At 42.2% G+C, this 125,057-nt stretch overlaps 2 protein-coding genes and 1 long non-coding RNA gene across 10 annotated transcripts; all 3 read right to left on the reverse strand.

The window, feature by feature from the left end:
• Positions 1–436: 436 nt before the first annotated feature.
• LOC108502283 lies at positions 437–12,077 on the reverse strand. Its single transcript, XR_001876409.1, has 3 exons — positions 12,008–12,077; positions 629–749; positions 437–513 (listed from the first exon to the last, which is right to left on the reverse strand). It is a non-coding gene; the product is annotated as an uncharacterized LOC108502283 (long non-coding RNA).
• A 1,022-nt stretch (positions 12,078–13,099) lies between these two features.
• On the reverse strand, positions 13,100–72,201 carry PRDM5 (PR/SET domain 5). Of its 5 annotated transcripts, XR_001876470.1 has the most exons (17): positions 71,997–72,201; positions 67,709–67,792; positions 60,057–60,179; positions 55,461–55,644; positions 54,637–54,811; positions 53,405–53,497; positions 53,018–53,139; positions 50,696–50,775; positions 48,004–48,088; positions 46,589–46,746; positions 42,032–42,125; positions 39,959–40,119; positions 38,300–38,393; positions 28,919–29,004; positions 20,306–20,410; positions 13,817–13,904; positions 13,100–13,141 (listed from the first exon to the last, which is right to left on the reverse strand). XR_001876470.1 is itself a non-coding variant. In XM_017825209.1 (16 exons), exons 1-16 carry the CDS (start codon positions 72,087–72,089, stop codon positions 15,663–15,665), a joined length of 1,872 nt encoding a protein of 623 aa, XP_017680698.1. In that variant the 5' UTR covers positions 72,090–72,201; the 3' UTR covers positions 15,617–15,662. The 5 variants fall into 5 exon arrangements, 4 of the variants coding, with proteins under 4 accessions (XP_017680698.1, XP_017680699.1, XP_017680697.1 ...); XM_017825209.1 differs by lacking the exons at positions 13,100–13,141; positions 13,817–13,904 and adding an exon at positions 15,617–15,797; XM_017825210.1 differs by lacking the exons at positions 13,100–13,141; positions 13,817–13,904; positions 46,589–46,746 and adding exons at positions 15,909–16,504; positions 43,516–43,607.
• A 17,170-nt stretch (positions 72,202–89,371) lies between these two features.
• On the reverse strand, positions 89,372–119,819 carry NDNF (neuron derived neurotrophic factor). 4 transcript variants are annotated; one of them, XM_017825057.1, is made up of 6 exons: positions 119,724–119,803; positions 114,344–114,498; positions 110,639–110,792; positions 93,346–93,534; positions 92,276–92,400; positions 89,372–91,434 (listed from the first exon to the last, which is right to left on the reverse strand). In XM_017825057.1, exons 3-6 carry the CDS (start codon positions 110,656–110,658, stop codon positions 90,044–90,046), a joined length of 1,725 nt encoding a protein of 574 aa, XP_017680546.1. In that variant the 5' UTR covers positions 110,659–110,792; positions 114,344–114,498; positions 119,724–119,803; the 3' UTR covers positions 89,372–90,043. The 4 variants fall into 4 exon arrangements, with proteins under 4 accessions (XP_017680546.1, XP_017680548.1, XP_017680547.1 ...); XM_017825059.1 differs by lacking the exon at positions 114,344–114,498 and having other exon boundaries at positions 119,724–119,819; XM_017825058.1 differs by lacking the exons at positions 114,344–114,498; positions 119,724–119,803 and adding an exon at positions 110,916–111,011.
• Between the last annotated feature and the right edge of the window lie 5,238 nt (positions 119,820–125,057).

Raw genomic sequence — 125,057 nt, forward strand, 5'->3', positions numbered from 1 at the left:
AATAACAACAGCAACAACAAAAAAAGCTGGTTTTATACTTTAAAGAAAAATCCACCTTTAATCAATTACAGAATAAACAAACCATGCAGCCATTTTTTTGTTTAAATTTCTGATGTGTTACTTTCCAGTGTAGCAATCATTTAAGGCTTTGTTTTGTTGTTCAGATTTGGAAACAGAGAAATACGAGGAGAATTAACTGAGGAGTAGACAACAAATAAATAAAAGAGTGCAGCACAAAAGCACTGTCTGTTTTTTCACTGAAAATTGTCCCATCTGACTGTTAAGACACTCTCTTTGCTGTAATGTCAGAAGCAAAGGCTCACGAGGAAACTAAGGGGTCCTTCCTTTGCCACTTTGGGATTCAGAGCCTTGGGTTATAAAACCAGCTTTTCCAAGGATAAAGACAACCACAAAAAACATACTTTAAAGACAGATGCACCTGCCTCCCCTTCCTCTCTCCTCAGACTGGTGCATCCCCAGCTGTTACAAACTCTTTTATCCCAGGCCATTGCTCTGCAAAATAAGACAACCAGAGGGCAAAATTCAGTCATACAATGTGTATGTTATAAAGGTAAAAATAAAACCACTGCAAAATGTACATTCACAAAGCACATGTTCTGTTTTATACAATTGTTCTTCACATCCAGCTCTTGTTTCTCTCTCCTTCAACTGCAGGGAAGACCACTTGTCTTATGATGAGTGTACAGCCCTTAGCACAGCTGTCAAGCAACTCCAGAGTTGACTAAAATCTAGAAGACAAATAAGATAATGGAACCCACACACAGTTAATCTCAGCAAATCTCAGGATCAAGTATCTGCCCTGAAACAATCAGCCCTTTAAAGGCAGCATGCAGCTTTCACCTTTTTGCCGAGTTTCATAACATTTTTTCATACACAGAAAGATGGGTGGTGGTGGTGTGAAAATTAACTAAGTGTCATGTCACTCTAAGAATTTGACACAAAACAATGCAATACACTGTTATCCTATAAATCTAACCCAGGTTGGAATTTGGCCAGTGCTGCACCACTGGAAATACAGTTTGCATATTGTCACATATTTTAAATACATGGGCAACAATATATATCAAAAGCAGATTTTTCTCACTTGGGGAAAAAGGAAAAAATAATTACAAAAACATAGCCAAATTTTAAGTTAAACCAAATCCAAATCCAAATAATAATCCCCAGGCAACCATTAATTATGTGGTGTCCTCACTCAGTTGAAAAGCCACTGCTGCATCTGTGGCTTAAGGGGCAGGGATGGGAGAGATGGGAGAGCTCTGTTGATCAAATAAACCACAGTACTTAATGCAAATGGAATATTATATAGTTTAAGAAAGCAGATAATACAGGCTGAGTGTGTTGGGTTAGCCCCATAGCTCACAGCAGTTATATCCACTGCCTTCCACTAAATACAGTTCACAATTCTATCCATTAATAATTCACATGTAGGACAATATCAATCTGAAGGGCAATGCCAAGCAATCTCTTTTTGGCCAACAGCATCTGTGCCCCTTCTGCTGGGTCACAGAATCAGATCTTCTGCTAAGAAAAAGTCAACATAACTCTCCTGAACGCTGTGCATATGTTAGTTTACACACCACTCATAACAAGAGCTGACAGTTCCATTCTGCAGTTCACATCTCTGAGTTTTCAGTCTTTAAATTCAATTTTTACCTGGATGCAATTTCTTTCAGAAACTTTATAACAAGATACACTTCCACGGGCTGTAACTCATCCTAAAAAAATCTCTGTTTAAAAGTATCAACTTTTAAAGCTGTTAATAAACGTTCCAGACTTGAATGCCAAAACCTTGGTTCAGATCACATTTGATCCTCATGGGAATTTAACAGTTGAAAATGGCAGCCCTTATAAGAAATAGCTGCAGAGGTTTTTGACTGGCTGCCTCTTCCTGAAATCTTGCTAAGTTTTGCAACTTTTGCCTTTCTACAGTGAGACAGAACTGAAGAATTGCAGGGAAATGAGTTTGTCTTGAATGTACTGGCATTGAAACTACATTTAGATAAAAAATATCAAGTAGGTTCTGTAAATGATTATGTTCCCATGAGTTCAGTGGAACATGTGACTTACTGCTTTTATCTTTCAAGAGACTAATTGGGAAGCAAATTTCCAAGTTCCATGCCTGACTGCACAAGGAAGATGAATTTTGAATAACCTACAAATCCCAACCCACCAAGGACTCGTCTCCTTCTCCAATAGGAAACACAAAGGGTGCCACATGACCGACCAGAAACCCGAGGCTGTTTGAATTTCAAACAGCAGATTAACACGCTGAGAAAGGCAACCACAAATACCAGCACTGAGCAGGCCAGAAGGAACATAGTCAGCCTCACAGATATCCCTTCAGAGGACAGAGAAGTTAAATTACTCAAAAAGCTATTCACTGCAGACTTTTCACTGGGATCCAGTTAAAATGTAAACAACCACTGAAAATTCAGTTTGTTTTTCCACTTCCTGTGTTATGCAACGTCCTCAAGTTACACAAGGCTGTTTTTTCAGCTGGATCACAACGTGGTAGCATTTGCAGACCAGTGCTGATGTTTCATTAATGATCTCCATAACAAGAAGATCATTGTTTTCTTTCATGTAAATGCTGGCTAAGTTACAAACACATTAAAATTTACTACATTCTTTTTGATGGCCCAGTATCAGAGAGAAGGTCATGTTTCCTACCAGTAAGGACACTCCAATAATGTGGAGGCTATTTTGGGCGATTCAAAAAGCCACAGAGTTAATGAAGTCTGCCAGCAAAGGAGGAAATCTCGGTTGTTCATGTCAGAACAAGAAGAGAACTCAGTTTGTTAGGTGACATCCAAACTACTCTGTATAAAAAAACATCTTGTGCAGCTGAAACTCTTCCCAAAGAGTCCAGACTAACAGCTGACTCAGAATAGCTTCCATTTTTGCTTTACCACAGCCTCCAGAGCACGGCAGGGCCAATCCATTATTTCATTCATCATTTATCAACCACAAACTGCAAGCAGTATTTATCTTCATTTTTCTTAACTATTGATCTAAGCTGTTTTAGTTATTCCACTGTTTGGAATAACTAACTAGTTACACTAGAAAGTAAAAACAGCACCCCAAGCTGTGAAAGAGAACAAGCAGAAGACCACAGTGCACACATCAAATAAAAGTGTAATTCTTAGAGTAACATTTTCAATTGACAGTGAGGTTTCAGTGCACAAATCACTCAGCAAATACATTTTCCCAAATGAAAATCTTTTAGCATAGTAATGAACTACTATAATATTGAGGAAAAAAACCAAAATCACATTCTACGTGGAGCCACACTTAGTTTCAGGTACAAACTGAGGGACCTGACACCTTATCATCTGACACAACATCTTCTCTCATGAATGCTTGTGGGTTTCATTATGCTTCTTTCAGAAATACTGAGATGTTGGATAACTACAAATGTAGTCAGGAACCAAGTGTCCTGATATCTGTGTTCCCAGTTTCTGCATGGACACAGAATCACAAGCAGCCAGTCTCCAGTGCTCTTCTGACTGAACCTAATGATGCTGAGTGACTGCCTCTGTTCGTGCAGCTCTGAAAATGTCAGAAAAATGTGATTTAAAAAAACCCAGTATTTGAGCAGTGCAGCAAAATAGGCATATTTTACTGCAGGTAATAGTGACAACTACACTGCATCAAAGTCAAAAATACATTACAAGGCGTGTCAAAGATCCCTACAAAACTATCTTGAGCTCTGCATAATTGCTCACATTAGAAAAAACACTGATGCAAAGAAAGTGTTAACTTTCCTTTACAGAAAAACATTCCTGCTTTTTACCACTGGCAGTCACATTTTCCTAGGTCACATCTTATCCTAGTAATCCACAGCAGTGCATAGCCACAGCACTGGGAGTTTGAGCAGGGATCAAGATCTGGCAGGTGCCTCTGGAGAAAGCCTGCAAAAACACTGGGAAAAATATTGGTTCAAGTTGGGAAATCAGCAGGGAACACACCACTCATTTTGCACTTTTGTTCTTGTGCTTGGACGGAAAATAGATGAATGCATCTTTCCAGATTTCTTGGAGAAAGATCTAAACACAGAGAAAGACGGCCAGGAAAGGAAGGGTTGAGAAGTTGACATGTGCAACAGCAACAATAACCTAAAGGGAAAAGGCAAAGAGGGGGAAAAAAAGACTAAGAGGGAAACAGACTTGGGATCATACCTAATCTATTCCAAGAACTCTACTAAAATACAAGAAAAGGTTCAGTGGAATTGAGAACACAACGGTAAAATCTTCCAAGGAAACACTCCTGATGTGTGCCAGGACTTTTGCAACAGCTAAAGTTCCCTCTATTTCATATGAAAACCACCTCAACTTAGATGAAATGAGTTCCTTGTGCATCTCATCTGCTCTATTCCTAGACTGAGATATTCTCTCCTAAATTTACATACTTTACCCTGCAAAGCCCCACTTTTTGACCATTTCTGCTAGAGAAGAACAACATTAATAGCCTGTTGCCAGCACATTCTCACCAGTTATTCCAGCAACTGCACTGCAATATCAGAGCAACAAGAACGGTGTGAGGAAACACTTCAGGCTCCAAGGAGGCAAATTTGTGTTCAAAAAGCAAATATGGTCAAATGAAGCATAAAAAAAAATAAATCTGTCATTTTGGCCACAGAGGAAGTGCAGTTCTTAGCTAGGAAGATCTAAATTGCCAGAGCCACTGCAAGGGATTCTAGTGTAAGGAAATACAAGATCCAGCAGGAGCTTTTCTCTTTTCCCCTCCTTGCATCTACACTTAGACATTCACTCTGTTCTGTCACTGAATCACTACGGAGGTTGGGAAATCAGCTTGGTTCACAGAGGTCCTAAATTTCTGCAGGTCTTGTTCCAGTCAATGAAAGATGCAAATGTTTGGATTATCAGCAAGTAGGGCAATGAACTGCCTTGTGCTCCAGTTCCCAGGTCCATAAAGTGGGAGCAATTCTTCCTTCTTTTGAAAATGCCAGCAGAATTTTACAAGACAACTGCAGAAAATCCTCTTTCCTACAGTCCACGGAGGTCTGCCCTCATGCCAGTTCCTTTATCCAGTGTTACTGCCTGATGAGCTGTCCTTCTCCATAATGGAACATCCAGAGCAATGAGTTGGAAGCCCTCAACACTCCTGCTACTCCCCCATCTTCCCACACAGCTATTTATGTCACCCCTGCCTGGTACCTCCTCCTTTTCTCATCTGGGGATGACACCAGTTCTGCTGCAGCAGCAAAGAGGTGAGAAAGCAAGGAAAGGAAATTGTCAGAGAACATATTCAGGAGTAACAGGGATGTGAATACTATCTTAGCCAGCCTGACAATAACAACAGGCCTAAAGCAAAACTGGGTAGGAGGTGGCCCTAATCCACAAATATGACAGTCCAAGCAGGTTCCATTCAGCAGCTCTTTTGCTGTAACAATATTATTGCACTAAAGTGAAATATTTTGGCCTCACTCCAGTAATAACCAAGGCAGGCTATTGTTGTTCTAGAAGAAAAGTTTGCTCAATGTGATGGAAGCAGCCACTGCCTACTGGAGAGAAAACTCAACAGAAATCTCTCTTTGTTCTGGGATTCTGGGCTGAGCCTTGATTTCCCTCCCTGCTGTCAAGAAAAGGAATACTCAGCAAGCAGGACCTTAGCACAGACAGTTGGAATATACGTTGCCTTGGTCTGGCACAATGCCTGTTAAAACAGACAGACATTTTCTTACAGCCATAAGACCTTCTGGCTTTACCCTGAGCCAGACAAAGTCACCTAAAACAAAGCATGGAGTGCAAATCAGATCTAGTCAGACTGCACACATTTTATTGCTGGACTCTATGGGGCATCTTAGAAATCCTGACACTCCGGCCTAAGAGTATAATATAAATAATGAAAACATTTTGATAATTACAGACTGTCAAGCTGCAAACCTAACAGAACAAGTTCAGGCATTCAAATGCACTTCAGATGTATGTGCATCAGCCCTTTGGCAGCCAATATAGTGAAAAGAAAACATCAATAGTTGCACAGAATGTAGAGCAGACTTAGCCAGACAGTGCTCTAACTAGACTCTGACTTCCTGGCTTGTCACTGACACTGTCACCGTATAAAGCAATGCCGGGCAGCAATTAAGTGAGGGCTGTTATTCACCCCTAACTCAGCAAAGGAACAGAAATGAATGAGCTTTCCCAGGTTGCAGTGGTTCCAGATTGTCTCTCAAAGGGCTGCATCAATTACTGTCACTCGTTTGTCGGCAGCGGGCCGTGATTAATTGGCGGGACCCGCGTTTTTGTGTGCCTTACGTCAGGCACGGCTCCGCTCCCCCAGCTGCTTTACTGGGGTTGTGGACCACAGCGTTCCACACCATGGACCTTGTCAAGGCTATATTAATGTCCCACAATGGGCCCAAGCTAAAACAACTTAAAACCCAGCAGATTACCTATATGTGCTGAAAATAAAGATGTAAAGAGAAGTGACTGAAAGATTTAGTAGAGCTGAAAGCTGAGACGCAAAAGCGAGCAAGAGACTATGGTTTTTTTTCAGCAAAATAAGAATGTTATGCTGGCAGAATAAGGGAATTTGTTGTCAGCATTAAAATATGTGGAGAAGTTTTTATCACTAATTCAGAATAAGTAGCACTTCACAAAAACTCCCAAGACATTTCCAAAGTAAATTGTTACTTAGCAAGAAGGATATCAAAAACAGCCTTAAATTAAAAGCACAGGACAGAAGGACAGCAAGGAATGTAAATGGTCTGTACTGTCAAATACAAACATTATCAAACACAACTAGCAATGTTTTCCTTCCATTTCCATACATGTCACAGCATGACAGCAGCACCTTCCTGGGTCCAGGAGTTGTGGGCTATGCGATCTCTGCCAAAGAAATGGCATAAACTTACTTCCACAACTTTATCACTCTGTTTCTATCTGTTGCCTCACTACTCAAAAGAATAAGTTTGTGCCTCCACCTTCCCCACAGGTTTACTGGTCCCAGAAGGCAGGTCCCCACCGCTGTGATGCAGAGCCCATCTGCGTCTCTCAGGTGCCATCAGCACCTTGGACAGTGAGAGGAAACCAGCAACCTCCTTCAAAGTTCTGCTCAAGAATCCACTTTTCCCATTAATTTTTTAATTCCCAACTTTGGCCCTACGCCATACACTTCTCCTTCCTTGTCCTTTGGCTGTTTGTTTCACAAGATCTAATCCAAGAGGCTCTCTGAAGTAGGTCATTCTACATTAGCTGAGTTTTTCTGTTCCCAGCTGCACACTGGGAACATCACACACATCTTTCTCTTAGTTCTGTAGCAAAATTCAAAACTGCATTGGCTTAAAACCACAACAAAGTGTGGGCTGGATTTCCATTTTTATGTTATTTACTATATTCTACCTCGCAGGCTTACACACACTAATCCTCCTGGATGCATTCAGCACAGGACTGATCCCTGGCCTCCAGCTTTGAAGCAATTTACTGCTTCTGCACACGCAGCAATGTTTTAGACAGAAATTACAGGTGGCATTGGCAGAGTGTTATGCTGTAGAAGGCTCTGATCTGTTCACCTTACGACCTTAGAAAAAGTTCCCAAAGCTTTGAATAAATCAGTGGTATTTCATACACCTTGTCATTACCTTTTGATTCAGGGTTTCCTGAGACAGTCAAATTTGAAGAGCAGTTGTGTGACAGTAGGGGAATTAGAGCAACATGGAATAGATTTGGCAACTAAGCTTGACAAATCCAGCTTAGAGACAGAACAAAAGAACTTCCCAAACCACAGGGTGGAGGTAGAACAATTCTTTTAGTCAAATAATGCATTCAGAAGAAATGCACAAGAGTCCTATAATACATATGCCCCTTTTTGTTCTAGATAATGCAAATTAGTTAGAAGATCATCACAAAGACCCACAGTCTTAAAACCTTGGTAATAAAATCTACAGCACTTAATACACTTAAAATCCACAAGAGGGCAGGCACTCAGGTAAACTGATGAGTGTAAAGAAGACACACATAGGCAGTGGATGAAAAGAAGCCCAAGACATGAAATATGTGTGGTTTGGTTTGGTCCTGCTGGTTTGTTTCTTTTAGAAGAATTTGACCAGAGCAGGTTTTCATCCTTTCCAATATAAAGGTGGAGCTGATTTGTCTTGTTCAGTCATTATGAAAGGCTTAATTAATAATACAAGACATGTCTTTCTTACTGTGTTCACATTCTGATCTGTGCACGTGCATGCATAAGTATGTCAACTTCTAAATTTAAATATATTGCTTGTGCTTGCTGTAAATGGTGAACTCCACAACCACATACTTGTATTTACTATAGTAATTTCTTCTACCATGAGTATAAATCAACTTCCCAAAGCAAAAATTAAGGAAGTACAAGACTGAGAACAAGAAAACATTTTACGTTTTCTCAGAAGTTATACTGCCAAAATCTACAGCAGCTGTGGATTCACCCAAGGTAAGGCTGAAATGAAACACAGACCCAAGGATTCATCTCTGACCTATTTTGCTTGGTTTCTAGAAAATATTGTTCTTTATGCCTGGGCCTTCTCAAATTATGGCATGAGGAACACCGAGTGGAAAAAGAGATGGCAAAAGCAGTTTATCCAGCCAGGATGTGCTTTCAGAAAAAGCAAAGCCATATGCCACAGCCATTTTGAGGGCACAGCAAATATGTAGCCCCAGATTCTATAAGAGTAGGAGCCTTCATAAGTTGTTTTTATCTTTCTGCAAATACCTTTTGAAGCAAAACATTTAAGTATTTATCCTTTATTGACAGAGAGATGAACTTTGGCTAAAATGGACAACATCCTTGTGGACATGACAGTCGCCCATATCCTGAGCAGAATCTGCCAGACTCTAATTTAGGAAGCAGCACAGTTAATCACAGGAAAATTGTAATTACAGGACTGGCTACTGACTGGGCTTTTATATTCACAGGGGAAGTCACCAGCAATTATGAACAAGTCTGCTGGGAAACACACACATGTTAAGCTTTTTAGGTTTAATAAATGTATTCGCCTGACTAATAGCTTGACACAATGATCAGTACTATGCTCAGGAGTAACAATTTACAATCACCAATAAGGGCTCCACAATCTGACTATTAATTTTCTATTTCTGGAAAAATCTTGCCTTGGAACATTTAACTGGAAACTGGTTGTATTTCTGCTTACTGAGGGCATTTTAATATTGCTGAATGGTACGTGATTGAATGGCTAACTACCATCTTCTCTTGTCAGTCTTTTAAAAGGAATCCAATCATGAGCTAATCCTAAAAGATAAAGATATACTACTATACATAATAAAGTTCTTATGCTAATATGACTCAGAAAATAGAACCTTTTTCATCATCCACAGTGAACTGGTAGTTACTGGACTGAAATCAAAGTAGGATGACAGTAGTTTATGACAGTTTTTGACTGAGAACAACTAACTCTTAACCAAGAGGTAGCCCCTTTGCCACTTCTCCAGTGATTGACAGAGTGATGTTCAGTTTTGTGCTGGCACAGAAGGCCTAATTTCTACAGACTGATTTTTAGAACCAGGAGAACAAAAAGAAAAAAAAAAAGAAATCAAAATAATTGACTTCATAGTTTTTTTCTACACCAATGGTCATGTGAATGCTAAGCCACATTCAAAGCTTATTTCTCTTACTATGACTGCTAAGCTGACAAAAAGTATCAAAGCAAGGAGAAGAATCACTGCTTCCAGCCATTCTTGCTGCACTGTAAAGGACTGGGCAGGAGAACTTACAGCAACTTTGGTTTGCAGGTCTCAGTCATAGCTCCAACAGAGGAGTCACTGGTCTCATTGTCTTGTATATTAAGAGCTAAGCCTAGTCCTGTCATCCCACAAAGTATTTTGGATATGGTTGAGGAGTTAGTTTAGAAAGGGATAACCTCACCTGCCTGTTTTACCAACAAGCACCCTCACTGCAGAGGAAACTTTCCATCGCACTCATATGAGAAAGACTTTCAGCCCAAGTCACTCAAAACCGCAGGACTTGCTCTCAGACACACAGAGTGAGCAGAGAAAACAAAAAAGTAGAAAGAGATTTCACAGAAGGTGTCCTTACATGGCTCAAGGCTGCTCTAATCACAAGGAAGGATATGAAAGCTCAGGCCTTGGCACCCTCTGCCCAGAATAACTGAGTAATACAACAACCTTTTCTTTCTGTAAAAGCAAAACAGCAGAAAATGTCCTCTGCATAAGCTGTCATCTGGCAAGATTTAGTTAGAAACTAAATTCTGGGCTTAATACCAGAAGGAAAGGCAGCAAGTGGCCCTAGTTAGAAACAGCAAGTTCCAATAAGCAAACACAAAACAGTGTGCATCTTGTCTTTTTGTTAAGATTAGTGTATCTTAATTTAATAATTCATCCTCCTCTTGCATCTTCTAGATTGAATCTGATTAAAAAGCTATTTTCAGCCTTAGTTTTATTATTCAAAGTTTTTAGTAATTTTAATAGTTCTAAGTGAAAAAGGAAGAAAACAAATTGAGATCTGTAATGACAAATTTTTTCTTCCATGCCCAAAGGGCTTTTATTATTTCATCTCAGCAGATTCAATCTCCAGTGTACCTCCTATGAAACTGAAAAAATTGCTTACAGATATAGAAGACACTAAAGAGACCGATCTTTCTTATTTTATCACAGTAGAAATGACCTATGTTAAAAAAGTCAGACTACACCAGACAAAAGGGCTTGAATGTTTTAAAATATTTAGAACAAGATATAATTTCATGAAACAACTTTGGTGCTTCTTGTCTCTCGCAAAGTGGATTATGATCTACCTTGAATTTGGCAGGTAAAGGTTGTTAAAGAATATTTTAAAGTCTCAGGCATGACAGAGAAAATGATCCCAGTATTAGTACCAAAGAGTTAACCTGGCTGATGCTGCAGTGGAGGGCTCTGATCCAGCAGCAACCTCACCTGTTGTAGCACTTCCTCCTAGTTTTGTTTGAACAGCTGTTAAACTGGAAATGAACCTGTGGATTTAAGGGCTTACAGTCTTTTCCTTGTAGAAGGATAACCAAAAAAACTCCAAAACCACAAAATCCCCAAACAACTTTTATTAATGGTTCCTTTTTGCTGAACGTCCTTCTCAAAGAAAAAACAGAATCGAAAACAACCTCTCTTCGATTCCTGTTCAGCAAAGAACACGTGCTCCGCGTGCAACAAATGGAATACGAAAACTGCGAACCAGTTACTCCCAGTTTACTACTTGCTAGATGTACCTGATGCTGTACAAACATGCCAAGAGACACTTCCTTTACTTCAGGGATTTTAGAGCTGAAGGTTATGAACACACGATCAGTGATATTTGAAGTACAGCTGTTTAACTGCATTGCTCAACAGTTGAAACTCCACAGCTGATCATGTGTTTGTTTGAGATCAAGGTGCTTATGGGAAATTTATCTTACGTAGAACCAACGTAACTTATTAATAAAAGGTCATGGTTTTGTCTCACTGTTGTTCTTAAGTTTGTTTTTAACAAAAGAAATACCAAATTAAAACTGGAACATTTTCTGGTTGTATTTGTACAGAAGGGAGTCCCTGCTTACCAAGACATCCTGTTAGGAAAACCTAAATAATGGAATTAAATTCCAGTCTTTAGTTAAACTCTGCTAATTTCCAGGACCAGGTACAGAATTGGGCTTCAGAGCTCTACAGAAGTGTGGTGTCACCTTTCCATTCTAGACTGCCTTTTATGTATCTGACCTATATAACAGTTGATGCATGTGCACACGGTCCTGCTGGTGAAAGGCTTGTGAGACCACACCCTTTAAAAAACCTAGGGGGCAACTCTTACCACTTTTCTCTTTCCTAAATTGAATAATAATTCCAATTTCAAGGAGGGCATGAAAACACTCCTGCATATATTTCTACCACCAAGCCAGACACTAAATGGCTTTGTAGTCGTTTCTCCACCTCACTATCTAGCTTGTTCTGAGGTGCTCAGGCCCAGGGCACGCGCAGTGATGGAGATCCATGGATATTGTCCTTCCTACCTCAGCTGGAGCCCATGGAGACAACTGCACCATCAAGGGACATGGATGGGTGTTTCCCCCTCGCTTCCTTGTCACTGGAGGGTGGTGACAGCTCATGTACCATGAACAGCCTCTGATCCTACTCCTGGTGTAACATGAGAGGGAGCTGATGTCAGCAAAGCCACAGGCATGGACCTGAGCACAACAAAGAGGGCTCAGGGACAGGGAGCAGCAAACACTTTGCAAACACTGAGCTTGCCAGTTCACTCTGCCTTTGCTCACAGCATACTACAGGTTCAGCAACAGATTACAAAGGAAAGGGGACAGGAGATAAAAGAGACTCATAAAATAGACAATAACTAAATTAAATAAAATTAAGACTGGCAGTCCCAGATTGAAACATTCCATGAATAATTTTCCAGGTCAAGGAAACTGTTTATCAGTGAGAACTTTTCAGCTGTTGCTGCACATCCTTCAATTACTCCATCTTCTTGATGTGCCACAGATCACACAAGAGACAAAAGTCAGCTGTCAGAATTCAAGTGTGTTCAAGAACACAGCTTTACAGCTGTAAGTGTTGCTATATTCTGAGCTCACAATTGCCTAAAAAACCAAATAAGCAAATTTCAGCTCTCACTGGGAAGAGAATCCCAACACTTCAGTGCCATGAGCATGTGATTGAACTGAAAACATTTTCCTGTACCCTGTTCACACACTGACAGCAGCACACTGAGCTCCTCCACTCAAAGTGATACTTTGGAGGTACTGTTATGCTCTATCTTTTAAACTAAAATATTAAAATATAATCAGAGATCTTTGAAGAATAACAGCACTGGTACTTACACATAAGCAGAGCAGTAAAGGGTGCAGTTTAAAACAACATAAAATGCCTGGCACACGTTAACTTACACCATTTCCTCCTTTATCTGATTTCTAATTAGGACTGGATAGTTTAAAATAAAGGATGCATCAAGTCCTTCAGAGTCATACAGACAAATCAGAATGGTAATGTTAGCAAATGAAAGGATATTTATCACATTAATAAATTGTATCACCTTTTGGCCACACATCTGATCAGAATGAAAAGCAAAAGGGACTAGTGAGACTGCCGCTGTTCCCAACACCAGAGATCGAGTTCTCCCCAAGAGGGGCCAACTGTAATGGAAAAATAAAGAACAACAGGAATGTTATGATCTGCAGAAAATTATACAAAGTATGGAAAAGAATCACAGCCTTCTAAAATGGCAGTGACTACACTTTACCTCAGGAACACCTCTCTCTCTAGCTTTTCATGTTATTAAGTAAGGTACAACTTACTATGGAAAAGTCGGTATTTTAATAAGTGATGATTAACAACCCAACCTACAACACTAAAAAAATTAACAATTACCTTTAAACCAACAGGTTTCAGTTTATCATTTCTCAAAATCAGGTGAAGGGAACATCCTCTATTTTTCCCAAAAGCAATACCAAGTGGGAGGCTGCCAGTGGAAATTTTCACTCAAAGAAGAAGGGTTTGATGGTTTGTATTTTTTCTTTGTTTCTTTGGTTTGTGCTTTTTTTTTTTTAAAAAAGAAGGCTATGATCAAATAGAAACATATTGCATAATGGTAAGTCTGCATTGCATGTAAAATCAATTACACAGCCCATGAATTCAGTAATCTGAAACATATTACCTCTGACTGCGAGAAACTCCAGGCCCTCGTGGAAAGAACAGGGTAGTTCTTGCCATGGCAACACCTGCAGGTGCTGAGCCAGGTGCTGGCTCTGCAGGAGCTGCTTTAGCCCAAAGGGAAAGTTCCTGGAGGACACCATGGAAGAGACACTCACCTGGAGCGGGGCTGCAGCCTCCTGCACCTACTCCTGGTGTCCCACGGAGCTGTCACTCCCACACGGATCCTGTCTGTCCTTTCTTCTACTGAAGCCATTAACAGGATCAAAGCTTCAATTATTTAACTGCTGCTGTTGATTACACACAGCATGATTAATCTTAATATATATATACAGTCACTTATCCAGAAATAATTAAAACAAAGGTACATTCTCCTCTTTAGTTGTTGACTTTCAGCAATTAGTTATTTTCTCAAAAGCAGTTATTAACCCTAAACATGTAATAACTTTGAAGCAAAAATCTCTGGCAAAACCCCCACGCAAAATATTTAAATATATTACATGATCCTTTTTCTTTCCAAAAAAAAAAAAGTCTTGTTTTTTAACAGCATTATCCCTCAAAAACTGCTTAGGAAACCTTGCCTTCTGAATTCTTTTCTTTTTTTAGTGTTTTTTTTTTTCCCTTCTGATGCCCTCCATGCCTTAGTTTGTATCAACTAAATGGAAGAAGGAAAAATACACAGACAGAAAAATATAAAGAACTGTAATCTTGTTTTTTCCAGGACTGAAATCTTGATTTCATTGATGCCAAAAAGACAAACAACAACAAAAAAAAAAAGTCACCCAGATGTGTCAAAAAAGTCACCAACCTAATTCTGCTGGCAGATAATTACAAAAATAAAGCTAAAACACCACCTCACATCTCAATATCTGGTACTGGTTGCTTTTGCTACCTCAACACTTAAATTAATTTTTATAATAACTGTAGCAATAAATTAAAGTCTTCTGGACTCAGAATTTATCAGAACAGTGTATTTCTAACAAAATCTCCACAAACAAGGAGAGGAAGTATTCTCTACTCCACTTCATAAGGCTTGTATTTGTCTTTCACACATACAATACACTGGATTTATAGGAACAAATTATTTGTATGGAACTGGCAAAGTCTCCAGGTTTCATGTACCTCTCAGGAAGCAAAAAGTCCCATGAAGACTTAGCTTGCTTCTACACGTAGGTGGTTCTCAAAACAAGAGAATTACTTACAATCCCACTTTCCCCCCAAAATCTGCAGTAATCCTATACAATTTTAAAACAATTAAGCATATGCATTTCAACAGGCAAACTAAATGCAATAAAATATTCAACTGTTACTGTATAACACTTTTTTTGCTCTTCTGAGTAGCAATTGTCCCATGTGATAAAAGGATTCGAGTAGAATCTACCCTGAGATAAAGAACTACGCTGTTCATTTCACATAAACGCCCCTGCTGCAGTTCAGAAAGAAGCTGAATTCTTTTCCCACGAAATCTAGAAGCAAAATGTCCCACTGCAAGTACATTTTACAAAACACTGACAGGTCCAAAATGAGCATGAACAGTTTGCTAATGCCAGAGCCTTAATATTAACTGCTGATAACTCAGGAATTTCACTGTAACCCTCTGAAGTTACAGTTTTACTGTCCTTGTAGATAAAGATTTCTTGGTTATCAGGCTGGTATGAGAGGGCCTGTGGGAACTCTTCTGAAGAGTTTTCTGCAGTAAACAACTCACTGATAACAAGAATTTGATTTTTACTTAGTAGTAAAGCATTATTTTCCCCAGTGCTCATGAAGATAAATAAGGGGGGAAGAAAAAGGTGGCTACGTGGGATGAAGAAATCCAGGGCATCTGATTCAGCAGGAAGAACCAGCTGTTCACCAGGAAATCAAGCACATGTTAACTCAGCAACTGTAGCAGCTCAAGCCACTCTGGTAAGAGGCCTTTCCACTTGCCTTGCCAGCCACAATGAGGAGTATGAATACAGCACTCAAACTGAATTGCTCAAAGCTTTCACTTTAGTTCTTGTTTCATGTAACCAGAAGAAATAAATCCTCCTCTATCTCACACTTTATGTTGACAGAATTCCACAGCTTCTGTACTCGTACATTTTGGCACCTTGAGAGCCAATTCAAGTTAATGACTTTCATACAGCAATGAGAAAGCTGTAAATAAAATGAGACAAAATCACGTTACAACAAAATGCAGAACTATGACATGGATAAAACAAGCCTGGATGTAATCGGCAATCAACTGGAATGACACATTCGGTGTGGTTTCACATTAAATAATTTTAATGGAGCCTTGTAGCTTAGATACAGAAATACAGTTGTAGACAGCCAAGGGTTCAGTTGCAAGTGTCCAGGATTTCCAGGTAATGCTATTAATATCTACGTTTCTAGGGATGTAATTAACAAAGACAAGTTTGCTTAAAGCTTTTTTTTTGCCTTTTTTCTTTTTTCAAATGAAGATAAAAATTTTTCCCCGAGTTCTTTTATCTTCAACTTTTTCTTTACAAGTTATGTTATAAATCAGGTGAACGTCTTTCTTTTTCTACCAGCGTATTTTTTAAAAAGTGGTGGTGGGGGGAAAAATCACATTCCAGTTGTTTCTCCTGACTATTCCTCCAAGCCAGGTGAAAAGCCTGGAGTCTGCAAATGTCCAAATGCAGCGCTTTGGATCCGTTCCTCTCCCCGAGGCCGGTTAATCAGCTGTCGGTCTCCCCATGGACGTTTTCCATGTGCACTTTGAGGTAGTCATTCCTTGTGAACTTCTTGTGGCACAGCTGGCACTCTGCCATGGGCCGGTTGGGGTTGTGGGTCAGCTTGTGGCGGATCAGCATCTTCTTCAGGCTGAAGGACAGATCACAGACCTGGGGCAGAGAAGGCAAGGCAAAGCCAAACGAAGCGTTAGAACTTGGAGCACATAAAACGCACCTCACGTGACATCACTGAAGGCACAGCCACACGTACCTGCAGTGCTTAGTAAATGAGCTGGTCTTTGGAAGGACAACTCCTTCAGAGAGCACCTTAAAGATTATTATTCTTGTTTGCTGGGTTGTTTTTTTTTTAAACCTATTTTTCTATCTGGGATGGAGAAAAATTACTACAAAACATCACAGGCCTCTGCTAGTTGGACTTCAAATGAAATATTTCCTTCCTGACCTCCAGAAGGACATTTGAGCTCGCTCAGTTACAAGGAGTGAGGAGTGAGAATAAAGAGGCTCTGAAGACTGCAAAAAAGGTTAATAATTATTATGAAGGAAACCTCACTGTTCCAGTGTCTCTCTGCCTGGCCAAGAAAATGGAAGACATGTAGCAAATGAAGGTGAATCTCTTTTGTTTGTTATCTGGTGTGCTGCTTCTCTTCCTCCACTGTACTCCAAGCTGTCCAGTTCATTCTCCATTTGAATAAATGGATAGAGGGAAGAGGGACTCTGCCATGCTAAAGCCATCACTTCTTATAAAAACCACAGTGCTGAAGTTAAAATAAAAAACATGAAAGGTTAAGAAGAAGCTCAGCCAAGAAAAGTTAGCATTAAAAGTTAAGGCATCAACTCAACTAAAACCATGCTGTTATTGTCATATTCACCTTTCATGCAAGGATGTATTTGCATGCATGAATTTCTGAGGAAAAGAAAAAAAAAACAAGGAAGTATGTTGCTGATTTGACAAATGGAACAGGCAAGACTCATGTAATTAAACAAGAATGAACACCCATAGGCTTGCAAACTTAAAACTCCAGGTTAATTCCAGACAGAAATCTCTTTCATGCAGAAAAAAAAAAAACCAACAACCTCTCAGGGAACCCAGGACAATCCGTCTTCAGAAAAACAAAGCTTTAAATTCATACTGGTGTTAAACTAATGAAAATGCTGAGTGATTCCTGATTCCTTCAGAAACCGAGACAGACCACTAGAGCCGAGTGGATAGTTTTGACCTCCAGTACATGTGTTTTATGCCAATTAAGGCAAAATCATACAATGACCATAAAAAGGGCAATTGCCAGAGGCAAGTTTTGTTTCCCCAGACAAGGGCATTGTATGTGCTGTTGCAATGGAACATTTTTGGCTTTATGACATGACATAATAACAAGGACTTTTACACAGCAACTTTAACTGTCCAACTTTTTCCCCCCACTGTATAATCACCTCTTTCAGACCCAAGCAACAGCCACCCTTTTGTTATGTGTCCTTCTGTCCCTTCAAGGCTCTGGCATGTTGTGCTACCTTCCCTCTTCGAAGAGAGCATGGAATGCACAGGATTATTAAAGACATGGCACATCCTGTGCTGTGCTTATGCATAAAAGTTTTGGGGATTTTTTTAAGAGTTTGCTCCATATATCAATTTTTTAAGCAAGACTGGTATTTTGTAGATTTACAACCACTCTTGCTAATGTGCACTTGAACTCCAATCAGTCTCTTCAAAATGATCAAAGTTTTGGTCAAGTAGGGAGGATGGAAAAGACTGACATTTGAAAGTAAGTGTAGGGTCAACTGGAGGCAGAGTGCAGGGAAATACTGTACTGGACAGAAACCAGGACAGGCAGTACTTGACCTTGCTGCCCCCAGAAAATCATCTGTTGTCTCTGAGGCAACTGAAGCTCAATTGGCCTTCCAGTAAAAAAACAGACTGGTCTTGAGAGGACAGAAATGTAATATATCAGGAAAAACTGCATTTTGTACCTTCATATTTCAGTTATTCTCACTTTCCTACGTGACGTGTATCAGAACGTTCATCTTAAAATGAGAATATTCAATTCCCAATATTATCTGTGGGGTGCAAGAGCTTTGACACACCAAATTCTCTGGACTGGTAGGACACAGCAATAGGCACATAAATAAACTGTAGCACCTTCATCAAACAGGGTACAAGGGTTAGTCTCACGTGTAACTCAGTCCTGGATGGTAATGCCTGTTCCATGTGCCTGAGAGAGTGAGACAGGAAAACACTGCTTTTATTTCTGATTCTAGAAACAAATTTTTTAAAGCAAAAACACAGCCTAAAAAAAATTGGGATGTGGCACTCCACAGTTAAGAATCTGGGGAGGCTGTTGCCATAAATTACCACTCAAGTCACTATAAGAAAAATAACATCTACAGCTTTCTTGAGCAGGATAAAAAAATTGTAGGTGAGAATAGTTGAGTGTAAAAAGAAAATTCAGTATCAGGTAGCCCAGAATAAATGTCTCCCATAGGTACATTTTTCTGTAATTGTCCACTGCTGGTTTTCCTGTAACTTCTACTGAAACATCTGGTAACATGCACTGTGCAAGAGAAGGACTAGGACTAGACACAGATTCCAGCTGTTCCTAGAAATACTGTGATCTGAGAAATTAAATTCTATTTAATTAATGAGGAAAACGGAAGGAAAAGCTGAAGCAGGAAAGTATGTTTTCATGCAGCTCCTACTTTAAATTAAAGAAAGTAAAAAGGAATAATATAGAACCACCGTATCAAGTCAGTCTGAAAAAACCACACTGAATCCAAGATCAGTGAATCTTGGATCCACAGTGTGGGAAAAACTGCATTTACTCTGCAAGCTGGCCAGCAGCTGATAAACAGTACAGCAATCTGAAGAAGTTATTGACAATGATGTGGAGTCAGAGAAATCCTCCAGGTACTGTCTAGAGCCAGACCGAGATTATCCCAAAAGAATACAGTAAATCTCCTCACTTGTAGACATCAGCAAAATATTTTAGCTGAACTTTTCCACGAAATTAATATATTTTATTCTCAACGAAATGACATCAGATTATTCACTAAAAAACCAGAACAGTTAACAGACCCTTGCAGCTCTTCCTGCCAAGCTGTTATTCTAATTTCGCAACTAATTTCAGAAGTTTCTGAGCAAATTTACAACTGCTCAGGCTGAGCCTTCTAGAACATAACTGAAACCTGGCAGCCCTGTGACAGATTCACTAAGAGCCAGTATCACAACACAAAGTTCCTATACTAATTCTGTACCCTGTTCTGATGCCTTCCCCTAAATCCTTGAGCAACAGCTTACATTTTGGCATTTAATAGTTCTGCAAGACATAATTTCCCCCCATTTTCTGCACATTCAGCCTCCCCACTACCTCCCAAAAGCTGAGATGTCGTGTACAAATGGGGTGTGTGAAGGAAAGGTACCTGACAGTGATCTATGGACTGTAAAATGATAGGCTCCATTTCAGCACTGCAAGTGTGCACAGCACCCCAGACTGCTCCACTGAATGACAGAAAAATGAGCAGATGTTGAAAATATCAGACCAGGTTTCAGTAGAAACTGGAAATATTTGTGTCATTCACCATCAGAATCATTCAGACTCCATGTAATAAATTAGATCCCTTTTCCTACATAAGCTAATCTCCAACTATTAACCTGTTGTACAAATTTATATGGGAACCCAACCAGTGTGAATATGTAACTTGTAACATCCAAATTGCATTAATAATGGTGAAAATAACTCTTGTGGGATCCAAACCCATAAAATAAGAGGGTGTGCAACGCTCTTGGCAACCGGAGAGGGTACATAAAATTTCCTGAATGGCCTTTCAATGTCTGGCTAAACAAAGGCCAGATGAAGTGTAACTTTATGCCACAGCCAAGAGGTGCAAGGCCGCGGTCTCCCTGGAATTAGGTCCCTCTGCTGCACTGGAGCCAGGAAGACACAGAGGGACAGCTGGACTCACATCACACTGGAACGGCTTCTCTCCGGTGTGGGTCCTCATGTGCTCGTCCAGGCCCCGCTTCTGACTGAAAGCCTTGTTACACTCTGAGCACTGGTACGGCTTTTCCTGCGTGGAATGACAACAGGGAGTGAAAGTGAGTCAACACAGAGCCCGAGTCATTAAAGGGGTGGAATTCCATGCTGGATGGTGCAAGTTTTATATTCTCTCTAAGGGATTACAGTCAGTGAAAACAACAGAAAACGACTTTCAAATGATGAAGTGAAAGCTGGGAAAGCTGGGGCCTGACAGTTTCCACTTCAACACCCACTTAGGAATTAATTATCTGTTCCAGTCCTTCAAACACAGCCATTTTGGGAGTCTGCTTTTTGTCACCTGAAAGGTACACAAACGTAAAATTCCAGTCTACTTTCCTTTATCCTCCACAAATGCTTAAAATTATCCACGAAACTTCAGGTTTGTTAGCAGGCTTCCAAGCAGAGAAAGAGGTGAAGAGAGGAAGAGAAGGTACAAGGAGAGCTTGTGGCAGAGTAAAAACTTCTTTTGAGAAGTGGTGACAGAAGGTTAATCACATATTCATTGCAGAATCTCAAAAGAAGTGCAGATAGCAACCAAGCCATCTGTATTTTTATTAGAACTATTGGTTAGCAGCTACTGTAGCACATGATGTTATAAAAGTTGCAGTCTCACTGACCTCAAAGATTTAGAGATATGTAAGGAAAACCACTTAGGTAAAGATTTTTTTCTTTAAAGTTCTTCCTGAATATAGAAATTTACATAACATGTAATTCCACCTTGATTCCACAAAAGTTACCAAAGAACCGTATGGAAATCAACACCAAAATAAATTAAACATAAAAGTTAGCATTATGGCACTGCACATGGCCTCATTAAAATTTTAATGCTCTAGAGGCACCTTTAGTTTTGAATCAACTATACTTCTTTCATCCTACTTTTTCCTGTGCACTCTATTTCTTTATTGCTGAAGTTCTGAAGAAGGGTATTTTAGGCAAAGTAAACAGTTTTTACTGTATTAAATTGAAAGCAATGAAAATGTTAAATCAATGAATTAAAAAATAACAGGTGGTGAAGTCAAAGTCCTTTCGGGAGATAATGTGGGACTCAAGGATTAAGTGAGACAGAACAACTCAGCCCAGGTGTTAAACCAACAAAGAGAAAAATTTCTCTGGTAATTGAATCCCTATTCTCAGAATGTTGGGAACAACCAGGTCTCGGTATATTACTGAATCCTGCCAGGATTCACCAGCACGAGCCACACACCCAACACAGTGGACTGTAAATTAGGGCTGTTCTGGGGATATCCCAGTCTCTCTTTAGGGCCACTCTTTGCAGGTCCAGAGACCCCAGCAGGGGTGAACACAGGGTTCTTCATTTTGGAGTCCCCTTCCGTGAGCTCTCCTAGAAGAGGCAGCGTCATTTCCATGATTCCTCAGTTTAAAGGAAAGCATAACAAATTCCCTTAAAAAAAAACCATCATCTAGACCAAAAACTTCATGTCACAGGGACCTTTGCTAGACTGACTGAAGGCTTCGTGGAGCAGGACTGCATTTCCAAAGGAATTGTATGAGTAAGTCATATGAAAAGCAGGTTTGTGCAACAACCCCTTAATTGGTTCTGCGTTGTGGTTAACACGAACCACATTTCTGTGAGTTCTCCAAAAGCAGCCTATCTCTGGGTAGGTTGTTGCACCGAAAGTGCAAAGCGGAGTATACGACGTGTCCATCTTAAACACCTCTGGAAACACTCACTCCTGCAAACTGCACCGGGTGGACTCGCTCCCTTCTGTCACCTGGTTCTTCAGGTGCCTCAGGAGTTGACTGGACTGTGAGTGGCTCATCCATTTCAGAGGTAAAGGGACTGCAGGATTCCACTCTGGAGAAGGAGCCATTATACACTCTGGGAAGCTGAAGCCACAAACCTGGGCTGGACATCTTCCCCCACGTTTGGGTATTTGTATTATGCTCTGTGGCAAAAAAGGGTGTATCCAACCACCCCCTTGGCATTCGTATTCCAGCTCCCATATGTAGTGCACGAAGCACATCCAGAGCTTTGATCTAATTTTAGATCCCTTACATCTGTATATTCCAGTGAGTTCAGCAGACATGGCTGGGATTCCCGACAGCCTCCTCTCCCCAAAGCAAAGCTGCCCTCCACTCACATCTGTGCCTGTCTCAGTAATATCAGCAGCGCTGCCCAGAGCAAAACTTGGCCCTGTGTTTATCTCCAGAGAAAAAGTCTTTTTTTGTTATTGGTTTCAAAGAAGACATCATTGTCACAGACTAAAACCAAAACATTCTGTGCCTTTTCCTTTTCTCTCTCCTCCTTCTCCCCCCTTGGTATCAAATTCCCATTGCACAATACTTGGAGAAAGCAACATGTGTAACATGGAAAAGATGATGTTTGCTTGGCATAACCACCACTGCTCTAAACGTGAACAGAAAACACAAAAGAGATAAAAATCATACCAACAGGTCTGAAAAAGTTCATGCCACCTCAGAAGGACAACAGGGACCAGAGATGAGATTAGAAGGAAGCTGGACACATTTAAAACACGAAGCAAAGGGAAAAACCTGCTAACTGTCAACAAAACAGGAGCTCATTGCGAAGATCATCCAAGTCTGACTTCAGAGGAGTCAGCAACTGCTAGAACTATAAATCTGCCCTCTGCTGAAAAAGCATCTGCCAGGCCATGACTGTGGTGGCAGCAAAGCCAAAGGATTACACGTGTTTTCTTTTATTGATGATACGAACGAGGAAGGGAGTGGGGAGAGCGAGAGAGGCAGGATGGAGCTGATACTGCAGTGATTTAATATCACAGTTTTAAGCATGCCAGGTATAAATAGAAGTAGGTAAGTCAGGATTTACAACCTTCCTGCCTCTAAATGAGGAAAGGCCAGGCAGAGCCCAAATGGTATTCTGGAAGGTGCTTTGCAGTAAGACTGGTATGTAACTTAAAAGCTCCCATCTCTGATGATTTTCACTTCACTATGTTAAAACGGAGAGGAAATCAACATTTTAACAACTCTGACAAATCAAAGGGTGCCTGCAATACAAACTCGTCTGTCTGTGTGTGGCTGCATCACAAACCACACCTTGATTTGCCATTTGCACCACCCTCAATGGCTCCACAAAGCACGTGTCCAGAGCATCCTGCAACCACAGCACATGGAAACATTTAAATGCAGGATATCTGAACTGCTCTGTAGCTGACTGCATCTCCCTTAAGAAATGTAAGTACATTATGTGTATCAGCCTAGCACTAGTGCATGTGGTTGTTCCTGGAAACCTGGTAAAATGCCTCAGGCAGGTAAAACATGAATGACTTTGGGAGGAGCGTCTCCAACTTACTTTTCCAATCTGAATTTAGAACTGTTACACGAGCTCAACAGCAGCGGTGAGACATATATGATCTGAACACTATTATACCCAAATAAATCTTGGCTCAAGGTTCAAATAGAGTTAAAAACAGTTCTACCAACTCTTTCAAAGAGCAATTTAAAACCGAGCTGAAGTCACACTCAAGAAACCTTATTCTTTACTTTTTGGTTAAGCTAATTTATTACAGTGATTTCAGATTTATACCACTCAGAAAGTGAACTTGACTACGAAAATGTTACTCAATAATCCCTTTTCATTGACATGTAAAGTACACTGAAAATCCCAGAGCTATCTTGGATCTAATTTCTCTCAAGCTAGTATTTTTATATTCTACTGAATTCAGCAGAAAAAAAAAGAAAAGCATATCAGATCTTATATTATTTGTAAACATTTACACTTGTGACATGAATGTGAGAAGACACTGCCAGACATGAATAATGATGATGTTACAGGACACAACAACAACAAAAAAATTAATATTTTCATCTCATTATTCTAAAACAAAGCTTTCCTTTGCTCCCAGAAAGCCTTCTAATGCCTGCTCATGAGACGTAGATACAGCAATACTGTCCTGCTTTCAAACTGCTTTTTATGTGGACTTTGAAAATATCTGTATTACTCTTAATGAACATTATTTGGTGCTATGTGTATTTGCATTATGACTTGAACAAAGGGTTAATAAAATTGTTCAAAAAAAAAAAAAATCAGCAAAAATGGAAAAATGTGGCCTAGAATGAACAAACATGACCAGACAGATAACAGTAAATTAAACTAGTCAGGTCTGCAGTTACCAAAAGCTAATTTCTCTAGCAGAAAAATGGAATTCCTACAGCTTTGCCAACCTGAAAATGCAGGAAATCTGCTTTACAAATGGGGAGGACAGTGACAAACTCCTTCAAAAAGCGTTACCTAAAGGGTGCCTCAGGCACTGAGAACACAGGACACTGCCATCAGGGAACGATGCTAAGTCAGCTGTTTATTTCACATAAACCCTTTGCTTTGTGTGTTTTAACCTTTCTCCTAATCCCAGTAACACTTTGCTCTAATTATTGCTAATTATTAATGTCGATGTGTCCCTCAGGACCCCTTTGGCCACTGGTACACGAAATGTATCAAAAGATGGTGGCCAGAGCAGGTACCATCCTGCCAAAAAACCCACCCGAAGGCAAACTGAAGGAACGATTTAAGGGCTACACCAGCCTGAAAAGCAACATCCTTGTGTTTGGAAACACAAGGCAGCCTAACACGGGGCTCATGATGCACAAAGCACCAGCTTCCATCTCAAGTGAAGGGCTGGGAATCGAGGTCTAACGCAGTAAGACGGGAAAGTGCCACAGAAACACGGACGGTTTATGGAGCTGATGTTTAGTTACGTTTCAGCCCTAAAAAAACCCCAGACCTAAGGTGATTAACATCAGGAAAAAGCCACCACTGGTGCTTTCTGGGAGGTCATCACCACTAGCAACACGTTCCCTGGTGAGACGAGAGGAAAAGTCACTTAAGATCACAGATGGCGCGAGTTAATGGAGGCCAGTTTTGTATCTGGGTGTGAAAAATGTGCAAGAAAGAACAAGAGGCTCTCTCAGTAACTGGAAGGTCTGAGGAGTTACAGCAGAGACAGAGACCTTCTTGAACCATCAGACTTGCACTGAATTCCTAAAGTAACACTGGCACAGGAAGACAAAGGTTGATGAGAATTTACAGCTCTACAGAAATGGTAGGGATTTCAATCTTATAACGATTAGAACTCAATTAAAAAAAACCAAATCCCATTACAACTACACATTTCCTCAGTTGAGAAGTAAAATCCTTTAAAAAAACCATTTCCAATAAATCCAATTCCAATTTCAACTTCCCTGTTGAAACAACTGTGAAAGAATTTTGGCAGATTTAAATAAAAAAGTGACTTTTATTAGAAGCAACTAATGGTTTTGTTAGAACAGGTCTCAATTAATTCAGTATTAGGGTTATTGACAAAAACACCCGTTTCTGCAATAAAATTTATAATGAAAACAAAAACTTGCATCTTCACTGAAATTCCTGACAGAAAAAAAAGTATGTTTCTTAAAAAGCTCCAGTATATGCAATTAGTTGGACTTTACCAAACCATTAACTTCCCATTTCCCATAGTAGTTCTGCCTACTTGCTACCTATAAGCTGAAAAGTTGTTGTTTCTTTGGGTTTTTTTTAAACTTCCAAGGTCATTTCTGCTTCTAAAGATGTAGTGAAGGAGGGTTTATTAATCAGCCCCGATGAAAATTCAATACATGTTCGTTTGCTCCTGGAAAAAGAACAGTATCAATATAGAAAAAGTACATTTTCACTTTACGAGGAAGGAATGATCATCAGTCACCATTCCATAAAAAAGTGTGAAAATATAGGTGCAGTGGGATTCAAACCTTCTACACTATGTGTACAAACACAGATTCCACAGGCAAGGAAACCACAGCCCTGGCAAAGTCATCATCCTCAGACAGATGTTTGGGAACTCACTCATATCTCACCAATAGGGAAATACAGATAAAATCCAATATGGAAAAAAAAATTCAAAATTCAATCAACACTTCATATTATTTCATTACACACTGTCATGTGCATAGAAGACTGTATTTAGTACCCAAAGTCTTTTTTTTTTTTTTGACAATAGCATTGTATGCTGCTTCTAGAACACATGACCCTTTTGCAAACTTTAAACCCAAATATTTCCTGGGAAACACAGAACAAGTGAAATTATGTCACGATTGTCAATATTGTTCTGGTGTTATTTTGTATTTAGTATTATTTTAATATTCTTCTGGGTTAAAAAAGAAAAGAGGGAGCACTGTTAAGTTCCCTATATATGTATGTACATATGTATGTGTATATGTAAATATATACACTGGCCAAGCATCAAGTAAAGTTAGTTGCAGAGTTACAAAAATATGCTTATCACTTAATTTTTGATGCCTTGCAGTATAATCTCTGAACAATAGGTGCTTTTAAAAAACTTAATTAAGTATGTGTTTTAAAATAGTAGACACTTATGCATGAAAAAAAAAAGGCACCTACAAATATACTGAAATGTCTGTAGTTTTCAAATTACCTCGAAAATGTGCAATTTGAGCATTACAGGCAGCCTTCCACCCACCAAAGTCAGATTTTTAAACAAGCTATAAAAGGTACATATATCTGTTAGGTGGAAATATGGAATATGCAAATCAAGTGATGAAAAGCCATCTGCCAGTTGCTTCCACTCTTGCTGTTTTCCATCACTGAAACAAACTGTAACGAACCCACCACTTCCAGAAGTAACTAAAACACCAACCTGACGTGACAATAACCCTGGGCACTTATCAATGACCAGATTTCCAGACATCAGCAATTCTACTGCAGCCACATACAGTAATTTTTGCACATGTTTAAGCTCCAGCTCTGTAATGTGATGTCAGGCACTGACTAAAGCCTTCGGAAGGAGCTGAACTGCACTGCCCTGGGAAGGTTGGAGTCTGCCTGTGCTTCCTCCAAGCTGCTATGGTCTGTAAATTCATTTCACCAACAACTTCAATGAGTTCCTCATTTACCTTTTCCTAGGCTGTTATATTTCTCCTTAAGGAAAAAAAAAAAACCCAAACCATCAAACCATAAACCAAACACATCTACTTTCATAGAAACAAATCAGCACTCAGGTGACATTTTAATATTAGGGGTTGGTGTTTCCTCCCCTTCCATGCTCAGTGGGGTTTTGGCTTTCCTTCTTTGTTGACTCCAGAGTTGGAGCTGACACCTGTGGCCACCCAGGTTGTGCTCAGTTTAGCAGCTGCCAGACCTTAATCAACTTTCTACAATGATTTTTCCAGCAGCCTTCCCTGATCCACACCATCAGGTTTGGCATTTAATCCCACTGGTAAAACACATCTAGATTTAATCTCTACAATGACATTTTCCTTGTTCAATGTCACAGTATTACTTTTAAGCTACTTCAGTTTTTCTGCCCAAAAGACAAGACATGTTTTTAAAGATATTTATGAGAGGAGTGCTATGATTGTGTTTATTTCTACATTGTAGGCTCAGCTGATACAAAAATGCCTTCTGGATTTATCTGTCCAGCTCTACCTAAATATTAAATAAGGTGTTGTAGTGTGAAGAAGAGGGAAAGTTGGAACATGCAGGATTATAGCAACAGGCTTCAATTTTAAAAATTACTAGTAATGTTCATGTTGTCAACATTGATTCTTGTTACCTCAAAGTACAAAAATATTTACATGGGGATAAACGAATGAATGATCCCCACTGTGACGTTTTGGAACAGGAGCAGCATGACCACAAAGAATCAAAACCTCAAACCAAAGCTGTGCCTGCATATTTTAATCCTAGAGCATAACTGTGAAGATGACCAGGAGCCTGCTTAGCACACACGTACATGCAAATAGAAAAACTGAAGTGTGGCCTTTCAGCTCTAGAGGATCAAGACACGGCAAGTATATGGCAACATACCACATTTGGTTTGGGGGATTGTTGTTTTTACTCAAACTGTGTGACAAATCAGGAAAAAACGAAATTTGGCACTGTTTCAGAGCTTGTTTACCACTCCTCCCACACACAGCCATGTAGAACTGAGATGGTCATGAAACTTCTCCTGGTGCAAACACAGTAACGGGGGACAGCAGCAACAGAAAAGAATTTATAGCACTTCTTAAAGTGATTTAACAGCTGGAAAAAAGGAGAAACAACTAACAACATGGGACTAGCCTGCTCCCAATGACCCAGCAGGAAGCACTGCACAAACTACTGAATACTTCTATAGGTTGGGGTGAACCAATTAAAACTGTATCTAGGACCTCTAGTCCTATTTTACAGAGACAGTAAGAATCAAAGCACTGGATGCTGAAGTTTCAATAACAGTGAAGCATTTACAGGACTGTTTACTCAGTCAACAAAATTAATTTATGTCTATAAATAACCACAGCTTAAAGGAAGAGGTTAGTACTGCTATTATTTCACCATGAAAGAAATCAAACACAGAGAAAACCAGAAGGTCAGTAAGGGAGTCATAATTAGAATTTATAAGTTAATGACTTGAGTCTTTGCCTCTTATTTTGATAAGTATAAAATATCTTGGTTGGCATGGGCTAATCCCTACACAAACAGCCATTAATTGCTTTTCACCAGCCATGATTCACAGACAACCCTCCAGTAACCATAAAAAGCAAGCTGCACTTGCCCTCGTGTGGGACTTACCCTCGTGTGGGTGCGGATGTGCATCTTCAGGCCATCGTTCTTGCTGAAGGCTTTGTCACAGTAAGGACACTGGTAGGGACGCTCACCTGGGAATGAGAAAAGCAGCAGAGCCCATAAATAAGGCCTCAGTACAGGAAGGCCTTGCAGCACAGTTCTTTGTCAAATAAAGTGCTTTTTGCTGGCCTTATCTTCATACTCTGTTCAAACAACTACAGATCTAGGCGTTAGAAAAGTTACAAATAAAGGTCCACCTGAGCAGGACGCAGTGCTGGGTCAAAAATATTCCTCTCTGCTGGTTGATTTTGTACTAGCAAGATATGAATACACACAGCCAGCCTCGGGGAAAAGAAGAAAACAAAAAAGAAAACACCTAATGCCCTTGCTCAAACCACATTCTCCAGTGATTTACACATGGTCACTTTTATGGTTAGGCATTAACTGCTCCCAAATATTTCTTCTATTTCACATCTGGTCGTTGTTAAAGGCCTCTGGTGTCAGAATCCCAATGAAATAGAAAATCTACTCTTTTTTAATGCTGCTTCTGAGCTGTGTTAGAAGCTAGTTAATCAAAAGTTTCTGCAATTTTTGTGTGGCAATTTATGACTGCAATGGAAGCAGAACAATCTCAGCATCTCCCTTGCAGCCTGATGTACTTTAAAGATATCTGTTTAATGCTCCATTAAACTGGTGTCATTTGATTTTCCCAAACTCACATTAGTGTAATGTGGATACTGAGCTGTTCAGAAACAAACAGTAAAGAGTTTCTGAGCTGCATAATTTGGAAGAAATGCATTTGAACTTTTAACTCTTCAGGCAACGCTCTGGAATCTGAGTCTATCGCCTCCTCTTCCTGTATACAAAACTTTAAAAGTAAAGACCAGGTTGTTTCCATTACAAAACAAAGTTCAAAAAATTAAGACAACAGCTAGTTTTCTGTTAGCAAAATGAATTTGTTCTACACAACCACAATTCTGAAGGTGTAATAAACCTTTATTGGAAAATGTAAGTTAAGCAAAGCCTATTCTGCTAAGTGAATGCATTGTATTCCATTCACAGAGGAATTTCTACATCTATAGGAAGATTTAACATAGTCCAAATGTCAAACACTTACTAACACTCATACTCAATCCTGGAAAATAGGCAACCACGATTAACTACATTTTACAGTTAAAAAAGCTTCTTTTCTGTCTTTTATTACTGTTCAGGCACGCCTGTGAATGACAGTAGCACAACATCGTGCAGCAAACCACTCGTGAAACACAAATATCTTCCTCTCTTGGGTTCTGCCATCTCTCAGAAAGCACAACTCTGCGAACTTGGTTGGGTTTTTTTTTTCAGGATGATGACAACAATCACTGTGCTATAGCTGCGTTCTCATTGAGCAGTTTGATATATGATACTCTCTCTCCTGACCCTCAGTGCCTTTAATCCATGCCTCCGAAATTCAAACACTCCAACAGTTGTCAGTACTCAAATATTTAATTAATTCAGCTGACGTTTTTATGTTTTAAGGCTTTTGAATGCCCAAGTTCAAGCTTTCAGCAGTTTGTAAGCAGATGAGCGCTGACAGGTAGGAGTTGTACCCTCTCTCCCCCACCCCTGGAGTTTCTTTAAAGAGAAAAACTTTTGCTTTCACAGGATGGGTTTGAGTTTGTCTGGTTTGCATTAACAGTGTCCTTCTGACACCAACCATGGAGACCACGGTACTTGGTGAGAAGGCACTAAGAGCTTGGAGGAGATGCCAGCAGAGGGCCACAATAAGACTCCACATCAGCATGTTACACTTGAAAAAGTCAGGCTTTGAGCAGCTGATATGTACTGCCCGTTTTCAAACATCTTCACTGCTCCAAAAAAAAAATCAAGTTTATTATGTAACCCCAGCCCTGACTTGATACTGATACTTGGTGACATCTTGTTTTTTCTAAATTATATACACAATTTCTCATGCACTTCTGTCATTAATAATTACCAGTAAAACTACCTAAAAGACGACCTCAAGTAATTTTACTGTGGTTCTTCTTTTTTCGTTATTTTCTTTCACTCATCTTTGTAGCCTGAATGCTTCAAATGTATACAAGTGTCCTTGTGCTTCCACAAGCAACTCTGAAATGTGGAACTTCAACAGAGCTTAGAATTGCCACTAAGAAGAACTGGAGGACAAGTGTGATGTGCTAAAAGCCCCTGGGGAGGTGACATTGTCCATCAGTGCTTTCACACTCCTCTACAATCAGGCAAAGGCCAGCAAAACCCAATTATAAGCGTAGGAATATTAAACTTGAAGTCAACGCATGCACGATAAGTACTTGGGAGATTTCCAGATGCAAAACTTCTCTGACCAGGAAAGGAATGGATCTCTAATGAGGAGATTGAAAGTGAGAATAACTAAGATGAGCAGAGGAAATATTCTTTCAAGTCATGTATCTCTGTTTCTCTTGCCCTCACAAGAAGGGGTTACTAAGAACCAAAGAAAGTGATTTCCCCTACGATGAACTACAATTTCTCCTTGGATTTACCATCAGAAGCATGTTTACGAGGTATGGGGTCAATGTGTGGGAACACCACACTAAGAGGGGATGTGCCTTAAGTAAAGTTGATGCCAATTAATAATCATGCCATTTGCATTCTGCATTTTTATATAAATGTATTTTAATATATAAATATATAGAGAATATTTTTAATCTTGGAGGTTTTTTTAAATCTGACTTCTACACCAAGATATGAATAATATGGTGGGGAAATCTTTTAACTTGTAAATACACTACCCAGCCTTAATCCTGACTTCACATTTGGAAATTATCTGAAAAAAAGCTCTGCCCTCCTTTTGTGTTGTTTGCAACTCTGCCATTAACCCACACCCAAGACTACAATTTGCACTTTTCATAACACATCCCACCAGGCTTTTCCCTTCAGTCCAGTGCGAGAATCCAGTAGGCACAGGAACACATCTCCATCTGCCAGCCTGGCCAGTCATCAAGCCCAGAAGTAACTTTGTGGGTGCAACACTAACCAAGAACAATTGCTATCATTAAAACAGCAAAGCACCCAAGCAAGTCAAATGTAACAAATGTCATGTTTCCCCCGGAGTTACAGCTGACTGGCATGGCCCTGCTGTCCCAGAACAAACTGCTCAACACATTGATGGCACTTCTGTACAAACAGCCTCAAATAAATAATCCTGGGATAAATTGCAGCGGATTTAACATAATTCAAAGTCTAGACATTCTACTGCCAGATTTCATATGAACAAAAAACCACAGCTTTTAATGTAATAAAAATACATTTAACCTTAATACAAGGATTATGAAAAAACAATTCCATGATTGAAAAACATATGGGATTTGGATGTGAAACCATGTCATGACAGAATCAATACCTTTTTTCCCCTCAAGTGTGTACATCTCTGGCTTGAGATCACAATACCTACTGGACCTTAATGTAGCAGAAGTTAAACACCAGATTCCTCCATTCCAGTTTGAAATCAGGATGGACAATTTCCCATGAGACATTTGCAATCAAAGGTGCTGTTTGATCTCCCAAACTGAGATATCCCAGAAGCAAAACAATTAAGAAACAAAGCTAAATACACATTAGTTTTTTTAAGATTTCAAGATTTCAGTGGCTACAGCTTGACATTTAATAAAGATTCTGAGACACAATAATTCAAGTCAGTCACACGTGCAGCTATTTGCACACTGTCTTTGGCATTCCCTGTAGTCAGTTGAGCCACAAAAAAAATAAAACAAACTGATTACAAAGTCAGATGTCTTTATTAGAACCGAACTGCTGTAGTAAGGAATGAAGAATTTGAATTATGCAGCAAAATTATCAGGGTGGGGACTTTTTATATGCTTTTTAATATGTCATTTGGGGTATTCAGCACCACTGGTCTAAGTCAACACTCATGAAAATCACAAAAAGCCATTATGACAGACTGCCCTGAACATCAGATACTGTGCAGTGAATGCAACTTCAAAGGACCTGTTTTCTTTGGTTTTCTTAAAGAAATAAACAAATACAATTAGAACAATGTGGTCCTTCCAACTCTACCACAGACCATTTACTATTTATATTTACTAAATACAGCTCCTTTTCCACCTTCTCAATATAGCTCCTTTTTAGATGCTGAACTACTTATTACAAGGATTAGAAGATTTTTTGGTATGTATATATATGTATATATTATTTCAAAATGTCAACTTTCAGAACAGTAAAGTTGGAGTTATGGTAAAGTTCAATTTATAAAGCCCCAACTTCAGACTGGGGCAGGGGAGGGGAGAAGGGAGACTCCAGCATCTCCCAACTGTGAAGAGAAGGCAGTGGTTCCCCTGGGGAGGAACTGGGAGGCAAGGGGGCCATCTGGATCACACACACAACACTCCGGGCCAGATGATCCACAGGGCAGCCCAGAACGGGAACTGCAAGAAGGTTCTTTTAGTCAGAGATAAGGGGGGGCGATGACAGCATTCAACAGCACATGAGGATGGGCAAAAGGTGAACAGATGTAACAAAACTCTAAGCTGGGACATATGCCTGGGAACTCTGGCTGCTCGTACAGAGCACCTGACAGCTTCACACGTTTGCCCTCAGCCGCCAGGGCAGCTTTTTCTGCTGAAAAGAACTTCATTGGGAATCAAAATTAGGTTAAACAGGAACTCAAGGAACCAAGCGATTTCAAGAGAACTTAAAATTAGAAAATGCCAGAAAACCAATACTGAATGCAGAGTAAATATTCACACTTCAAGCATATATTCAGTAAATCTCACCACTTTGGTGTTGTACAACCACTAAACACCCAATATAGAATATATACACCTTTAGAAGGTACAGAAGTGCCTACACAGGATTAGCCAAGAGCATCACAAGTTTGTGATTTGAAAGATAAAATACTTGAGGACATCAGCTGAGACAAGACCCAGAAACACCAAAGGCACAGGCAATTTTATCCTAATAGTGAGCCAGAGAAAGTCATTAACTGCTCCACGTCCTGTTCTCTGAGAAACAGAGCTCAGGCAGGGGTCAGTTACAGACATTTCTTACTTCATTTTAACCAACAGTCAAATTTGGCAGATTAGCTGTGCTTTAATCCTTGAGGTATGGAAGTGGTATTTTCACAGCTGAGAAGGTTTCTGCGAAGTTTTGGATTTATTCAAAGCATTCAGATTACCTCTAGTTAATACCAATAGATAAAATGTTTGTCATGTCTGGTCCCTCAAAATTATCGTGATATAACTGAGATATTTGTAACTAAATAAATCAGGAAGTCTAAGTAAAAAATTCTTACAAAATAAGCAGACTGATTCCCTGCAGTAAAGCAAGAACTGCCATTATTACTTATTTACAGACTCTCATCAGTTCTACAGTGATATTAAGATTTTTGTAACAAATAAAAACCCCACACACTTACTTTAAATAATAAACCAGTTTCATTCTTTGCATTTGTCAGTGGAATTAAGCAATTTGGTTTCCCTATAGATGGAGAACTAACATCTATGGCTTCAGTGAACCCAATGGTCAAGGAAGTCTTTAAAATCCCGTGCATTAATCAATCAGTAATTCATCTGATCTAAAGATGTCACTAATATTCAAACAATCTACCCCTTAAGGGAGCATTTCTTCATTCATGGCTACAGACAACAAGCAGCTGACAGCTGCATGAAACTTTACAGGTATTTTGAAAGATTTAACTGTTGTCTAGAGATAAACAGGACAATGATGTATAAACTGAAAGGTTTAGAAATGCAGAATCCTTACCTTTGAGGCCTTCTGCAAGCTCCTTTTTAAATTGGGTAGATAAAAGAGAGACCATTTATAAGTTATTGAATAGCAACAACCTATCTGCAGACATTTGCAAGCTGTTCACTGACTAGATACAGACACATTCTTTCACATACTTCACTATGATATGAGAGGAAGTTCCTTCAAGCTTCCCTTTTATCTTTTTTTTTTCCATTAAAGAAAATATAAATTATTGATAAGGTAATTTGCCAGAAGATCTGCTGGAATGAGGATTCTGCCTGTACATTATTATGTACCTGAACAAACAGTTGCTTGTGTAGCTATTAAACTTTAGGTGACACATTTTACACTGTAATAAATTAAATTTATACTGTACTTGAACTCATTATTTCCTTCAACTACTTTGAAGTCTACTGTGGTTAGAGATGATTGAACTATGTAAATAATCAAAGATTTTTATTATGGCTCTGCAACTAATATTTTGTTTTTTGTTTTAATGACTTGAACTGCGACAGCAAAAGCAAAAGAAGGTTATGTGTTAACCTATACTTGCATATATAAGCATTTTCTGGAAGACATTTATGGTCATTAGTTGTCCCTCACCAGTGTCTAAAAAGACAGCATGGAAAGGATGGAATTACAGTCAGAACCCATAATGGTTTTAACTCCAAAATAAATTTAGCTGCAAATCTGAAGTACTTCACGACAACTGTCACTGTTGCACAGCTTGATGTGCTACACTGCAAGGAGGAAAGGGATTAGAACACAACTAATTAGGAAAGCAACAATGTTTTTATCAGGCAGATAAAACGTGTGTATACACAGATTACCCAGGCACAGACAAATACACACGTGCAGGACAGCAGTTAACAGATTCAAAAAGGTACCTGTAAGGCAACTGGGAAGCTGCACAAACCACAGCCAGTCACTGTTAACACTGAAAGTTGCCCAAAACTTCAGGGAAGCAATTAACCTCCTGGCCCCCGGTTTTCAAGCCCCAGGAGCAGAGCACAGAATTTCTTTTGCAATTTACGAACAAGCCAAGGAATTTATATCACAGTCAAAGGATTCTTTTGCTGAACTAACCCCAGCTCCCTCTGACCCTAAGAAGTCATAAAGCAACAGGATGGAGGAGAGGGAGAATGTGCTCTAGTGTTTCGGCTGACCCGCCGAGCGCTGGCTCCGCCGTGCCAGGGTTGGAAGGCAGATGATGGATTGCACCAGGCTCCGAGGCAAACCTCAGCCCCTTCCCTCTGCCCACGCACACGTGAGCACTCACCCCCACCAGCTCAGCCTCTGCTAAAGGCCAAGTGCTGTTAGGGCTCACTTACAGAGCCTTTCTCTAAGATAAAAGAGGGATGAAAGCTGCTTAGGGAGGAAGCATGCCCAGGTCTGTGAGGAACAGTAGTTAAGAACACGCGCTGTGTATTAAATAAAAGACAAAACCCCACTGAGCTTCTTTTTTTGTATATGGATTATTAAGCACATCAAAAATACAATTCCAAAGCAGAACCAGGAGGGCACTGAAGAACCTCAACTTCTGTAAAGAACAACTTTATAATACAAAAAGGACAACAACTGATGCACAACTCTCTTTAAAACAGCTCTACCTGGCTTCATTTTGTAAATACAGAACAAAGCCTCAAAGTAGCTAATAAAACCAAGTCTAGTTGACCACATGCCCAGAAAACAGGATAATGCAAAGGTCTGTACCTGGACCTCAAAACTCCTCACGTGTAATGACTAAGACCAGAAGGTCTGGGCAGTATTTTACACTGATGCTGTACTGCTTAGATGGGGCCTCTGGTGGTCTAGTGGTTAGGGTGCAGGACTCTCACCGCTGTGACCCGGGTTCGATTCCCAGCCCCCCGGGCAGATGGAGCTCGTCAGCCCTGTAAGGCAATCCATCTAAGAGAAGGTCACTCTAAACAAACCTACGTTCTGAGACCCTCACTGCCACTGTCCAAGCTTGCCCGGCCCCGGCAGATGAACCTCAGGATTAAAGGGTGGGCTCAGTTCAGCGCACGCTGGGTCTCACCTAAAAAATCCACTGCGCAGGCTCGAAGGGTTAATGACCTTTCCCAAATCCCCAAATCTTCGCTCGTGAAGACTGGCCATTATTGTACTGCTTAGTTGCACCAAAAGCCCAGCCCCAGCTCAAGGCTTAGTTCACAAAGATGAATCATCCCCTGAAAACAGACAGTGGCTGGTCGTTTCACTTCTAGCCCAGAATGAAAAGTGATACTTTGAAGTCTGACCAAAATAAAAAAAGGGCACAGTTTTGAAAGGATGAATTTAAACCCACAGAATTTAACAGATACCAAGAACACGAAGTATTCATCACTGCAACATCTAGAAACCAAACGTCCACCTCTGAATAAAGTTTGTGATGAACTGAAAATTTCTTACTGCTCAGAACTTGCCTGAAAAATTGTCAAGGATTTTCATAATGCAGGAAACTTTATTGCTAAGGGCCACCAAATGAGTGCTCAACTTTTATTTTTGTTTTGCCATGGATTTCATTCATCAGCTACCCTTATTTCCCTTGGAAATGATGCACCTCAAAGCTATGTTTCCTCAGGCTGACTGAACACTGGACAACAATTCCCTCTTATGATTACCCTGCATGTATTATGACCATGAACAACATGGCTGAAGTCTTCAGGTACAGCACAAAGCAAAACCATCTCTCCAGAGCTACATGAACCCAACCCTGGCATTTTCTCACTCAACTTTACATAAGGCATTTTGCCGTGTAACTTGAAAATAATTGTTTTAAGCCAAAAGTCTCAACTTTTGGCAGCAACAAAAGCAGCAACTCCCCCCCATCTTTCCCCAGGATAACCAAGACATGGTCAGGAACCGTTAACAGAATGACATCAAAAACAACCATGAAAATCTGTTTCAGTTAATTCTCCCAGTGAAGGATGAGAACCACAAAATTCTCCACCAAAAATGGGATTGACATCATAATAGCAGCTAGACTGGAAGCAGAAAGGATCAGAGTACAAAATACCATAGTTTACTGTTTCTCCTATAATAGTGGTTACAAATTTTGCACAGCTCTGTAGGCAAGGTTAGAGATCTCTGGTGTGTGGTTTCATGAAATTCACCTCAGCCTAAACCCTAAATTTAGGAAAGCCTGCTTGAGAGAGAGCCTAAATGGAACTGGCAGCAGCACATGTGTGAAAAGCATCTTTACTCAGGCAGCTATAAAGCATTTTCCCAAGAGCTCTCTGCACTATTAAATTGAAAAACTAAGGTCCCTCTACTCTGTGCAAACTGATGTGCAGCACTGACAGTACACAGAAAACACAGCAAACCAAATCTGCTCATGCAGAGTGACTGGAATGTCACAGGAAGGCTGTTTGTTAACTGATGCTCTGACTGCCAAGGGCGAATCTACACCATTTTATGTTGGAGACAAATTATCCCACAGAAACCTCTTTCGGTTGCCTGATGCCACTTATTCAGATAAAAGCTCACAAAATGAAACCTGACAACAGGCTTTACACATTAAGCAGGTGAAATGTCTGAAAAAGATGCTGTGTTAGGGCTACCTGTAAACTTGCATTTCTGTTTGCAGATAGGTACTTTGTTACAGATTTTAGAAAGCATTCTCTGCTCACTATAATGAATAAATACCTGTATGGCTTCGAATATGAACTCTCAGTGTTCCATTGCTTGCAAACTTCTGTCCACAATATGGGCAAATCTTCTCTTTTTCTCCTGTGTGAGTCTGCATGGGGTGGGGAGAGACAAGAATGACTATTCAGCATAGATTTAAAAGATGTGAAACATGGAATATTTTAACTGTATTGACATTATCTCCATTGTATATTTTATACCACCACATCAGGCAGAGATTCTAAGGAATTAGCTATAGGTGTTCTTTCCATTTTTTTCTAAAATTTCTAAACAGATTTTATTATTAATGGCAAAATGAACTGCCTTTTCAGTTCCTAAGATTACTACTTCCTAAATAGTTACTACTATTACTACTAAAAACGCGTATTTTCACGCTGCAAGAGTAAGACACCTGTTTTTCAGCAAGATATCTGTGACAGTGGTTTCTAAACCATGGCTTGGTTACCAGATAAATTTAATATGCATAAATGGGTCTCTTTTTAAAGGCTTATAATTTCACAGAATTTTATTACATTATGAAATGTAGTGAAAATAGTTTCCCCAACCTAATATAACTTTTCCTGTGGCAAACTCGAACTGGAGCTTTCAAAGGTCTCTCACTACACTGAGCTTGTCTTTTGAAATCAAGCTTTTAGGGGTAGAAGGTCTTACTGATATAAGAAGAATTGTTTCAAAATGGAAAAAAAAATAATCACAAACTCTCCCATCCGACCTCTGTGGTCAACAGCAAGAACACCTTGAAATAAATTACATACAAGGACCTCAGCATTTTTCACAATGTACTTTCCACACCCCATTCTGAACTGAAGATTTTTCTTGGCCTGTTGAGTAACTTTGCCTTATAACTCTGGCTGTTCTTTCAGTGGAGAACTTTGTATTACTTCATTTAAAAGTGTTAATTTAAATGGGATAGGAAAGATAACACATTCAATTACATGTACAGCTGACTATTTGGGTTTCAAGCTTTGCACTCTTCAGATAGGGAAAAATTAATTCTTCCTTTAAGGAAAGACTGAAGTGACAAAGTCCTTCATTACATCATAAAAACCATCCCTCACCCACTACATACTGTGCTGCAGCTGAAGGAAGAGTAAATGAGATCTCATTTCAATACTAGAAGGACTTGCACGGTTTTCCTTCTCTGACTTTAGGATATGAATTAAATCCCTCTTGATTAGGATACAGTTATTTAGAAATCACTTGTAACTCTAACAGCAACATTGGGGAATACCAGACAGACAGCTATTAATTAATTCCAAAGATCCAAATACAAAAGGGATTTCTGGGATCAATACATTACAACTACAAGGCATACAGCTAGTCCTAGTCTGACAGCAGCACGAAGAAAAAGCAACTACAATTAAGAAGAAATGTTGAAGTTAGTATAGGGATAAGCAATAAATGCTGGCTGCTTTCCATTAAAATAAAAACATATATATGTATATGGACATTATTAATGTGAAATAGCAAGTCATACTGAATTTTTTAGAAAGGAGTACGAGGAAAACTTCAAAAATCTATGCAGAGCTCATCAATGGAAATATTTTCAAACCTTATGATCCATCTTGGCAAGATCCTTGACCAAAAGTTAAACTGAAGTCAATGTATTACAGGCTAGGGCACCAGGAATGAATATGATCAGTTGATTCTACTCACTTTCTTATGGCTCTTCAGGACTGAGGGTGTCACAAAAGCTTTGTCACAGAGATCACACTTGTATTTCTTATGTCCATCATGTACAACTTGAATATGAACATTTAACGTGTCCTTTCTTTTGAAAGTAGCATCACAGTGATCACACTTGAATGTCCTCTCACCTTATAAAGAGAAAAAAACAGGTCTAAAGATACCAGATTTTTGTGGGAATATACTTATGCTTATTGTTTCAGAAAACTGAATAAAAGCAGCGAGGACCCATGAGAAGTTAGGCGCTGGGAACAGAAAGAAAAGGAGCATCACATTGGGTAAAAATGTTACGGGGAAATTAAGAAAAAAACAGGCTGCATCCTTTGAAGATAAATGGTAAGAAGCATTTTCCTGAATTTAAAAGAATTCTCAGAACAAGAAATGCTATCTCATTCCCATTAGCAGAGGCAAGGTCACGTGACAAACATGGAATAACTGAAGGGTTGTAGCAGCATTACTGTTCTAACTGGGGTGATGTCTCTGCAGGTTGTGGCAGAGGCCAGGTTAACACGGCTGAAAGTTTTAAAATCCAATTAAATTATTAAGAGAGAGGAAGAGACATATTCTGAACACCTGTGTACATCTTTGGAGAGAAAGGAAAGCAAATATATAGAAAGGATGATGTCCTTCTCAACAAATGGACATGGCTGATCTTGAACTTCCAGAGTTACATCCTTGACTCCTTTTTGCATTGCAAGACAGAAACACCTGAAAAGGGAGTTTATGAAATATAATTTTTTCCACTAAGTCGTTTGTGAGGTAAAATTTAAGCAATTCTACATCAACCTGCAGCATGTTTGCTTCTAAAACAACACGGGGATATTAAATTAAAAAATCTGTGTTGTAGGCTGAAGTTTGATTTTTCCTAGAAGTTTTGAGTTTCACAAACCATTTCTTTTTCCTGCAGCACAGATAGGTAAAGGCAGCTAAATCCATTTAGAAATTCTGGCCTGTTCCTCTTCTTTCTTTATAGTGGTGTTTCAGGAACAGCTAGATCTGCCACAAATCACAGTCCTAACTTAGAATCTCAAATTTCCTGAGCTCCCATCCTCTTAAAAAAAAGTCAAAGAGATGTTTTTAGTGAGACCTTCGCCAAGGCCTACAATTCTACACACTGTGAATTACAGCTTTTGGATAGTCTGCAAATGCTTTTTATTAGAATATACATTACTGAAGACGCTTTTAACTTTTCCCTCATCATTTTTAACATTAATCATTGGAAAAAAATTTACAAAATCCACAGCCTTATAAAATTGCAGAAGGTTTGAAAGACAACAGTAAAAGAACAAACTGAACATGAACTCCAATAATTCATCTAACAGAAACACTGTTATATGAGATTAAAAAAAGAAAGTTTTGTTGGTTTCTTAGTTATAACAATGTGAAAATTTCCCAAATCTAAGTACTGCCTTCTAAGCTACAGGGATTTTAGATGAGTATTTTCTAAAACATAAACTGCTGATGTTCACAGGGTTGAATGGCAGTTTGGGTTCTGCAAATATTAAAGAAGGAGAAAATTCCACCAAAAATGAACTTTCATACAGTCAGTTAAAATTAGGACAGAATGCCAAGAACAAGTTACTCATGAGGTAAAATGGGCACAGCATTTCTCTGAGCTGTTAGTTCTATGCCAGGGCAGGAAACATGAGCCTGGGCTGGCACAGAAGAGACAATCTCAGCGTCCAGCTCTAAACTGGATTACCCACAAAAGCTGAGTAAGTCACCAAGTTATCTCTGTTTCCACTTCTTCTTTCTTAAAATGGAGGTAACACTATCTCACTGAGTGCAGAAATAAATCTCTTGTCGTCAGACCTCAAATCATTGCTAGATTTTCTACAGCATATTTGGATTTGCATTTAAGTGCATTTAAAGACAAGGTTTGAATTTGGTTCTGAATTTTCTAACTGCCTGGGGTTAGAGTTGAAACTTAATACCAATTTAACACAGCAAGTTGCATACTGGAGCAAGGTGCCATATGTCTGTTTTTCTCCATGGAGGGTGAGAACTGAGGAAGCCCTTTTTCCTCTCTGACTTAGCACTTACTGTTATGGATTAACAGATGCCTTTGGAGGGAGAACGGGGTTCGGAACAAAGCCTTGCACTCCTCACACTGGAACGGTCTCTCCTCAGAATGTGTCTGCAGATGAAAGACAACATGTCAGGGGAAAGGCTCACGGAAATCAATTAGTTGTCATTATAGCAATTATAGCTAATTTTCTGGACTGGATTCAGGAGGGGATGAAGATTTAAAACAATTGTTCTGCCATGATCCAGAATCCTGGAAGTCAGCACAGTAGCCACTGAATAACTGTGCCTTCCCAGTCCTCAGAACTGTCACATGAGGTGTGCATGTAAACAGAGACAAAAATACAGAATAACCAGGGAAAAAACCTACAAGCTCAGTTGAATTGCTTTATCTGTACTAACACTGGCCTGGAGTACTTATTAATACGAATAAATGCTTTAAAACATGCACACAAACCCCTTTTTTGAAGTTACCATTGATCTGATGCTCAAGAGAGTACCTAACCTTTGGCAAAGAAAATTTCTCAAATCATGACAATAGCCTTACATATCCTTGTTTCAGTCTCTTCTGTTAAAAAAAACCAAAAAATCCCCACAACACACAAAACCCACAAAACCTCAAAAAAACCCCCAAAGCCATGGAAGCATCAATACTGAGATTTTTGTTGGCTGTAGAAGAATTTGCTGTAGCTGAAAAACAGCCTCAAAGCCATGAATAAAATAAAAGACTAAGCTGGGAGGAATCTCCCAAACTACAGGGTTGCTGAAGCAAATTTCTTTTCTGGAGCTTGGTAAACATCCAGCTTTATTCTACTTTTATACATTTCAAAGCACTTTCCCTGTTTCATAGAGTTATTAACTACTATCCCACTGTAGATAGCAAATTAATCTGTACAACTTATTATCTACCCAATTTCCTACTATTTTTGCAAAAGAAAGCAGGTTTTTAAAGCACCAGTGTCTCAGTATTGTATTAGTTCACAAGGACCTTATTAGAAGCTGCAGTGCCAGGAGGAAAAGGGGACGGACAGTCAGTGTTTTATAATATGCAGGAAATTAGGTAAACGAGTTAATTAGACTAAGGGAAAATATTAGCATAGCACATATTTATATAATCTATTTTTGCTATTCAAAATACCCTACAACCATTATAGCTATCCCTTCAACTGTGGAGAAAAAGGGGACTGCGGGGATTTTAACTCCAATGTCCTCTTAGACACACATAGTACCAAAACATGAGTACTGCAATGGTACAGAGAGGCTTTGGATTCAAAGTCAGTTCCTTGACCTCAGTCTATGTCCCTTAAAGCAAAAAGGCAACTGGAGAACCATCAAATGTGTGGAATATTTCATGTAACTCCTGCTACATGAAATCTGCTGAATGTTTCAGCCCAGGTCCTACAGGTTTCCATCCCAGTTTGCATGAGTTGCCACCCTGCTCACAGCCTGGGCAGTCAGGCCAAGGATTGACAGGACATGAAGAGACTGAACTACCTTCTCACCTCAACAGGGGGTTCCTCCAGAACAGGGCTGAGACATAGTGAGGAGACACTGTGGGGAAGCTGGCAGTGCTGCTGTCTGTGCTGTACCTGTTCTGTGGATAAATAGAAGGGTTCAGTCTCCAGAGCTGTCAATCTGGCACTTTCCACGAGCGCAAAGTTCATGCTGGTTATTGAAAAAAATGCCCTGCTTTAGAGCACTCACCACCTGAGTGATAGTTCTGAAGAGCACACTGATTTGTACAGAACTGTACAGAGTTCTCCTGGTCTTCTTATCACAATATATGTATTGATGTGCACATCTTAACTTCACTACAAAGAAAACCACCTACCTAGGCATAACCTCATGCAAGGGGACACGGATGATCTGCAGCAACTGAGCACGGGCTCTTAGGGAGTATTTTGTGGCAGCCTTTCCTACCACAGCATCTGTGGAGGCTTAAGCCCAGCCCAAGGCTATTTATTCCCAACAGATAAACTGATGGAATACAGTTGTTTCAAATCATTACACTCCCCAGGACCAAACAACCCTGGATTAACCGTAAACCCTCTAAAATCCTGCGTCTGATGACCTATTTCTGCTCACTGTCATATCCTCATAGTTTATTCTCTGAACTCATCCTCTACACACGGCAACAAAGGAGCAGATGGAACAAAAACATCTCCTGGAAGGAGGTAATCTGCATTATATGGCTCAGAGCATGCACCCTCATCCAATCCAACCCGCATGAGAGGTGACTGCTTTTATCTGCAGCACAATCCCACACTCCATTTACCTCCTCATTTCAGATATTATTGCCTTGCCTTGTCACAGGCACCTTTGAAATGACCCAACATACACACACATCTAAAAGACGTTTAAAAGCACATGCTGTGGGAGCCACCTTTATTCTGATACTTCCAACACAAAATCAGGTTAAATAACCCCCATAAAGGAACCAGAGAAACAACACCAACAAGTTTCCACATAAATCAGGAATTCAAAGGCACAAAATGTAGCTCTATTTTGCTACTTGTAATATATAAAAAGGATGGAGGCCTGCTGCAAACCCCCAAGTGTTTTTTTAAACATGTTGCTATCAAACTTTAAGGCCTGTCTGCTGCGAAATGCTGTTGATTTAAATGTTTTTAACTACTATACCCATCATTCCTACTGCAGGTTTCAAAGCTCCCTGCTACTAACTAGTAATTAGAACTCAAAAAAAGCACCCTGAAATTATTTAGAGTTCAACTTTTCTCCTTCAAAAAGAAAATTAAACTTAGGAGGACCTCTTAAAGGAATACACAGCTAAAAAACCATTAAAACCCCAAGCTGAAGAAATATATAGAAGTATGATAGATAACAAAAGGTTTGTTTCCACATTCCTGCAAACAAGCAAAACAACTATTGTCCTCTTCCCCTAGAAGCCTTCCCAAAATCATGGCACTTAAATCTGTTTTAGCATCCCAACCCACCACATCCTTGAGTTATCCATGTGACAACTGGTTTTTGTGCATACACATCCATACTCCCCTCTTGTCTCCTACCTCTCCTCACATTGTTTACTCAATGGAGAGAGGCATGCCTAAAAAAAAAAATTAATTCAGGCCATCTCTGTCAGTCTCCTGCCTCTCCTGTTCATCTCTTCATGGAACAAGTGTGTGTAGAGGCCTGCATGTGGATGGGGGAATATTACAGCTGTTTGGGGAATCTTTATGTAAACACAGGAATAAGTTTCTCTCACTATAGGACAGAGGTGATTTACAGCCAGTACTACGTGCAAACAGGTTCAGGAAACAAGCATTCCAACATGCTTTAAGGAATTCTGTCAAAATTAGGTACTCTCTAAATCTCTCTGAATTTTAAGATTTTCCCCATTAAGTGGAGCCTCTAATCCTTTCTTATGCTAGTGGTGCTGCTGCTTTAAACACAGAATTGGGTCAAAGTGTTTACTCATTCATACTTAATCCTCAAGTCCATTTTCAACCCAAACTCCCTACCAGTCACCAATGGCAAATTAACACAAGGAAACGTGTAAAAAAATATTAATTTAAGATAAAGAAGTATCTTTCTAGGTGATATTTTATGCATTTTCCCTAGAATACATCCACTCTGTGAGATTCTGTCCTGTTTTCTTGAAGCCTAAGACATAAAATGCAATGACAGCGCGTTTGGGAGCTAATCTTGTCCTTCAGCAGGCTGCTGTGTGCTTTCCCTGGGAGACAGTCATCACCACTCCATCCTGCAAGGGGCATTAGTACTGCTCTGACAGGATTTATGGCTCCAAGGGCAAGAGATGGTGCAAAGATCCTGTGCCAAATTCCCAGATGGCAGAGAACACGAGCCAAACTGTGAAAGACTTGTAAGTATGGGGATATTGGGGTGGAGCTTGTTTTTTTTTTTTTTTACAGCCTTGTAATTCTGAAACAGCAGTCACGGATACAGACTTGCCATGAAAAATTTAAACCCAGGTTAAAACTAGTGACAGGCATTACAGAAATTAGGCCAAGCAGATTTGAGCTTAAATCAACACAAGCAGAACATCCCTTTGTGAGCCTATTTTTCAGGTAACCTTTCTTCTGGTGTTGTTTTACTGTGTGAACACTACCAGGTTTAAATCTAGTGTAGTTTGAAAGCATCTGCTGCTAAGTCCAACAATGACTTCAAGAGGACTACACTCAGTTTTATTCAATTGTGGTATTTTTAAAAAAAATAAATTTGAAGATATTTTAAATCAATTACACTTTTAACTTGGTAACCTAGTATTTAAAAAAAAAAACAAAACCAAAAACCCCCACCAAAACAAAACGATAAAAAAAAAAAAACCAGAAAATTCAAAATGGGATTTATTTGATGCTTTTAACCAAGCAACTGTGATTTACTTCTGCCTATTTAACTTTTTTGTTTACTAGAGCTGATTTAGTATTTTAAGACTTTGGATATAACAAAGAACACTAGCACTACGTTCTCCAATACTTTAATCCCATGTTTATAAGCATGGCAGAGCTTAATGATCAACCACTTAAAAGAAGAAAAAAAAAAATCTGCAAATCTGAGGCTGGCAGACCTGTAAACAACAACAGCAGAGTGCTTTACCTTCTTGTGATTCTTGTAAACATTTCTGTGGGCAAATCCCTTTCCACAAAGCTTGCATTTATAAGGTTTATCTTCACTGTGTATTATTTTGTGTGCAGTCACTTGATCAAGTCGTTTGAAGGACTTATTGCAAACCTCGCAGGTGTAGGGGCGTTTTTCTGCAGAAAATGAGTGGGGGACATTTAATCTCCTGTTTATACAGGGGGAGAAGATGAAAGGCAGAGACAGTCATCTCCTCAGAGAGATTTTTGCAATTAAGTCAACCCAATTAAGATTAAACCAATTAGAAAGACATCTAATGCCCTTTATGTTAGACAGTTAAGTCACTTCACAAAAGATGAGCCATGGTGTATCTCAAGAAATTGGCACATTCTTTGCAATACTCATTGCTAAAACTAAATTCTGATTAATTAGCTTAAATCAAAAGAGAATGACTTCAAAGAGGAAAACTCTGTTTCCAGATTACAAATGTGAAAGAGGGCATGACAGTTTAAATGTTTTAAATCTTAATTAACAATATACATATTAGCTTCCAAAACCAAGAGTTCCTATGCAAAAAGCCTTTGTGCTTCAACTGGTGACTGCAACTTAACTACACTAATGCTCATCCAAAAGTGTCAGAAGAAAGCCAGGAGCCTCTGAGATACAGATTATGTTGTGAGAAAAGAGCTTTTGGTGTGGACTGATACCAAGAAAATAGTTCAGTTGTAAGCAGCCGTGCAGCTGTAAAAACCTGCATTTGTTTCAATGCTAATGCGTTTGACAGAAGGATGTTTGTGCTCCCATTGTGTTGGTTGATGTTTCTAATCAGCGGTGAAGGACACAGAAAACGCCGGGTTGCAGAGACCAGAAAAACCTGGCAGAGCCGATCTGTGTCACACTGCCAACCCCAGGGACCAGCCACTCCCTGCTCACAGTGACCTGTGCCGGCTGAGCACGGGCACAAGGAAATATTTGGGTGGTCTATGGAACGGCCTGGAGCATGAGCTGCTTTCCTCTGACCAGAAACTACGTGCACACGGCCCCACCAGTACAAACACGAATGTTTCCCTTTTGACCACAGATCACTGGCAGCACGCCCCAGCTCCCATCCTCTTTGCTGTCTGGTTTTTCCCCTCCTCTCTATGCCACGTAACCATCTTTTGCCCCATCCCACCTCACTGACCTCATCTTCCCCAGCTGGCACAACAAAACAGCTTGACAAAGCAGCAATAGGGAGAAGAACACGGCATTACACCTGGATTTTTAAAAGGCTTTGATAGGATAGCTTAGATGGTTTCCTTGGAACCTGAGATTTGCTTGACCAGCTCAGCACAGCGTAGATTTCATCAAGCCTTCTATAAGAAACTAGTTCAGGTAAAATTCAATATCCATTAAGTACATATCCATGGGTTTGAGTTATTTTTGTACATTACCTGAGTGAGTTATCATGTGGCGTTTTAGTTGGTTTGCTGAAATAAATTTCTTGTCACACTCCTGACACTCAAAGATCTCGTGGACCTGCAAAATGAGTGTTTAACAACAATTAAATGCATGCCTCAAACAAGATCATGCATCTTACATATACAGAAAGTCCCTAACAAGCTGTAACTATTTATTAGCCAGTTGCCATACTAATTCTCATAAACATTCTGTGATTTCCCCTTTGCTGGTCCCTTGGTGAAAAACATCATCTCCCAAAAAAATAAAAATTCATAATTGCAAACAAAAAATTATCACTACAACAATGCTGCAAATTTTCATAACCTGTGTTTCTAACTATCAGATCCTTTCAAAATACCATTATTAGGAAAGCACCAAAAAAGATGCAGAATAACTTCTCAGAACACTTCCTTCTAGTCCTATTGGTAAAAACAACACAGAAACCACTTCATAGCTTCTGTATGAATTTTAAAACACAAGAACTACCAAACTCTTGCAGGCTTGTTTCTCTTAAATGCTTTTAGATACAAGACAGTGGAGAAGCAGCAGTGTCTCAAACAGTAAATGCAGTATTTTCAACACTGGAGCACATAAGGTCATCAAGGACAAAATGCTGGGCTACTCCCATATATGTGCTCACTTCTAAGTTTAAGTTCTGTGAGCAACTCAAATTCCAAAACAGGAGACCCTTATATTAAAAGGAATCCTTTAGCAAGAATCTGCACCGGTGAAGATTAAAAGTCCCCTTGCTTCCTTGCTCATTATTATCTTTGTTGAGCGACTGAACTTTACATTTTACTCGAACTTCAGAACCTAAGTCTCAGAATACAGTTCAGATGGTGTTTTATTTGTTCTACCACAAACTTACAGAAAGGAAATCTTACAACAAACTCGTTCATTCTTTTACCCAGTCTTCTGCAAGCTCCTGTGCAGCATTTCCTCAGTTGTGTTGCTGGGAATTTAATTTTGTTTATACTATCATATCACTTAACAGCCCAAATCATGGACTACTGTAAATATCAGATAGAAGACAGTAATTACAACTGAAGGATAAGACAAAAGAGAACCAGTGGATATACACAGTCCTACATTTCCTTGAATTTAAAAAAAAAGCAAGGCACAAGACACACAAAGTTAAAAATGAGTTGAAATAAAAGATGGCATGAAAGATCATGTCTTCAGAAAGTAAACATACGTCAATCCCTTACAGCCACCCTCTTCACCTCCCTTCTCTGTGTTGATCACATTTATCTCTTTCTGTTGTTTGGGCTGATTTTTTGTTACACTCTACCTTTCTATTCTCTGCTTTTAGTTCTTTACATTGACAGGAAATGTGTGGAGAAAAAAAATCATCTTTCTCCCAGTTTCACCTATTGGTTTCTTACTGGTTTTATTGCCTGTATAAATATTTCTGGCAATGATGATCCTGCCTCACTTCCCACAAAAGCAAAGTAATTCAAGCAGACAGACAAGCATGAGCCCTACTATGTGCAATCTCCTTCACTACCTGATGTGAGTGAACCTGGAACATCTATTTTCTGGATATTTAAAAAGAGAAAAAGTTAGATGCATGAAATCTTCATGGTCATTCTCAAGATGAGTAAGTGCTCAGCTGACATGTCCAATGCTATTTGAGAAGCTTGTTAGTGTGTGTGACAGTGTCTGCACAGAATTACAACTACTGAAACAGAACAAACATTTTAATAAAATGGACACACTAACCAGGATATTCTGCATTTTCAGGGCCTGATGTGTGAAAGGTGTACCAATGCATAAAGCTTTTAATTACATGTGTGGCAAGGCACACCATGATTTGATCTGAGGAGTAACAAAGTTAGACTAGAAAGGACAAGTAACACAGGCAAGGAGAAAAACAAATTTAAAAGGAGGGGCCTCATCATTTCCTTTGCAACAACATATTTTAATTGATATCATCTATATCCTCAATGGATTCAGGTTATAACCAGGGCATTATTAAAGACTTACAGTTAATCTGATAAACAGGACAATGCAGCTTTTTGCAAAAACAGAATCTCCTGGGTTTTAGTGATTTATCAAATTAATCTTGCAGGGACTTCCTCTGGGTATAATGGCTTCAGAATCTCATATTCATAGTCCATCTGTATTTCTGTATGAACACCCTTACTTCCAATAGATGGTTTTCAAACTGTTAACCCCTCCTGTTCTGGTTATAAAAGATTATGTGCATAAACAAAAAGACATTAAAAATTTGGAGTTGGGGAAGATGTTTTTTTTACTCCTCTGTAACTCCAATACAAATAACACCTTAGTGGTATGTCAGAAAGCAGTGACCATATTCTACACAAAAACTGAAGGCTTATGAATCTACTTTACGGTCTCTGTATTACATAACACACTTTAAGCTTAGTGTTTAAGAATGCTGAAGAGCAGTGGGCAGCTCTGCCTTAATGCTGGGCTGCATAAATGACACAAGCACAAACATACTTGCATTGGGTACAAGATGCACTAAAACTTTAGGAAGATCTTTGGTTTAACCGAGTGCGATTACAAAAATAAGCCCCCCCACTGTAATTTGCTGGGTTTGCAACCATGGCAGATTACCCAAAGGCTTGCATGACAGCAGCTTTCAAGTGAGCTGAGCAGCACAGCCTCGAAGCTCAGGGAAGTCAATGCCTGCTGTGAGCCAGCCTTCATCTCACTGACCTTTCGATGCTCTTGGAGATTTGTTGCTGAGGAACATTTCTTATTGCACACTGAACACATCAGCTTCTTCCTAGAATTTCCTGAAACAGAAACAAAATACCACCAACATCTTAAAAAGGAAGTGCTAAGAAAGAACCCAAATATTTCCACTGAGCCTGTGACTTTTCACAGGTCATTGGACTGACATAAGATTTTTCACATTTGTAGCCCATCTTCAAAGTGTTCCATGTCAGGAGTTCTCTGTGGGTGTCCAACAAACCAGTTACTGATGGAATGTAAATCAAGAAAACTAGAACAATAAAGAAAAAAAACCCTTCAAATAGATGTTATCATACCTCACCAATCCCATATGAAGAGCACAATTCACATCTAGGAACAACTCACTGCATAACTGAACAGTTCATTTTTTCCAAAGTCAATACAGGACTTAGTGCAGCAATGACAAAAAAATATCCCAAACTGAAGTCAAAGCCACCATTTACCATCCTTGTTTATTTAGAAAGCATTAATCATCCTACTGTATAAAATAATATCTCATTAATGGTCTTTAAATGAACAAAACAGGGAAATCCTATTGGCACCAGATCACGAACTCGAATCTCATCTAAAATGTAAATTACAAACCAGCTACAGGTCAGATACCAGATGTATTTTCTTTCCCTTTTCACAGCTCTTTTAAAAAGTGACAGACCACTTAATCGGTTCTATCTATTACTTACCTTTAGAAATTCATTTTAGTAACCCACAAAGCCATTTTACTACAATAAAAAGCCACTATAAGCCTAATTCTTTGTTTATAACTACAAGCCCATGCAGGAGAGTTCCTAGCTTACGTAAAAAATGTTCATGCTACACTGAACACTAAAAAGAATGGACACAGACCAAAGAGGAAGAATTCCTACTATGTTGATTCTTCTTACTACAATGCACCCTGTCCATCCATTGGTTCAATAATTAAATGTGTAGTGTAAAAGAAGTATCAAATCTCACAAATGCATTTGCTGTTATAAGACTTATGACAAGCGTTTACATATGCAAATACACACACAACACAGGAATACACTTAGTCCTTCAACTCACAAGGACATTAATGAGACCTTTTCAGAGGAAAGGAAGGTAGCAGGGAGTATCTGTTAATAGCTTTGCAAAATAGGGAACACACAACAATCCCTTCTACTTTCCCTTGGCTCCAGGGAACACGAGGCAGGAAGGAATTCTAGAAGTGTCCCCCAGCAGCAGCAGGTTCTTTTCCTTCCTTCACCAACACCACTTGTGACTTCTACAACTGCCAAGGGGTAAAATAAAAGCTCTGCTCATTGTGTGGGCAGCGCAAAAATATCCTCCAGGTATCTGCTCTCAGTCATGTCTGGAGTGATTCAAGAGAACTGTGGATTTCATATAGCCCTACATAACTGACCAAAGCTAAGCCTAAACGTAACAGTGCTCATGGATGAAAAAATTCTTACTGATACTGAAAAAAGGAGATAACCTTTTATAAGAATGATTATGGAAGGTATTTTTTGTATGATTATGCAATGGTTTGTCAGGAGAAAGCGATTTCACGTAATGAAAGTCTTAAAATGCATCTCAGTGGTGCCATCATCAACTAATACACACAACTTTTCTGTGCACTCTGGAATTCTGCTTGTCCCCACAGTAGGGATCTTCCACTGACATGGAGATGGGACATGCAGAGAACAGAATGCCAGGACTGAGACCTGCATTGTGGACCTGAAAGCAGTATTTTGCCCTTTCATGAAGAAAAAAAGAGAATCAAGTTTGCTTGAAAACTATTGATCTGCCGTGCACTGATACAAAAACACCAGGGCCTAAGAGGACTAGTGGATTGTCTGGTCTGGCTTCCTGCATGACAGAGGCTATAGAATTTTATGCAACACCCTCATCAAGCCTAATCATTTGGGAAGCATGTCTTCCAGAAAGACATCCCATTGTGTCCTGAAAATACAAAAAAAAATCAAGAACTCACCACTTCCTGGAGCAGTTTGTGCTGTGCCAAAAGGGGTTTATTTTCCTTACCACTGAAACATTTTGCTCCATCTATCCTTTGCCTGGCTTAAGCTTCCCAAGATGCCTATTACATTTTCTGCAGGAGACTAATGATTCATCTGCTTTACAGTAATTTCTCCCTGGGGGAGGAGGAATAGTTACTCCTGCAATTAGTTACTTCTTAATTTTCATTTTGATACAAACGAATCCATTAAAAAAAGAAACCAAAGACAATGTTTACTCTGATTTGCAAATTTTAGGGCAGGGACACGTTAGAGGGGGTTTTCTCTGCAGAAGCATTAAGCTCTTTCTTACCACTGTGGACGTTTTCTTTGTGCTTTTTCAGGGCATCCTTACTCTTGAACCTCTTCCCACAGCTTTCCGCCTTGCAGATGAACCTGGCATCCCCTCTGCACGCCTCCTTGTGCTGCTCATAGCTATATGGAATTACAAACAAAGGGAAAAAAAACCAGCACATGGAGCAGCATCTCCAGGAACCAGACACACAGCAAGTACTCTGAGCTGAACACATGCTGCACTGCAGAGTTCCAAGGCCACCTCATGCATTACTTACAGCAGAGAGGAAGGAAAGCATTTGACTCCTGTCCCTGTTAGGATTCCCACACTAACAAGCTGGAAAGAGAACATGCAAAGGGAGCCCAGCAATGCTATGACAGCAGTCCAGCAACTGGGACACAAAACCTCGATTCTGAGCTGAAGGCAGTATTGCAAACAGAGCACTGAAAGCTTCTGGAGGAGTCTCCTGGGCTGATGTTCTCTGTGCACTGCAGGACACTAAAAGACAAACAAAAGAAGAAAGAGTGTAAGGGGGACATTCTACAACTTAAACAGCCTTGCAGTAGCTAAAAACATATATACACATATATATATATACCTCTACAAATTTTCAAGTAGGTGAGGAATCTATCTCGTGTGAAGTCTCCTGGAATTTAGTGGGACTAATCAAAGGCATAAACAGCAAGAGTCAGGATCATACTGCTGTTCCCTCACAAGGATTAATCTTACCTGGCTTGATGCAAATACACAGCACACACCCAACTTCTACTATAGACTGGAGGGAACATGGCTAAGTTCAAATGAAAATATTGAATTGCCTCCACCGAATACTTCTCTGCTATGCAATTTTATTTATTTCCATGAAAGAACACAGATCTCACATGATGCTGCCAGCTCTAGGAACATGAACATCATTCAGATGTAAAAAAGATCAATGTATTACAAGAGCAGCCTTAAGTGCATCCTGTGCAATGTGTTTCTTTCCAATACAAGAGAGTTAGATTAATCATACTATGTATAATCACTTAAACATCTAATGCACCATCTGTAATTAAATGTATAATAAAATATAATGCATCTATTTAATTGCAATAAAAATTATATATATATATGTACAAGACACAAAACCAGTTACATTTCTGTACGGAAGTAAAATTGTAAGGTGTAGGACTTTAGTAACAAAACCACATATTTACACTCTCCAAGACAATAAAGAGGTGCTATTAAATCTCACGTCTTTCATGTTTCTATTTGGGTTTTTTCTATCACCCAAAGTTGGGGTTTTTTTTCTTTTAAATCCTTCTTTAATTCTGTACCAACATCCACAGCTTAAAAATTACATCTCTTAAACTGCTAAATATTCCACTGATGGAGACCAAGAGTTTTGCACCAAACTGCAACTCTGGTCTGCTCTACAGTGTATGATTTTTAAACATAGAAATTTAGCAGCATTTTTGCCTTTCAAATTGAAGTCTCCCAAAAATATGAGAAATTAACATATTGAAAGGCTAATGTAGAGTAAGAGTACAAATACAGAAGCATAAAAATGAAAGCTTAAATTGTGATTAGGTCAAACAAATAAATGATTGAGTGAAATCAATTGAAATGATCCCTGAAAAAACACTGTTTCTACTCACTGTCTTTGTAGAGCTTGTTTAACAGGGAATTTCTTTCCACAATTTCGGCACTTAAATTCCTTTTCCTCACTGGGCTTTTGGTGCAAAGTCTGCAGATGTTCAGCTAGAATCTCCTGGCTGGCAAAACTGGATTCACAGTGTGGGCATGCATGGTCCTCTTTACAGGTGAGGGGATCTGCATGATTGGAGGCAAAACCAGTGGAAAAGAGTAGTTTTCAGGCAATATTTTGGTTACACTAAGAGAGATTTTCTGCCAGAAACAGATGATGCAAAATGGCATCCTGAAATTCCCAAAAGGCACTGTCTCTGAATGGATTATAAACAGCCTATCTTGAGTGGATTACCATCAGCATTACTGCAAATGGAGGCAAAGTATTAAGCTGGGTGTGACTTTGGCTGTTGGCCCCAATTAGTCATGCAGGTTGTGTCTACTCGGACAAAGATGCTGAGAATTCCCCCAACAGCTCAGGTCACCTTCCTTTGCTTAGACATCTCACCTTTAGGATTGGCTGAACAGCTTTATGAAAAGGTTTATTTCTCTCCCATCGAAGCAAGAAGGAAAGTAACCCCCTCAGAGCAAAAACTTAGCTTTCATAAGGCTGTGTCAGGTGAAACAAGCTCTGTCTATAGTTCAAAAATTAATAGTTACTACTTACGACATCTAAGCTCACTCATTACCCCTTCTTATTAGACAGAAAAGAACCTCAAGTCAAACTAAAGAGATAAGTCATACAAGAACTCAGACAAAACCCAAGAAACCTATGCAGTCAAAATTGTTACTATTTTCAGCTCTCAAGTCACCCTATTTTCTACATCTTGCTCACCTGCAATTTTTTCACCAGCTGGCTGCATTTCTTTATTGTTGCCACTGTCTTCGACTTCCTGCATAACGGTTACCTCTTCCTCCTCCTCTTCCTCTTCTTCCATGTCACTGTCCAAGTACCCAATCAGAAGTTCTGTGTCTGTTTCAATATCTTCCACAGCCAGGTAGAAAATATTTTCCCCTTCCTGTTTCAAACAAGCAATAAATCGTTACCTCAGGAAAAGAAAAATCCAGACACAAGTACGGGACTCTGAACTAATATCAGCCCTCAACTATGGAAGGGTTGGCTCCGTTCCTCAGGGAGCACAGTGGTACAACAGCCTTTTCTAAGTCTTCTTTACCAGCGTGGCTACATGGATAAAATGCATGACTATCCTGGTATTTGGGAAATATTCCCCTGCCTCACCCGGGAGGCTTTTCCACTACTCACTGTAGTTTAGACCAAAGTGAAGATAGCGCTGAAGTCCTCTTCCTGCCACACTCTGCTTGACAAGAACTTCGGAGTTTGAAAATGAAATATTCGAGCATTAGAAAAATAGCAAAATGTAGATAATTAACACAGCTTAGCTCTGTCCCCAGTTGGCTGCATCAGTTCCAACACAGCTTTCAGCAGCACGTTTACACGGTGTTATCTTCTCTCTTCCTCAAGATTCCCAGCCTTCTCCAGCAGGCTTTCCAACCCTGCTCAGTTCAGTTGTCTCCACTACCAAGTAAGCAGGCACATCTGGAAAACGAACTGCAAACCCTCTGCTGGTTTAAATCAGTGTGGATCCACAAAAGGCCAAGAGATCCAGCCCACATTCTGCACAACAGGACAAACTACATAACAATAAGCTCCAACACCTCGACAATGACTAAACAAGCTTCCAAACAGTCACATGAACCGACAACTTTAGTCTTTGACAATGCTTAATTAAAATACCCAAGGTTGGCACAGTGGAGGGCTAAGAGGGGGGAAATCTATAGCAAAACCATCTGCCTTCTAAAGTGATACTCAGAGGTGCCTAGGTGCCTTTTCTTTTTGCCATATGCCAACCAACTGCTTTAGGTACGACCCAAAATGCTGCAGGAGACTCGTTGTTATGCGGCGAAGACTCCCAAGTTCTACCACAAATCTTAAAGCTTATCTGATTAACATCCAGCCAAGTTAACTGAAGCTTCTTTCCACTGCACCCAGCCATATATTTTGTATCGAGCTTCCCTGAACAAGGACAAGATAATGATTTTTAATTTTTGTAATATACTAAGATTAATTCAAACTGCCAACAGGGATGTAGAATTCCTTGAGCTGTAGAAGGTCTGGTATATATTACACAAGATATTGTCACACAAGAGTGAAACCTCCTTAATTCAGCAGACCTGATAGAGCTGCTGCTTTCAAGGATGCACCACTTTTCTGTCCTTATCTCAACAGCAGCATTGGAAAACAAAGAAAATGATGCATTTTTTTCTCTAGATCTGTTCTGCAGTCCAGATATCCATCAGCATCCCAACCAAACTTCTGCACACAGCTATAAGTTGCTGGTTTTCATATGTCTCTGTCAAGTTGCAGAGACCCTTAATTTACTGCAGTCTAAACTCAAAACAAATCACATACTGAAACTCTTGACATGAGGAAAAGTAAAAGGTCTTTCTACACTCAGTTTCCACTTACACAGGATACAATCACTGGGGTAAACCTCCAATACATCACTGTTTAGGATAACCTTATTCTAAAAGTAACACAACCTTATGAAGGGGAGCACGTACCCATTACTGGCTTGCAAAAAACAACTTTAAAAATTAAAAGTTTTGAGAATTGAAAGAAACAAAGGAAAAGCCATGTATCCCAGGCAGAAATAAACTCCCAAACATAACTCATTAAAGAACCAAATAGCACACCTAGATCACGGGACACACCTTACACCACACAGTAAATCAGGGAAAATAGCAACCAGAACTAATTATTCAGATTAACACAGAGCAGGGGCATGAACCCCAACAACCAATCTCTTATCAATACTGCTGCATCCTCACCATCTCTGCACTTCCTCTGCATGCATCTGGGGCTTATTTCACAGCTCTGTGTCTAAAAACATCCTGGTTCTTTCCGATTTGTGTACTTTTGGTTAGGAAAAAGATTAATGATAGATGTACCGCGGACTGTCAGTGCCTGAGTGCTCTTGGTTGCAATTGCTTTGAAAGGCCTTGGTGCCAGCCCAATCCAAACTCATTTGTCCTCCAGGGTTAATTTGTCTGGCTTCTCCATCCAAACAAATGCTAATAACCAGGTATTCAGAGCACTAATTAATCAAGATACACCCACACTGTAGTAGCTCCTCAAGGCAGCATTTCCAGTGAAACCAATGGAAGTTCTCCAGAAACCACAGAAGAATTATGTCTCTCCCTCCTATCCAGCAGCACGTGCATGAAGCACATTAATCTACATGCATGCAAGCACAGTAAACATAGTAAAAAATCTCTGGAATAATTTTAATAATCCTCCCGTTTCTAAGAACACACCAGCAGTTGTTCCACCTGCCCATCTGCTTAGACCACTCAGGCTGTTTTCCTAATAATGTCCACCCCCAGCAGGCAACAACGGTCCTGGGGGAAAACTCCAAGTGCTGGTCACGGTGGCACCACAACCTCCCCTCAGGCAACTCCTGGTTTACTGTTCAACTTTGTTTCTCTCCCCCCCCACTGCCTTCGCCGTCATCTTTTACACTGCAAGCCTCACCCACCTGCCCAGCAAATGCAGTTCTCGTTATCTCACTTTTGCTCCACTCCAGGCACCTCTCCCATGCAGATTCTTGGCTGTTCCATACAGCTGCACACTTTCACATGTGCTTTGGAAGAGAGGAGGCTGAGAGGGAACATGGGGTCACTGACAGCCCATCACCCAAAAGTGTCATCACCAATATGTCATCACTTCTGAAAGCTTAAAACGGAGCAGGAGGAAGCAGCACATAGTCTTTTGTCATCTGAGGGAGTGCAGGGCTTTTACATCCTTCTGAGCTTGACCAGCTGGCTCCAACTCAGCCTTCTTAATCTTTATCCAGTTTCCTTGTGCCCACAACCACTCCTTTAAAAGTTACCTGACTTCTCTCTATCTCCAACTTCCTGGCACCAAGCCAGCTCTTCAGCCCACCTGTTGTGCCAGTTCTCTTTTGCTACCTCCTCAAACAAGCCCACTCCCTTTCCAGGTCTTTGCCTGCAGCTCCAGGCTGTCGTGTTTGCCAGAGTAAAACCAATATTGGCAATGCAATGTCTGTGAGGGCAGAAACCACAATCCAGGAAACGCGTGGAGATGAGTTCTCGGAGGCCAAGGCAGGAGAAGGCAAACCCACAAGCACAGGAAAGGTCCTGCATGCAGTATTAGGAAAGATGTGATCAGAATAATAATGCCTTTCCAAGATGGAGAGCACTCAGGTGCCCCTGGGGGAGCTGGTGAAGCAAGATGGCTTTGCAGAGGTGCTGCTGGGGTCCCTTTCCTTACCAAGAAACCCACTGGTACACACTGGATATTCCACTAAAATAACTATTGCGAAGTTGAGGTCATCTTACTGAGTATTTTATTGGAAATACAATAGCGACCATGAATTGTTCATGCTGCTCCCTCTCGTGAACCTGGCTTTGCCCTTGCTGTCACTGCCTCTGCACTCATGACGTGCTAATCACTGAGAGGGCCTGAGACTCCTCATGGAGGAGAGGTAAAGCAACTATTCACTGGTATACAAGGACTAGGGTATCAAGTGAAACTAAGAAGTTTCTAGAAGAAAAACAGAAACATACTTCAACATAATTTGTAGTTACAACAGTGGACCTCGTTACCACAGAGTAGTCCTGCAAATGACAACTATAAAAACGCAAAAATAAAGTGGGTAGGTTCAGATCAACGGCAAAGGCTACAAAATGGCTTTTTGTTAATTTATCCTCAAGTACTATATGATCATCCTATCAGATAATCAGATCCTTCAATTCTCTGTTTTCTACTGAAATATTTTAAGCACCATACTCCCTTTCAAACCTCTCTCACTTTTATATTAAATTTTAAACTATAAGCCAAATACATGATTCTGCTTCTCACACACCTAAATCCACACCTGAGTTTAGCTCAGAACACAAGTAGGCACCTAAATAATTAGTCCTGACTCAACCAGGTATATAGTTATCTTTTTAGTTTCCACAACGCCAATAAAGCAACCACATCCAGGCAAAAGCTTAACTTGACAGTAGTGAGAAAATTAAACTGTTGTTACAGTTTAATTGTGAGTTAACTACTCTGGAAATTACTTTTATGTACACTGTTCACTTCAAATCAGGAGAAACGGTTCATGTGAGTGATTTGGTGCAATTTCATCACAGTGGATTAATAGAAACCTTTCAAATAATATCAGATTCTAATCAGATTCAGATTCTTTCATCATATCAATCTTATTTAGGGTATTACACTTAAGCACAAGAGTTCAGTTCTAAAAAGAAGGGTAGAAACAGAAAAGCAGTTTGCTGCTTCTCTCAGATCTTACAATTTTATTGCAAGACATAAAGACCCAAGAGGAGATCAAATCAGTAAATCAAGAACAGGAGGCAAATGGCAGGAATCCACCAAATCTACCTGGATGGCTGCCAGGTTCTTCTGTTCCTGGGATGGAGCCTCATGGACAAAGCGCAGCCAGTTGGAATGGCGTGGATTGCTCGCATCCAGGACATAAAGGACCTCGCCTTTGCTACCACGAACCTGCAACATTACACACCAAAAAAAAAAAGAAGTAAATTTAAAACTGTTTACCAAACACACATCATTATAAAGCACCAAGGCAAGCTGGTGCTCAGCAAGTGAATCTTGCATTCAACAGGTAGCACAGCTGTGGTGCTCATTCACCTTTTCCTGTAAACGTATTTATTCACCTCAGAATAGGGGGGCAACTCAAATTTAGCAACTTTATTGAGCTCCCCCTCTCTTTTCCTACACTTTCCTTTAGTAAACAAGTATTCTGCCTGAGCCTCCCCAGTCTGAAAGCTTCATCACTGGTGCTTAGGTTATTTTTTCCTCTCTCCTTGTTCCTTCCAGGCCTCTTTTTCTTTAGGATCTTGCCAGAAACCAATACAACCTGAGAGGTTCCTTTAGCAAGGGCAAAATCCATCTTGCCCTTCGATGGAGATCTACCTTCAGATTAAGGATCAATATTTATTCATTCCATATATCCTATTTTACAGGTCAATTGAATATCTTTTATATGTGCATCACTAAAAGAATTTTAAATATGTAGCCCCAATGAACAGCAGTCAGTCTTAAACTGTGCTTGGCTGAAATTTTGTCAGAATAGGAGATAATTTCAGTAAACAAATTAGTGTCCTATGTAGGTGAGGGGCTGTGAGTTATTCACTAGAGGACATGTTCAGGTGTCAGGTTTTGCCCACTAAGTGAAAAAGCCACCTTAAAAAAAAAAAAAAGAGTTGTACACAAAAGATACAGACATGGATGAATCCGGAGCTTTTGGCTACAGTTACAGATCCATATAATTTCTATGATTGTAACAAAGTTCCACCTTACATTGAAAAAATGAAGATAATAGAAATAAAAACTTAATACTAACCAAGTCGTTCTTCACCCTTGAAACACAAAGACATACTGCTGAAAAAAATACATTTGTCACTGCCAAAAAAATTTGTTTAATTTTAAATAATAAATCACTTGAATCTCCACTGATACAGATGATAAAGAGCCGTGCTAAAAGGTCATACAGCCACACTACTATTCCACGTGATTAATTTATATAATGAACGTATTTTCCTTTTCATCTGTCAACAAGAAGGATCCACTGCACGTATTTCCTAAGAGCCAGGGAATTCGGCCATGTAAGATCAAAATTAGATTGTCCTTGTGGCTTTGTTTTTAGATGACTCACATTCTTGCTATATTTGTTTCTAATAGATGCAATATCATATTCCTTCAGTATGACTGCTTCAATTACCTAAACATGTAGGATATCATCAGGAAGGAAAAAATGTATTCCCTTACAATAATAGCTGGTGACAGCATGTTGTTTCTCAGATTTAAAGAAAACCAAAAACCCTACTGTAGTTTCTGCAAACAAATAAGTCGTCCAGATTTATTACTCTTCTTCCAAAGGAAAACATCACACCTTAAAAAGGACACATTGTGGAAAAGCGTCAGCATTTCAAACTTTAAAACCTCTTTGACTTTCAAACACATAGATTAACCACCATGGAAAATATCAAATGTACATACTTTAGTGCACCTGGGAACAATATTATCTAACACTAAGCACTGCAATGGGTTTTCCAGAGAACTTAGGGATGCCCCATTCCTGGAACTCTTCAAGTCCAGATTGGATGGGGCCCTGAGCAACCTGATTTCGTGAGTGGCATCTCTGCCTGTGGCAAAGGGGTTGGAACAAGATGACCATTAAGGTCCCTTCCAACCCAAACCGTTCTGTACCACTGTAATAATCACCCAGTTCCACACAGGAAATCCATGACAACGGTGGCCACTGCTGATTAGCATCCTCGAGCAATTAAAGTGAAGGCAATGGCTTTGTGATTTGGCTACCAAAGTATGGGCTACAGAAGCACACCATGTAGGCCCTATAAAGGTTTCCATCAGATCTTGAGCTGGAAAGAGAAGCGATTCAGGTCCCATTATAAAAACCCTATGTAACACTATCCACCTTTTCACCAGTTCTTCATTTGCTTGATCCTTAAATTACGTAAGAATAATTTATATTCACTTCAGTGATACACAGTGATCTCAGTTATGCTTTCTCAGTCCCTGCCAATCCATAAAGAGATGTAAAACATAAAGCAAAGCCTTAGCACATAAGGAAACTATTGAAAAAAGAATACAGTAAATCCCTTAAAAACATTCTATATTTTCTACTGCTTTTTTCACCTCATAAAGAAATAACGCTGCATTAAATACACAGATGGGAGGATGAAAAGTGAAGAAAAACAGTAAAAGCTCCGTACTTAACATGGACTACACTGGTGACATTCACCAGTCCTTTCGTGGTTGCATGGAGAGCGAGTTTCCTAAAGGAACAACTGGTCTTTGAATACCATGGCAGTGAATCACAAACTTCACATTTAAAACACCTAAAATGCACACCGATATCCAAAGCACACACCAGACACAAGAGTACCTCAAAGAATTATCATCCTGAGAATCAACACAAAGGTGTCACTGAGCTAACTCAGTCAAATGTCTTCACAGTAAGATGAATTAAGCCGATTAACAAACACCACATACGAAATTATCCCCACATTTCCAGGACATATCCCAAGCTGTCACGTGTGCTACTTCAAAATGCTCATGAGTGCAACTGCAAACGCTCTGCCACACACACCTGGCAAGGCAAGAAGGGAAAAACAAAACTTCACTGCAAGTAAGCAGATGGTTATCTTTGCTGAAGGCAGTAAACACACTGCCTGCTTTCTGGAAACCATTTTCTAAACATTTATAAATGGAAAAACCTATGTTCATCAAACAATCATGTAAAGAAAGGTACTGTGTTCTGCATTGCATTTTTTTTGATGAGCTGCAAACATGTTTTTTATTGTTACAGAATAAAACAGGTAGATGCAATACTTCTGCATCCTCAGTTTCAGACCCCCATCACAGAGCACAAACTCACATTTTAACATTGCTGGAGAAAGTATTAAAACAACACTTGCAAAAGAAACCTGAGGCAGAAACTGGTGATTTCCTTACTCACTAAGAAGTCCTGGGACATAGACAAAATGTGACGTTTTCCTTCAGCCAAAATACACAGTTTTTCACATTAATGAAGCTCCTTCTGGTGCAAGACATGACCTGACCTTGTCAGAGACAGAAGGTACAGAAGGCTCACTCCTGTGCTCCCGCTAACATTCTGTGGAGTTTCCATAAGCAGGGGTGAACTTCACATTCACTGGAATGACACCCAAATCTCCTTGAGGAAATAGTGTGTGGTCTTCCAGAACAAGCTCAGAGTAGAACAGGAACAGCACAGCCTATCAACAGGTGCTTCCTAACATCTTACATAAATCCCATAACTGAAGATGGGAGGCTAAGCCCCAGTCACTTTTGGAAATAGATTCTTCTCATCACCAAAACCAGAAGACTATTAAGGTGCTGTTCCAAAAGTTACTAAAATTAATACGAAATCATACATTTGAATGGATAAAGATGACTAAAACAAGTTTTAATGGAAATTTACCTAAATAAACAAATTTAACACAATAAACTACTTTGGACACCTATCTATGCCAGTGGGGATTAATTCATGAAAATTGAAAATCTCGGATGCAAACTTGCAGCTCTGACTTGTGTGAAAGTCCAGATCATTTGCCTAAGAAATGAGAAAAACAAAAGCATTTCTGAAAATTTAACAAAGACTCACCCAAAAACATTAAAATCCAACAATTTTAAAATGTAAATACTATCTGAGGAACAACGACTGGAAAGGTAGTCTTCATTCAGAAAAAATAAAGACTACATTGCTAAGAGCTAGATTTATAATATTACATTCATCTTCAGGGCAAACACAGAATTCATCAAATCAAGATTTATTTTATCATGAAACTCTGGACATAATTTGACTTCATGTCTTGTATGCAAATGCCTTTGTGTGCCACAACCACATTTTACAGGCAAGATATCAAAGAAATAAGAAAAAAAAGAAAAAAAGGAAAAATTCTACCAAAACACACCAAGCTTAAAGTGTTTGACTTTCTCATACCTCAACCCCAAACATTACAGCTCCGATGTAAAACTGCCAAGAGCAGATTTTTCTGTTGCCTTCACCAGTTTCCAGGCAGGCTTATTTAACCAAAACCAATTGTCACCGCAAAAGCGATGAGAGTTAAGTACTAGAAACATTAGATCATTTCATTTTCTCATACAAACACAAACATTAACTGCCATTGAAAGAATGATTTCTGATCTTCTCGGCCTCAGTACAACAATGAAGAAAACATGATCTTGGCAGACAGACAGAAACCAAACCTGAAATATGTAACATTCAGCATTACACGGCATATTATGTTCCATCCAACCCTGACCAACATTTCTTCATGGTATATCAGAGTATTTGGAGAAGGACTAAGCCTTTCCAGCCCTCCCTGTTTTAACATTTGCCAAAGTCCTCACCAGAAGTATATGCTTGCCACAATCCAACAGCAGTGAAATGAATGCCACTTTCCTGCTGAGGGACAATAATCTTTCCTTTGCAAAGGGACATCTGAGCCTCCAGAGCAAAAACTTCCGTGAACTTTTTAATACCTGAAGATAATTTCCTTCTTGCCTTTAAGCACTTGCTCTTCCAGCAAACACACATAATTTAAAACAGCTCTGCCAGGTGTACTAATAGACACACACAAAGCAGTATTTAATCAAGGTGTCAGTGGGATGATAAGACCAAAACTCTCAGCTCATCCCCAGCAACTGGCTGTGTCCTTCACTAGCACAGCAGTCTGAGAGATGACACAGGAACTGGGGGGTAACACAGAGACGTTTTCTTAACAGTAAGAAAGAAAAAGCACAAAGCCATTTGGACGTTTTCTTGGCTTTTATCACTCCTAACTATATGGTTATAATAAATTTGGGGGGTTTCCCTTTCACACTAATACAATATTTCAGCCTGTAACTCTTCACACAGATAACAGTAAGATCAAGGATGCTTCCCGCCCACCCCACTCCTCTGGAATCTGTTGAATGAGCAAATATAAAGCCTTGATTTCTTTAAAACAACACACGTTACAGGCAGATCAATGGCATCCTGCTAGATTTAATTTAAAGAGGAATTCCATCATCTTCAGAACTTTATTTAAAAAAATCACTGGGCTCAATAAATGTCTTGGGTCCCAAGTTTTCCCAAAGACCAAAAGAAAACACAGCGTGTTCAATTCTGTCTCAACGTGATGTCTTAAAGATGCCAGCTCACAATGCCGGTCCCAGAGAAAAAGGAACAGCTTGATCAAAACAGACCACATCACAGAGCACTGCTCTGCACAACTAGAAATGCATGTGGTGAACTTCCTCACAGACAAATACTCCACAAAATTGAAGCCCAGATCCCAGGCATCACCTCCCAAGAGAAGAAACATTGCACCAATGCTGATTTTTTTTCCTTGGCTTACAAAAAGCCTATCCTACTCAGCCTTCTTTCTAAAGGTGTCCTTTGTGAAAACACATTTTTTTGAATGCCAACAGACTGTGAAGTCAGGCTTTAGTGTGCCTTCATCCAATAGTCTTCAAATTAGTTATTTTTAATATCTTTGCTACAGCTGACTACACACAAACTTGGCCAGTTTCTGTGCGTGCCTCCCACAGGCTCTGGAATAACCATCTACTTGGACTGCTCAACATCTTACTTTCTGCATTCCTGGTCTCAATTTTCAACTTAAGACTACTCCCAGCATGACTTAAATTATATTATAAGGCTCACGTTCAGACCAACCTCAGTAAACATGAACAACTTGGGTTAAAACATTATTCAGGAAGTCATAAAATTTGGTATGTAGGAATCTTTTCAAGGCTTTCAAAACTAGGTTACAGTAAGATATTATGAAATGATTTTAGAACAGCTCATAAAAAGCTCATTTTCTGGTTTGCTGTCGATAGGGTCATATTAGTGTCATCAGTAAATACATGTATTTGCCTTTTATTTTATGTCTTACAGAAACAGATAAATCTCATTTAAGCATCAGCGATGAGGAAGCTGGAAAATCATACAGCTTTCCAACAAACTCCTCGTTGCTACAATCCACCCACCATCTTCTATAAACCTTGTTCTAGCTCAAGTATTTTATTGATTTAATATAAAATGCAGAAACATATCAGGAAGGGACAAGTGAGCCAGGGCACATCAACATGTTCTGTCCTCAGCAAATGTCTGTGATAAAACCACATTGTGTTGGGTTTTTTCAGCTGAGAACAAACAAGGTGAAAACAGTTGCTCTGAGTACATGACCAAAGGGGAACAAATTGTCCACATCTCTTCCTCTACTCAAAAAGGGTATTTTGGGCAGACTCCTACATTAAAACAGACAAAAGGAAGGGGGGAAACAGGGATTCACAGGCTGGAGTTAACTCTCATCCAGGAATATTTTGCCACTTGCTGTATTCATACTGAGTTTGGGTTTAATGAGATGGGCTTTTAGCATTCTCCCACTGCTCCTGGTTCCAGTGTACAGAATCTGTTTATAGATCTGCTAAGGCTGTATCAGTACTGTGCTCTCTTTGTAAGCTGCTCAGAGATGTTAATGCTAGAGATTTCTCAAACAAATATGTATTTTGTGGTAAATGCACTGAGAGTGCTTCAAGCCAGATGTCAAACATGAGCTTTTTCTGTACAGTGCCACACAACATAAAAATCACAGTCAGTCTTCCACCTCTAACCACAGAAAGGTGAAAAAGTAAGAAATGAGTTCCCTCCTCAGTGTAAATAGTATTCAATAGAAACTGCTTGGCTGGGGAAGAAAAAAAAATAAATTCTGCTCAAAGAACTACAGCAGAAAGAGAAAGATTACAAAGACACAACAGAAGCACCAAAAAGGTGTTTATAACAAGCTGGAAACACTATTTTGTGTATTTTTCAGTTAGTGGAATCTCCTCCAGTGGTAAACTCAGATTATGGCTTCAGGCAAACGGGCACAACATGAACTGTTATGGGATGGGTCATGGACCTAACTACAAGAACTACTGTATAAACCACTGTTCCCAACTAATATGTATAAAAAAGTACAGAAGAGCCCTGAAACTCATTATGCCTTCAGCTATCTGCCCACAGCACCGGGTTTTTATGTTGTAAAAGGTCTCTCAACTACTCACTGCATACGAAGTTGTTACAATTTAAAAACTTCACTCATACAATGTGCCAAAGCCCAGCACCAATGTCACACCAGGAAATGTTTTATAATAGTTGAAGGAAGCCATGAGCTGACACCTGTTGATCAGCATAAATCAGCATCTCAGTAATTTACAGCATCCTCCGTGGAAATTATTTTTTTTAGTATTGCTTTTTACATTTTTAAATAATTTTTCCACACTTCATTGATTAGAAACTATCATTTGCTATTTCTTTATAGTTTTGAATAAGTCAATCCCCCTCCACCCAAAAAGTATAACTTAAAAGTACAAAATCTCACAACAGTATCTTTAAGCTGGGGGGGGAGAAAGAAGAAAAAGAAAAAAGAGTATTTGTCACAGTAAAACTTAATTCTGAGAACACTTTTTGCCAGGTGTGATGATGTCACTCTACTCACTTCCCACATGAGCCTGCAGTCTGTGTTCTCATCCAGTTCCTGTGGCATTCGCTTCTCCCCTGCAAAGGGGCCAAATTTTTCACCCTAAGGAATAATTATGCAATAAAAAGAATCAGTAGGGGACAAAACCAAAAAGGTGAACCACCAAACTCCAGCAGAGGAATAACTTTTAGCTTCAAACAGAAGAAGAGGACAGTTTTCCTTGATTGTCCTACTATATGCCAAGAAGGTGCACGCCCTTGAGGGCTCAACTTCGAGCTCATTTCCATTCTTTTCACAGCCTGGAGAGTCTCTTAAACCCACACCTTTCCTCTGCGTGCTTATTTCCCCGCTGGGAAGCAGCATTTTTCTTTATCTTAAAGAAGGCTGAAATTTCCAAGTCAAATTTCTTATATTTCTTACAAAATTTTCAGGAAGCACCTTGCAACAGACATCCAACCAAAACACAGTATTTGGCAAGCACGAGGTTTACATTAGATTTATTCCTGAGATTATTTGCAACGCTGCTTTTTGAAGTGCCCCAAATCAAAACACTGAAGAACTGAGGTTTGATCATGCAGAGAGATTCCTTTAAAAATTTAGGGAGCATGCACGTGTCTGTGAATTGATTCAAGCCTCCATAAACAAAATTAAAATGTTATACCACCTGCTATAGTCACAACATTGGCTGTGAAGGCATCCATTGATATGTTCTTCCAAAAGTATTTGGTTTTGGAGTTCTGTCCTTCACAGACATCACAGTACACATGCTGCCTTGTCCTTATTTGCAGTGACAAGCCCCACAACCTGGAATCCAGGATGCCATGTTCCCTTAGGCATACTCTGATCCAAAAGATCTATATACTTCTAAGCATTAGAGATTATAACTACATATTAAAGAGCAACTTTGGTGTTTCTTTTTAAAGAATTTGGTTAATAAAAGTATTGATCTTGTCCACATATCCCTTCCCCCAGGCACATTCCATGTTCCCAGAAACAGCCTGCTACATGTTTTCTCTCCTGCTTAGTTTTTACAGAGTGCCTACAGAGAAAAAGGGGCATGGAAAAGTTTCAGATTCATTCCTCTTGGAAACAACCAATCAAATTAAAAACAAACAAACAAACAAACAAAAAACCCCTTGTATTTAAATTTAAACCTGAAGAGGTAATAACAAAGGAAAATAAAATTGGCATTGAAGAATAAGGCAACAGAACTGAGGGGCAGTATTTTTAAATGTGCACAGAGAGTTCAGTGCAAAGAACAGCAAAGCAGAAGGTGAAAAGACAAGAAGAGCACAAGACAGCAGCTGGAGCCCAGAGCAGACACAGACGTGGGCAATGGCAGCAAGAACTGGTACTATGGGGCTTCCTGTCCTTCCTTCTCACTGATTTCCAAAACACCCTACATTGTTCTGCTAATAAATGATGTCAGAGTTCCTCCCCTGCCAGCTTTTCAAATCCTGGGATTTAATACTCAAACTGAAACTTCCTCCTTCTCTGACCTCATCAGCAACGAAGGTGAAAACAGGCCAATAAAGGTCTGTGTGTACAGCACCTAAAATGTTAACTTTACCCATCCCTGAATCCCACAGCACCCCCGGGATGAAGCACAGCAGCAGTTTAAGAACAAGGAACACCACACATGATTCCCATCCCAGCCACTCCAAACAAGAAATCTCTACTGCAGTATGTGTAAGACCTTCTAGAAGCTCAAAACAATAGCAAAAGGCATCATGACCACCTCTGAATGCAGAGTAAATGTAACATGAGCAGTAGGTGATTCAGATTTCTAAGCACTTTTTATGGCTTCTCAAATTTAGAGGGAAAACAAAACCTGATGTCTTGGAACACAAAGGTCCATGGGGAAAAGTGCAATTATTCATTTAGCCTTTTAGGCCATTTTCTCCATATATATTTATATATATATATATATATATATATACATTATTCCTAGTTAATAAACATGTTGTCATATGCCAATATACATTAACCAAAAACATATTTAAGACTTCAGCTTGCTCACTGATCAATAAAAGCGAGGCACACAACACAGTCTCAAGTCAGCCACAGAAATGATTGAATATATGAAGGCACATCATTCCAATGCTGAAAAAGCAATTTTCAACAGTTGCTTTCAAGAAAGCAGCAGTGACTAATGTTCCAGTGGCAGCGGAACTCTGGGAAATGCAATGGCTCTCTGATGGATAGACCAAGAGCCTCATGAAACTGGTGGCTCTGGATCTTAAGGTCAGTGGTTGGAAAACAGAAGGTACACCAGAATCACACCTTTGTTAAGGTAACAAAACAAAAAGCTTCCACCTTTCATGCTTACAAACAAAAATCCTGAAAGCCCAGGATAACACCTGAAGGTGCACAAGCAGAAGGCAGGCAACAGCAGTTCAGAATGCATTATTACCAAAACTTTGCTAACGGCAGAATTTTCAGAGGCCTACTTAGCACTTGGAGAGCTGGTACTGGTTACAGGATCATCTGAAATGTGTTTTACTTTCAGTTCAGACAACCGCAGTTGTGTGACAGCAAGACAGAAAACGGTGCACTCAGCACCACAGGTTTTACTTCACAATTAAGTGTCACATTCAACACCTCTTCCCAATCCCAAACCTCCACGGAATTTAATGGCTATAAGCTACTCTGTATCACAGCCATCAAGTGTAGCACTTGTGCCTCATTACTGGACAGGAGCACGTGTTGAGAGTGCTTCAGATGTGATTTTTCTTTCCACGGAAAAGAGTAACACACACCCCCCCTTCTCCCAACAGCCGTGCCTTAGGTCTCCAACCAATTTTAGCAATATCTGTTTTCACCACTCCTCACAACTGGAGAGCTGGTTCCTCGGCTCATGAAAGCCCAAAGTCTGCCTGATCAGGGCTTTGCACATCCCAACAGCCTGTGCTCCCAGCACAGTGGATTCACTGCCAGAGGACAAAGCCTGTAACAAACCAGACACTCCTAATACAAATAGACCTTCCTGCAACTGCCCCTGCTTTTACCTTCTGCATTCCACCTGCCATACATGTCACACTTTGCAACACTGCAGTATTTCCAGGATGTCCTGGCAGAGCTGTGCAGGCAGAACTCTGACTACACACACTTTGCCTGTACAGAGTTCTAAAGTGACCTGGAGTAATTCAGATAAGAAATTGCTCTACTTGTCGCTGCATGCACCTCTTATTGGTTCAATAACACTGTAAAGAGGCTTAGCCCCTGACCTCTGAACTGATATTTGCAATTGATATTTTGTATATGCTTGACAGATGTATGCTGTACATGGAGGGATGCTGATTTCCACGAGTTTCACTCTATTTCAGAGTCCAGGGATTAACAGATGCTAGTAGCGTACGACCTTCCCGTGTGAATCCCCAAAGCTTTCAAATGAAAGTTAAGAACTTAAGTGGAAAAAAAATTAAGCCAAATGTCATAAAAATGTTCCCCTTCCATTCCCCCTTAACACTCAGGGACACCTTAAAAATAAGAGACCTCCACCCCATGGTGTCTGAGGCTTGCTGATGAAACCACTGAAAAATCAGGCAAAGGAACCAGAGCCAAAACCAGAACAAAAGATGGAAAGCAAAACATGCAAAATACATAAAAGTGTGCGCTACTGCAGGGCTTATAGCTTTGGGTATGCCTTGATGTGTCCTGACGAGCCACCCTGTACCCTCACGGCTGAGATTTCAGGTGATCACGATCACCTCCGTAACGAGGTGTGAAGTGGCATCACCTGGGTGGGGCACTAGAGACCAGCGGCTCAGCTGCATCACGTCGTTCACAAGCCCGGGTTAATTATCCCGAAACGAGGAATGAAATCATCCACCGAGCTCTAAGAGCCGTGAGGGGGGGGCGGGACGGGTGGGCAGGCGGGCGGGCACCCCCTCAGAGCGCAGACCGTGAGGGAGGCGGTGCCGCCCGGGGGAGCTCTGCCCTCACAACTCTGCCAAGACATACAAAAATGAACAAAAAAAAAAAAAAAAAAAAAAAAAAAAAAGAAAGAAAAAAAAGAAGGAAAAGAAAGAAAGAAACAAAAATCCTCAGAGCAAAGCCTCCGTTGTGGCCCCCGCGCCCCTTCCCGCCTGAGGGGGGGGAGCGCCCCGGGAGGCTCCTTGTACCGGGGAGGGGGAAAAGGCGGGCGGTGCCTCCCGTGAGGAGTCGGAGCCCGGGCGGGCACAGCGCGGCTGAGGCGAAGTTTGGAGCGGGGCAGAGGGGCGGGGGAAGCCGCCCCGCTCCCCGGTGATACGTGGCAGCCGCTCCCCGCCGGGCCGGGCCGGGCCGTTCCCCCGCCATCACCCACCTTCTTCACTCTGCGGGCCGTGAAGAGCCCCATCCCGTCCTGCACCCGGGACGACTTCAGGGCGAACCTATCCGGCACGTACATGCCCAGCATTTTTGCACCGAACTCGGGCCCCCGCCGCCTGCTTACGGGGGAGGAGGAGGGTTCCGGGGGACTTCCATCCCACCGGGAGAAGCGCGCGCGAGAGAGAGAGAGAGCGGGGGCAGGCGGCAGGAAGAGGGGGCTGGATGCGGGGCTCTCCCGGCTCCTGAGGGGAGGGGAGGGGCCAGCGCGCGGGACGGGGCGGGGCGGCCGCAGGGGGCGCGCGCGCCCGGGAAGGGCGCGAGGGGCCGGGAAGGGCGCGAGGGGCCGGGAAGGGCGCGAGGGGCCGGGAAGGGCGCGAGGGGCCGGGAAGGGCGCGAGGGGCCGGGGCGTCCGGCTCGGATTTACCCTCGGGTTTTGGTTTTATTTATTTATTTATTTATTTATTTTGTATTGCAGGAATCTGGGTGAACCCAGGTTCGCCTTCCGAAACTCCTTTAATCCTTCACTCTCGGGGATTGCCAGTCTCTGAGGGGACTGCCAGAAACTGAGCGACCTCAAAAGAACGCAAGCATCACCGTTTTTTCCCCTCTAAAAATTAGCATCCTGTGTATTCTCGCAGCGCGGTTGTCTTGCAGCGACTTAGTTTCTAACTAAAACCACACACGGTGTAGTTGAACAGGGAGGAAGGTTTCACTCTAGCAGGTTGCTGATGCCGCACACCAGCAACCCTATGAACACCTCTGTGAAATAAAACTACAATATCCAACACTGACCTTTCTCTATAGAAAACTGATTATTTTGCATTGGGGTTTCAGTCCACGTCATGCACACAGTGTTGCTCTCTAAACTGAAGTAGTGCCGGAGCTGGAAAGGTTACATCTGATTATGCACTCAAAACTGCAAAGTATGAAGGCACGTGAGGCAAGCAGAAGGAAAAGGGGGGAAAACTCTATTTATAGACATATTTTAAAATTGTGCTGCTAATAATAATAATAATCAAGCCACTCCCTGGAGCGTAATAACCTCTTCCTCTTAGTATTCTTCCAGAGACATTAACAGATGTATAAATAGTAGAGTATTAAAAGCTCCTAGTTTCCACCAAGAAGGAAGGAATGAAAAATGTCCAGAATTTCATTTACCGCATGATAGCGAACAGATCATCACAGAAGTGCATGTATTGCTTTGGATCAGTTGAATTTCTGCCAGTCCTTAGGCAGATATTGAGGGAAAAATAAAATAAAAAAAACCACGCCTAACTGAACATGAAAGTGCCTTTGACTATTTTTTGTTCCCTTACATGTTGCACACAATGATGCCGTTTTCCATTTAGCATCCACAGAGTCATAGTTTAGCATCATAAAGCTCTATTAAAAAAATCTTTATCAAAGGTAACGTACATTCGCACTAACACACGTGTATATACAGAAAAATGTAGGTGGTACTGCATGATATTCAATATATGAGCAAATGCTCTGGTAAATTAGATGAGGCCCCCACTTTGACAGGAAAAACAAAAGGAAGAAGAGACTCCAACAACATGGTTGAAAGAACGATTTTGGAATGAAAACCAGACACAGAGGTTTTACACCTTGATTGAGAGAGCCTGGACACTCACTGTTAATTTAGTAATAAAAAAAGGAATAAAAATGGGGCATCTAAATCTACAGAAGTAAAAATTCTAAGATTCAAAAACAAATAAATTGACCTGAGGAGAAATAGGTTGCCTGAGGAAACTGCTTCAGTTTTAAGAGTAAGAGCAAAATTTAACTATTCTTTTAATTAAGATCCAGCTCCAAAGCTTCCATATGCATAAATGAATATAGTTAGTATTTTTGTAGACCAGAACACTTTCTTGAGTGGATTCCAGTCTGTCTTAATAAATATCAAATAAAAACGTTGGCATCATTTTCCCTTTGACCTTTTCCAAAGGCTATGAATATTTTAAAATCATTTTACAGTTTATTAAGGCCTCAGTATTTTTCTCTTATGAAAACAAAACAAAACAAAAGCTTTGGGGTCCTTCATTTTGAGCCTTAAAGGATTTCTTTTTACATGCAGTTAAATGTAATAATACAGCACAACTTGCAATGCATTTGTACGTCTTGGTTTTAAGCTCTTTAGGCACACAAGACTAATTATTTTATTTTGTAAACCTCATCTATTATTTATTCAACAAGGAAAGCAGTTACCTGTGTCTTGTTCAGTTTAAAAAGTTCGAAGAGATGCTGTAGCACTGGAAAAAAAGGGACATCAGCCTCTCCTTCCATAGTGTACTGGGTGTTGTGACGTGGATCAGATATTCACAACTGCTTGTCCACCTGTTATTTCTTTTTAATTTAAATTAATCAGCCATTAACCTTAAAGCTGTAACTCATTTGCAATCCAGTACAGAGAAGCTGAACATGTTGACCCACTGTTTCCATGTTGCTCCCTATTTGCGTGTTTAGAACTACACGGAGCACTAAGGAGAAACACAAGGACATCCAGCAGCCTTCAGGTTTGAAGCCTAATGCTGTCAGGAATTATTTCCATAACTTTCCTTGGAAAGAGAAAGAGGCATTTTCAGAAGGAAGTTCTTAGGTAGCCATGAAAGCTGCTATGCCCCAAATGAAATTCCATGGCAGGAATCCACGTGTGGTGACAAACAAAATAATTAGAAGGGGTTTTGTCTGGAGTTACAGTACTCATTGCAACATCATACCAGGAGCACAGGATGTTACTCCTTCACTTGAGGAACAGTTAATTAAGTGTCATACTTAATATGTCACATTCTAGGAAATTAAAAGATATAAGACCAAAATAGTCTTCAAGATTCCAGAAATAAGCATGCCAGATGCTGAAGCATCCAGCAGCTTAGAAGGAAAACATGTTATGCAGAAGAAAGAATGGCTGTTCACAGCTAATCCCTTGTTTAGATGGTGTAGTATCATCTCTGGTCCACACAAAATTCCTGCACTGCAGTTTAATCAAGTTTGCAAGTGTGTTTTGAAAACTTCCTTCCTGAATCTACCAATCTCCTCTCCAACCCTATCCACTTGCCCTTATAACCTGGTAAGATCAGGAGCAGCTCTTTAAAAGCAATCTTTATCTCATCTGGATCGTACCCTATTTGCAAGACATGTACAGTATTGCCTTAGTTCCTGTGTGCCTGCACATTTCTAGTGTGAAAATAATGTTTAGCTCTGCAAATGTTTCAGTCAGGTATTTCCCTGGAATTTGCCAAGCCTGTTTCTCTGATGAGGTACAAAGTCCTTAACTTCAATGATCCCAAATGTTCTTTTTTCATCATGAATGACTCCCCAACCTTCTACAGTGCAGTACCTGGACCAGGATGGAAAGAAGGCTTTGTACTGTCTCATTTTGCATTGAAGTTTTCAGGAAGCAAAGGTTCCAGCTTGTCTAATGGCAGAATCTGAGGGGATTGGAAGGGAACTTAAAGCTCATCCAGTTCCAATCCCCTGCCATGGGCAGGGACAGCTTCCACTAGACCAGGTAGCTCAGAGCTCCATCCAACCTGGCCTTGACAAGCTGGATATGGAACTTTAGCCCACACAACAGTGCCAGCACATGCAGACATGATGACCCCTTGCAGTGTTTTTGAAGGCAAATCCAAGTGCAGCACACTCAAGTGAAAGATTTGGAAACAGAGGCAGCAAATGAACTCCCAGAGCTTAGTAAGAGCTGTGTGGGCCTTTAAAGCCTGCCCTGCTCTGGGGACGGTGGCACCCTTGCCAGTAGTCATCACCAGGCTCAGGGACTAAGTACCTGGAACAAGTTGTGTTGACATGGAGTCATCTTAAACCATATGTCATATTACCAACTAAAAACTCGATCTCTTGTGTAAAACAATCTTCTTTCTGAAGTAAATGTGGCAAAAAGTCCCATCTACTCACTGTCTCAGTGGGTTTTTTTCCAGTTCTAACAGTGTTTGTTTTGTCTGTATTTTCTGGTGATCTGAAAAACTTAAGCTGTTCTTTCCCTAATGCACTTTGATGTGCTGAGCAAAATTCCTTGCAGAGCTATTTTTGAGGATTGGGGTTTTTTGTGTCTTGTCTTTTTTTTCCTACACTGATTCTTTTGAAGCTTTTTGAATTCAGTAAACATTGCAACTAAAAAGTTATTTCCCTACCAAATCTCTCTTCTAATCTATGCACAGTTGGCTTTTTGGGTTTTCCGTAGACTAATACAGACTTCTTGTGTTGTGATACTCAAGGTCATGCAAAGCTGTAAATTCTAAGATAAAATTGATGTCTCATTCGTTGCTTACATGTACAGAGCAATTGCTGTCAAAATTCCTTTCTCATATTTGAAGTCCTAAAGTTGGTGCCAGGATTTCAGAACTAAAATTTTTCTCCTTCCCCTTTGAAAATACTAAAATACATACATTTTTATTTACATTCCCAAGCTGATGGCATATTAAGTGTTCAGTCCCATTGATTGAGAGGGTTCTAAACTAAGGCTTAAGAAAAAAAAGACAAAATTTTACATGACTAATACTCTTGAGAAAAAACTACTCAAAGCAATAGTGGGTCTTAAGCTGAACCCGAGTCAAAGTTATTTTCCTGATGTGAAAATATAACATGTACTCCTGTTTATACACCCAGGATGAAAAACTGCAAGACAAAAATCAACGTCAGTGTTGGCTCAGCCTCAGCTGGAGAACTGGATTCATTTTGAGGCATCACATTTCTAGGAAAAAAGTGCAACAGCAAAGTTATGACGTGGTTTTGTTAAGAAAAATCATGAGGAGTATATCTGTAGGAGCTACAGGCTTTACAGACAAAGGAGAAGTGAAGTCCAGATGACAACCATAGACAGAAGTCTAATAGATACGGCCTCAGAAGAATTATTGAAGACATTCAGGTGTTCAGTCCAGAGAACAGAAAACCTCTGGATATCAAATAACAGTCTTCAAGTACATTAAAACTACTTTAAAGGAAACTGCTACTGGACATGGGGTGACCTCTGGTACACTCACATGTTATGCTCCTATATAAAACCACAGAAAACCACGAACCTAGGGAATCTTGGAAACACAGAAACTAAAGCACAGAGCTCCAAATACTTATTTTACAACATTTAGTGTAAGCCATTATTTTCCTCAGAAACAGCAGCTGACAGAACCACTTAATGCAGCAGCACATGAACTGGGCCACATCCTCACACACTGTAAAAGTGTCTTCCCCGGCTCAGGGATATCCTATTGCAGCCTGAGAGCAGTTTCCTAAATTGCTGTCACACGCCCTGCTTTTCCTGTCAGCCCCTTCAGGATCGGCTCACCCTTTCCTTCATTGATGGCAAGTGACTTTCCAGATCCAGCCTCTCCCTGGTGAGCTGGTTCCTTCAGTCCTCACCATTCACACACCTGCCCTGCTGCACAGAGGTCACACCTCCTCAGGCCCAGCTTCCCATCACACCCTGCACTGGTGCTCATCATATGCTCCTTCAGGGAGCAATAGCCTTACATTTACCTAATTCCTCTTCTACTTGCTGCCTAATCCTGAGAGGGATCTTCCTGTGACACCAGCTTTGTCACCAAGGCAATTCCTGCTCTGTGCAGCTATTTTTATTTGTTGAAAAAACATGGAAATTAGGTTCCCTTTCAGTACCTGCTCTGTGACTATCCTTTAACTCATCATATTTGGCAGTCCAATCACACAACAAATTCCTTCTAAAGCCCTGAAAGAGCTTTAATGCTGTCAAGTATTTTTCCACCATTCCTGAGCAGGACATGAAGCTGGAACACCATGTTGGGTTTTCCTGCAGCAGGAAGACAGCCGACTACTATGAACTCACAGTGGTTTGCTAATATTATTATTATTATAGCAGATGGATGACAGCTCTCATGACTGAACTTTTACTTTCATGTCTGCCACATGGGGTTGGATATTCATATTTTCACTTCTCCATGAACCTCCACTACATTGGGTAACGTTAAGCTGCTGCATAGAATGTTTCTAAGTCCTTGGAGAATGGCTACACACACACAGAAGGTATTTCCCACAACTGCCAGCTATGGAAAATCCATTCTGGCATTCTGAGCACATTTGCACAATCTCTGCTCTCTTTGCTCAGAGATTTGTCTCAGGTCATCTTTCACATAATTGTGCTCACTGTTTTCCTCCCGTTCCCAGAAAAACAGCATTTGAGTTACCTTCTTTTCAACAGGATCAATGTCCACTACCTTGTGTCTGAACTACAAGTGGAAGGCTTAAGTCTTCCAGCTAACCACACTACATATGTGTTAGTTTCTTCCTGAACTGTGAGCTGGAGAAATTTAATTCCCCTGGTCAGGAAAGCTGGTCCCAGAAGAGAACAATTTGTTCTAAGGCCTACAGGAAATGGGAGCACAAATACATCTGCACCCCCTAGCTTAAAAGCTAAACCTAGTTCCGAGGTTCACCTAAGAGGCAACACTTGTCATCTCAGACTAGGTTCCACATTTAAGTATTGCCTTCTTGCATTGCAGCCTGCATACCTACTGCTTTCCCTTCTCACCCCTTTCCAGGCTTTTTACTCATGTCTTGTCTTCATTCCTGCTTCATTTTTGCATTTCTAGTATTCCTTTCTACTGGAAAAACACCCTCAACTTGTACCAATCAAATACTTCCCCCATTCCCTTCAAAGAACTTTAAATTTTTTCTCTGAATCCTCTCCAATTCACCACTTTGGTGTATCTTGCAGACTTTGAATTCAAAGAGACTGTGTGTTTCAAGGACTGGCACGAGACTCCAGTATTTACAGACCCCAATTATTTATTTCTCCCCTCCTTGCTTTTATGAAGTGCTGAATTCACAAAAATCAGTGGTGTTTGACCTGAGATACCACACAAAAACCCAGGTGGCCAAACCATTAGGGGTGGAGACGGTAAGTTCGAAATCAGGGGTACCCCATGCATGTTTAGAATGAACTGAGCCTAACAAAAACCAACCAAACCCACCAAAAACATCAAACCACCAACATTTGTCAGGCATTAGGTTCTCATTAAACCATGCAGGATGAATATTTGAAAATGGCTTTTCTGTTGAACACTTCCATTTAACAACTCTAATGCCCGTTATATTTCATCTGACACCCTGGGTACTCAGCAACTGTCCAAAACATCAAGATGTGAAACTAGATTCCAAAAAAAAAAAAATGTAAGACGCAAGAATCATCAAATACACAACTCAAATGAGCTTTGGGTATTGTTGCCAAGTTCTGTAAAGATCAACTGTAAAATTACTTATGTACATCAGAAAAACAAGCAAACAACAGAAGAAAAATTAAGAAAACCAATAGCTATTTCAAAGATTGTGTTCTTACTAGTGAAGCTACTCAGTTTTGAAAGCAATAGAGGGATTAAAGACAAAAATATAATTTGTCTTTATTCCCTTTGTTATTTTTGTGTTCTCAAAATCAAGACAAAAATTAAAAAAATATGTTCTTTCTTAGAAGCAACAGTAGAATGATTCAAACAAGTTGACTCTTTCAGACAGAGCCTTCTATTTAAGCTCTACAGGTCTACTCAGCTTCACAAGGCAGAGATGCCTGGACACTGAGTTAACTGGGGGAGAGGTTCTCCCATGGCACCCTCCCACGAACCACTTTCACTGTTCACTAGGAGCAGAAGCTGATACAAACTCTTGATACAGGCCCATTAAAACTACATTCCAGGGCAGAAGTTGATTTTGAGAGCAGACTGAAGTTAGCAAGGAGTTCTGTAGCTGTCTGAAATGGGTAGGGAAGGACCAATGGAACAGAGTCTGCGTATATATGTACAGGTTTGTAAGAGGCTCTGAAAAGCACAGTTTCTGAAAAAAAGCAATAGCTCTAGAAAGACATCTGTAAGATGCCTGCCATTGCTTCCTTTCTGAAGGTTAACAAGACTAGCAACTCCTGTGCTCAGCCTGAAGCTGTAGCTGGTTCTGGCCATGTGCAAAGCCTGCCTACATAAATGCTTTCCCTCCGCGTGTGCTGCTCTCTGCTCTGCCATTTCAGAGAGCACAATGGCACCCCTCTGGGTCGGGCTGCGCAGAGTTTGGGTTGGAGATTGTTTGTGGGACACTGTTCTATTTATCATACAATAGGGTTGCTGTTTCCCCCCCTCGGTCCCATTGTGTTTTTTAAGTTAGGTTTTAAGTCGTAGCCCGCCAGGCGCCCCGAGGCATCTGGACACTGGTGGCACATCAAGTTATGACTGCCCAGGATTGCCGTAAATGAGTTAGTCATCCCTTCTCCTAAAGCACCGAGGGAACGGCCCGAAAACACAGTGCAGCTGCATCTTATTTAGAAGTGTGTCTTCCGAGAGGTACAAGACATTAACATGCCCTTTTCGAAATTATATGAAAGTCTGCCGGAACTGTAATAACTCATCCCAGAAAGTCTGAGAGAAGCCCTGTCTGCACTCAAGGAGCAGCCACACCAGTCTTTGTACAGCGTGTCTGTGACCACCCTGCACAGCACACACACTTCACTGCTCTGTTAACGGGCATGAAAAGCAAGAACCTGCTCACAGTCACAGGATACAACACAACTCACATGGTTTTGCCTGATCTGTGCCTAAGCAAGGGTATTCTTACTGCATGAAGGGAGCCCTGGGGAAAACTGGGAGGGAAGGAAGCACAGGGGATGCAGAGCACTCAGTATGCAGCTGCTGTTATGGTCCTGCCTGTCGAACCAGTGGATCTCTGAACCCACCAACCTGCTCCTCCCATAGGCACATCCATACACACAGAGCCCCCGGCAAAGAACAGAAGCAGAGTCTCCACTTCTTCTCTATGATTTCTCAGAAAGAAACCATCTTTTTGCTATTTCGAGTTGCTGCATTTTAGCATTTGTGCAATAGCTCTTGACACTGCATTACTTCCATTTAGTTTACAAACTGCAATGAGAGTTACTGCGTTGTATACCACGTACTTCAGTTCTGATAAAACACCATCAAAGAAGAATGGCAGTAGTTTATTTTCCTTTGTTTCACCTCTTTACAGACTTGGAGGCTGTAGGCAAAACCATCACTTCTAATGAAATTTTGAAGGCTGGAGAATATTCATAATAACTAACAATGAACTGTGATAAAAGACAGAGGAAAAAGAACAATATAAAAGGCTTGGAGCAAAACAATAGACACAGGTGAAGCATTTGTCCATCACAGGTATTTTAACTCAATAATCTACATTTAGTTGAATGCAATTACTCTCTAATTCTCTTCAGTTGGCTTTCAAAAATTTGTTCTTAATAAATACTGTTATGAAAGATTAAAGTCACATAATATCCCCTAATTTAAGAACCAGACAGTTATTTCACCTGATACATCCCATTGATGAAAGCTGTCAAAAATGAGAATTTAAAAGGTTTCAATTATCTAAAAATAAACCAAATACTTTCTTCATAAGCAATCTACTGCTCTGAGAAGTCCAGGAAATAACAGCTATTAATTTTGGCATCACCCCACATGGCATTTTGTCCCCTCTGTCCAGCTTACAGCATCTGCCTAATGGGACACAGCAACCAAAAAACCCATGATCACATAAATGAAGATATTTATCCATTTCAAATGCAATATGATAATGATGTTGTGTACATCAGTAGGAACTAGAGCTGGCTTGGACTAAATTCAAGATAAGTAGTTTTTAGTAGACTTCAATATACCCTTTTAGGGTAGGTAATTTACCAATAATTTCATTTCCTTTCTCCCCTCACTTCCCCCCCATGAAAACAACAAAATCATTTGATGTTTTCCTCACAGTTAAAAATCCACATTGAAATGGAGAGAGGTACAATCAGGAACGTGGATTTCCTGCAGGTTTGAGTAACCTGCAAGCTGTCACTTGTTCCTTGAGCCATCAAAGAGCACATGCCCACAGGCCTTGTCCAAGGGATAGACATTTGGACTGCATTAAGCTTCCAGGGGGTATGTGTGCAAAACTCCAGTATGGAACAGTTATTAAAAATGCTGCGTGTTTGCTATTTCTGTGGTTTGTCAGAAAGGTCATTGTTTAAGATGTTTTCATTTAATGAAAATGTGCCTCTATTCTCGTTAATATTGTTTGTTCCTTGCATGTCCGTTCCTCTCCCTCAGTATCATTGTTTGTCACTGCATTGTGGGGTGTCCTGCTGTTGGAGTGCCAGGGGACTGGTTGGATGTTATAGATTTGCATAACTTTTCATTACACTGGTGGTTAATTTACGGATGGGTTTTTCCACCATAGCAACTCCTCTGAACTTACTAGGAAGATTGAGGCTGGAGCAGGAAGAAAGGAACCATGTTCATTGTGCAGAGCAGTGTGGGAGCTGTGTTATTTTAGCAGAGGAAGGTTTGTTACAGTTCCCAGGATCACTGAATCACTACCCAGCAGATCCTTCCTCTTAATGGAAGCCCCTATGCCAAGCAGACACCTGCACTTGCATTCACACAGGAGGTGGACAAGAGTGGAAAATGTAAGCAAAATTCTTCATGCCATGCAGAAAATACACCAAATACCAAACCTCCACTCTTCACTATGAGCACTTCTCCTGAACCAGCAGAAATAAGCAGCCCAGGCCACAAGAAAAGCAACTAGAAAACACAACTTCCAGCTGAGCTACAGGGCAGTCAAAGAGATCACCCAGTTAACCTTTGCACAAACTGGAGCTGTGGGTAACTGCACATTTTCTCCATTATATGGGAACTCAAAAAAACGGCTGTATTTTGAGATGGAAGAGAACAGTATGGTATGATGGAAACATCACACAAAGAAGCACACAAACGACTTCGAAAAGACAGCCAGGAAACATTAACAGATGAGTTAACAGTAGCTAAATATTTATATTGCACATTTGACATTTACCACAACATACCCTTCTTCTTCCAGAAAAAAATATCTCTGTTAGGGGCTAGGACAGACAGTATCCAATTTATTTGTTTCTCTTAGTTTATTATCTTCCTTTAAAGGGAGAGACAGAGCCAAGTGGGCCCCCCTGCAGGGGGAAAGATGAAGTATCTTCATTTGTGAGCTCCTGGGTGTGCTTAAGTGGGGAGAAGCAAAGAGCAAGGAGACACAAGCACACAGATCAGGCTCAGTAGAGGGCCAAGAGCAGCAGGAGAAACCAAAAACAAGCCCAGTGACAATGGGAAAAGTTCACTAGGGACCAGAATGAACTTGCCGGCTGCTTCAGCCCCAAAAGCCTCAGAGCTGACTGAAACCAAGGCTGGAAGCAAGGACAAAGCAAGCAGCAGGGGATCTGTTTATAAGCCCTTCCCCATGTCTAGTCTGTCTTTCCTCTCTCTTGTCTCTGTTGCAAGCGTTTCTCTGGTGTAGGCCTTGCTCAAAGAAAACCTGAGGGTTGAGTTTAAAAGCTCTTTGAGAGAAGAGGTCTGGACAGACCCACCTCAAAGCTCTTGTCAAAGATTTATTTCTTTTTTTTTTAATGACAGAGGTATTTTGGTGTTTCATTTAATTATGATGACAAAGACTTAGCTACTATGTGCAGCACAGAAGTAGCGGCTTTGTCAAGCTTTACCTCTTTTGGAAGGGTGAGTGAGTGACAGCATCACGAGCTATGCTCACAAGGGCACAATGTGAGCTCAGAAACAGCTCTGATCTCAGAAGCAATTCCTGCACACTTGGATATAAAGAAACACAAGGCTCTGGTAAAGACTGGAGAGTTACAAAATCCTGTCTCCACTTCCATACTCCATCTGAACTAGGAGCTGCTGATCAAAACCTCTGGGCAGAGCCTCCTACAAAGCATGTCATGAATGCTAGACTGAGTTATTATACAATCAGCTGTAATGCTGCTTGAGCAAGGCCAGAGGAGAGTGATCAAACAGCTCCCAAACACAATGAGAAAAGGGCCTTTGTTGATACCAACAGGGAACCTGGGACTAAACAGGATCCAGAAACAGTTGTAACTTGCTTTAACCTGCTGCCCACACCAAAGCAGCAGGCACAGACTTTTCTCCAAGTCCTTTAGGTCTGCTCCACCCACTCTGGAGAGGGTAGGAGAGCAGTTACCCAGCCCTCAGCTGTCACCTATTACAGAGGAAGCAGAACCCCTGCACTGTCTGTACCCCATCAGGCATCATCTGCCTGCAAACCGTGCTGGCCTGCCCAGCAGCTGCACAGCCGGAACAAGACAGGGGAAGGACATAAGGAAGCCATTAGAGGTTAGGAGCAGTTGCCCAACAGCACTCAAAGAAGGATCTGAGGAAACATAATGGAATCACTCAGGAGCAACTGCCCGCCTGGTCAACATCTGCAGGCGGCCTGCAGCTGCTCTGCTCTGCACACAGACTGAACCAGCCCTCCAGAACAGCACAGCATCTCCACTGGCTTGGTGTACCTGCCCATTAGCTTTACATGTGTCAAACACTAACAGAAAAGCCCAAATAAGTCTGTGGTCTGTGAAAGAATGGCCCCGAAGAGACAGCACTTGGGAAAACAAAAGCCAAGAGGAGGAACAATGCCTCCCTGTTGCACGGCAAATGGGGAGAGCTGGCTCCAGCTTCTAATTATAAGGCCATACCAAGCAAATTGGAGTCAATGTATTTGTGTTTATTCAGCTTTCCAGTTGTGTGATGGGGAATTGAAGAGAATAAACGCAGTAATGCTAATGGGGCCAGACTGCAGCTGGCATATGCACGGGCCTGTGGGAGGAAAAAGTCTCAAGAGTGCCCACAGCCCATGTGTGAGCCCTGCCCATGCTCAGCAAGGGATCCTCACCCTTGTGTCCTCAAAGAATTAATTCACTCCCCGGGACACAGAAGAGGAGTAGGCCCTTATTCCAAGGAGCAAAATAACAACCATGGTGAACTGCCCAGAAGGGGACACCCTCCCACCATCATCATCCCGCCCTGATGATAAGTTATCTGCCTCTGAGGTGTAACATCCCTTTTAACAGTCATATTATTTTGTGTCTATAAACAGCAAGTATCCAAGTAACAGCATTTCCACCTGCTCTTTTTTCAGTTTTCCTCACTGTGCACAGGATCAGTAAGGAAAGTCTCCAGAGGAGGAGAGGATCTCTTCTTAAAGCAAATTATAAACATTTATCTAGCAGTTCATCAAAGGGTACCTCAACTCTACACGCTTTTCAGCAGGCAGAAACCAACTTGGAATTTGGTCAGCTTTCCAAAATACACAATGGATGCAAGATCAGATGCCAGCTATACATTCATTATTCACTCGTGCCTATTTAGAGATAGATAAGTCCCTTTTAGATAAACAGACAAGCTGTGCTGGGAAGTAGTAACTATCTGCATTCAAGAAACCTATCAGTGTTATCAGGTCACTTAAACTTACATTTATAAATAGCTTTTAAAAAGAAATGGCTTTAAGAAAGAGGGGAGGGAGGATGTCCCCCTCACCCTGGTATCAGCAGTGGTTTTCTAGGCAAGCTGAGGATTATGATTATTATAACCAGTGTTGTGGACTTTAGAGAAGTGATAAAAGCATTCTTCCAAAGGAGGCTTTGGAACCACTGAACAGATGAGATGAAGTAAGAACTTGCATCTCTGACAGGATTAATACCACAAGTTTATAAACCAGTCTAAACACTTGTTTAGAAGACTAAACCATCCCTGAATCGTATCAGTTCTGTCATGGCCTTTCATGGATTCACTGCAACTCTAAAGTGACTCTGAAATCCACAATGTAAAGACAGTAAATGAAAGGCTTTCCTCACCAACACAGAGCTACTGGGGAAAAGGTTTAATATGGAAATGATGTGAAAAGCTCAGCTTCTCCTCTACATACAGGATTAAATTACACAGCCCAAAACAGCTGCTGCAGCTCAACGGGAAAATGCAACATTTGAAAAACAGTGGCTTGAGAAGGCAGGGAGGGGGGAAGTCAGTATTTACAACCCACTTTTCCACTTAATGATTAAAGAAATCAGGAGGCAGGGTGAGGGGGACACTAAAATCTTTTACTTCACAAAACATTCAAGTCTTAAGTTTTTCTTCTCTATCCCTCTGTTTCACCTGAAATAACGTGCAATTCCAGGTAAAATCTGTATGAATTAGGAATTACCTTAAACCACTGAGCACCAGAGTCAGATCATTTTGTAATCCAGACTCTCTGGTCTTTTCCCTCCCATCCAAAAACCCCATACTTTGCGAATAAGCAGGATAACTTCTTAGCTCTCATTCTAGAAGCAAAGCAGGCTAAAGGAGTGTGTCTCATTTGTGGTGTTACTCCCATCTTACAACCAGAGTTCACATAGTCAGACAGACTTCACTACCAGTCTTACTAGACTTAGAAAAAGAACTTTACCACAACTAAAATGATAATTCAGGTCTCTCTGCAAGGCATGCGTTATAAGATTAATACTTAATAATCCTGTCAACATTTATTTAAGCTAAGCCATTGGAGCAGAAATTTACAGTAATTTTAGCTGCTTGTTGCTACAAACAGACATTTTATAAATCAAGTGAAACAAATAAGCCCTGCTTACCTCTAGCAGGTGTTATACTACATGAACTATCATCCAAGATCAGCCTTTCAACAGCTTTGCCATTATATTATCAACATAATTGATAATATGCATTTGTGGTATGAAGCACTTATTCACTCTTTGTTCAGAGAACAGAAAAAGACATGGAAAATTCTTTTGTCTGCTCTCTGAAGTAAGACATCATAGCTCAAGTTAAACTTCTTATGCATGAGGTTAGCAGGTTCAGGAGACCTCATACAGGTAAACAGTCTTTTTTTTATACTTTTCTGGCAAAATGAGGCTGGAAGAAGGACTTTTTTTTAACAGGGCCATATTTACTAATCACTCACAACCAACCAGCTGAAATACCAGTATCACAATACAAAATGAAATAACTCCCCCTGGCAGAGCGAAAACACAAACCCAAAGCCTCTGTAGGTCTGAATATTCTCCTTTTACTTAAAAGCAAACTTCAAAAAGCAAAGACAGGCTGAATCACCTACCTCTAACAACTCAGTGCCATCTCACCTCATCCCAGGACAGGACAGGACAGGCATCTTTTACAGTTCCTGTGAAAAGGCTTGTTAAAGGAAGCAGGGTCACCTGGCCCCAGTGGTGGGGCTGGTAATGAGGCCCAGCTGCATCCTCCAGGTTCTGGAGTCACAGCTCTGGAGAGCAGGCTGACATTTCCCTGGGGAACTGCCTTGTGCTTTGTGTAGCTGCTCCAACCAGTGCAAGTGGGGTAAAAGCAGATGGAAAAAGCCACCTTTTTTGGTGTGGTTTTATTTGGCACACACATGGCCACATAAACTCAGTGTAAGAGGGAAAAGGTAGTTGGGCAAAACTGCATCATCTGCTGCTGCACCTTCAAGGCAGAAAACCAGCAGCAAGAAGTAACAGGCAAATAAATAAAAAGTGTCTCAGAGTCAAGAAACAAAAATTCATATTCCTCTGATCGCCTTCTAACATCACTGGAATGCCAGGAGACAGTTTAAGTTTAACATTATCAAATGGAAGAGGAATGAAGGGAAATGGTAACTTGAATGAGTAGATGTAGAACTGAGAACTCACATTACTGGCTGAGCTGTGCACGCCTGAGACCATCTCTGGGGGTCAGTCAGACCAAAGATGTGTGTATTGCCACAGAATTTGAGGGCTCATCTCTGCTATCACAAAGGTTTATGAATAAGTTTCTATTTTAATTACCTCTCCAGGCTTGTACTTAAAAACCCTGTTGTATAATTTTTGGTGTATTTAATATACCAACTTCTTTGATTTTTTTTTATGCCAGTTATCCATGCATTATTCTCTAGGAAGTTTTTAATACATATTTTTTGACGTTGCCCATGCTATGATTTCTTCTGTGGGCTCTGTGCTTTCCCAAACACTCAGTCTGGAGCTTTCCCAGCAGATGAGACCTATTTTACTTTAACACCTGCTTCAGTCACCTCTCACTTAAGGCTGACTTACATTTGCACTGTCTAAATTATTGCCCTTATTTTACCTTCATCCTTCAAAGAACTGTCTCTCTCAGATCCACTTGGGCCCACTAAGACTCAAATAATAACGTGCTGATTAGTAGATCTGATACTAGTATGGTCTCAGTTTCATCCAGAAGAACAAATAGAGCTAGTTGTTCAGGAAAAGAAGAATTCCAGAGGGAATAAAGACAACTATTGTGGCGTTTTTCTTTGAAAACACAGTGCTCAGAAATAGAAGATACAGGCATCTGGGGGACTTCTTTAATTTTGTGACGTATTGCAAACATAAGGGGCTAAAGCAGGCAGAAAAGCCAAGTGAGCTGGATAAATATCCAAACAGAGAAATCTGGTTAAAAGAACAAATAGAGCTGGAATTGTGTGGGGTGCTGTTCCCCACACAACTGGCAGCTGTAAATAGAGAAATGCTTAAAAACTGTAAGCTTAGGAATTCAGTAGTTTTTTGGGGCAGTGAAGTGTAGGGAAGGTGTCTCCCCGGCAGCTGGTGCTCTAAGCTTGGTACCACAGTCCTGTTCTTGAGGATTCCCAGCTCTATCTACCTACTGCTCACATACAGCCTGGCACAGTAATCTAGCAAGAGTGTGTTGCTGAAGCAGCTCCTTTAACAAATCAGAGAGATGTTTTCAAATGAGGAGATCATCTCCAGAGAAATCTGAACTTCAATTATTAGGTTTGTTATATAATCACATTAAACACAGCAGGCATCTTCTGATCAGCCTTCCTCTGGTATCTGCCCCTGTTTCTTGGCAGAATCACAACAAACTGGGGCTGTGGGATGGCACAGGAGCCTGTGCAGCCATGAAACCCTGCTGCCACCCACCAGTCTGCAAATCGAAACGGGCTGGGGACAGCAGAGGGGAAAACCTCCAGAGCTCACCACTACGGGGCCATGGAAAACTGGAGCTCACCTCTGCAGGGAAGGAGAGGTCTCGTTTTCCCTGTCAAGCAGCCTAAGAGGGATTTGCTTTCAGCCTTGACTCAGATTTTGGTCCCTTTCCCTCATACCTCTGCTTCTCCACACGTATCTTCAGAGCCCTGAGGGGGATGTAAGCGCTAAAGCCACAGCAGTGAGATGTTTTATGGACAGGCACCTAAGGAAGAAACAGAGACCCCCTTTGAATAAAGCCCTGACATGCACTGCCTGGGTGCTGCAGACTGACACATATGATGGGATCAAGGGAAAAAGTCTGTTACCTGTCCTGAGGCCCTGACCTGTACCTTAATTCTGGGACTGGGGCAGTGTGTATCCTGCTCTGAGCTTCTTGAAATGGGGCTGGGCTAGTTCCTTCTCTGAAGTGTGTTTTCCATTAAGCAGCTCCCTACAAGCTCTTGAGTCAACGAAGGTGGCATGGAAAAACAAACGAGAAAATTCAGAAAATCTGAGATCCAGAAACACAGTATCTTACAGAAATCTACACAATGGAAATACCAATAGAAAAGGAAAGGAAAGAAACAATATATAATCTAATATTTTTAATTTTATGTACAGGAATATAACGTTATGGCAACTTTGTACATGAAATACATACAGTATTTAAACATGGAAATCAGCTAGGTAAGAATTTACATTAGCAATGAAACTGCTTCATGTGCAGCCCAGTTAATACTTAGTTTAGATCTGTATTTTATTGGGGGGGGGAGATTTTAATAGTTTACAATCATAGAAACATAAACATTTAAAACAAGACTCTATAAAATAATTTACAGAAACCCTACCGCCTACACTGAGAGAAAGGGTGTACGTCTGTGAGTTCTGTGTGTGAGTAACAAGGTGGACAGATGATGGATCTCAGCCTTATTAAGTATAAAATAATTTAGAAGCAGTTCATGCAATATGGAAGCAAAGGTGTGCCAGTTCCTCCGAGGTCTCCTGCTACCTTGGACATCTACTGAGCATCACATGTGGGCCACTGGACACATGATAATACCATTGCCAGGTGCTGCCAGAGAGCACCAGCCTCAGTTCCTCCAAACAATTACTTACGTAAACATAAATATACAAGTTGATATCTTTTCTACACAGTACAAATACAGCTCACAACTTCTCAGCTGTGCAAGTAGTCGATCCGTATACTTGGAAGTAGGATAACGCTCAGTCCGGAGTTCCATGTATTTCTATGTACAGGGGCACTAACAGAACTTCCTTGTTTTCACCAATTTGCTCTGGTATTTCACAGAGTGCCCCCCGTGCCCTATCACGTAAACATCCAGCAGGTAGGACTTGCCAGGCTGCAGGCCCCTGATTGTCTCTGTGGTCACTGCTTTCTGGATGTTCTGGCTGTGGAAGTATTTACAGAGAACCTTGTCCGATTTCTTCCTCGTGTCTGGACCCAAGCACTGGTTCTGCTCCCTTTTCTTCTGCTCTTCGTTGTAGTTGTCATCCACTTCCCTCTTGTAGATGCAGAACTTGTTCCTCTCCTGCGTGCCCAGCCAGGCCACCGTGACCGACGAGCACGTGCGGAGCTTGTCGAAGGCTTTGATCCGCGTGTCTTCTGGGAGAGAAGGAAAAGACTGCTTGTTGGGCCTCGTTGTAGCCAGGATCTTCAGCATGGAAGCACCTTTCTTGCTTCCTTTCAGCCTAACGAGATACTTCGCTTTCGCTTTCCCCCGAAGCTGGAACTGCCGCACGCCCTCCACGCTTTGAGACAAGAGAAGTTTTCCATCTCTTCTCACTTGGATCTGAACAGCATCCAGGCACGAATGAATGGAGAAGGTGACTTTTTGGTGGGATGAAACGGGGGCAAACCGCAGGAATTTGGCTCCCTTTCTCTTGATGAAAACATCTGTAACTTTGCCGTCCTTCAGCTCGACTGTTTTCTGCTTGGCCTCCTCCTTGGTCCTGGCGAAGGTGCCGACGTACGCAGTGCTCATGTTGGTGTTGGTGTTCACCGCAAACATGTCAAAGTAGTACTGCGTGTCGGGCTTCAGGTCAGACACGGTGAAGATGTTTTTGTTCCCGATACAAACCTTATGCAGGTCAACCCTGGGCTTTGAGGGTGTTTGCCGCCCAAACTTGGATGGTTTCAGGAAACCCCGCTCTTTGCCGGAGTTGTTGTCCGCAGGGAAGCCAAAATGGGCAAAGTCAAAGGGACTGAAATCCAGGCCTGGTTTGGGAGCCATCATGAAGGCGTCGTCAGAACTGAGCTTGGCTTCCACAGCGCAGAGGCTTTTGAAGTTGTGCTCTTTGTTGATGACTATGCAGTACTGGATTGGCTGTTTCAGTAGGGAGGCAGTGGGACTTGGCTTCCATGCCAGGGTCACCGTTGTACATCCCAGGGAGGTGACATCGATTCTGGGATCGTAAGGTAATTCCGGATAAGGCTGGTCCGACTCCGGAGTGGTGGTTGCATACACCTTAAAATGGGTGTCCTTCTCTGTGGACAGCAGATCTAGTTGGTACAGCCCAGATGGGGAACTAGAGGACACAAAGTACTCCACGTCGTTGCCTTTGTAAGAGAAGAGCTCTGTGCCTTCCTCACTGGTAATCTGCTGTTTCTGTTGCTCAAGAGGCTCTGGGTCACCTGCATTACAAGCAAAGAAAAACATCTGTACAGACACACCCTGTGAATATGAGAAAATGAAACTTTAACAGACACCTACATTTTGCTACATACAATACAAATGTGAGATGAAAAGGAAGGTTTTGTCTTCTGAGGAAGATGTAATCAACACTTCTGTCAAATCAGAGGGGAAAATTGGTTTGGCACTCAGGTTAAAACCAAATGCAACAGAAATTCTACCTGGCCAGTATTAGCAGAGTCTCATGAATGGTAGCTAATACCTTCCATGGGAATATCAGGCACCCCACCTGGAGATGCCCCAGGGAGAACTGACTCACCTGCCTGTTCCTGGATGTTGGGCCTTGACTTTGGCCTTCTAAGTCAGGCTAAAATTTTGTTGCTAAATACAGTGGGGACCAAGGGTGTGTGTACCCTCCCATGTGGTGTGTATGACAGCTTAGCACTCGTGTTGAGAGGCTCTGGAAGCCGAAGCCCTTTTCTCTCCTGAGCAGCAGTTACATGGCTCCAGGTCTACCCCCTCAAAGGGGTGAGTTCAGCCCTGCTGCAACCCCAGCCCTGTCTCTCCAGTTCTTACCTTGTGTACACAGCTCACAGCAAAGCCCCCAGGAAACCCAGTGCCCTCTGTGACCTCAGCTTTTCTTTTTATTTTTTGTAGCCCTTTTCCCTTTCATGTTGCTGCCTCCTGCCTGTTTCCTGCACAACAGCAGGACTGGGGCTGAAGATCCAAACAGCAGGAGACCATAAAGTTGGGCCTGCTGTGAGATTCAGTGTTTGAGGAACCTCAAATCCAGGAGAAAAGCAGGTCTGTGTGGCACAGGGAAAATTGTTCGTGGTTTGTTACCTGAACCTTCTCCACTGGCTTCCTCTGGGAGCTCTTGCACACTCAGTTTCCACTCCAGGGGGGCATCACATGGTGTCACAGTCACTGCTAAGGGAGTGTTGTCCTCTTCAACCACAAAGAAATACCTAGGGGGAGGTTAACAGACCACATGTCAGTAACTCCTGATGGCAGCCAACTGGCAGGGACTGACCTGACATGATCGAGGATGGTCCTGGTGGGACAGTGGAGTCAAAAGTGTTACTGACAGGCAAGTGTGTGCAGAGGGAATGTGGGAAGGCCAGTGGGCGAGAGCTAAGGAGGTGAGGGGAGTCCTCCCACTCAGACACCGGGGTACAATTCACACTTCCTTGTCAGGACACATTTTTTACCCCTACACTAACTGTGTGCAGTGTGAATAGTCACAAAGGTATAAATGAGGGAAATGGGATCTACCATGGAATTTAGGGATATGCTCTTCAAAGCAGGACACACATTTATGCTATGTCCAGGTAAGGGCCCTAGAAGTACATATAGATGCAGACACATCCAGCTGCCTTCCCACATCCCCACAAACTCTAAACATCATCTATTGTAAAGTATTTCTCACCGATGAAGGCTGGAGGAGAAATGTGATATGATGGCAATGCTGCTCTTCCCTGAAGTCTTTGGAGCCTCAGGTTCTTCCCCAGTCTAACCCCAGTTTTTTCTGGAAGTGGGGAGTTCAGATCAGACTGCCTTACACTGCTACTTTAAAGTTCAATATGAAATAATGAAGACAGACAAGCGTGGTCGGCTAAGCCTGTAGTTTCTAATTTCCTTCCCTCTCCCTTTGCCTCCAGACATGGTTAGTGGCCCCACTTCAGGGAAATTCTGCGGTCTGTGGGAGCTCTGGGCTTATCCCAGAAATCAAATAAATTGGACAGGCCCTCAGCTGGGGAGGCCAGATTGGGATGGAAACTTGCATAGTTAGTTACTTCACCAAACAGAACACTGGCATTTGTATTTCTCTGGCTTGGGTCCAACTTTTATTTCAGCAAACAGAGCTACTATCTCCAAAGCACGACCTCCTCCCTTGAGCCAGGCAGAGGTACCTTTTAGGGGTGTCTCGGAACAGGTAGCTGCTGATTTCCGCTCCATCCGGGATGACGGACGTATCGTGAAAAAACGCTTTGTCCCGGATCTGCATTTGGAACAGCTCCTCATCCCTGGTCGGGAACTTCTGGGGCCTGGAGCCCAGTGGCAGCAGCAGCAACAGCAGCGGGCAGTGCAGCAGGAGCATCCTACAGCAAAGACAGGGAATCCCACCTCAGGAGGGGGCACCACGTGCAGCTCATTCCCTGCTGAAACGTGGGCGTTCCTGTAACAACATCATAAGCGCTTTTGCAGGCACCTTCCACCTTGAACTGCAACTGAAAGCAAGCCCATGCACTGCTTTCAAATGTTTATCTCTCCCTGTCACTACCAAAAGCCTTCCACATACTTGGGTAGAGCCATAGCTTGATGTTTTGCCACAGCAGAGACAGAACTCGCTGGACTTGGGAGCTAAAGCCAGCACAGAGCAGATGGAGGGGACATCGGCCTCGCTCTCCTCAGGAGATTTCGTTTGGGCTTCCAACAATCCTTTGGAGAGTAAATACTTCCAGGGAAGTTGTTCTTTACAAAAATAGTGAATTAGGAAAACATGTGATATAAACCCACACATATTCAAAGCACATTGGTATTAGCATGCAATTCAGCAGGGTTTAATCCTCAAGCCTGATGGGAATTGCAAAACACAAAAGCAGAGAATCCTTTACAAATTAGGCACAATAATTCATAATCTCAGCCTTTCATTATTATGTCTACAAGTAGGTCAGTAATGACTACCCGAACACATACAGTGGGACAGGCTGGAAATCTCCTTTCAGTACAGTAGATGATCTCGTATATAATGGTTCTGGTATGGGGGGAGTAGGGGGGGAAACAGTCCATTTTTGGTACAAGTATATCAAGTTTAAATTGCTAAATGATAACATTTTTTTCAAATTAGGGGGGGAAAAACAAAGGAGGTTTAGGTCTTTACCTCAGCTGTGTTAGCACTGGCTTTGGGGAGAAACATGGTAAAAAGCTGAGCTGGGAGGAACAGTTTTATCTTGTCCCTTGGCTGAATGTGCAGTCAAACACTGCTCCTGTAAGGTAACTGTGACTTTATAACAAACCCTTTCTTTTTAACTTTAAGATCAAATCTACTCCTGAGATTGGGGTTTCCACACACACACACTTGACCCTTCTCTAATATTTTATGCAAAAATAGCAAACATAAAGCTCCTTGTTTCTTCCACCAATGCACAGGTCCCCTCAGCTCACCCCTCCTACACACTCCCCTCTCCTGCCCTCCACTGTCTCTGGCCCTGTTATCTCAGATGATTCTTGCCCTGCTTTCTACTGTTTTTTCCAGCTCCTGCTGTCCAGCTCAGTCCCTGCCCTCCATCTATTTTCCCATTGAAACTGGTGATGCAAGAGGGAAGAGAAAACATGGAGCAAATTCCAAAGCATCTGTAAGCCACGAATGACGCATCCTAAACATTCCCTCACAGGATGCAATTTTATCTTCCTCTCTTTTCACTCATGCCCTCCTCAGCCTTCTCCCTCCGTGGTCTGACACATATTCCTGTATCTGCAGCCAGATCCTCCCCTCCCTGAGTGGAACACCATGGAAAGATAAAAGCAAAAGCTTCTCCCAGCATCATGCCCCAGGTGGGCAGGGAGAGCCCCCTGCAAGCCCCCGAGGGGTGAGCTACTTATACTTAAATCCAGATTTAGCTTTCCCAGCATTTGTCAGATTTTATCCCAACCAGCTTTTGATGGCAACAGACATATTTCCTCGAATTCAGACTGAAGTGTTGATACTTATCAGAAAACTCAATGGCATTTGACCTTTTGGAGCAAAGATCCAAAATACTTGCTGACTCGAGTCACCGGAGTCAGCAGAAACCTCCTCTCACACAAAGCAGGATGAGTTTCGTGTGCTCTAACATGCTGTTTATTGATTTTTCGAGTGTTATCGTTGGCCAACAGGGAAGAAATTCTTTCCAACTTAATCACAACAGTTAGAGCAGATTATTTGGTTAGGTAAGAAACTCTGAGCTTTCTGCAGACAGCGTCCTCCACGTGAACCCCCTGAAATTGCAGCCTTGTGTATTCCCATAGTCAGTCCCACTGCAATGTAACCTTTGTTAAAATAAACCATTCTGATTATAGGCTAAGCTTCACTTCTTAAATAATTTCACCAGTTAATGTGCTTAAAAAACTCCCATAAACAGTGTTTCTGTCCCCATTACCAACCACAGAGCAGCTGTGAGGTACAAATTTGCCTCTAATTCCTTTATCTAATTGTAACAGCATTTTGGCTTAAAAGTAACTGCAAGGAGACACATCAAGGTTAGTTCTGTGATCCCTGTCCATCCCATACCGAAATACCTGGAAATACCTCAGAAAATGCACTTGCTAGACGTGAGCCTGTGAATTCCTGCTCTACGCCCCAAGCCCTCAGAAACTTCCATCAAATGATTTTCTTGCCTTGGATTTGTTTTTAGAAGCCAGGTACAAGCTGAGGCCCAAGCACTGCACTGCTAAGCCATACAAATTATGTGAAATATGTTGTGTGATTTTTTTTGCTCTCTAGACTGTGCCACCTCCTTAAATACCTTTTATTCCCTTTTCTACAAGTTCATCTTGTTTTCTTTTCTTTTAAACTCCGAGTCAATATTTTATTGATATATTCCTGCTGACTGGAGGGATTTGCCTGCTGTTTATCACTGAATTTAAGAGAGTGCCAAAATAAACAGTCCTAAGTGAAATAATAAGCACCGTTTTCCTTCTCCAGGATTGCAAAAGTGCCCTCTAATGGCCCATCTTTACCTCTCGCTTTTTTCCCAAACTCTCTCTCTCTAAACTGAGCTTTAACTCCAGAGGGAAAAGTCCCGTGGATTGACCCACTCTGGGGAGCCAGACTGTGAGCAGGGAGCATCCAGGGGGTCCCCATCTCCTCTCCCAGCAGACAAGGCAACCTGGTGTTGCCTGTAGGCCACTGGGACACGGAACCCAGGGCAGGTGGCCAGGGTTTCCTTGGATTTTCACCTGGAATGCGGCAGTCCTGTCTCCAGGTGAGCAGCTCCTGGGCTACACAAACACTCCGGCAGCAACAGCCACACCTCAGGAGAGGTTTGCTTAATAAACCTGGATGTATTTACCTAAGTAGATCAACAGATGATGAAAAATACATGCTGTACATTGGGATGTGAGTTATTTTAAACACTTCAGAATTTACCACCTTGGCAGAGGCTTGTGTTTTTTTTCCTTCTCCCACAAAGAATCAGCCTGGACATTTTATAAATTCCAGTTAGAGGCACATACACATGAAAGTTATTGCTAAATCAGATCACAGGGTTTATGATGATTACAATGAATTCCTATTTGTTAAAAATTTTCACTCAGGCAGTGAGCCTTACCCGACTTTTCCAAAATCCCACCTCCACAAGCCCTCCACAGCCCTCTGTCCTGCCTTTAAGACCTCTGCATAACAAACTTCATCTGCACAAAAGGCCTGCAAATCTCTAGGTAAACTGCAATTATAAGCAGAAGAGGAGGGGATAACGGGATTTGCAGCTGGCTCAGGTTCTGAGTGGAGGGACAAATTAGCCAGAGCCGTGGCAGCACCTCACAGGCTTTTCCCACAGGCTGCAGGATCACTGGGGTAGGCACATCCTCAACCAAAGCCAGAAACAGGAGGTCTCGGGGGAAGATTAAATCACCCCATTTTTGATTTCACTGCTCAAGACTACAGTATTTTCTGACTGCCCCAAGCACGACTGTCCCTGAATATACCCACGCTCCATAAAAAGGGAGCAAGAGTACTGGATTCACCACGTGCAAGGCCAGTTTTATTGACAGTCATCTTCAACTGCCTTGATCTGTGGAAATCATTTGCTTTACCCCTCCACTGTCTGTAGTTCACAGAGACCTGTAAAGGATTTACAACAGCAAAACAAAAAAGATCTGGGTTTACCTGAAGCAAATTCGTCTGGAATAACCAAACCCTCATGTTTAATTACAGAGAGTGGAAAGTGCATGGCTGTAATTTAGTGAGGATAATTTCAAGGCACTGCCTGACACAGTGCTTTTGTGTTGCATTTCTTCTCTTTTTTATTATACGGATGGTTGACTTTTTTCCTCCTTACATCCTATTTTTAAACTCTGGCGTGCTGGGGTGCTGGGTTTTTTTGCTGTTTACATTACCCATGCTGCATCTCATAATAAGCCTGCAGATTTATTGACACCATTTAAGTCCAGCTTTGGAAATAAAAGGGCACTGTGTGACTTCTTTGACTTATTATAGGAATGCTGCAAGTAAAGAGGCAGTGAGCTTTTCCATTATACACTTCATTTCCAGCGATATATAACACAAATACACGCGCCTCAGCACACACAATTATCACCTGAGAAACAGAGGGGTTGAAAAGCACCTACCAGTTTCGATTGTAATACAATTAGTTATTTTTAAAAGTGCAAAAAAGAAAAAATAATGCCTTTGCAACCAAAGTATTTACTGGGAGGTGCGCCATTTGTTTGCTTAGGGGGAGACCAGAAGGGAAAAGTGAAGGGCTGCCATTTAATGCTCACTGTTCCCTGAAGGATCTGGAAAACGTTTGGTACGCTTTTCATTTGGGCTTTTTTTGTGGTTTGTTTTTTTTTTTTTAAAGCAGCACTTTTGAAAACTTGTTGTCTGGTCCTGCCTCGTGCCTGGGGGAAATCATGGGCCAGGCAGGGCTGTGGGACCTCTCCTGGAGCTCGGGACAAGGAATGCAGCCCTGACAGGGACGCAGGGGTGTATCGCTGCCTCTGTGGATTTTAAAGGCAAATATTTTTGTGAAGTGCCACAGCCAGCTTGACATGGCAGCTCCCGTTGGCAGGACCAGCTGTAACTGGGAGGGCAGGAGCATTTATGGACCTGTAATCCGTGGATTAAAGCTCCCTAAATCTGCACGGACACGATGGACTATAATGGTGCCTTTGAAGCATTTAGGGTCCACCGTGTCAATAATCTGTGGATTAACCGACTGCCTCTTGCAATTCCAATTCAACCCACGATTTTCCTTTGCTGGGAGTATTGTTTTAGCAAAGCCATCACAGTAGCACAGGAAAAAAAAATCCAAGCACGTGAAAATAAGAAGGTATGAAGAAATGAGGGTACATTTCCACCAAATCTTAATGAACAACAGTGGCAGGGAGCTACAGCTTGGGGGAGAGGTTAACTCCGAAGGGCTATCATTGTAAAATGCAGAGCTGTCTCAAATTAGACATGTTGAAAAGCAAACATACTCAGGGAGATACGGTATCAAAAAATCAAATTTTACATGGACTATTTTGTTTCTAAACCGAGCCTTATTTATTTTTCCACTTTTAGTGGAAACAGATCCAACTCTGATTACATCAAAATCGTCACCCTGGAGCTGGTGGTGGCTGGATGCTTCAAACACCAGCTGAGCCAGGAGATACCATTTGGGACACTCGAGGAAATGCCTCATAGTTTTCCTTTTTTCAGTCGGAGACCACATACCAGCACTTCTCCCCTTCACAGCCACCTCGACCCAAGGGAGTGTCAAAGGCAAACAAACAGCGAGTCCCCGGCAGCCCCTGGTACAATGCTCAGTTGTTCTGTCCCTGCGAGGGATGGCAGCGGCTTGGGAAGAAGGGATGTACTGGAGCACTGGGTGGCAGCCAGCTGGCAGCCCTTCCCCTGCCCAAATTATACTTCCCTTGGCCACTCCTGTGTCCTTACTGTCATACCTGCTCACCCTCCCAAACCTCTAAGTGGCTGGATGTTGCTCCTGGAGAGGGCAAGAGTCACGGGACAGGTCACTGGTCCCAGCTCTTCCAGAGGAAAATCTCGTGTCAGACTCAGAGGAATTTTTTCCATAGTCTCAGCAGGGGTTGAGCCCAGCTGCAGAAACGAGGCAGAGAAATCTTAGTTTGCACAACTCCAGGCTGTTTAAGATAACCAACCCGGAATGCCACGCAGCCCTACCACAAATCTTTCATCGCAAGAGCTGGAGGTGTTTTATAATGGAGAGTAATTATTATCCCCTTGTTACAAGCAATAAAAGTAGGGCAGAGACTTTCCTTGTTCAAGGAAATCCCAATATAATCCCTTCCTTTAATCATAAAACAATAGCTACTTTCCCCGGCCAAGTCATTCCGCCTTCAGCACAGCTCTCCGGGTGTACGTTGCTCTGTCTCCGTAATGAATTTCAGCAAGGGGATTAGCAGGGAGGAACATACGAACAATTACAAATTACAACCAACACCAGCACATTGGGATTTGGGACAGAGTTTCCCACTGCTTCTTTGGAATACTTCAGAACGACACTATGAGCAAGAGCCCTTGCCAAAACTCACGAGGGGCGGGGATGGCTGAAATGTCAGGGCGTGACAAAGAGCAGGGACAGAAGTGGTGTCCGTGCATCCCGCTGTCGCATCCTCAGACCGCCGGGGCTTACAGCTGGAAATCAGAAGGGCTTTTGGAAAGAGCTTAAAACATAAACCCAAAGTCATTACTGCATTAACTACCGGAGGAGTTAAAGTGGTTTGAGCCATTCCTAGGGCCTGGGGAATACCGCTCGCCTGGAGGCTGCTCATGGACAACAAGGTGTTGGATAAAGTAGAGAAAACAAGGGGCTGGTGCAGGGCAGGGAGCTGTGGGAGAGGCAGGGAGCTGCAGGTCACCAGAGTGACTTGCAGAGCAGGAGTGGGGGGAAGCCAAGGCTCAGGCAGCTCCAGCAACAACCAGAGCACTCACACTTTGTGGAAAGCTGCGCCATGAGCACACTGGAATCACTTGAGCACTTCTTCCCTTCCACTTTTTGGTAGGTGATTAAAAAAGGGAATACTGCTGACTACTCTGAAACCCTGTTAAGTGCACAGAGGCTGATTCCCAGAGCTTCCATCAGATACGCAGTTTTCTTCAGGGTCAGGAACACCACCACACACATCCATAGGATTACAAGCCACAGCCAGCCCCAGGGCATTAGTATTCACACCCACCTCCCACCCCTACACACACACAGTTTTCCTGCAAGAGCTACTCAGAAATTCTCACTTGCAATGTTGCCATACCTCCCGTTTTAGCACCGAGGATTTCTCAGCGCTCCCAGGCTCACCAGTAACAACCAGCAATGTCTGTGCAACAGTGTGGAGCACAGCAGCAGCAGCTCTCCAGAAAGCCCTCTGGCAGCTGGAAGAGCAGAGCAAGGCAGCAGCAGCAACAACCCATAGTGCTCATGCCCAGGAGACAATTCCCCAATCCCTGCAGTAACAGTCGATATCCTGGGGCAAAGACACAGCAATTCGAACTCAGAGACCATAGCAGGCATCTGGCACCAAATGCAACTGTAAGGTTGGATTCTGGGTTTTTTCAGTCCAGGAACATGCCTAGTTAACTAAATACGGGACAGGAGAAAATACAGTTTATTCTGTTTTCTCCTATATTTTTTCGGTCTCATCCCTGTGTCACTTTCAGTTGCACCCGAATCCTGCAATCCAGATCCCCAGCTGACTTCAAAGGAATGATGACTTTTTCCACTGAATTCAGAGTCTAACCCATATGGGAATTAGGTTGGAAAAGCCCCCTAAGATCATTGAGTCCAACCACCAACCCAGCACTGCCACTTAAGCCATGTCCCTTAGCACCACATTGACACATCTTTCAAATACCCCCAGGGATGGTGACTTCACCGCTGCCCTGGGCAGCTCGTTCCAGTGCTTGACAACCCTTTCCATGAAGAAATTTTTCCTGCTGTCCAATATAAACCTTCTCTGGCACCACTCGAGGCCGTTTCCATTTGTCCTATCAGTTGTTACTTGGGAGGAGAGACCAACACATATTAATTATGACCACAGTAACACGTGTTACATTGATAGGCGATCCTCCAAAATCTCCCGTTCCCTAATTATCATCAGAGTCCAAATTTTTCTGATTGAACTTACTATCCAAAATTTAATTCAGTTTTAATATTATCTGCCTTCAGCTTTCAAGGTATGCAAAGGAAATATTAGGCCCTACAAGTCCTTAATGAACCATTAAGGTGCTCTCTCATAATGATTTGTTACATACACCCGTAATTCACAGATGCTGTGTCTCATTTTCCCTAGTTGGAAAAGGGCTGCTGGAAATATGTAAACATTTGCCAAGTGTTTGGAAATGGAAAGTATCAAATGCGGTGCTGCAGCTATTGATATTTACATAGTTCTACCAGCACGCTGGGTGTTGGAGCTGACAGATCTCAGCCACAGTTACAGCAGCAAGGACTCACCGAGATCCAGCACGGATCACTTCCCACTGCCCCCAGAGAAAATCCTAGCCTCCCCCAGCTGCTCACACAGCATCGCTCAACCTCTCCAGCACTAAGAAGCCATGTGATTGAGCAAGGATTTGCCTCCAAAGGGCAAAATGGACAGGAGGTGGAGAGGCACAAGCATTGGAATTGCTGCCACACGTGAGCCTTGGTCAGACCTGTCTGGAGAGCTGTAAGACATCACAGCTTGCCAGCCACCAGCCCATCATACCAAAGCAGGACAGGAGCTTGTTTGGGAGCTGCCAGTCTTCAGCCTTCTTTCTAGCACTTTTTTGGCTTTCTAAGCAGAGGACCTCTGCATGACCCAGCTGGAAAGTCTTTCCCAAGTGCAAAAAGATGAGTGCTCCAAAGGGATGTGCTGCCAGAGCTTCAAACCTGCCAGGGTCAACTGCAGAGCTGTGGTACGGGATATGAAAAATCTGTTTTTCAAAAGGGTTGGTTTCAGCTCCACTCCACTGCTGGGCCAGTGTTTATTTGTCCAGGCTGGCAGGCGAAAGGTTAGTCCTTCATCTGGTTACTGCCAACAAAAGCCTGGGGAACACATACGGTGGGGAGGTCACACTGTCATGGGTGAGTGAACATCCAAACAGCCCCAAAACCTTCAGGCCTTCTTATGGCAACCATACATCCTCAGTTGACAGCAGGGGAAAGAAGGGACAAGAAGGGGGGAAAAAGAGGAATTTCTGCATTCAGAGATGACTGAAATGTGTGCCAAGGGCATTTCCTTTCCCAAAGGGGGTAAACGTGGTGAGAGCTGTGGCACGGGATCCAGCACTGCCTTCTGGGCACCCTTTTCTGGGAGTGTCCCTTCACTAGGGACTGAAAATGGTTACACCAATCTTGGATGAAAGTTACTGCTAATGGACAAAGTGTCATTTCAGCATCACGGTTACTACCCCAGTGTAAAACCCAAAAAGCTGTAAATTCAAAAAAGTATCTGCTCTTTGGTGCTTTTTCACCAAGGGCCACAAGTTGGGGTCTGCTCAGCCCCTGGTTGGAGAAAGCCATGATAAGCCCATAGTTCCAAGTGGGACTGGTCATGAACCCCATGAGCAACAGGTCAAGCCAGAGTGTGGTTTGGGCTACTGAAAGTGCATCTCACTAAGATGCCTTTTCGAGTTAAAGGCCTAATTGCCTGGGTTTTCTTATAAACACCTTGCAAGTGCTTTTTCTTAGATGAGTGGGAATTAGAATGCACTCTGTAAATTAACACAGCACATTTCTTTCCCTGAGCCTGCCACTCTGCTATCACACACTTGCAGGAGACGTCTCAGACTCTTGCTTTAAAATTCAAACATTAAATTAAGTTAGACTTGTTCACGTGATGCGAGAGGGTCTTAAAACCTACTTATTTTTCCTTGTATTATTTTTTCCCAACCATTGTACTATAACAGGATTATAAAAGTTTTAATTGACTGACATTAAATCTTCCCTGCAAAATTGTAACTTTAATACCCCCTAGGACTATTAGATTTTTATTCATTATTTCTCATTACCGAAAAATCAGTTTGAGAGCGCCCCTGGGGTCTTCCCCAAATAAGGATAAGAACCTATTAGCCCTACAAATCATACTCAAGTAAGTAGTACTTACCCAGGAGAGAAAGCCTCTGGGGAATTAAACACAGATTTAGTAGCCAAAGGAAGGGGAGGAACGGGGACTAGAAACCGTTAGCGCTGCTCACTGATGTTTTCCTTCACATCCAGAGACCAGCTGGCAGCTCCAAGACACTTGGCTTTCCCGCACCATCATCATCCCAATCTGTAAACTGCTTAATTTGCATCAGGTTTCTGGGTTTCAGAACGCTGAGACACGTTTAGACTGTTTGACTATAAACAAATTAGCAGCAAATCTGCTGTACCTAAACAAAGCAGCAAGTAGGAGAGAGAGAAGGCTCCTTTCTCCACGATATTCTGGCTGCTTTGTAAAAACCTTCCACCCTGTTTAATCATCCCTGCAAACGTGTGTGAAGAACCTGTGATCCCTTTGCAGCAGGAGCAGTGGCTGGTCTAGCACTGCTCTATTTTGGTACTGAGCAGGTCAGAAGGGAGAAAGGTGAAAAGCATCGTTTTTCTCACTCCCCAATAAAGTTTCAACCCCTTCAAAGTTACATTTTCTTAAATAATAATAATAATAAAAAATAAATTTGCTTAATTAGGCAAACAGTGCTTTTCCCCTGGACGTCCCAGGGGAGGTGTGGGCCTTGGAGGTGTGTCCCGCTGTGAGCGTGCGAGGGTCACGCTGGAGGGGCGCTCATATCCTCATATCCGGACCCACCAAGGGGGAGAATGAAGTAGGAAAGATAAATTATTGCCTTCTGGTTTCCAGTTTTCCAGGTGCTCGCAGTAAGTACCCACTGCTTCTTATCTCAGCTGTCACACCAGCAACAAACATCTCTGCAACTACTGAATTTAATCACCCTGAAGCCAGAGCAGCCCCAGTTCAGGCCAAACCCAAACAACCCCGCGTGCTCTGGAGAAATCTGTGAGAAATGCTGCACATGCTGCCATTACCCGCCCAGGTGGGAGGACAGAGCCCACTGAAAGATGCTCAGCACAGGATTTGCCTGCATCCTTCTGGTTAATCAGGTATATTTTTGTTCATTGAAACAGTCATGTACTGGGGCTGGGTTCTCAAACAACTCGTGTTGCTGATTACTCGAGGGGCATTTAAAACCCGCCCTCTAAAATGTCCCCCACCACGTTTTTGGTGAAATCAGAGTATCAGCTACCTCACATATGAACTGAGACCACACTCTGCCTGTTTCTGATGTGTCCTGCACGACCGACACACTCCCTGGGATGCAATCAAAGCCATCTACACAGTCATGGGATTTTCAACTGGTTCCTGTTATAGCTCCATGTTAACATTTATCTTTCTCCTGTTCCATGGGTGTCCTTGCATACAGCAAACGAGAAAACTAATTTTGAAAGAACAAATTTCTTTTTAATATTTACTCTCTCTCTCCTGCTCTTAACGTATTTCCAGCTTTAAGCACATTCTCCTGGAGTTATGATTTATTATCCTGACCTCTTTCCCGATCTAAGGGCAAATACTTCCTCTCCTAATGACATCTTGTTAAAGTTTTCAAACATAACATCTCCTCGGTCTTCAAAGCTCCTTCCATCCATCCATAAGCATTAGGCTTATTTGAGTCGTTTTCTCAGGCAGAAACTATCCTTGCTTGATCTAATGAGGATTTTTGTTAAAGTACATCTCAGTCACGATGTAAAACAGAGTGGGGAACGCGGCTTCTGCGCTCTGCCTTTTCTCCAAGGCATTGCTCGCTCACTCACTGCTCCACTCGTGATGTAGCAGAGCTCAAGCAGTACTTAAGTCCCTTCTCACTGTTCTTACCTACGATATTTGACATAATCCTGACTTCTTCTAGTTTATTCCTGCCCATACAGTCAGTGATACCAGCGGCATTCGGTATCGCACCAGGTGCTCTGTAAGCAAGGTAAACATCGGTCTCATGGCCTGTCAATACACTCTCACACAAAACTTATATTCCAAACATTTATGTTATTAGCTGAGGTTATCATCCCTGGAGCTCGGCATTCCCATCAGTACATGCACCCTTTCGTAAGGGCTTGAAAACTTGTTTTCTTACATGAAGGAGGAGGCCCTTCCCTCCTTCAGTCAGGTCCACCCTTCTCCTCTGCATTTTATAATCAAACAGGAAAAGAAAGCAAAACCTCCCCCGTTATTTTAGCTCTCACAAGTGGCTGAACTGGTAGCCCAGAGCAGCTCTATCGTCCTCCACATGAACAACATCAGCCCCTCTGAATGCTCTGCACAAGGAATGTGCAGTTTTCATTAGGCTGCCCCTAATGCAGAAAACGTGCACGTTCTGCGGGGTGGGATGGAAACCCGCCGTCCCTGGTGTGTCCATCGGTACAAATTAGTAAATCAGCCTCCTGCCAGAGCAGGCCAGGGGCTGAAAAGGTAAATACCCACTTAGCAAGGCAAAATAAAACCAGCTCTAGAAAGATGCGAGACCCCGAAGGAGGGCTGAAACAGCCCCTTGAAAATAGTGAAGTAATGGGCTTACAGTTTTATTATTCACATAAAGTTTAGTGACTTCAAAATGAACGCGAAGCCAAACAAGACTTGTTATCCCACTAAAATCTGGGCTGTAACTGAAGCCAGTACCCAGATGTTCTGTGGTAAAATCCGCCGCCTCGCTGCATAAAAGCACCACATACCCTGACGTACAGTCCTGGCTTGCCTTTATCCAAACCTACTTAGATTCTGGATTATTTTTCTAGCAATCTTTTAAACTGCCATGGGAAGCATAAAAGGTGGTCTCCTACAAAACCGTTCGGTACCAGCTTGAAATGTAACCATTTGCAGAAATAAATCAGGATTTCTTTTTAATAAACTGTTTATCACCAGCCTCTTGGGATATAAATTGTAGAAGAAAAAGCAGGGTCTGAGTTTAATAAACATCTTGTCTTTTTATATATATTAAGGCAGAAGACCCTGGCACACTTCAGAGTGAAACATCCGGCAAACAGGCTCAATCCAGCCCTACTGAAGGCACGGGACAGGGAGCAGAAGGCCACAGCATGGCTGGAGCTACCAGGAAGGAGTTTACCCCTTCATTTTCAGGGAACTTCTAAGGTGGGCAAACCTTCTAAGGAGGACGAAGGGGGCTCGAAGACGGTGTTTCTGCAGCTTGGATGTATGAGCCAGGATGCTCCAGGGGCAGCTTGGGCTCTTGCCAAGCTGGCCAGGAGTAGTGTGGCACTGAAGGATGCTCAGGACTCCCAAGGTGGAGCTACAGCACCAACTGTGTCCCCAGCCCAGCTCACAGGAGCTGGAGAGGGGTGCTGGAAAAGCCGTGGCAGATGGGCCGGAGCTGTGTGCCGGGAGCTTTAAGCGTCAGATGAACACGGAGTACGTGGTGAAGGCATTCAAGCCGAACAGGGAAGGCAGCACAGGCGCTACGTGATTTTGAACAGCTTGCTTGACAGTTTGCACCATATTGTATTTATAAACATTGGGGGAAACCTAAAAGCTTTTCCTCGGCGTTTCCGAAGTCGCCGTCCACAACAACACAGGCGTGCGGGGCGATCCTGCACAGCTCTGCCTCACCTCTGTGACAGCCTTCTTACAATTAAATAAAGGGGCCCATATTAATCTCTGTGGGATCAGCATCCCACACAGTGTTCAAATTCCCTCTGAAACTGTGATACGACCACCAAACCCCGACCTTCCCCGGGGTGACCGGGGCGGGAGGTGACCCACTGGTCGGCAACACCAGCAGCAAGTTACAGGCGTGCCACCTCCTTCCAGGTGTGGCTCACGCCAGGGAGCAGCTGGCTCTGCTTGGGGGTGCCACAGAGCATGGCATGTCCCCACATGTGTTGTGTCATCTCACCAGCAGGGCTGCCATGACACGCTGAGGTGCCCACCCTACACAGCAGAAACATCAATGGGGTTTCTGTGCAGGGCCGTGCAGGCACAAAGCGTGACGCGCCCACAACCTCATCACGAAAAGGTGACAGGGCAGAAGGAATTTTTCAGATGTATTACCAAGCCCTTTCAAAATGAAGAGGGGCTCTTTCTGCTGGCACAGAAAGCACACAAGGTATCTCCCTTCTCACCACAGGACAAAACACAGGCACAGGAGCCTGAATACACCCACACAGTCCCCACGCATGATGCACTGCTGCACATTTCAGCTTCATCACATTTTTAATGGTCAGAGTAGAACATAAAAACTCCTCTCCTCCTTCAACTATTAATAGGTTTTAAATTCTAGACATTAGGTACTCACAGAGATTTGTAGTGGTACTAGAAAGCTGACTGCAGCAGCTCTCCTCTTCCAGGTATGTATGTGTTTAACTACGAGGTAGGAGAGCGAGGCCGGCAGGATTCCCGACAAGGAGTGATCTGAAATGCCATTCCTAAAATAGCTAAAAATCAGCGATTTTCAAAGTAGGCTGAGCAGAAATACAAAGTTTTTCCCCCTGCTCCCTCTTACAGCCCAGCCAAGGGCGCTGATGATGTCTAACACCCAAGCGCTATTTTTACGGAAACCAGGTTATGGACAAGCCAGCAGTGCCTTGCCAGGGTCACTAATGTGATAAATCACTCGCTGTCAACCACCCAGGGAAGAATTCACCCTCCAATCGCTCTCACCTCTTCCAGTTTTACACAGATACAACTCCATCATCTCGACCAAGCACGAAATCAGTGCATCGAGGCTGGAAGCCCATCCTAAGACAGTGCCAGATGGGGCTGCCAGTACTGCCTGACGGTAGGATGCTCCAGTGGAAGCACAGTGCCACACCGGTGTTACTGAATGTCTCCTGACATCTGCTCACAAACAGCCAGCCGGGCCAGGGAGATCCGTGTATTTACGGCAGGGATCCTGCCTCCCCGCTTAGCTCGCCCCATGCAGCTCAGTCAAGGCACCAGAACAGCGATACTATTTAAGTGCTTTAATTAACGATTGTAACTAGATGCTAACCAGATCCTTTGGCGGGGAGGGAAAATCCAAGGGAAGCTACAAGCTTCACAATCCTCTCTCTGAAACCAGCCTTGCAGAGGCTGCCTAAGTCCACGTCGATGTCCACCGGGATGATTTCCAGAACAGCCCTGGGCAGCATGGCACAGACAACATCACGCTCATCCCTCCACCAAGCTAACCCATCTGAGGAACCAGGGCACATTACTGCTCAAGTGTTAAATACATCCAGAAAAAAAAAGTCACAGAATCACAGCTTTTCAAAAATCCGCGCCAGCCTTTAACTGTGAAGGTTTAGATACATAAAAGTTATATCTGCAAGTGATTAAACAACGCTTTGTAGCCATTGTCTCTGCTGTCGAAATAAAAGCGCAACCCAGGCTGCACGTAGCAAATCTCCGCACTTACATCCCACCGCTGAGTAGTCTGTCTACTTTTTTTTTTTTTTTTTTTGGTAGCCACTTTTTTTTTCCCCGAAAACAACGTACGATGCTGGCGAAGCCGGAGCCTCTGCCTGCCTGGCACACACCCGCCCAGCGGCAGCAAGGACGAGCCGGGGGTTCCCGGCAGCCGCCCGGGTTGTGGGGCACCGGCCGCCGCCGGCTGTAAGAGGGCAAAAGCGGGGGGGAAAACCCAAAGCTCCAAGGCGAGGCGGAGACCCGGGAGGACGCCGAGGTCCTCCCGGCAGCATCCCGCGGCGGAGCGGTGCCGGGACGCGGGGCTCGGCGCTGCCGCCGCAGCGGGAGGGACGGCGCCGGGGTGGCCGCGTCCCGCTCTGGCCGAAGGGTCCCGCACCGGGGTGGGGGCACTTGCGACCCCCGCCCGCCCCGGCGGCAGTCGGAGGGGGCTCGCCTGCCCGGTGCCGGTGCCTTACCTTGCGGCGTCCGGTCCCGTCCCGTCCCTCCCGCGGAGGGGAGAGGCTTTTTTCTTTTCGGGGGGCGGGTGTTTACCTACACCCCCCCCGCTCCGGCGGGGACGGGCTGCAGCAGCGGGGACTGTGTCACGCACGTCCCTTCGCGCTTTATAGCCCCTTCCCTTCCCCACCCCTCCCAGCGGGGGAAAGTGGGGAAAAAAAAAAAAAAAAAAAAAGAAGAAAAACAATAAAACGCAGGGAAAAGGAGCCGGGAGCTCCCCGGGCACCCGCCGCCGCCCGGGGCGAGGGCACGGCCCCGGCTTCTCCTCCTCCTCCTCCTCCTCCTCTTCCCGGGAGGAACGGCGGGGCGGCCGGCAAAAGTTTTGGCGGAGGGGCGCGGAGCGGAGGCGCCCGGCGCGTCTCTCGCAGCTGCCGCCGGGCCGGGCCGGGCCGGGCGGGCAGGGGGTGCCCCGGGGCGCGGCCGCCCCGCCCCGACACCGCTCGGCGCAGGGGCGGGCCCGGGGGCAGCCCCGGCACCGGGGGGAGCCCGGCCCGCAGCCCCCCGGCAGAGCCGCGCAGCGCTTTGTGCCGCGCCGCCGGGGGCTACTCAAACATCCATCTTGGAGGGTTGTATCCTGCCCGCAAGCCGGGACGGCGGAATGCGGGGCCGCCTGGCGCGCAGCGCTCTCCCACTCCTCTTTTTCACGCAGCCGCTGCTTGGAGGCGTCGGGGCTGCGGGAGCGCTGCGGAGCATCCCGACAGCGATGGAGGCGGGAGAGAGGGCTGGGGAGACCGTCAGGGATGCGTGAGAAATGGGATTTATTAAACCCTTCTGCAATTTAGCAAACGGGTCTTGAAGCTCTACATCCAGCCTCTCACCTTCTCCCTCATTACGTTTTTGTCAGAGGCAGCTTTCAGGTTTGGGGAGTCAGGGGCAGTTTTCTTACAATTATCTGGGAGCAGAAACTATCCTTTGCCATTTAAAAACAAACCCCTCTGGTTTTGTTTCCTTTTTGGCACATCAGTCGTAAAACCGTCAAGTGCTACATAAGCATTAAACAAGTTATTACTGATAGCAGCTGATGGGTGATTTCCCTGAAGGTAATCATTCCTTCCTTACTACTTCAACAGATTTGGGAAGCACAAATAAAATAAATTCAAATATCTTTTTTTTTTTTTTTTTTTTTTTGCAAGGCAGCTGGGCAAATCCTACAGCAAATCCTCGGCGCGGAGGGATACAGATTATCACTTTCTGCAGGGTGACAAACAGCTTCACTTTGTGAAGACACAATCCCCAGAGGAGCTCATGTCTTCAGGGACACATAGCTGTCCAGACCTCTGCTAATTGCCATTAGTTACTGCCACTTACCTCCCACTCTGTCAACTCACAGAGCAGCCGGGTCGCTCCAGGCAAGGCAGCGAGCACTCTGCCCAAGGGGCTGCTCAAAAGCATAAGTTCACCAAAAGAAACCCAGGATTAAGAAAAAGAGCCCCCCGGGAGCCACTATGCGGTTATCCTTCTGTTTTCATGTCCCTGTTTTGACATCTTTTACAACTGTCCTTATCGTTTTCAAATAGGTTTCAAGGGTGGGAGTTTGGGGAAGGGAGGAAAGGCACAAGTTTAGAATTAAATTAGGCATGTTTGAGGGGAACCAAAAAATACCTGGTGTAGGCGCACAGCATCCTGACTTCTCCCTTTCCAGAGAATTGTTCCAACTGCAGCACCTCAACAAAATAATCTCAGCAAAATACACGTGGCTCCTCTTTCTGATGCAGAAGGCGCAGAGGTTCGATCATCCAAAAATGGGAGAATCTGACTAAATAAGAAAGCCAAAATTAGTAAAGAAAACCCGGTACGTTCCGAGCAGATTTTCCCCAAGCCTTTGGAGCGTGCAGGAGGCAGCAGAGAGGGATGTGCTCAGGTGAAGGCAGGCAGCTACCTTCGGGTCCGATTCATGGCACACCAGGATTTTGTAGAGCCTGCAGAAATGGCTGGCTCGGGTTTGAGGTCATTAGAGGTAAAATATTGCTACCCAGCCAAAGAGCTCTCGAGGCTGCGCTTCACACACAGGCAAAGCGATTATTTTCAACCTGAGGACAGCTTTAGTGCTATTGTTCTTAGGGGGTATTACTGTTTGTGATTTCAGGGGGAGCAGGAAGACATCCCCGGGATATTATTTACAGAGGTATGTGAACACTGCACAGATAACTCTCGTTTTGGATGCCTGCAGCTCCACCTCTATCGCAACTGTAAATCTCTGTCGTGATTTAAAGCTCAGCACGGAGCGACTCCCAGCCAGGGGCACATTAAAAAAACACCTCCACAACTAGATTTGCCGCTCTCAAAAATTTATAAGGTACAAAAAATGTTAAACACAGATACCGGAGGCGGATTTGGGATTCACATGCTGGAAGGTGCGTGTATGTCTGGAAGGTACTAGGGCAGCCAGTTAAATGGATACCAAATAAATGAAAGCCTCAAATACAGAAAATTCTCCTGTGTAGGTGATTCCTTTAAACCATTAAATAGGGGACTATCCCAGGTATTATCCCAGCACGTAGCAAATTGGCATTGAAGAGCTCCCCCTGAAACCAGAGATGACTCGGGTTTGTACAATCTTTACAGGAACAGGTCCCAGGCATGGAGAGGTGCAACACCCAGGGCAAGAAGTCCTTGACTGTAAAGTGCTGTTCCTCATGTCTGTGTGGCAAAACTGAGGAACCAAAGGGGCAGGAGATCAGCAAACCTCCACATGACTTCTCCCTGGGCATTCATCTTCTCCTCCCACCCTCTCAAAGGCTTCCAGGGAACTGAGCAACATGGCACTAAATACTGATGAGAACCAAATTATTCATTCACGCGCAGTCGCAATCTCTGTCTGTAACTGCGGATCGTTCGCTTGGGGGCTGGAACTGTTTTGATTTCAGTGAGAAAATAAACACCCAAAATTTGGAACATCTGTAATTGGTTCACAAAGAGGACTGTAAACTGTCTGGGTAAAAATGGCACTGCTCACGGTGTCACCACACTGGGAGACCCCGTTGGAGCGGATGGATAGGTGCTACCAGGAAACGAGACGTGTGTTATTATGTGTTATGGAGAGAAAGAGCAGGAAATGTTTAGTAAGATATCCAGTGAATAAATCCTGAATAATAAATCTCTGCGAAACAAAAATGGAAACAGGCAATTGGATATTCTAGGAGGGGAGGAAAGAGGGATAATTCATCATATAAATAATTCATTGCAAATTTTAGCACCCGGCGCTGCTGCGCGTTTGGTGTGGAGGACAGATGACACTGTGTGTGCTTGAATGTGTGTTTAATTGCATGTATATATAATTTTTTTGCCCAATTATATGGTTCTCATTGTGGTGCAGATCTGAAGATCTGCTATCAGTAATCCATTGATTAGCACTTGTCACTAGGGGAAGGGTACTGTTATTTATTAACATCAGAAACTGAGGTGCTAAACCAGACTCGTCAATCGATTATGCCCAATAAACCAGGCTGTGATGGGTTTTAGTTATGCAGCGTCACACAGTGCTCACTGTCTCAGAAGAGGAATGGGCTGGACAGCAGGGGCCTCAGGAGGCATCTGGGAAGCATCTGGCTTGGTAGCTGCTGCTGCCTTCCCCAGAGGAGCAACACATGACTGCCCAGGTGGAGCCCAAGCAGCGACAGCGTGCAGGTAAGCGATAAAACCGAACGCTGTGAGCATAGAGATGACGCTCCTGCTTCCAGCAAGAATGCTGATGTTGCTCACTGGGTCTTGCTTGCCTGTGGCTGAGCCACAGGTTCCACCTGAGGAAGAGGTTTTCCTTCTGCCCGCTGGGTTGCCTGAAGCAGAGTGACCTGTGTGAGAGGCGACGGCCCTGTAGGGCTGGACAGAGCATGACCCTGGGAGAACACCTTCCCCCAGTGCTGCTGCTTCCCTGAGCACAGCCCAGGCAGGTAGGGAGGGAGCACCGTACCCTACACACATCGCTGGCTCCCTGCTAGCCCCAATTACGGCTTCTTTTTTCTAATAAGAGCCATTTTCTCTACCCTCTCCTGGGAAAAATCAAAAGCACGTGCAGCAGTTGCTGCTGCATCACTTGAAAGTGCTGGTGGGAGAAGGCTGAAACAACACGTCTCAACAGCAGAGCAGTGTTCATACAGTTTCATGACACCCCATTACATGCCCTCTAGGCTTTACCCAGATGCAGTGTAGGCTGATGCATTGCCACTGACCCCAAGAAATTACACACTGGGGCTGCCCTCAACTCATTACTTGCCTATTTTATCCAATTATGTTTTATTTATTAAGCTAATCTTGGAACTCTCTTGGCGTTGACTGTTTTACACCTCCGGTGCATTCTTTTTAATCCTACTGTTTTATGAACTGATTAACAAGATGTATTGCTCCAACAGCACAAAAATACAACACAAATTGAAAAGATGGTCCAACTGAATCAAGTCTCCAGCACTGGCGTTTCCCACATCGCCACTGGAAAACACCTGCTGTTAGACACTACTGCAGCACTGGTTTCATTTTGCAAAACTTGATGTACTATCATAAAACCAGATTAAAGATGAATGATTTCACTCTAAAATCCCAGATCTGAAGGTGAAAAATAATGACAAGCAGGGCTTTCGTGCTCCAAGTGTTATTTCCTAATCATAACCTTATTCTACTGAGAAAGAAAAATGATGCTACTTTGCATAATTTAAATAATCGAATCTACTTTCCAGATAAAATTGTTAATAAACCATTGATTTAATCTCAAGTGCCCAAAAGACCCCTTAAACTCTGATGCAAAGTATCCATTCCTTTAATTAAAACAAGTGAATTTAATAAAGATGAATGGTATGATAATGAGACGTCTTAGGAAGTATTGGGCTACTTTGATCTAGAACATGCACCCTTTGATTCTTATGTGACTAGGTGTTCCCACAGACACAGCCCAGACCCAGGTTCTTGTTATATTCCTGTCTTCAAAGAATAATTGCTTTAGACACGTCACTGCAAAGTGTTGATTCAAGGCACTATTTTTCAACCACACTGTTACATGCTCACACACAACGGAGTGACAAACTCTTTCCTTCCAACAAGAATAGTACTTGAAACTAAGCGCTAACTCTTTTTTCTTTTTGCATGTAGTGCTTTTGCTTGTAGTGCCCTAAACTTCAGCTCTACATACAGCTTCGTTCTGCTCCTCATAAATCCTCAGTGCAACAGTAGTAATTGCAAATATTAAGGCATATTTGAGGGGTCCATAAGTACCTCCCTGTGAAACACAAAACACTGGGACCTGTTAGGCAGAAAACAACAATGGATTTAAAGAATAGATTTGGGGGTTATTTTGGCAACTGATTGAGAAGGATTTACCTTCGCGCAGGACAGACAAGGGGAGTCTGCAGTGTCCTGGTTCCTTCCAGGCCACTGAAAAATCCATGGCATCAACCTCTTCTCCTTCCTCCCTCCAGTGAAGACCACCCTTTGGTATCCTCATCTCTCATTCCAAGACTGAGGCTTCTTGCCTTCTGGTTAACCAGTGATAAGAAGAAAACATAAAATTACAAACTCTACTCAACAGAAGCACCCAAGTCACCATGATGACAACATTCTTCCCTTTGGGCTTTCCCAGAAGATTCCAAGCTGGGTGTAACATGAAGATGTGCAGAATTCTGAGCATTTTTGTATATCTGTGCCACATAACATTGCTGTGTGGAGTAGGTGTGGGCCCTCTCTGGACAGAACAGCCCTGGGTGAGCAGTGACCCATGTCACTGAGTGCATTTAACGAGCAAACACCCAAAGCACTCCTAGGAAATCAGAACATGCCATTTTCTTAATAGAGAGAAAACACCAAGAAAGAAAGAGCAAGAGGAAAATTGTCAGTCATTGACCAGTGACAGCATTGCTGGGAGAATCTGAAATACAGCAGCACTAAGATTTGATTCTCTGTAATTACTGATAGGGAGCAATGAGGAAAAGAACGTATCTCCTCTGTGGAGTCCCAGGTTTCAACTCTATCCATTTTCAAAGTCTGCACTACAGGCTGTAACGATACAAAAAGAGATTAAATTAAGCATGGTGCAACATCTGGCTACTGCAAAACTGCAACTAGCTGCCACAGAGCGCTTAAACTGTACATCCAGCTATGTTAATGCACATATGCTCCTTTTTTCTTCCCCAAGTGTATCCAACAGCACTTGGCAATTAGCAGTGATGCTTTGTGTGCTGGCATGCACATAGACACAGGGGAGGAGAGCTCCAGGCAATAACTGAGTGGGATGGCGAGCTGTGGAATGGTTCTTCTAAAGGCATTACTGAAGGAAACTCATCCCGTATGATTTAGAATAAAAGATCATCTGACTGTTTTTTGTCAGAAATCCCATAGTATGAGGCAGTGGGCCTGCTTCATGTTGGCTGAAACCACAGGCTGTTCACTTGGAACACATTTTTTGGTTGGTTGGTGCAGCTTAGAAATAAATCTGATAGCAAGTGTGTCACATTCAGCTTTATGTTACCCCCAGGACGCCCCCAGTGCCACCAGGATGGCTTCGTTACAGAGAACACAGGTGGGTTGTAATGACTTTCCTGTCTCATTAGGAGGTGAAATTAGTGATATCCATTTGCTTTGCTTTCCACGAAGAACACTACTTGTCACCACCTCAGGGCCTGAATCTCCTCGGTGCTCGTACCACCCATGTGGAAGATAAGCACGATGTCCTCGCAGCCAGAGTGTTTACACTGCTCTCTGATGTATTACTGCAGCAGTTTGATTACATGAATTACAAATGTGTTTCTAAAAACGTGTTTTTAAAGGCTTTTGAAGCGCAAATCTGAGAGGTGACGTGCACACCAAAACTAGCATGGTCCTGGTGGCAATGACGTGGAGCTGCACCTCTGAATCCACGGATTATACCTTTCAGAAAACTTTGCAGACTAAGACACACTTAATTCTGCTTTCTTTGCCACACTCCAAAGTTTTATTAGCTGTCTTTTAGGTAACTAAATTTAAGGTTGAACACTTTCCCTTCTCACTCCCCAAATGTGTATTTTTTTCCTCTAAACCATTAAGCAAGTTTTCCAGTGCTTTGATTTTATATGGATTTAATAGCTAGGGGGTGTATTTATTATAATTAAATATGGGAAGCATACTAAGGGACAGAGGGAGGGAGTGCTAAAACAGTTCTGCAAAGTCAGACAGCCACAAGAAAATGGAAACATCAATGAAAGCTTCAAGCACTTCTAGCTGCAAAAATACATTTCCTTTTCTGCATCTTTAGCATGGAACATTTCCTCTTACAAGCAAGCACTTGGGAAGCCAGGCTTGCTCAATTCAACCCTGTTGCTGGAACAATCTGATAGAAACAAGAACTGTCCTATTTTCCCAGCTTCTGCAGCAGCCCGCTGGAGCTTTATCCCTCAAACACGAGCTCCATCTGGTGGGCTTTCCCAAAACGTCGAAGCATCTTTCCAGTCGTCCTGGAGTCAAATACAGGTGTCCCAACCTGGGAATTTTAGACAGAGCTTGGTTCAGGGGATTGGTTTTGGTCCTCAGGGTCAAAGCCAGAGCTACAAACCGCCCCAAGAACTGACAGGATCAGCAATCCAGCACCAGCACTTTGCCGCAGAGCTGGTCTTGCTTTGGTCTGAGCTCAAAGGACGACAAAGTGAAAGCTCCCCCTGCCTGGCTGGTCAGCTCTCGCAGAGGGAAGTCACCGCCACATTTGTGTCCGGGAGCCTCTGAATTCCCGTGCTTTGGAAACAATCAACGCAGCAGTCTTAAATGCATTTTCCAATGTCAAGCCTTACAATATCCCTGTGCAACCAGTATCATGCTGTTTACTGAAGAGAAAACACGGAAAACGAAAGCTACTTCAAGAAGAGAAGCACCTAAGGCAAACTGAGTCCGGTCACATGGCAAACCAGCGACAGGAGCCCTGATCCCTCAGCATCTTCTCCAACCGCTGCATGCAGCCTCATCCATGGGAGACAGCACAGCTCAGGAATGGCAAAGTTCCCAAGTTTGCGCTCTAGGATGTTATCACAGTTTTGAATCCTCTCTTATAAAACACTGGGTCCTGCGAAAGACATTTTGCTGTGCCTAAGTAGGACATCTATTTCAAAGATCTATAATTGCTTCCTGTCTCAAGTGTACAGATGATAAAGGCCAAAGCAGAAGATTACAAGTTAACTGTGATAAATTGCATTGGCCAGGAAAGCAGAATCTGAACACACGCGAGATCGAAATGATAGAGAACACAATTATGCAAAGCTTAAAAACCCACATCTTATGTAAGAGCAGAAGTTTGTCTCTGCCTCAAGAGCACAGCATGTGGGAACACACGTAACTTGTTCGCCTTCAGTCCTGGTAGGAGCCTCCCCAGACTGGGCAGGGCAGCAGGATTCATATGGATATGTGGATGGCTCACACACAGCCTCAGAGGTGTGTGTGCAGCCAACAAGCCCCAAGTTTGTCTGTTTTTTCATTGTGTTCATGTTGTCAGGAGCAAAAGGCACAACAGAGATGCTTCTATTTACCATCCCCTTGCAGGCATTCAAAAGGAGTTACTGGGGACTCTTGATAAGAGCAAGGCCTGCTTGTTAGAAGGTGGGCAATTAACAGGGAAATGCCAGAAGAGAGCTGAATGTCTGTGTGTGGTCCTCAGGGAAGTCCACGGGAGAGTTTGCCTCAAGACATTAGGAAATCTGTGTAGATAAGCTACTACCAAAGCTATAAGGACCAAGGAGGAATTGACTGGATACATTTACTTAATTTTTCCTCCCCTTTTTACAACAACAGCTGGAGGAACACAGGGAATCAACTAAATCTAAGGGGGTGGAAAGAGCACCCCTGAACTAAGTGGCTGGAAATGCTTCTGGGTATTCCAAGTGGAACTGTTTGCTTAAAGATAATTATTTTTCTCAGCACCAGCTTTAAGGTTTTTCATACAAACTGATGAAATATTTTGCAGCCCCAGTTACTTCTCCCACTCCTCCACACAGAACTGGCATTTATTGTCTGTGAACACCCTGGCCTGCTATGCTGGAAGGCTCTGAGGAATGTTATTAGGATCACTGCTTAAAAAACACACTTAATACAAGAAACATGCAAGCAAAAATACTCACAAGCCCCAAGTTTCTTACAGGAATCTGCTTTCTCCTGGGTTCCATGGGTAGCTCTTCTCTTTTAATTCCTCTTTTGCTAATCTTTCTGGGGATAATCAGAATCCAAACTTGGAAAGGGAGTTCCCTGTGGCAAACGTGTATCCCCCAGGGAGAGGGAAGTGCCCCATCACACCATATAGACAGTATTTCCACAGTGCTGATCAACTAACACAGGCAGAGAGGGCAAACTCATGCAATGCCTTCATGTGCAACCAACAGCTGATGATAATAATTGTCCCAAGGACAAGCCCCCAAAAATAAGGCCATCCCCTACCCTACATGCCAATATCCCCAATGTTGCTGAGAAAACAGGTCATTCAAAGGGTCAAGGTTCCCTTCTAGGATTTGTAAGTGTTGGCTTAGTAAAGAGAAAAAGAAAGGAAATAGCATTTTAAAACCAGGCAAAAGCCAAATAGGAAACGTGCAGCTTGGAAGTCACTCATTTTCCCCATCACCATCATAATCTTTGAAAGCAGGATAAGATGCAGTACATTTGTTTTCAAATATTTTACTCCTGTTAAGCAAGAAATGGGATGATGGAGAATCAGAGAGAGAGAAGGTATTAGCACCAGCTACAGCTTAGTCACAGCAAGGCAATCCTGCTTCAGTAAAGGTCTGGCACTATGCAGACAAGGCAGCTCCTCAGGTGCTTCCTTAATACATCCCACTTTTCCAGAAAAGATAGTGTGGTTTCTCTGTGAAGCCATCACAATGATGATGGTGACCGTGTCCACAAAAATCCTGTCACCAGATCAAGGGAAGACCAGCATCAAAGCACTTCAGCCTGGCATCAGCAAGGACATTTCAGTGTATTGACTGGATCACCTGCCAGCCCATCACCTCATTTGTCATGCACTAATTCATAACCTTCTCCTGCTTTATTGGCAGCATTACAGATTTCCTTGGAATTGGCCTGGATCTGCACTACAAACGTTCTACAGCTTACACGCCCATTCCCTCTAGAGCCAGTAGCCAGGCACTGTGGCCCTGGGTCACTGAAGCTGGATCTCCTAGGGACGGGTCTCACCTGGCTGAGGTCCTATGTGGATTCTCTGCTATCTAATAAGCCCAGAGCACATGCTGAGATTTCCTTGAGATAAAAGGTTCCCCTACCTTCTACCTGCCCATCTTTGAGACCTGTTGGCTTTCTACCAAATTGACTGAAGCTGGCAAATGTGACATTTCATGGATGATACAGTCACCAGGAAGGTCTGGCAGACAGATGCACGGGCACAGCCAGCACAGCTTCATGAACACTGCTCCATAGGAAACCAGGCAAAAAGCATGGACCACTTCTGCCTGGGTCCCTTCCCCTCCATGCAAGGGAAAGGCTGGGTCATACCTCTGTTTGGGAACTCTGAAAAATAACCTGCTCCCTCTAACGAAGAGCCTGTGCCTTGGGCAACGGAAACCAGCTCCTGTGAGGTGAGGGAATGGGCCGGGAAGCCTTTGGAGAAGTCAGGTATTTTTACTGTACTTTGTCACTCCAAAGGAAATGTGTTTAAATTGCCAGGAATGATTTTTCATGCTGGTCTAAAATCATGTCATTTTGGGCAAATGCAGCCTTGCTCTCAGCTACGAGCACTGACCTTCTCCCTCCTGCTGAAACACCTGAGGGGTGAAGGAGGCCAAGGACAGGAAGGGTGTCCATTGTCCATTGTCCATTGCCATTCCAGCTCATGGAGGTGCACCACGGGCCTTTCCACATCCTGTGGGCAGAGAGGAGACAGTGGTTTAGCTCAGGAGGGCCCTTATCATGACAGGAAAAACAGAAGCAGAACAACAGTGTGCTTTTGTGAGTGGGACAGAATGCTTTGGAGCCCAATTAAACTCCTCTAGTAAACTCGGAGCACTCTTATAAAAGAGTAAATAAAAACCCATGGAAACACACTTCTCCCTCAGCAATGTGTAAACATAAAGCTGGCACTGAGAAAGCAAAGCAGGGTGGCAGGGAGTGGGCTCTGCCAGCCCGGAGTGCAGCCATACCATTAACACAGGCAAAGCTGCTCAGCCTGGGAAGACTTCAAAAATTAGACCCTGGTGAAGGCTGAACTCCGGGTTAAAATGAAATCTTAATTTTCTCTTACTGCTCTGCTCTTCCTGGGGACACAGTATGTTATGTGGCTTGGTTTAAAGTGTTACCAGCCTTGCTAGATTTCTTTCCTAGAAGGACGAGGATGTATATTTATCATATTTAGCTCTTACACTCCAACCTCCATAGCTGAACACTTATTTTCTATAACAGAAATATACAAGTACACGCAGGAGCACCTGCACATACAGTCCCCAGACCACCTGGAAGAACCTGAGTTTTCCACACATGTTTTTTCTATAGAGCAAGGAAAATCTGGGCATTTTAGCAAAGCCAGACTCGGCCTGGGCTCTGCAGAGCCCCGCCGGGTTTCTGGGGACTTCAGAGGCAGAATGTCTGCAGAATTTCAAGGACTAATATGTCAAAGTTTAAAGTAGCCTAAAGAATTTAGTGGAGATTTAGATGCCTGCAACTGAAATGTAATAATTTTGAGAACAATTAACTGAGATGAATGGCATCTGCTTGGTAGCCATGAAACACTGAGCCAGTGTTACACCCACCAGCACACATAAATCGAGGTGCAGTGCCTGGATCATTTTCTTCCCAGATGAAGAAAGGCTTACAGTCTTCATATGATTAAGCTGGTCCAAATAAAACGAAATGAAATACTGCTCATAAACAATAGTGATGTTTACATACAGAAACTAAACAAATTTGGGCAGAATAGGCTGAAAGAATAAGAACAAACAGGAAACTCATAAGGGATATTCCTTCCTTATTAATATCCTCCCCCTTCCTGGTACTGCTCAGAGGTTTTTTTTGTTTGCATTTCCCACATCCCTTATCTGTGCTTTCAGATACAGAAAGCCACACAACATGCTATAGCTTGAATGTTTGCATTCATCAAAGTGAAAACTTCTATTAATAAGAACTCAATAATTTGGAAAAGGTTTCCTGGCAGTACAGCACCACCTTTTTAAGTTCTCTTCCAATGGGAATTTTACTTTCTGCAAACCTCATCTGACTCAAAAAAAAACCCAAACCAAACAAGTAGATGGTTTGCTGTGACTCCAAAGTAAAGGACTGCAAAGGAATGAGCGTGGAAAGTGGAGCCTGTCACAAGCACCTGTGGAACAGTAGGAAGTTATGGTCAGCTTGTGAATAGTAGCACTAAGACTCCACGTGGGAATACTATTAAATTAACAGCACATTCAGATTAATTGCCCTTTTTTTTTTTTTTTTCTTCTGAGGACTTTTTTTTGTTTCAGTTGCCCAACAGGTATCTGGTAATGCAGAACTGTGGTGCTCAGAGGTCACCCTGCAATGCAGTGGGTTTGATTTGGCAGGGAGGTTTTCTGCTTTTACAGCTCTTTCTTAGCTGTGCTTCGAAGTGCTGCCTTATTAATTTATCAGACAGGGGTAGAAAAGCAGCCCCAGCATTCTGACCCCACCACACCCCAATCCTCAGGGAAGTCAGGTGTCTCTTCAGGTGTCATGAGCAGTGAGATGACAACATCACACACAGGCTTTGAATTTTAACTATCACTAGTAAGGATTAGGAGCAATCCCTGTGAACAACCAATTTTGCTGGCGTTACTAAGCCAGACTCGAGGCTGCTTTTAGTTAACTCTAATGCAATATTCATGCCTCAAACCTGATTTTAGCAAGTTCCCTTCCCTCCTAGAGAAAGCACATCACTGGAGGCTCCAAGTCCCCTGTTTGACATCCCCACACTCACTTAACTCTTGACCACAGGAGAATTTTAACAGGGAATAAAGTAATCCCTCTCTTGCTACTGCCAGCATAAGAGAGTATTGTTATCCCAGTTCATAAGAAATCAGCTTTTCTCCTGTACAGCTTTTGTTTCCTACAAGAACCCTGAAAATAAGGGGTGATTCACTGCCCCTCCAAAGCTGTTTTGATGTCTGAACAGGTCACTTATGCAGAAAGGACTTCATTTGAAATATCCTGCTCTTTGGTGCTGATGACTGTGTTTTTCTGGTATCCTTGCTAATCCCTTCCATTTGGCATAACTAGGATTGTTCCTTCTGACATTATTTCCACAGATTCCATGCTGGGTCATGACTGTACAATGCAAATTTGGCACTGAGGAGAGAAAGGGGAAAAGAATAAGAATTACAAAAAGACCAGCTCTGATTTCAATCTTCAGAAAAGGGCAGTTTTTCCTAACTTTTATCATAGGGACATAATCTGGCTGGTGCTTTGTGCCTAACCTTGAGTAATAAGTTATAAGTGACTGCTATATTTAGTCACAGATGGCTGGTTTTGTGACCAACTTGCAAAGAAGCTATGCATGTGCCAGCCCTACAGGATAATGCCATTGCCTTAAATGGACTAATTTGGGATTAACACAACTAAGAGATGAGACACAGGAAGCCTGAACGCAGGAAGGCACAAAATGAAAACTTCCTCCAAGAAAATTAAAACATCTCCCTCTCTTCTCTCAGCTAAAGCAAATAACTCAATGAAAGAAACCAACCAGATAGCAAAAAAAGCAACAAAGGAGTTCTACCATTGGTCAAAGCTGTAACTTTTTTCTTCAGCAGGTCATGCCATACAAACATCCTGCTGTCGCTCCACGAGACTTCCCTTCTCCAAATCCTTTCCCTTGGCCATGGGAAGAGCCTCAGACCCCCCTTGGTCTGGTGTCTCCCATTAGACCAAGAAAGTTGCAATCCACAGGCTCAGTCTTGCAAGGTCTGACCTCCTCCAGTGATCACCAGACTGCACGTGGCACTGTGCCCCATCACATTCCTGCCTGCCCTCCTTGCCTCAGCCCTGCTCCCACCACCTCCAGCCCATGGCATGTTTGGAGGCCAGCGTGGACCTTCTGCTCTCCCACCAGCAGCCCTTGGACAGGAAGCACCTGGGTGTTTCCCTTTTACAGGGCAGGTGGAAGCGGGGCTGTTGCTGCTATGAGTGAAAACACAGCGTTAACCAGCATCCTGGCTCCTGGTGGGAAAGTGTTTTATTAATCAAAAAAATATTTTCCACCCCCGTGGTGTCTTGCAGGCCTTTAAACTTGCATCTGCACAGATCAGGGGAATTCTTCTGTCATTCTCACAGCAAAGTTAAAATACAGAAACCATTTTTAAATGTCAGGATTTTATTTTTTTTTTAAATAAGAGTGAGAACTTCAACCTGATTAGAAGTATTCTCTCAGCTCAGCACAGGGTGCTCTGGGCAAGGTAGAATTTTCCATCTCATTACATTTCCAATTCATTGGAGTGAGAAGAATAGGGAGAGCTGGAGCAGCTGAGATTGCTTGAGCAAAATGTATCACCATACACCACCTGCTTTTTCTCATTCTAGACTACAGAAGGAGAGAGAGGAGGATAAGACCAGAAATTTTGGGAATCTCATAATCCTAATTACCCAGAAACGTGTTGTTGCCGTGTTTTCCAGCCTTCCCACCATAGGATAGTGTAGGTGAGTGTTTGGGGCACCCCATGTGCTTTGCCTACAGCATTGCCATGAACCCAGCTCCTCTTGTACTCAGAGTTTCTCAGGCCATTAAACCAGCTCCCAACTTTATCAGCAATGTCAAAGTAACAATTGTTCCTTCCTAAAACAAATGACAGCCTGAGACTAAGGAGGGATGGTATTTAGTGATTTATAAAGACAGGCAACTTACTTATCACCAATGAAATCTTCCCATCATGCCACACATTATCTAAGAGTAGAAAGAAATAGATATAGATATAGAATGGCATAAGCATTGACTTGGCTGTCACCAGTAGACCTTCAGGCTACTGAAGGGACAATTTTAAACAAACAAATTTTTGGCAAGGCACAGAGCTTAAAATACTTGGGAAGTAAAATAGTGGTCAGTCAAAACAAAAACCTTCAAGTCATGGATATGTTGGTGTTACATCATCACGGGAAAAAAAAAAAAAAAAGAAAGGGACAAAACCTCCCAAAAGACACCAGACTTTTAAGGAAGAACTGGGAGTGTTGATATCCATTTTTGGCAAAGCTCAGGGAAGGAAAAAGGCCTATTAAGAACACGATGGTTGATTTTAACTAAAATAACTCACCCCCTCAAAGCTGCCTGGGTCACTGCAGAAAGCGTATCCTTTGGGGCAGCACCTGCATTTGGGAAACATACATCACTCCAAGAAAACCAAGAGGAAAAGCAACTTACAGGCATTTTATATGCATTTAAAAAGATACAGCATCATAAAAAAAAAAAAAAAAAGGAATACCCCACACTAAGAGGGGTTAGGATTTGTGTGAGTCGAAGTTTAGCCCTGTGCCCAAGCCTGACAAACATTAAAAGCCTGTGACTGAGCAGAGAAATAAAAAAAGATAGCCCTGCAAACAAACTATTGTCTTCCTGTGAATAGCCCGTGTTGAATCGTCTGCTCGGGGCAGACAATGCTTGCACAAGCTGTCAGATGATGAGTTAAGCACCACAAACGGCAGGAGCAAACCTGCCTGGTTAGTTGGGGGAAACAGCGGAACTGAACGAACCCGGAGGTTGCTGCCTCCCCCCAGGCACACACAGAAGCTCGTCTGTTCGGGGGATTCACGGCGCCTCTGAGTGTGGGGTGCTCTGCCCACAGCACTGGTCACCTGCTGAGACCTCCCATTGAATTGGGTTACATTATAATTGGATTTTCCGAAGGCACCTCATTAGCATTTTCCATGATCTCACCCTTATTAGCCAAAGCACTAATCAGGAGTAGCGCAGCTACATTGTTTGCTGGTTAAATTATCTGCTGCTGTGGTGTCTGCAGGCCAGCTCCAAAGTCATGCACGGATAAAAACTCCTCTCTCTCTTACAGAGACCCGGGAGTTTATTCTGTAGCCAGTGTTGCAGTCAAACTCCTAATTTTCAATAGTTCATGGAAAAGCAATTTCCCTCCAG

The sequence above is a fragment of the Lepidothrix coronata genome, unplaced genomic scaffold, assembly GCF_001604755.1.
Source record: "Lepidothrix coronata isolate B3197 unplaced genomic scaffold, Lepidothrix_coronata-1.0 Scaffold116, whole genome shotgun sequence".
Lineage (NCBI taxonomy): Eukaryota > Metazoa > Chordata > Aves > Passeriformes > Pipridae > Lepidothrix > Lepidothrix coronata.

Excerpts from the sequence above, each read along its gene's own strand:
- PRDM5 (XM_017825208.1), bottom strand. The coding sequence starts at position 72,089 with ATGCTGGGCATGTACGTGCCGGATAGGTTCGCCCTGAAGTCGTCCCGG. Across the intron at positions 60,180-67,708 it reads ACTGCAGGCTCATGTGGGAA|GTTCGTGGTAGCAAAGGCGA; the intron begins GTGAGTAGAGTG and ends GTAATGTTGCAG. Across the intron at positions 53,140-53,404 it reads GCCTTCAGCTCAGAATCGAG|CTATGAGCAGCACAAGGAGG; the intron begins GTTTTGTGTCCC and ends AATTCCATATAG.
- NDNF (XM_017825059.1), bottom strand. The coding sequence starts at position 110,658 with ATGCTGTGCGCCTACACCAG. Across the intron at positions 93,535-110,638 it reads ATGCTGTGCGCCTACACCAG|GATGCTCCTGCTGCACTGCC; the intron begins GTATTTTTTGGT and ends TCTTTGCTGTAG. Across the intron at positions 91,435-92,275 it reads AGCCAGTGGAGAAGGTTCAG|GTGACCCAGAGCCTCTTGAG; the intron begins GTAACAAACCAC and ends CTTGTAATGCAG.